The sequence below is a fragment of the Sarcophilus harrisii genome, chromosome 4, assembly GCF_902635505.1.
Source record: "Sarcophilus harrisii chromosome 4, mSarHar1.11, whole genome shotgun sequence".
Taxonomy (NCBI): Eukaryota; Metazoa; Chordata; class Mammalia; order Dasyuromorphia; family Dasyuridae; genus Sarcophilus; species Sarcophilus harrisii.
The window spans coordinates 287807289-287943218 of NC_045429.1; the positions used below are offsets into that span (position 1 = coordinate 287807289).

At 39.4% G+C, this 135930-nt stretch overlaps 6 protein-coding genes across 28 annotated transcripts; 4 read left to right on the forward strand and 2 right to left on the reverse strand.

The window, feature by feature from the left end:
* Window positions 1–17290: 17290 nt before the first annotated feature.
* AGFG2 (ArfGAP with FG repeats 2) lies at window positions 17291–67921 on the forward strand. Of its 8 annotated transcripts, none has more exons than XR_004233733.1 (14): window positions 17291–17629; window positions 34723–34816; window positions 40323–40438; window positions 41955–42102; window positions 42531–42681; window positions 47668–47784; window positions 48468–48500; window positions 62559–62679; window positions 62938–63023; window positions 63231–63314; window positions 64025–64150; window positions 64447–64532; window positions 64844–66101; window positions 66692–67921. XR_004233733.1 is itself a non-coding variant. In XM_031965306.1 (14 exons), the coding sequence occupies exons 1-13, from the start codon at window positions 17415–17417 to the stop codon at window positions 64901–64903; spliced, it is 1437 nt and encodes a 478-aa protein (XP_031821166.1). In that variant the 5' UTR covers window positions 17291–17414; the 3' UTR covers window positions 64904–64949; window positions 65378–67921. The 8 variants fall into 8 exon arrangements, 7 of the variants coding, with proteins under 7 accessions (XP_031821166.1, XP_031821167.1, XP_031821165.1 ...); XM_031965306.1 differs by having other exon boundaries at window positions 64844–64949; window positions 65378–67921; XM_031965307.1 differs by having other exon boundaries at window positions 64844–64949; window positions 65982–67921.
* Window positions 67922–73392: 5471 nt separating this feature from the next.
* LOC105750430 (rhomboid-related protein 4-like) lies at window positions 73393–77828 on the forward strand. 6 transcript variants are annotated; one of them, XM_031965320.1, is made up of 3 exons: window positions 73393–74162; window positions 74665–74750; window positions 75136–77828. In XM_031965320.1, exons 1-3 carry the CDS (start codon window positions 73799–73801, stop codon window positions 75286–75288), a joined length of 603 nt encoding a protein of 200 aa, XP_031821180.1. In that variant the 5' UTR covers window positions 73393–73798; the 3' UTR covers window positions 75289–77828. The 6 variants fall into 6 exon arrangements, with proteins under 6 accessions (XP_031821180.1, XP_031821181.1, XP_031821182.1 ...); XM_031965321.1 differs by having other exon boundaries at window positions 73393–74144; XM_031965322.1 differs by having other exon boundaries at window positions 73394–74162; window positions 74645–74750.
* A 912-nt stretch (window positions 77829–78740) lies between these two features.
* On the reverse strand, window positions 78741–82676 carry SAP25 (Sin3A associated protein 25). The gene is made up of 6 exons (XM_012548802.3): window positions 81889–82676; window positions 81671–81771; window positions 81478–81566; window positions 81191–81341; window positions 79348–79445; window positions 78741–79231 (listed from the first exon to the last, which is right to left on the reverse strand). Exons 2-6 carry the CDS (start codon window positions 81705–81707, stop codon window positions 78998–79000), a joined length of 609 nt encoding a protein of 202 aa, XP_012404256.1. The 5' UTR covers window positions 81708–81771; window positions 81889–82676; the 3' UTR covers window positions 78741–78997.
* Window positions 82677–82737: 61 nt separating this feature from the next.
* LRCH4 (leucine rich repeats and calponin homology domain containing 4) lies at window positions 82738–95637 on the reverse strand. Of its 7 annotated transcripts, none has more exons than XM_012548800.2 (18): window positions 93638–94207; window positions 89287–89431; window positions 88965–89091; window positions 88694–88799; window positions 88005–88141; window positions 87759–87874; window positions 87473–87572; window positions 87019–87109; window positions 86820–86896; window positions 86617–86678; window positions 86332–86448; window positions 85994–86053; window positions 85822–85907; window positions 85584–85667; window positions 85256–85341; window positions 84927–85064; window positions 84757–84834; window positions 82738–83337 (listed from the first exon to the last, which is right to left on the reverse strand). In XM_012548800.2, exons 1-18 carry the CDS (start codon window positions 93855–93857, stop codon window positions 83215–83217), a joined length of 1953 nt encoding a protein of 650 aa, XP_012404254.1. In that variant the 5' UTR covers window positions 93858–94207; the 3' UTR covers window positions 82738–83214. The 7 variants fall into 7 exon arrangements, with proteins under 7 accessions (XP_012404254.1, XP_031821173.1, XP_003768869.1 ...); XM_031965313.1 differs by lacking the exon at window positions 82738–83337 and adding an exon at window positions 95128–95637 and having other exon boundaries at window positions 83814–84834; window positions 93638–93939; XM_003768821.4 differs by lacking the exon at window positions 82738–83337 and adding an exon at window positions 83814–84495 and having other exon boundaries at window positions 93638–94208.
* A 142-nt stretch (window positions 95638–95779) lies between these two features.
* FBXO24 (F-box protein 24) lies at window positions 95780–109741 on the forward strand. 3 transcript variants are annotated; one of them, XM_003768846.4, is made up of 10 exons: window positions 95781–95990; window positions 96217–96315; window positions 96417–96600; window positions 97538–97776; window positions 98041–98275; window positions 99210–99368; window positions 99714–99835; window positions 100037–100168; window positions 108356–108526; window positions 109127–109741. In XM_003768846.4, exons 1-10 carry the CDS (start codon window positions 95919–95921, stop codon window positions 109487–109489), a joined length of 1776 nt encoding a protein of 591 aa, XP_003768894.1. In that variant the 5' UTR covers window positions 95781–95918; the 3' UTR covers window positions 109490–109741. The 3 variants fall into 3 exon arrangements, with proteins under 3 accessions (XP_031821177.1, XP_003768894.1, XP_023358594.1); XM_031965317.1 differs by lacking the exon at window positions 99210–99368 and having other exon boundaries at window positions 95780–95990; XM_023502826.2 differs by lacking the exon at window positions 108356–108526.
* On the forward strand, window positions 109696–116431 carry PCOLCE (procollagen C-endopeptidase enhancer). Of its 3 annotated transcripts, none has more exons than XM_031965318.1 (10): window positions 109696–109882; window positions 112244–112352; window positions 113025–113283; window positions 113610–113684; window positions 114384–114508; window positions 114615–114751; window positions 115009–115253; window positions 115472–115549; window positions 115887–116057; window positions 116183–116431. In XM_031965318.1, the coding sequence occupies exons 1-10, from the start codon at window positions 109848–109850 to the stop codon at window positions 116335–116337; spliced, it is 1389 nt and encodes a 462-aa protein (XP_031821178.1). In that variant the 5' UTR covers window positions 109696–109847; the 3' UTR covers window positions 116338–116431. The 3 variants fall into 3 exon arrangements, with proteins under 3 accessions (XP_031821178.1, XP_023358588.1, XP_003768870.1); XM_023502820.2 differs by lacking the exon at window positions 109696–109882 and adding an exon at window positions 110385–111296; XM_003768822.4 differs by lacking the exons at window positions 109696–109882; window positions 113610–113684 and adding an exon at window positions 110981–111296.
* Window positions 116432–135930: the final 19499 nt, after the last annotated feature.

The following is a 135930-nucleotide window of genomic DNA, read 5'->3' on the forward strand; positions in this document are numbered from 1 at the left end:
TTTACATATTATATAATATATGTAATATGCTTGCTAAGCAGGCAAAATTCCTGTTGGACTTGCAATTAACAAAGGGGGAGGTGGAAACTGATAGGGAAAAGGACTCTAAACAAGGTTCACCAACTATGTTAAGTGTTTAGATCAATAAATCAACTGTGACTATCTTATACAAGATAGTCTCCGAAGTTGATGGCTAGAGTTTAACCTACAAATTGCTTAAGGTAACAGTGGGTGTCAGTACAGGATAGTTCTATCTATTTGTGATAATTCTGTCATTACAAGGTAATTCTACAAAACCAGTTTGCTCCTCACTGAGGTGCATTCAGATACTGGGTTGCTACCAAGGACATGGTCTTTTTCTGTAATCCATTCACTCCATCAAGACAAGTCTCTTGTTTATCTGCCTATGAAGAATAAGAAGAAAAGGCACAGATTCAGATAAATCCTAGTTCTTGCCCAGGTATTCACCCAGAAAAAAAAGGAAAAGGAGGCCTTTCCATTAAGATCTCAATTTCTCACTTTTAACACTTGCTTTTGACTTCAGAATAATAGTATGCTATCAATAGAGCAGCTGCCAGGCTGGTCACTACAGAGTCTGACAGTTTATGTCTTGTAGGTGTGATAGACAAATAAACAAATAATAGAAACAAGTACAAGAATATTAATATATCAACTTTACAGTGAGCCAGTTTTCCTGCCCAAAATTCTTTCTAGGTCAATTTTAGCCTGTGAGCAATGGAAGGATTCTGGGCTAGAAAACTCAATCATGAGTTTTCTAATTAGTCCCTTCTGGAGTCACCAATAATTGTGAGGGGGAGAGGGGGAATTGTCCAAGGACCTGTTGATTTGCTGCTGCTGCCAATCATATAATAAATAATGCAAAGATAGGGGAAAACCACAGTTTATTATACTCAGAACACGGGTATCATTGAACAACAACAAGTCATTGAGTTATGAGCATCAGTTTTAAGATACATTATATAATTTTAGTTTCATAAGTGAAATGGTTACAACAGGATTTCAAAGAACAAATAAGGAAAGATGATGATTTACACATCAAAGATCTATATTACATAAAGCAAGATATTGTAAAGTTAACAACTGACCTTAAATTGATATCTTATTGTACAAATTACAGCAAACCATATGTTAAGTAAATGGCAAGTGTGAATGGTTGTTCTTTCTTCTTGAAGACCACATTATCAAAGAGGTAATGCAGATGATGAGGTTATCCACCAAAATGATGGTGTATGAGGTGATACCCCAAAAGCAAATTGGGATTAAGGGTTGGTGTTACAAGTCCTCTCACAAGAATGTGTAGGCCTTAGACAGTCTCCAAATCAAGAGGTGAAGATTTTTTTTTCTCAGTATTTTATTTTTCCAAATACATGTAAAGATAGTTTTCAATATTCATTTTTGTAAGACTATGTTCCAAATTTTTCTTCCTCTCTCCCTTACCTATTCCCTCCCCAAGATAGCAATCTGATATAGGTTAAAGATGTACAATTCTTTTAAACACATTTCCACATTTGTCATGTTGTGCAAGAAAAACTAGACCAAAAGTGAAAAAACGAAAAAAAAGCAAACAAAGGTAGAAATCAATTTCCATAGTTTTCTCTCTGAATGCAGAAGGCATTTTCCAAAGGGGGCAAAGATTATATTATGCTGTTAAGAATGGGGTAAATTCTAAGAGAAGTTAGCAAGGAAAAGGATTTTGATAAATTAACAAGATGAAACACAAGTTCCCTAATGGAATTCACAAATAACTGGAGGAAGATGCCATTAAAACATGGCAAGTGGAGGATTATGGGGCTAACCAGAAAAGGAATTGAGGATCCTAATAGGTGTTAACCATCATGAAGTTTAGCAAGCATACTAACCCCAAAAAGAAATTAGCCATAACAAGGAGAAAGAGGCCACAAGGTGGAAGTATATCACTGACTTGGATTAACTCCATAAAGGAGTTAGCAAGCTGGTAAGGTTTGCAGCTGTCTTTTAAGAGCTCATGGTATATGAACCCTTTGATCTTAGAGGTGAGATAAATGAAGTGGGAGACTCATAGGGTGTGAAAAGAGCTCCAGTTTACTATGCTGGACAACCTTGTTGATATACATTTTTGCAAGGGTGATCAGCATGTGAACAGTAGACAATCCCCAATTACCCTTCAGAGAAGAAGCTCATGGGCTTTGCACATGCATGGTATCTACCAATGCCAATCCAGCAATTCAGCAACTCCCTCACAGGCAAGAGCCACTGGCTGTGACCCTCTCCTTATACTTGTTCCCAATGTAGACACTGATCACAAATCAATCCTCGTTTCCTCACCGTGGCAGAAAACTTATTGTGCATCAAAGGTCGAGGTGGCCTCAGTACTCCCTCTTGGTAAGGTCCCATAATTCAGCAATTCCCTCTTTTTGTCTTTTAGATAAAAAGTCCTTTCTTGAGCTGCAACCTCTGAAAGGTGGAGAAAGATCCATAAAAGCATCCTAATATTACAGGGCAACAACAAAGCAGTAACAACACAACTCACAGGGCAATCCATGCTTCTAATTTTAACCACTATGAAGACATTATCAAGCCAATGTATTATTTTTTCAGCAGTTTTATCTGGTTTCAAATCTTCATGAGAAGCTTTCTCTGTGTCAGATGCTAGTTTATATAAACTTTCTATGTCACCTTTAGTTGTGTTATTGAGAAATAAACCATTCAAATGCCTCTTGATACTGTCCCAATCATAATCTTGACTTGTAGGATTACACAGCAAAGGGGTTACACAAATCTTTGTATATCTGTAGTCACATTGTTATTGAGCCTGGAGTTTCAGTAACTCCACTTCTGCTCCTAGTTCCAATGTTACTTCCCTTAAATCTTTTATCGTCTGATACAATTGTTCATCTATCTTAGCTTGTTGGGCAAAACCCACTGAGACATTCCTAGCTATTATATATCTAGCTTGTATTACGCTGTTTTGTACATTAGATATGGACATTGCAAGAGAGACTGATGAAACTTTAAGTGAAACCAGCATAGTGATACCTAATATGACACAACTGATGCATCTCTCTTTTCTAATGGGACTGAGATCTGTTTCCTTCTTTTCTGTAGAAGGCTGAAACTATTGGGTTGATGCACTGAGGTTGGGACTGTTGAGCGCTTGAAGCTAACTACTGATTGGACAATACTCTATGGGCATATGCTTGGAAAATGGTCCTTTCCACTATCCGTACTGTGATTGGTGTATAGAGGATTTTAGGAGGGACTAGGGGGTGGAGTAAGACTAGCCAGAGTCACACTCTTGGCGGTAGACGAGGGAGAAGGCAGTTGCAGAGATTCTCTTCCATCCCCTTCACTTCTACTCCTAAAGACCAAGAATAAAGATGGACTTTTGCTTATCCTGACTCCAGCTGATTCTGGGGTGTCCTGGGTGCTGTGTCATTACACTTTTCTATTATGGTGTTGTACATATGATCAATCAGCACGGTACCATTTCTCACTTTTGACAGGAAGCGTTGCTACATGAGTGAGCTCCGGGGATCACAAATACAGTATCCAATGTCAATATCCAAGCAACCACTAACTGTACTGTACAATTCCAACAAGTAATATTGTAAAAATCCAGGTTTCTTTGGTAACAGTTACAGAATCTCTCACATAAATGCATATTCCCCTCCCAGACAGGCTTTAGTGTAGAACTGGTATCCCATTCTCGTGCCATTTGTCCAAGAACCAGGGCCCAAGATGGTTTTCCATGTGCCAAACTGCCGGTTCAATTGTTGGGAAACAAGAATGTGTCCCACGGAGGCTTGTGCTTTCTTTTTTTTTTTTTTTTTTTTTTTTTTTTTTAATTTAATAGCCTTTTATTTACAGGATATATACATAGGTAACTTTACAGCATTAACAATTGCCAAACCTCTTGTTCCAATTTTTCACCTCTTACCCCCCCCCCCTCCCTAGATGGCAGGATGACCAGTAGATGTTAAATATATTAAAATATAACTTAGATACACAATAAGTATACATGACCAAAACATTATTTTGCTGTACAAAAAGAATCAGACTCTGAATTATTGTACAATTAGCTTGTGAAGGAAATCAAAAATGCATGTGTGCATAAATATAGGGATTGGGAATTCAATGTAATGGTTTTTAGTCATCTCCCAGAGTTCTTTTTCTGGGTATAGCTAGTTCAGTTCATTACTGCTCCATTAGAAATGATTTGGTTGATCTCGTTGCTGAGGATGGCCTGATCCATCAGAACTGGTCATCATCTAGTATTGTTGTTGAAGTATATAATGATCTCCTGGTCCTGCTCATTTCACTCAGCATCAGTTCGTGTAAGTCTCTCCAAGCCTTTCTGAAATCATCCTGTTGGTCATTTCTTACAGAACAGTAATATTCCATAATTTTCATATACCACAATTTATTCAGCCATTCTCCAACTGATGGACATCCATTCAGTTTCCAGTTTCTAGCCACTACAAAAAGGGCTGCCACAAACATTCGTGCACATACAGGTCCCTTTCCTTCTTTATAATCTCTTTGGGATATAATCCCAGTAGTAACACTGCTGGATCAAAGGGTATGCACAGTTTGATAACTTTTGAGCATAGTTCAAACTACTCTCAAAATGGTTGGATTCGTTCACAACTCCACCAACAATGCATCAATGTCCCAGTTTTCCCACATCCCCTCCAACAATCATCATTATTTTTTCCTGTCATCTTAGCCAATCTGACAGGTGTGTAGTGATATCTTAGAGTTGTCTTAATTTGCATTTCTCTGATTAATAATGACTTGGAGCATCTTTTCATATGACTAGAAATAGTTTCAATTTCTTCATCTGAGAATTGTCTGTTCATATCCTTTGACCATTTTCAATTGGAGAATGGCTTGATTTTTTATAAATTAGAGTTAATTCTCTCTATATTTTGGAAATGAGGCCTTTATCAGAACCTTTGACTGTAAAAATATTTTCCCAGTTTATTGCTTCCCTTCTAATCTTGTCTGCATTAGTTTTGTTTGTACAAAAACTTTTCAGTTTGGTATAATCGAAATTTTCTATTTTGTGATCAGTAATGATCTCTAGTTCTGCTTTGGTCATAAAGACCTTCCCCTTCCACAGGTCTGAGAGGTAAACTATCCTATGTTCCTCTAATTTATTAATAATTTCATTCTTTATGCCTAGGTGATGAACCCATTTTGACCTTATCTTGGTGTACGGCGTTAAGTATGGATCAATGCCTAGTTTCTGCCATATTAGTTTCCAATTTTCCCAGCAATTTTTATCAAACAGTAAGTTCTTATCCCAAAAGCTGGGAGCGGCTTGTGCTTTCCATAAACCTTTCCAGGCTTTGCCTTTGTAAGGTTCCCAAACAGGTCCTGGGAGACTGTCATAGGTCGTCTTTTTAGCCTCATGCCACAACTGCCATGTCCAGTTTCAATCATATAACAAGGATGAGTATGGGCAGAGCACGCAGATATGGGGGGCCGGCCTGATGACCCCTTTGTGTAGACACACACTGCAGCCCCCCCACGGGGATGAGGGTGTCGCTAGGACAGGGCGTCCCCTGCATGATACCCCATACCCGAAATGGGCATTCGTAAAGCCACCTTCTTCACTTGTGCACAACAGGTACTATTCCTTCCAACCAGCACAAAGGAAGCCTATTCACAAATCCAGCAAAGCTGTACTTTACCTTTGCCTTAGTTCCACTGTATTTCTCTTTTTCTCTCCTCCCTCTCTCTCTCTCTCTCTCTCTCTCTCTTTTTTGCTGAGGCAATTGGGGTTAAGTAACTTGCCCAGGGTCACACAGGTAGGAAGTGTTAATTGTCTGAGGTCAAATTTGAACTCAAGTCCTCTTGACTTCAGGGCTGTTACTCTATCCACTGCACCACCTAGCTGCCCCTCCATTGTATTTCTCAAGGTGAAATTCATCTCTAATTATTAGGGACACAGTTCCTGTGAGCACTACGTCCAGTATGCATTCTCCCCATGAGACAATCCTAGGCCATGGTAGATCCATCATGATAGCCCACCTTTTGGCCTCTGTTGCCAATCCTGAGTGTATGTAACACAAACCCATATATATATATATATTTATAAAGCATCTTTCTAGTGGTCTTGGGGTCACGTTCTCCTCCTGGACAGTCACCTCTTCTTCCTTCTTTTCCTCTTCAGTTCTATGGACAACTTTGAGATGTCTGGTGGGAATCCACTGCTGAAGGTTTTCTCCTGTGGAGATACAAGCATATCCTGGCCCCCCACATTAGAACTCTACAGGGTCCCTCCCATCCTTCAGGACCTTTTTTCATTACCATGGTCTCATTCTTAGGGGGCCTTCTTAATGAAGATAGGATATTATCTTTGAGTGATTATCTATATTTATATATTTATTATATCAAATCATATTATGTTATATTTATATATTATATATTTATTGTTATCTATATTTTTTTCTGAATAATCCTATCTCTTGAGGGTCTGTTAGTCCTGTCTACAATGTCCTGTCCTGTAAGGTTATAAGGAATCCCAAAAATATAATGTATGGAGAATTCCTGTAAAAACTGTTTTAATATTTTTGAGGTATATGAAGGTCCATTATCAGTCTTGATGGTGTGTGGGATACCCATAGAGGCAAAACAGTGAAATAGGTGATTTATTACATGTGAAGCAACTTTCTCTCATTGAGAGGATGCAAATACAAAGCCTGAATAAGTGTCAACTGTAGCATGAATGCATGTTTTTCCCATATGTGTAACATCCATTTGCCATATATAATTTGACCTGTCACTTCTGGGGTTAGTCCCCAGCCTTACAGGTCTTTGAGAATATGGTACACAAGCTACATATCTTTTTACTATGCTTGCTGCTTCTTTCTGGGACACCCTATACAATCTCCAAAGAGATCTGGCAAACAGATGTAAATGTTCATGAGCTTTTATTGCTTGTTCTAGAGGGCAAAGGAGAATACCTCGCGTAAGCAGACCATCTACTATTTTATTCTCTTTAAATATATGTCTCAGCCCATTTGTATGAGAGCGGATGTATTTTGTATAAAAAGGATAGACTCTCATTAAAAATCACCTCTTGTACCTTCTGAAACAATGAGAAGATAGGTCCTGTTTGAGCTTTTGTTTATATGCTGTCTCTATTCTCTGAATCACCCCAACTGCATAGAGACTGTCTGAAATGATATTGATGGGTTTGTCTATTTTCAGTGCTTGAATAATAACATACAATTCATTTTGCTGTGTTGAGGTATAAGGTGTAGTAAATACATTAGAGATGCCCAATTGTGGGGAATATATGGCTGCTTTATTTTGCTTGATGCCATCAGTGAACACATTAGGGTCTTTAAGTGGATGTATTTTTGTTTTTGTGGGAAATATCCATTGCCACTGTTCATATCCTAACCCTGACAAAATGATCCAGGTTTTCTGAGTAGCTATTAAGCAATCTAACCTATCCTTATCTATGTCAATCCATATAATTCCTGTTTCTCCAGTTAATTGGATATTTCTGAGTAATATTTTCCTTGCTGTTTCAGCTGTCATGTCTTTTCTTTATAAGAAATACAGGAGAGATCCATGGGCTGTTTTATTTCCTCAATATGTCCTAATTCTAATTGTTCTTATACTAATTGATGTAGAGCAGCTGTTTATTCTTTGGTCAAGGGCCATTTATTGCTCTACCCATTCTGGTGCATTGGTAATCATTTTAGAGTGGTGGAAGCCACAACAGCAATGACCCCTCCTAAAATTCTGTGGTGATATTTCATCCCTAAATTAATGTAATATATCTCTACCCCATAAGTTAATATGTAAGCCATCTATTATTAAAGGAAAAATGGTTCCTGTCTTTCCATCTTTTTGTCAATTTACTGGTTCAGCAATCATCAAAGCCTCCTTACTGCCCTCTACCTCTGCCAAGAGGGCCATTGAGAAGCAGCCACCACAGTCCTGTATTATTGTGAGTGTCCCTTGGCATCTAAAGCTGCATACCTGTTCCTCCATTCCTGATTTATCAACCGAGTCTGTTTTAAAAATTCTGTCATCCAGAACACTGCCTAGCCTGAAGTCAACACTGCCCATGAGACTGCTTTCCAATGATTGGGGTACAAAACTTGTAACATATGAACTGAGTCCTTAAATTGGGTTAGAACTCTAAAGGGAAGTGGTTCATGTCTACGTCTTCTCTGTCCTGGGTTAAAAGGGTCATCCTCCTCTATAACAGGATATAATTTTTCCCACCCCTCCTTATCTTCTTCTTGATCTCTAGCCAGCTGCAAAACTTTTTGAAGTGAAGGTAAAGAATATATCTGATTACCTTTTGCTTTTTGTCTGCTAAATGTCACTGCAATCTTTGTTTTATATTTCTGATTCTGCTTTTCTTCAGTTCGTATTTATTACATTAGGAGAACTTTTGAAAGGCTATAGGTCTGGATAGACACAAAAATAAGGTGGGGCCAAAGGTGGTGGAGGGGGGAGGCCATTCATTATCATGCTCCTCAGGTAACTATGGAGAAACTTTGTAAGCAATATCCAGGAATTTCCTAATGCTTCCTGATTGAACTGTGCGCCTCTGCTCTTTTATACATTTATATATAGTCCTGACATATGCTTCCCTCTCTGAAGGCAGTAGGGTGCTTATTTTCTGCCCCATTGGGTTACTTAACCACTCTCTGCCACACTCTGCATGGTCCAGAAACAATGCAGTTCAGCGGGCTTTTTCTCTGGAATCCTCATAGAGTTTGTCTTGAACACGTGGCAGTGCTTGACTGAGAAGGGGTCACTCTGGCACCCTTCCAGGTTCTCATCCCTGTTCCTCAGTTGTTGCAGCCGTCTTTTAAGAGCTCATGGCATATGAGCCCGTTGATCTCAGAGGTGAGATGAATGAAGCGGGAGACTCAGAGGGTATGAAAAAAGCTCCAGCTTATTATGCTGTACAGCTTGTTGATATACATTTTTGCAAGCATGATCAGCGTGTGAACAGTAGGCAATCCCCAAACACCATTCAGAGAAGCAGATCATGGGCTTTGCACATACACAGTATCTATCAATGGGAGGAGAGCCAATCCAGCAATTCAGCAGCTTGCTCACAGGTGAGAGGCCCTGTTCAAGCATCCCTGCTCACATAGCCAGTAGCTGTGACCCTTGGCTTATACTTGTTCCCATGATCACAAATCAATGCTCCTTGCTTAACAAGGGTGTTTCTGCAACAGGAATTCTGCAAAGACAGAAAACTTATTGTGCATCAAAGGTTGAGGTGGCGTCAGTACTCCCTCTCAGCAGGGTCCCATAACCCAGCAGTAAGGTACTTTGAGAAATACTGAAATGTTAGGTTTCCACAGAATGGTGCAAGCTTCAGAGTAATGTAAGATATCACTTGTAAGTACCATTAAGCAATGAGTTTTCAGAAAATGAAAATTTAACAAAGATTAAGTTTCCACAAAACAATTTCAGTCTCTCAGAAACCTTGAGCAAACAAGGAATTGGGGAGCCAGAAAGGTACAGGTGGACTCAGCTAATCAGAAAGAGTCGTGTGGTTTTGAGAAAACCACAAAGTCAAGATAATAGCTGGTCTAGCTCAAACTGATTTGAGTCAATGACTTGACTCATTAAATCACTCCTGTGCTTGCTTAATAGGGTAATTGAATATTAAACATATCATGCATATTTAAGGAAAACATACAGTATGTTGTGTCCTGTTTTCTAGAGTCCTTAAGTTGGGATAACAAAATGTACTGTTGCTTTCTAGAATCCCCAAGCTGGGGTAATTAAAATATACCTTCCTAGAAGAGAAGTGATGAGGTGGGGCTCCCGAGGATGGTGGAAAAATGGAGTCTGTTTATTTCAAGGACTTTCCCCTTTATATAATGTAACAAAAACACCACTGTACACATAGGACCACATAAACAACTTGCTATTGTATGTAGTTTGCCACCTGGTATCACTCTTCTACCTGCTATCATTCTGCTTCAATCTCAACTCACAGGTTGTCACTGCCTCCTGACTTCTCAGGAGGGCCCAGAGCCCTTAGGGGAGATGAGGAGCTGAACCAGACATTGTTAGAAGGCTCCCTCTGGGCTGAAAGGTCTTATATCTCACCCAGAGTTTTCCCACTTACTGTGATCCTCTACAACAGAGCACGAATCAGAAAGATTGTAACCCAAAAGGGAACTGACCAATCCATTCTCTGAGGAGATTGTGCTGAGCTAACAAATATAAAGCTTTTCTTGCCTATGCTCAATACTTCCTCTTCTGGAAGAGGAGTAGAGCCCACTTCTGGCCAGAAATGTTAAGACAATTCCTTAAAATTCTTCTTTAATAAATTTACCTTGATATCTGAATTTCAGTATCAAGTATGTTTCTAACAGTACTATTAAATTCTTTTATAGGGAAAGTATAATTTTTTGAAAGTTTTACATCATAACTTGGCTTTCTTATTGAATACAATAAAGTTGGGGTTTCCAGAGACCTCCACCAAAGGTGATACTGTAATCAAAAGTCCACTTGAACAAAAAGCCTACTTAAAAACAAAAGGCCCTTAAGGCTGAGATGGTCCTATCAGTGCTCCTCCCAGATTGCCACAGGAAGTAGGTAGGCTTCCAGACTACTTATAGTGACTCAGGCTTTCTCTAATAATGCCCAACTGGACAATCAGGATTTCATCACTATGACATTTAAGTGAGTTGAATTTAAGTCAAGGTGTGCTGTATCTCTTAAAGGTTTTTAAAGGTCTCAGTGTGATTGACATAATGCCCTACCAGTGATTAAGGCTAGGTAAGAAATGAGGTAAAGAATGACTTCTTAGTATTAAAAAAAAAAAAAAGAAAGAAAGAAAGAAAGAAAAAAAAGTCAATCTGGAAGGGAAAGACCCTCAGAGTTTCTGACCAAAACAGAAACAATTGTTATTTAGTTTTACTCTGTGTCATCAAGTAGGCTTGGACTGGGTCCTATTGTTGGCTAATCAATAAGAGTCAGAATGATTTGGGTTTAAGGCATGGTCTTTAAGAAAGAAATCTCGCTAGTAAACTTCAAAATAACTTGAGGTTTCTGTGATCAAAATGTACATTTTGTATATACAGAATACATTATACTATGTATGGCAGAGTAGGTACCCTATGTGGAAAGAAGAAAAAAGGGAAAGAAAGAAAATGAAGGAAGGAATATTGGGGGATAAGACATCCTAAGAGCGTTTGGGGATCCCCAAATGAGTATCACAGGTATTGCAAAAGAATTCGCAGTCCCAGTCTCCAAGTTAAGTTGGCAAAAAAGGGTTTATCTGATGCTGAGAATTCAGTGAACTAGAACAGCTTTACCCAGTCCCACATGTCCTAAGGGCTAAGGAGTCTATCTTGGACATGATGATTCTACCACTTGAGGCTAAGGCTAGGAAGTGATCTTCAGATGAATTAAGAGTTGGTGGGATTAGGGAATAATCTCCACATGCATTAAAATTGGTGGGCTAGGGAATAATCTCCAGGTGAATTAAGGTTGGTACTGGGTGTAGAAGTTTCCTGAGGCCAGAAATTATCTGGCTAAGGAGTGGTCAGAGTTTTTCTAAGGCAGATTCCAAATCCAGAAGATTTAGGATTGCTTGATTTACTGCTAAAACAGAAGGTGCTTCCTAAAATCAGGGGACCAAAAAATTCTATTACATCAGGAAGGGATAGAATAAATGCTATATGAATGCTAACTTTTATTGGATGTAATTATTTCATATTTGATATTTAAATGTGTTTTTAGATGTGACCAATATATATTGTTAATGTTGAAATAAATTATTTTCTGTGTAAGGTAATTTGGAAGTGCATTTTAATAAATTAAATTCACCTGGTTAGTAATTAATAGCATCCCCAAACCTGGGTTACTTCAGAATAGTGAAGAGAGGAAATGGAGTTTCTTTGGTTTTTTCCTCTCTCTCCCTCCTAACTGCTCCAGGAGTGTGGAGATGGGAAAGAGAAAGAAAATCAAGAGTCAGATTTGGGGTCTGTCAGTGAAAATTCCAGGGTGAAGATCTCACTCTGAAATAAGAACTGGCACTCAAACCCTGGATTTCTTGGCTCACAAAAACAGAAAAGGTCTGTGTGAAACAACAAAAAAGTTTGATTGTAATATGACACTCACCCATTTTTTGTGATAGATCATATTTTATCCACATTTTAAGAATTGTCTTATTTTCTTCCTAAAACAAAAGTAAAAATTAAGGGAGCTTCAATAGCTTGGGAAAAGGAGGAAAAAATACTACCCATTGGGTGATGGGACTCAGTAAATACTAATGAATGAGTCATAAATATAATATATATTTATTAGTAATGATATATATATATATATATATATATATATAAATTAGATAAAGTCCTATTTGGCTTGTCAGCCAGCAACTTAAATGTTGTGAACAGAATTAAAAGAAATTGGAAACGTTGTTTAAAACCTATTGTTATTTTACCTGCTCTGCTAACCCTGGTATTTTGTAATTGCCATTTAGGAAATTGGATATTTTCACTTTTTCTTGTAAATTCAGAGGAAGTTATAGCTAAGACAATTTGGTTATCCCTTATGAAAATTGCTAAGATTGTTAATTAAGTTATCTGGAGTTATTGTAATAATGTTAAAGTCTAAAATGGGTGATTGTTGCTCATTGAAAACACCTCACCTTAGGTTAGTAGAATGTACTGAAGTCAAACAGAATTAAGGATGCTTTATCCTGCCACATATGGGCTTTTAGGCTTAAGCCAGAAGGACTAGTTTGATGCTGTTACAATCATGGCCCTGTTTTTTTTTTTTTTAATTCTTATAGCAAAATTCTATAATCAGAACAAATGATCAGTAGAAGACATGAGCACAATGCAAGTGTGTAAGAGCTTGCTCTTTTCAATCTGATAATATGTAGTCATTGCATCTTAAACAATCAGGTAAATAAGTAATTGATTTAGTCATCTATCTATTACTAAATCTATATCTGTGTTTCAAAATGATGTAAGAATAGGGGTTGATGCAACTGTTTTTGAGACCTTTTTTTTCAATATTGATTATTGAAACTAAATCAGAAACATTCAGAGAAAAGAATTTGACCTGAACAATGTTTTTATCATATTTCCATTGAATGGGACTGATTGGATGAAGTTTTCTCAGTTTATGAGACTATGCCTAAGACACATGATCCCTATACCCAGAGGGGAAGATGAGGTCTTGGGCCTCAGGTTTCAGGAAGTCACATGATCCCTGTTCCCAGTCTTGAACCATGGGTTGCAGGGAGTCACATGGTCTTGATGAGATATGAGAATTGAGGATAAGAGATCCCCTAACAGCAATGGGATCCCCTTGGCCGGTTGTACAGGTTTTGAGAAAGAATTCATGAACCCCAATAAATATAGGCACTAGGTTTGTGCAAAGAATGGGTTTATTTACGGTAAGAAAACAGTATGCTAAAAAGACAGCTTTCTTAGCAAGCAAATTCCTGATTAGGAATTTAGCAATGATGGATTTCCACTGAGAAGAAAATATCTTCATCGGTGGCTAAGTCCAGAAGGGCATTTAGCAAAGAAGGGTTGACAAATCCTTGGTTATATAGGGTTAGTCTTGGCCTAGAGCTGGGGAGCAGTTTGAATGATGCGCCAGGCCAAGATTTCCAATTGAATGAGATTACTTATCTTGGGAGTTGTCTGGAAAGGGTGTGCCCCTCCCAGAGGCAGGAGGGTTTGAGAGTCAGGAGCATCCTTTCCCCCAAAGAGGACATAGTTTACATCAGGGTTGTCTCCTCCCCTCCCCCCCTCCTGCCCCGAAAGAATTAAAGGGGACACAATTTACATCAGTCTCTAAAGATCAGACTCACAGGAAGTGACCTGACCCACAGGAAGCAGAGGACATTGGTAAAGGATGGTTACCTCCTTTTAGTCTATCCAATGAAAAGCTTTGGGTCTTTTGCTTTTTAAATCTTGGACAAGTGGAAGTTGATCAGGTTTAGCAGCACATGGTTCCCAGGTGTGTGTCTAGGTTTCTCCCTGCAGGGACTAAATAAATGCTTTCTCTTTGTACATGAAGATGTCTCTGATTAATTCATTTGGGAAAGGGCGTCGAGCACCTGTCCCACACACCATGACAAGTGGAAATCCCCTCAGACTATCAATGTCTAAATACTTTAAATACTTTAACATATATATTCTTGGCCAACTGAGCAGCCTTTACTATTTACAACACTATTTTCCCTACTTCATCTCTTTAGATTGTTTCCTTTAGTCTCCAACTGATTCACTGGTCAACACTGGATACCATCCTAATTCTGATCCTGAGACTTAGCACACATTAGATCCTGCTTTGACCAGCTTCCAGGCCCTTGAGTTCATCACCCTTTCAAGTGTGACCTGTAAAACAGGACAACTAATTTGCCCAATCTTATCAGGAAACATTTTCAGAAGACTCTTTAACCCCCAAAAGATTTTGGTTCCCATTTGTTTGAGGGGGGAATGATGGGTAAGCAAAAAACTAGCAACTGAATATCTTGGTGGGCCATAGGGAAGGCCATTGACAGGAGAAGGCTTTTTAAAAATTTAAGTGGACCTTTGTTGTCTAAGGAAAGCAAGGAGGGGCATTAACAGAATAATTTTATCCTTAAATGGGCCTTTGTTGCAGTGAGCTCTTACTGAATTCCCTGCATTAAAAAGATTATCTTAACTTCATAGTTACTGAATAAAACCAGAGGTTTTTTTAGATGTCATAAAGTTAAGTATATTCCTCAAGTATATAAGGTCCTCAGGAGATCATTATATACTTCAACAACAATACTAGATGATGACCAGTTCTGATGGACCAGGCCATCCTCAGCAACGAGATCAACCAAATCATTTCTAATGGAGCAATAATGAACTGAACTAGTTATACCCAGAAAAAGAACTCTGGGAGATGACTAAAAACCATTACATTGAATTCCCAATCCCTATATTTATGCACACATGCATTTTTGATTTCCTTCACAAGCTAATTGTACAATAATTCAGAGTCTGATTCTTTTTGTACAGCAAAATAATGTTTTGGTCATGTATACTTATTGTGTATCTAATTTATATTTTAATATATTTAACATCTACTGGTCATCCTGCCATTTAGGGGAGGGGGTTGGGGGGGGTAAGAGGTGAAAAATTGGAACAAGAGGTTTGGCAATTGTTAATGCTGTAAAGTTACCCATGTATATATCCTGTAAATAAAAGGCTATTAAATTAAAAAAAAAAAGTATATAAGGTCCTTCATTTCACCCTGTTAATTAAGAGTTCCACTAGGGAACTTTGCCTAATTTAGGGTGTCTTTTCCTATAGAAGGTTGAAACTCTGAAGCCTAAGGCCCTCCAGGGAGTTAGTCCGTACTTTACATTTCCCCTTGGCAAATAGTGAGTTCATTAGGAACTTTGTATTTTATGACCTCAAAAAATAAAACTTTTTGCCCCTTGAATTGTGAATGCCCATAAGGATCGTTAACAGAACCCCTTAATCTGGATCACCCAAGGCTTGATGATCCCAGAGCCCTCAGAGAAATCTCCAGTCACTGTCTTTTGCAGTGCTTAAACCAATTTTACCAAGCTCGCCTCTGTCTGAGGCTTTCAGAGATCTCTGGCCATCATTTCATAGGAATGATTGTTTAAATACACGATAGAGTGCTTGTGAACAGCCATGTGCAAGCTCAAGATTTTTTATTCACATGTTTACATCCTGCCCCCGGCTGACCTCCAGCTGACTCCTAGTGAACTCCTGATGAACTCTCATCAAAAAAGATCTGCTTCCTCTCCCCACAGCTTACATAGGGTCTATGAGGTCATATGCACAGCCAATCAGAGAAGGAGACATCTCTCCTTAATGATGCAGATCTCACACAGTACTCAGTCCTAAAGCCTCTTCTCTTCTTCCTCTATTCCATTTCATTTGGTGATGTCATCAATTGCCATGAATTAAATTATCATCTCTAAGTAGATGATTTTCATTTGAAAACTTAACCAATTCTAACTACTCTGCTGAGACCTTCATTCTCATATCTCTAACTGCCTATTGGATATCTTGAATTTTATACATCTCCCTATTATCTAAGCATTTTCCCTAGTGGTGCCCCAAAACTGGAACTCTCCATCCTTACTTCTGCCTCCTGACTTTAACTCCCTCCTTTTAAGTCCCAGTAAAAATTTCACCTTTACCTTTCCAATCCCACTTAATTCTAAAAAAGCTTTCCTTCTCTTTATCTTGTTGATAGCTTATTTGTACTTAATTCTCCCCATGCTATCTTCCTCATTAGACTGTCAAAAACCCCAGAAGCAAATACAAAGTGCTTTTTGGTATATAAAGCCCTTTACTATCTAACCCCTCCTATGTTCCCAGTCATCTTATATCTTACTCCCTAACTACTCCATCCGGTGACATTGGCTTTCTGGCTGTCCCACAAACAAGACACTTCATCTCAAGGTCCTAGGCATTCTCTCTGGCTCTCTCACTCCTAAAATAAGCTTTCTCCTTCTCGGCAACTCCTGACTCCCCTGGCTTCCTTTAAATCCCAACTAAAGTCCCACCTTCTACCAGACGCCTTCCCTCTTTTTTATTTCCTTTTTTTTTCTGACTAGAGCTTGCTTTGAATATATATTTTTTGCACGTTGGGTTTCTTCTCTCTAGTAAGCTCCTTCAGGGCAGAAAATATCTTTTCCCTTTCTTCCTATCTCCAGTACTTATCCTAGCATTGCGGTAACGCTATCCAAGCAGGCCGCTAAATAAATGTTTGTTGACTGGCTGACGCAGCAAATTGGTGCAGGCTTTTGCCTCCGCGAGGTGCACGGAGCCTTTTTAAAAGTGTCCCGGAGGTCCACGTCGCTGCTTTAACGGAAAGAGAACGTAATGAGTCTTATTCAGTGATTGGTGGAGAGGCTCCTATTTTGCCAGACGCTAACGTTGCCGGGAAGAGCGCCGGTGGCGCGCGCTGACAATGCCCGCCCAGATTTGTAGAAACTACCTAGCCCGAGTTCCCCCAAGGCAGAAGAGAAATGAGGAGAAGGAACGAGCCACCAATGAGAGCTCCAGGACCGGATTACCCGGAGAAGGGGCAAGGCCAAGAAAAAGTGACACGATTCGTTTTCTCCCTCAGACCAATCGGAAAGCACGAAGGTCATGAAGTTGGGGGCGGGGCCCGGGCGAAGCTAGATGAGCTGCCATATCCCGCGGCTTCCTTATAATCGGACCAGTGAGAAAGGCGGAGTAGAGAGGCCGTCCAATCAGAGCCTGGGGAGGGGGAGGGGAAGGCGTTTGAGGTGCGGCGACGCCTGCGCGAGCTAGCTTTAGTTGCGGGATCGTGGGTGAGGAGAGTGCCCGGTAGGTGAGAAGCTGGCGGTGCTGGTGTCTGAGGAGAGCCAGCCGAAGAGGGGCAAGGGGTGGGGGAAAGCGACGATGATGGCTGCGAAGAAGGGCTCGGGCCCTGGCGGCGGCGGCGACGGGAAAGCGGAAGCGGAGGCAGCTTCGGAAGTGTGGTGTCGCCGGGTGCGGGAGTTGGGTGGCAGCAGCCAGGCCGGAAACCGCCACTGTTTCGAGTGTGCCCAACGTGGGGTCACTTACGTGGATATCACCGTGGGCAGCTTTGTCTGCACCTCCTGCTCTGGTCTCCTGTGAGTCTTTCAGTTTCGGAGGGGCTGCAGGCCTGTCTGCTGGGAGATCCGGGAGGGAGGGGGCTTTTGGAGGAAGAAGAGACCGTCGTGGGGGATTCTAGGGGCGGAGATGAGGAGCTTTGGGGTGAATAAGAGAAGGCAAGGAGTCCCATTTCAAGGGGTGGGAGACTATCAGGATTGGGTTGTCGAATACTCGATTTTGGAACAATTGTGAACTATTAATGAAAGTTGCCGGAATTGTGAATTGGTCCGATCATTCTGGAAAGCAATTGGGAATTATGCTAAGAAAGTGACTAAATTGCCTATACCCTTTGATCAGAAATTACGCCCTTAAGCGTATTAAATGACTACATAAACTTTAATTATTTTGACCCCAAGGAGTTCAAAGAGTAAAAAGAAAGACCCTGACTATTTAAAAATGCTTATAGCAATGCTTTTTATTATGCGTAATAGCAAAGACCTGGATCCGGAATAGCTGCCTATCTATTGGGAATAGCTAAAATAGTTGTCATAATAATGAAAGAGTACAGCTGTAAAAAATATGATAAAGAAGCATGGGAAGACTTACATGAATTGAGAGAAGCATGGGAAGATTAAATGAACTGATGCAAAGTGAAGAAAACAAAACCAGCAAAACGTACAATGTCTACGACTGTAAGTGAAAAGAGCAACAAAAACAAAACATAGGAATTGAAAGCTGTGAAATAATAAACAAGCTTGGCCTCAACGAAGAGATAAGAAAGCACCTCCATGCCTTCTTTGCTGAAGTGAGGGACTATGGGTTTGGAGCACTGCATAAAACTGTCAGACTGAAAAAAAAAGTTGGTTAGTTTTTAACAAACTGTTTTCCCCCTTTTTTCTATTAAGGGAATGCTCTGTAGGAGGGGGAAGAGAGAACGTACGTATACATATGTAAACAAAATATACCAATACACATATATATATATATATATATATATATATATATATATATATTTTTTTTTTTTTAAATAGGGTAATGATCGTTTTCCTTGAGTAGTGGAGGGAAAAACTATCCTCTTAGAGAAAAGAGAAATGGGATAAAAAGGGAAGAAGGGAAATGTAGTAGAAGGAGCCCTGTAATAAAATGAAACACAGGGACATGAGGTAGAACTGAGGGAAGGGGTTGTTCTGAAAGTGTGGAATCCAAGATTAGAAAGGAAGAAAAGTCAGAAAACAATGAAATGCTCGTTGACAAATAGAATATTCAGCAAGGAGCAAAAGGAATCTTCCAATTCTAAGGGAAGGTTCTCTTCCTTACTGTATAAAAACACTAGCTTTCCTTTTTCTGGGTTATGTTCTTCCCTGGACACAGGTTTAGAAACCTGTTTTAGATATGTTTGTTCATATAAGTTAACACCTAAATGGGCAGGAATAATGTAAAACAGAAAGTACTATTAAGGGAATTTTCCTAAACCTACCCATCCAATCTGAAGTAATTTAAATTCCCCTTTAATTCTCTGAAGGGAAAGTAAAAGATGTGGAAGTTTAGGTACGCTAACCCAAACTAATTTCTACCTCTCATGTCATCAGTAGACATTGAACCAACAAACAGGTCCATCCCAACTTTTGATGAGTTTATATTAAAGTGCTTAGGTGATACTTGTTCTTTAAGGACATAGCCTGTCTAATTTGAATCCACAGTGATAGTTCTGTAAGCTTGGATATATTGAAGTGCTTTTCTTGAGAGTTAAGACAAAAACATGACTTAAGTTAGGTTGCTGGATTTTAATTTCAAGTCTTAAGTTTGCATGAGCTGGACAGTGATTTACTATGATTATTACCTATTATGTTTTATTTTTTAAAATATAAGGCTTTATTTTTCTTTTTCTTGTCCTCAAGAAACTGAAGAGGACATTCTTAATTCTTCCCACGTTTCCATGCTGGGGAGAAATGAGATGAGACCTTTATCAACTGTTCCACTATTGAATCACTGTTTATTCTTTGAAAAAAAATTTTTTTTTGTTTATAGGAAATCAGATTTACAAAACAGGTTTTCCAAGAGTAGATTTTTTTCCCCCTTGGAATATTATTTCCTTTTTATCAAACTTGCCCTCTTACATACTGAATAGGTATATTGTGAGAATGAACTAAATCTTTCACCCCTAATTAAGCAGTCTGTTGTGATTCATACAATATTATAGAACTATGGGTGTTTTGTCAGTAGGGATAGGAACAGGATAGAGTACTGAATCTGTACTCTATCAATCAGGAACACTGACTTATTCCTTATACAAAACACTCCCTTCTTCTGATTTAATACATTTTTACATGTCTGCAACTATCTCCTTCCTCATCTCTTTCTAACTTCTCCCTTGAACTCAGTTCATGATCCATGGAAAATTTTTTTTCCAACTGTGGTTGGAAAGGTTGAGGTTGAGATGGCAGTATAATGTAGGGAAGGAGAGAGAATAAACATTTTTATATTGTGCCTCTTATGAAAAAGGCAAAAACCCTTTCCCAGTCTTCCTGAATCCTAGTGTTTTCCCTCTGAGACTGCTTCCACTTTATCTCGTGTATATAGCTTGTTTATACAAAGTTGTCTCCCCCACTGGAATGTGAATTTCTTGAGAGCCAGGACAGTTTATGCCTTAAAACTTTGATTCCCAAAATTTAGTTCGACACTTAGTAGGTGCTTAATAAACAATAATTGATTGACTGAAAATGAAGTTTAGAGATTGATTAGAGAACAAAAGTAGGAAGACAGGAAATTGTGGCTGTAGGACTTGGGATAGGACAAAAAGGGAAGGAATGACAAAATTGATTGGTTAGTTGTGCAAGGGGTCCTCTAAAGAAAGCATAAGGAAAGCTGTAAGTTGACTTGTTGCCATAGTTGAACTGTAATTTCCCTTTACAAAAAAGTTATGGTAAATAAGAACTGGCTTTGGCATTACTATCAGGGTTTTTGTTCTGATAAATCCTATAAAAATAGTATTTCTAGATCCTGCTCTGTGACCACATCAGATGCCATAAAAATAAACAATTTAACACTTATGGATAAGAATTAAGTGTTTGCCTTGAATGAATAGTCCTCAAATGAGGTAGAGGAGGAGAGATAATTTGGGATACTCTTTTTAAAAAATTACTTTTGTAAGAAGTTCACTTTTCACATGAAGAATCAAATTTTGTCTCTACTGATGGCCACTGTTAGCCTCCTTTAGGACTTGTTTTCATCATGCTTCCAGTTGGATAAATGGGAATGGTGTTGTGCAGAATGTGGTGGGACCTGACTTGTTTAATATTGACAACAATTATAACTGCCTATACAACACTAAACCTTGCTTCTAGGAGCTTAGTTTCAAGGAAACAGTGGAATTTTTGCATCTGGTTTTGGTTTTAAAGAAGATAGAGGAAACTATTTTAAATCTATGTCTAAAAATGATAGATTTTTTTTTTTGGGGGGGGGGGGTTTAATTGTTGGAAAAGAAACTTAATGATTGTTTCCAGAAAGAATCAATTGACCACAGATACTAAGAATAAAGTCACACTCTTGCTTCACAAAGGAAACAACCTGGATCAAGGTAAAGGTGAACTGGAGTGACCTTGAGACTGGGGTAAGGATAAATCTGAAATGGGGGAAAAACTGAGGAAGAGGCTGTGGAGCTAAATTTTACCCTAGAATAGAAATAATTGACAGCTTTTTAAAGGAAGTGTACCAAGTTTTAGTTGTATATGGTTGGGAGAAAGGTGACTTGCTGAACAGATGTTGATTGAGAGTTGTGCCTATTCATATTTACTGAGAGGACTCTGAGTGACAGCATTCATGTCAATTAAAATCAGCTTACATATTTTTTGACTTTTGTCAACTTTTGGAACTAGGTTCTTATTCAGGGAAGGTAGGTATTAAAAATGGAAAATGAGCAGGGCGGGAGGGAAGAAGGGATTGGGAGGATGTCCAAGAATAATAAAAACATTTAAAGATATTTGACTGAGTCACTAAGTACAACACTGTTCAGGGAAGGGATGTTTGGTTTTACTTTAAAAAGCCATTGTGCCTGAATTTTAAAAATTTGTTGGTCCTTTTCAAGAATACATATTGCCTAGTCGTTAAAAAAAAAAAACCTGAAAGGTGTGGTTGGATTGCAAACATGGTAAAGTTTACTTTCTGATTGATGGATCCCAAAACAATTTCCCTAGAGCTTTGAGGAGGGAGTTGTAAAAGTATATCTGGATTTTTGAAAATTTCCTTTGAATACCTGTTTTGTTTTCCTGGTGGGAAATGTCACCCCTTCCCCCCCTTCTATTGTGGTTTTCATAAGGTTGAGATTGCAATGTAAAGTAGAGGGGGAGGAGGAGAGAAGCACTATGCTTAACACTAAAAAGATCTTCTAAAGATCTTTTTTTTTTTTTTAAATCCTCACAATAACAAAAATAGTTGGAGGTAGTTACCATCACCTCCATTTTACGGTTGAGGAAACTTGAGGCAAATAGAAGTTAAGTAAATTGCTAGGTGTCACATAACTAATAAGTATCTCTGTCAAATTTGAATTCAGGTCTGACTGACTCCAGATCCAGCAACCTGTCCACTGTGCTTTTTTTAGTGTAGTAGCCAGAAAGAAAGGCAAATGGGGTTGACTTTCTAAATTTATAAGAATGTTGACACAGTTGTCAGTCTTGAGTCTGACCTCCTTTTTAATTCTTTTTCTCTCTAGCCCCACTCTGCAAACCTAATTTCTGTGTTCTAGATGTAGATTCCATTTTTGTACCCCTAATATTTTGGAAAAGTTATTTTTCTTGCTGTGCCATTGTAGATTGAATCTGCCCCTGAGGCTTGGAGTGAGGCAAGGAGTGCTCCATGTTTGTAAATGTAAGGTATTTGGGTGGTAATGGGTTAGTGAGTTATCTTAACAGAATAATAGAAAAGTGGAGTTAAAACATAATCCAGTGGGCTGACTTCCTTTTTTTCTCTTGTTCTGGTTGCATCTCCTGTAGTGGGAGGATGGACTTATGGTAACCTTTCCTGAGAAGGATAGCTTTGGGTTTTCTTCAACTCCTCGATTTCCTTAATTCTGCTAATCTAAGGACTTGTGAATGGAGCAAAGGAAAAATGTGCTTTTGTCTGCTTCAGGGCAATGGTACCCTCCCTACCCTTATAATTTACTAATTCTTAGAAATGTAATATTGGATAAAGACTTTGATTCAAATCTCATCTCTAACATCAAATCTGCCCAACATAAGGCTAAAGTACTGTGGTTTTATTGCAGGAAAGGTATAAACAATTAATAATTCAGTATTTTCCATGCATCTGAGCATGTTTGAAGGGAACTTTGTGGTTCCATTTGGTCCCATTCCTCTCATAGCACATTATCCTAATTTTCTGTGTGATTTTTGTTTTTTTGTTAGATTAGTCAGTATAAATTCGTTTTTTAAAAGCAATTAGAAGTAACCCTGCAAAGGGTTTTGCAGAAATTGAAGCTCTACAAATGAACATTACATAAGTCTTTCAGTGTATTGATCAGTTATCTTCCCCTCTTTTTCCCTCTCCCTCCCCTTTTTTTGGTCTTTAAAAGTACTATTTGTCATATGGGATGGATCTCTGGGAGTCAGGAAGGCTACATGGGGATATTATGATGATGTAATAAGACAAAGATCAATAAGAATTTGATTCGAAAAGACATGACTACAGAAAAAAGGTATAGGATTTTGAGTTTATAGACAAGTTTTAGAAAAGGGGATGCATATCACCTCTACTCTTGCCTCTGAAGCTAGAAAAAGAAAGAAAAGACTAAATTAGCTTAAAAAAATTTTTTTTTCAAAAGAATAAGTAGCATTGAATCAGAACCAGGGTAGAAACTGGATTATTCCTATAGAATTATTTGGAAGCAACATGTTGCTATACCATTTAAGAGAGTCATGATGGATAAAACCAAGATGCAGAATCAGACTCTGCATGTTGGTTACAAAAGTTTGGTTTCTTTTTTCTTTTTTGTCCAAATTGGGAATGTAGGGCTGGAAGGTTAGGGAGAAGGTGGCAAAAAAGGAAAGAAAAGCCATTGTAACAGTTTAAAAGCACAGGAGGCCAGAAAAAATCATGTGCAAGCCTGGAAGTTTTTTAAAAAGTAAAAAGTACAATGTTAAAAAGTATAACATTAAAGGTACATGTTATACAGAAAGCCAAAAACATAAGTGCTGGCCTAGTTTAGCTGCAGTCCTGTCAACATATTCCTTTCCAAGTCTGAGATTGATTCTAAAGTGAGTCTCCTTTTTTCCCAGAAGCAATCAGGGTGTGTTTCTTTGGCTACAAGTGTCCAAGGACAAAGGGTATTAATGCTACAAATCTGGTTCAACTGAAAGAAAAGGATTGTGTAAATCTGAAGGGCACCTTTCATAGCCTTTTAGAACTGGTGCAAATGTATTTATATAATAGACTAAATAAGAGACCATCAAATATAGTATGCCGTCTGCTGGATGCTTCAAGTGCAATTTAGTATTTTATCTAAGTATCTAAGGTAGGTAGAATGTAGTTGAGCTGAAACCAGTATTAAGCATCTACAAGATGCCAGGCACTATGCTGAGAATTTATAGATATCTAATTTGGATCAAACTAACCCTGAGCGGTAGGTGCTATTTTTATCACTATTTTATAGTTGAAGAGAGGTTAAGTGACTTGCCCAGGGTCATACAATTAACACAAGTGTTAGAGATGGCATTTGAATTCAGATATTCTTGGCTTCAGTCCAGTGCTGAGTATCAACTGTTGCCATTTAGGCTGATCTTGATTTCTGACAATTACTGTCATCTTTGATTAATTTGTCCCAGTGCTCAAGTGATGGAACATCATATTTAGAAAGGATTTTAACAAGACTTCAGAGTTGTTAAATATGAGAAAGTTTTCAATGTTGATTGATTTTTCAATACAAAACCAAAATTAGTGATTGGAAGTTAGAGTTATACAAGTTTTGGTGCTATAAGGAAGATTCACCTAGTAATTAGGGCTCTCTAACTATGAGATGAACTGCCTTGGTAATAAGGAATTCATTGCTGCGGGTGGTAGATTAAATAAAAACTAAGGTTCTTATAGTGGTATGAGGGTTTTGTTGATCCTGGTTGTCTCTATTCCTCTATAGCTCCTTGTCAGAAAAAAATAATTTGAGTTGTGATAACTGAGACATCAAGGACCCATAGATCATAGATAATAGAGCTAAAAGGAATTTCAGAAACCACCTTGTTCAGCCCCCTTCCCTCCCAAAATGAGGTTAATTGACTTGTCCCCTAGTCATTAAGAGGCAGGATTTGACCCCAGATCCTCTGATTCTAACACTTAACAATTTCCCTCAGATGATCTCTACTTTTTGTTAAAGAATTAACAGATTAAACTGATTTTGCTTAGTGTGAAATCATGGATTGACATCCACCCTTTTGGATGACAGAATCATAGAATTTAGATTTGAAAAGGATCTTTTTGGCCATCCAGTCTAACACATAAAACATATATGTTATGCACTGTATTGGGTGTGGCAGATACAAAGACAAAAATGGAACTATATTTGCTCTCCAGGAACTTAGATTCTATCGGAAAAAAACAAAACAAAACTTGTAGACATGTAAGTATATATTTTTAGTGGGAAAGCAATAGCAAGTGGGGGAATCAAGAAGAGCAATGGCACTTGAGAGACAACTGATCAGTTCCAGCTTTTGATTGAAGACCTCCAAAGAGGTACATTCCATCTCCTCTAGCAAATACTTTGGGACAGCTCTAGTTGTCAGGAAGTTTTCTCTGACATCAAGCCTAAATGTGGAAACACTTTGCAACTCCCACCTGGTTCCCAATTCTGATCTCTGGGATTATATAGAACAAGTCTCAACTCTCTTCCAATCTTGATACTTGAATATGGTTATCATTTCCTTTTTTTTCCCACCCCCCAAGCTCTTCTCTAGATTAAATATTTGCGGTGTCTTCTATAACAGACTCAAGAGCATATATTATTGTAATTGCCTTCCTTTGAGCACAATTCCACTTATCAATGTCTACATTGATAAGAACTGGAATACAGTCCTCTAGAAGTGGTTGACCAAAACAAAGTCTTTTGACACTATTATCCTCATTCATAAAAGCTGTGGCTTCCTTAATGGAATATAATAGCAATTTAGCTTTTTGAATGCCATATCACACACTGACTCATATTAAGCTTGAAGTCCATTAGAACTCGTATCTTTTTCAGGCAAAATGCTTTCCCCCCATTCTATATTTGTGAGGCTGGCTGTTTTAACCTAAATTTAAGAATTTACAATTATTTCCATTGAATTTGCCTTTCAAAATAGATTTTGGTTATTTTTATTTGTTTGCTGTTGATGTTTGCTTTTATATATATCCTAGTTCTCCCCCTCCCCACCATAGGCCTCATCTTTTCTGAAGCTGTATATAATAACAAAGAATTTTGTTAAGAGAGGAATACGATGCAGAAATCTGTCATTAGATTCAATGCTCCTTACCTCTCCACCTTTGTGAAAGAGAAGTTATTTTCTCATCTCTCTTTGAGGCTTAGCTTAGAATTATACAGATCTCTATTCAATTTAGTTTTCAGTCACTTTAGCACAGGGAGGATAGTGTTGGCTTTGGAGCCAGGAAAACCTGGGTTCAAGTCCCAACTTCTGATAATGCTGATATGATCCTGGACAAGTCATTTAATCTGTGAAGTGTTCTAGACAACTCTTTTAAGACAATAAATGCCCGCTCTTACTAACTCTTGAAGGATTCAACTCCTTCCAAGTTTTGATTTTATTGTCATCTAATCTTTTCCTCAAAAATAGTATAATATGCTTCGTTTTGCTAAAATCTAGTTTCTAATATACTAGTCAGTTGACACTTAACTCTTAACAAAGGAAATTGTTAGTTTTGCCTGAGTTGTTCTTGATGAAGCCTATATTGAATCTTTGTAATCCTTTGCTTGGTATTCACTGTTTACTTTAGAATTTTGGCAGAAATTGAAGTCAAGTTGAGTGACCTCTGGTTCACAGATTCTTTTCACTTTTTCTGAAAATTGGGTCATGTGCTCTTTAGTTCTGGGGAGCTCTTTTCCCTGAATCTGTTATCTACCCAACCAATTTAATTCGATAAACATTTATCTAGTGCCTCCTATGAACAAGTAAGTGTCTGGAATTGCAAAGATGAAAAATAACAAAAGTCCCTGTCCTCCTGAAGATTAGTTTACTTGGGTGGATAAAACTGTAAATAATATAATATAATATAGAGTACGAGAAGGACAAAGGAGAGATCTGTGCAAAATATACAAGGAAAATGTGAGGAGGAAATGAATACTTAGAGAGGATTGTCAAGAAGTTCAGTCCTGGAGGGAGAGGTATACTGGGGAGAGAGGGGAGAAGGGAGGTATACCCAGAAATGTGTAACTCAAAACTTTCAAGAGAAAGATCTTTAAACATACCCAGGAAAGGGATCAGTCAACAGAGAAAATTGCTTCCCCAATAAGGAAGAGAAGCTGATATTCTTCACTTTCACAATATTTGATCTGCCAAAGAAGGGAGGAAAGGGAGCTCCTGACCCTAAGCTGGGGGGGGAAGAAAAGATTTAACAAGGAAAAAATGAAAGTGCATTTGAGAAATGACCTGTGGCAATTCCTAGAGGTGGAGAACAAGTTTGTCTAACTAAGCCATCTTGAGATTCAGATTTTTCTAACTTGACCTTATTTTTAGAGCTGAATAGTGTATCTGTATCATTTTCTCTGCATTCCCTGACAGTATGAACCTGTTTAATGGACACCAAAGACAAATTAATCTTTGCCAAAGTGCCCTAGGAATATCTTGTTTGATCAAACTCATTTAAACTAACGTACTTGGGACTGTATTTACTTTGTCATCTTTTCCTTCACTGTCACTCCCTCCCAATACCCCACTCCAAAACCTCAGTATGCTGGCCTATGGGTTCATGATTCTTTTAATATTTTTTGTTGGATTTTCCCTTAAGCAAGAAAATACATTTACTTACTCTGCCAATTCTTTTAACAGTCATGAATTGTCCCTATCAGAACTCCTTTTGTGATGTGTTTATTAATTCTAAGAAACTAGAAAACCCAAAATAAATGCCTTCTCATTTTCTCTTCCTCCCTCCCTCCTTCTACCCCTTTTCCTCCTCCCACCCCTACATGGCAAATTAGAATCATATTCTATATAGGCTATCGCTGCCTATAATGGTGCTATGCTAATTGGTTGAACTTGGTTTATGAAGGCTCATTATAAACTCAGCCTCAGTTTTAATATGCTTGTGATATCTTTCACCTACACACAAAGTTTCATGTACAATAAACGATCAGCTGCTAAATGAAAGGTAAAAGGGAAGAATTTTGGGGGGAAAGGATAAAGTCATAAAAGTAGCTTAAACCATAAGGTTGAGAAATCATTTCTGCTGAGTTGTGGAGTATTTTTGTTGAACTTTAATTTGGTCACAAGGAAAAATCATGACAAGAATAACAATAAGTGGTATATGTCAGCTTTAAGATTCACAGCTAAGTTAGTGAAGTAGATTTTTACCAGTTTTGTTTGTTCTTTCAAGTGTCAGAGGCAGGATTTGAACCCAGATTCATCCTGGGCCCTAAGTCTAGTATTCTTTCTACTCTTGAGGGGCCAAGACCTGGTGAAAAGATAAAGCAAGGGAGAAAAACCTGTGGCATTTTATAGGAATAGCTAAAATGTCCTGAGAAGATGGAAACTAGAGCATTCCTGATCTAGGGACATTCAGCATATCTGGGGCAGAACAAATATTGTTAAAGTAAAGAATACTAGTTTCTCTATTCCTTATATACTCTTGGGTAAGTAATTTTCTCTGCTGACCACTCCTTTTCTTGGAGATGTTTAAAGATCTTTCTCTTGGAAGTCTTGTTACACATTTCTGGGTATTTCTATACAACTGAACTGCTACAACCCTTAACCAACAACCATGGATCTGATGAGGTGCAAGAATAGAGAGATAGAGATCCCCTAACAGCAATGGGATCCCCTTGGCTTGTGGCAGGCATTGCGAAGGAATTCACAAACTCCAGTTGAATACAGGCTGGAGGTTTGTGACTTAGAATCCTAGAAAAACAGACTTCTTAGTGGGCAAGGAATATAGCAAAGGTGGGTTACACTAAGAAGAAAATATCTTCAGCACTGGGTATAATCCTGTTAGGAATTCTGCAAAGATTCAGGATTCACTTAACTTGGAAAGGGTTTAGTTTGGGAAAGGTGTGCTTTACTCTGGGTAGAGCTTAAGACCCTGAATTGGCCTTCCCCCTCAAAAGGTTAAAGGGGACACAATTTATATCATTGTCAGATCTATTCTTAATCAGCATCTGTCTAATAGGGCAGAATCTCAGTAAAGAAAGCAGTTATTTTTTCACTCTGTTCTGTATTATCTGTTCTACCCCTACAGCCTTTACTTACTTTCATAAACAATGCTGTTATTCTAAACTTGGCAATGACACCTTTTTTCCCTCTGTTTATATGTCCCTATCTTCCTCCTGCCTTTTGGAAATTAGTTTCTATTTATGAAACTGTAAAGTTTCCAAGGATTCCCTTAGATTCAGAAAAATACAAGAGAATTTCATATTAAACTGACTCTCCATTTCATATTACTTGCTTTACAAGTATATAAAATGTGCATTTTTTCTTCTTCCTGTTACCTTGCTAGAAACATAACATTAAATTGTTTGAATCTTTGTAATGTATTGATTTTAGTTAAGTATTTCCTTCTTTCTTTTTTTATTACATATTTTGCTATTATATCACTTTTATTCCCCAATATGTTCTCCTTCCCTCACTTAGGGAGCTATCCCTTATAACAAAGAATAAAACATAGGAAAGGGAAATGCTTTTCAACTAATTAACCAATACATCAATACAGTCATTTTTTCCCCATTTTATATCATTTTTAAAAAATTATTTTCCATTCTAAATTCTCACCCTACCCCTAACCCCTTCCCCATCATTGAGAAGATAAGCAATATCTCTTATAAATGTGAAGTCATGCAAAACATTTCCATATTACCCATGTTATAGGGAGGCGGGGGAGGGGGGGAGGGGAAGGGGAGAAGAAAAGGTGTGTCAAGAAAAATAAAGTTTATCAGTTCTCTGGAAGTTGATAGTGTTTTTCATCAGAATCCTTTACAGTTGTCATAGATCATTATATTGATCGTAATCACTAAACCTTTTCCAGAACTGGTTTTTTGGTCTCAAAAAAATACTATCCTAACAGCCATATGATCTCCACGGGGCTCCTTTGACTGTAGTTGAACTCCCAGGGAGTAAACAGTACACCGAAGTTATATAAGCATCTCCATTAAAACCATGGTTCTACTTTCCACCAATGAAGAGGAAATTAGAGCAATAATTAGGAGTTACTTTGCCCAACTTTATGCCAATAAATTTGATAATCTAAGTGAAATGGATGACTACCTTAAAAAATATAGGCTACTCAGATTAACAAAGGAGGAAGTAAATTGTTTAAATAGTCCCATTTCAGAAAAAGAAATAGAATAAGCTATTAATCAACTCCCTAAGAAAAAATCCCTAGGACCAGACGGATTTACCTGTGAATTCTATCAAACATTTAAAGAACAATTAACTCCAGTGTTATATAAAATATTTGAAAAAATGGGGAATGAAGGAGTCCTACCAAATTACTTTTATGACACAGAGATGGTACTGATACCTAAACCTAGGTTGAAAACTGAGAAAGAAAATTATAGATCAGTCTTCCTAATGAATATTGATGCAACAATCTTAAATAAAATATTAGCAAAAAGATTACAACAAATCATCCCCAGGATAATACAACATGACTAAGTAGGATTTATACCAGGAATGCAGGGCTGATTCAATATTAGGAAGACCATTAGCATAATTGACTATATCAATAACCAAATTAACAAGAACTATATGATCATCTCAATAGATGCAGAAAAAGCATTTGATAAAATCCAATCTCCATTCCTTTTTTTTTCTTTCTTTTTTTTTTAAATTTATTTAATAGCCTTTTATTTACAGGTTATATGTATGGGTAACTTTACAGCATTAACAATTGCCAAACCTCTTGTTCCAATTTTTTACCTCTTACCCCCTCTCCCAGATGGCAGGATGACCAGTAGATGTTAAATAGATTAAAATATAAAATTAGATACACAATAAGTATACATGACCAAACCGTTATTTTGCTGTACAAAAAGAATCAGACCCTGAAATATTGTACAATTAGCTTGTGAAGGAAATCAAAAATGCAGGTGGGTATAAATATAGGGATTGGGAATTCAATGTAATGGTTTTTAGTCATCTCCCAGAGTTCTTTTTCTGGGCGTAGCTGGTTCAGTTCATTACTGCTCCATTAGAAATGATTTGGTTGATCTCATTGCTGAGGATGGCCAGGTCCATCAGAACTGGTCATCATATAGTATTGTTGTTGAAGTATATAATGATCTCCTGGTCCTGCTCATTTCACTCAGCATCAGTTCGTGTAAGTCTCTCCAGGCCTTTCTGAAATCATCCTGTTGGTCATTTCTTACAGAACAATAATATTCCATAATATTCATATACCACAATTTATTCAGCCATTCTCCAACTGATGGGCATCCACTCAGTTTCCAGTTTCTAGCCACTACAAAGAGGGCTGCCACAAACATTCGTGCACATATAGGTCCCTTTCCCTTCTTTAGTATCTCTGGGATATAAGCCCAGTAATAACACTGCTGGATCAAAGGGTATGCACAGTTTGATAACTTTTTGAGCATAGTATCCATTCCTTTTAAAAGCACTTGAAAGTATAGGAATAAATGGGCTTTTCCTTAAAATAGTAGCATCTATTTAAAACTGTCAGTAGGCATCATATGTAATGGGCATAAACTGGAACCATTCCCAACAAGATCAGGAGTGAAACAAGGTTGCCCACTATCACCATTATTATTAAATATTGTATTAGAAACACAAGCTTCGGGAGTAAGAGTTGAGAAAGAGATTAAAGGAATTAAGAGTAGGTAATGAGGAAACCAAATTATCACTTTTTGCAGATGATATGATGGTTTACTTAAAGAACCCCAGAGATTCTACTAAAAAACTATTAGAAACAATCCACACCTTTAGCAAAGTTGCAGGATATAAAATAAACCCATGTAAATCATCAGCATTCTTATATATCAGTAACAAAATCCAACAGTTAGAGATAAAAAGAGAAATTCCATTTAAAGTAACTGCTGATAGTATAAAACATTTGGGAATCTATCTGCCGAGGGAAAGTCAGGAACTATATGAGCAAAACTACAAAACACTTTCCACAAAAAATAAAGTCAGATCTAACGAAATGAAAAAATATTAAGATGCTTTTGGATAGGTCGAGTGAATATAATATGACACTACTATCTAACCTATTTATTGCTATACCAGTCAGACTCCCAAAAAACTATTTTAATGACCTGGAAAAAATAAAAAATTCATCTGGAAGAACAAAAGGTCAAGACTTTCAAGGGAACTGATGAAAAAAAAAATTAAATGAAAGTGGCCTAGCTGTACCAGATCTAAAACTATATTACAAAGCAGCAGTCACCAAAACTATTTGGTATTGGCTAAGAAATAACTAGTTGATCAGTGGAATAGGTTAAGTTCATAGAACAAAATAGTCAATAACTATAGCAATCTAGTGTTTGACAAACCCAAAGACCCTAGCTTTTGGGATAAGAATTCACTGTTCGGCAAAAACTGCTGCAAAAATTGGAAATTAGTATGGAAGAAACTAGGCATTGATCCACACTCAAGACTGTACACCAAGATAAGGTCAAAATGGGTTTACAATCTAGGTTATAAAGAATGAGATTATAAATAAATTAGAAGAACATAGGATAGTTCACCTCTCAGACCTGTGGAGGAGGAAGGAATTTATGACCAAAGAAGAACTAGAGATCATTATTGATCACAAAATAGAAAAATTTGATTATATCAAATTAAAAAACTTTTGTACAAACAAAACTAATGCAGACAAGATTAGAAGGGAAGCAATAAACTGGGAAAACTTTTACAATCAAAGGTTCTGATAAAGGCCTCATTTCCAAAATATATAGAGAATTGACTCTAAGAAATTAAGCCATTTTCCAATTGATAAATGGTCAAAGGATATGAACAGACAATTTCTGGATGAAGAAATAGAAACTATTTCCAGCCATATGAAAAGATGCTCCAAATCATTATTATACAGAGAAATTCAAATTAAGACAACTCTGAGATACCGCTACACACCTGTCAAATTGGCTAGAATGATAGGAAAAGATACTGCTGAATGTTGGAGGGGATGTGGGAAAACTGGGACACTGATGCATTGTTGGTGGAATTGTGAACGAATCCATTTTGGAGAACAATTTGGAACTATGCTTAAAAAGTTATGAAACTGTATATACCCTTTGATCCAGCAAGGTTACTACTGGGCTTATATCCCAAAGAGATCTTAAAGAAGGGAAAGGGACCTGTTTGTGCAAAAATCTTTGTGGCAGCCCTTTTTGTAGTGGCTAGAAATTGAATGGATGCCCATCAACTGGAGAATGGCTGAATAAGTTGTCGTATATGAATGTTATGGAATATTATTGTTCTGTAAGAAATGACCAGTAGAACGATTTCAGAAAGGCCTGGTGCTGATGAACTGATGCTGAGTGAAGTCAGCAGGACCAGGAGGTCATTATTATATACTTAAGCACCCATTCTTTATGATGATCAATTCTGATGGACATGGCTCTCTTCAACAATTAGATGAACCAAATCAGTTCCATTTGTTCAATAATGAAGAGAACCAGCTACACCCAGCGAAAGAACTATGGGAAATGAGTGTGAACAGCAACATAGCATTTCTACTCCCTCTGTTTTTGTCCGCTTGCATTTTTGATTTCCTTCTCAGGTTATTTTTACCTTGTGTCTTAGTCCGATTTTTCTTGTGCAGCAAAATAACTGTATGAGTATGTAAACATATATTGTATTTAACATATACTTTAAGATATTTAACATGTATGGGTCTACCTGCCATCTAGGGGAGAGATGGGGTAAAGGAGGGGAAAAGTTGGAACAGAAGGTTTTGCAAGGGTTAATGCTGAAAAATTACTCATGCATATATCTTATAAATAAAAAGTTATTAAAAAAAAAAAGCATGTTTCTAGCTTTCTATCACATCCACACAGTCTTGACAATATGTAGATTTCATATGTAAGAAAGGGGAGACACATGCATTCTATTCTGCTCTTTAATAAACTTTTGGCCAAGATTTTGGGGAATTGGGAAACTTTTTTTAATATATATATACATCATCTGAAATGGTTCCTCTAACTTATTTCTTTGTCTCTGGTACCTCTATGGTTTAAAATATTTTAGGAGTAAAGTAGGAAAAAAATTCTTTAGGAAAATAAATTAGTACTCCATTCTCTGCCCCAAGGGATAATTTTGTTATTAGAATAACAGGACTAGTAGGACTAATAAAAGGAGAGCTATTGTGTCTTTCCTGTTAGAGCACTTCCCCATAGGAGAACTGGTTTTGTGACTTAAAAGAAAATATTGTCCCATTGGCCATGTGGTCTCTACAGGGTTCCTTTGACCATAGTTGAACTCACAGGGAGTAAACAGCCCACAGCAGTTATATAAGCATCTCCACTAAAAGCATGGTTCTAGTATATAGCATATTCTACAGACATATAAAGGCTTTTAGATCTTTCTGAATTAGAATAGGTTCCCTAGTGTAAGATCTGATAATGAAGAAAGCTGGAGAAAGACTCCTATCTGCTGTGAGGACCTCGAAAGTGGAGATGGGGGAAGGCTAGGCAGAGAAAAGACAAACTGAGGAAAATGGAAATTGGTTGTCCTGCCCCAAGGAGTGTTTTATAGTTCATAGGTAGAACACTAGTGATGTTGATCTGTTAGTCTGCAGGGAAAAAAAAGATAAGCAGGTTGTTTCCTCTTCAGAGTGACAGATCCTTAGATGTTCTTGGCTATTGTTTTCTAAACCTCTCTAGCAGGCTTCAAAATCTTTCTTCTCTTCCTTCCATAATGTTTTCATTGTTTTCTCTCTGCCTTTAAATAGCCTGGCAGTGCTAACCACATATCTTATCTTGCCTTTCCTCATACAGGAGAGGTCTGAATCCTCCTCATCGAGTCAAGTCCATCTCCATGACAACCTTTACTGAGCCTGAAGTGATATTCCTCCAGTCTCGTGGAAATGAGGTGAGATGACACAGATAAAATATATTAGAAGGCCTTAGAGACCTGAAGCTTGCTACAAAGGATTTTTGTGTTTCTGAAGTTAGTATATATATTTTTTCTTTTGGTTAAAATTTTCTTGTCTATTTTGGGGGGAAGGACATAATTTTTTTTCTTTTGAATTTAAACATACACAAAGGAATATTTACATATACATAGTTCAATATAAAAGGATGATTTTATATGAAATTAAACTCTGTTTTAGACTACAACAAAATTTGCGTGTTACCTGCTTTCACACTACCTTGCTTATCAGTTTCCTTTAGAATTTCTTCTTTTCTGTATATTTTAAAAAATAAATGGCCCTTATTTTTTTTGGTATCAGTAGTGCTATTCCTTCTGGAATTCCTTCTTACCTTTTTTCCTCTTACCCCTTAAATTAACTGAAAGAAAGATGAAAAAAATTATGTAACAAATAAGCATAGTTCAGCAAAACAAATCCACATAGTGGCCATGTGCAAAATCTGTTTCTGAATCTCTTGTCCATCACTTCTTGGGAGATGGGTAAAGATGCTTCATGATAGATCCTCCAGAGATTTGATCAGAATTCTTGTGTCTTTCAAAAATTTTTTCTTTAAAATATTATCATTTATAAATTCTCCTGGTTCAGTATACTTCACTCAGTGTATCAATGCGTGCTTAATCAATATTCTCTATCATTTTTTGTAATTTTTTATAGTGCATTCTAAATAGGCAGGTAGAGGCAGAGTGACTATAATGTAGGTTCTGGAGTCAAGGAGACTCAAATTGCATGAATTCAGATCTGGTCTCAGAGACTATTAAATCTTATGTGACCTTAGCAAGACACTTGATCCTTTTTGCTCCATTTTCTTTATCTGAAGAAGAAAACAGCAAATCATTACAAAATCTTTGTCAAGAAAATTCCAAGCAATTTTCTAATACATAATAATATCTAATACCATAATTTGTTTTGGATGCCCCAATTGTCTAAGAGGCAATTTAAAATGTATCTTTTTAGTTTCTATGTTTTTTTTCTTATAATCTTTTAGCATCTAAAAGTTTGTGATAATTTCCTCTTTAATCTTCTTCCTTCTTAATCCTCATCTTTTCCTAGTTTGTGTAGTTTCATGTATTACATCAGATTCATCTGTGTGTTCAGCACAATACTGTTCTGTCACATTTATATAGTATATAGGATTTGTTCATTTATTCCTCATTTTCTAGGCCTCCCTTATTTTTTGAAATCTCCAAAAGAGCTTAATATTTTTGTATATCTACTTAATCATTTATTAAATGCCTACTTATGTGTTCAGCACTCTTAATCTTCCCTGCTTCTAATACCCTCCTCTCATTTACACTCCCTTTTCCTTCTGTTTTCCTGTTGAGTGAATGGTAATTCTGGACTCAACTCTGTGGAGGTGGGAGTAGGAGTGGGGATGGAGATTTTTTTTTTTTTTTTTGGAAGAGTTCAGTTAAAAGTTTGGTTTCAGTGTCAGCTGCTCCCTTTCTCCTCAGTCCTCTCATGTATATAGATATTTACTTGTATACCCTGATTTTGTGAGATAATTTTATTTAATCTTCCCCAGTCCCCAAGGTATTTCTCTTCTCTTTCCACTCTTTCCTTCAGATCAGTAATACAGAATAGAACCATTCCTAGACCATGTCTATTTAAATTCTCTCTTTGGATCAGGATGAGAGTATATGTAATGAAATGTTTTCCTGGTTTTTTCCTACATTTTTTATAGTGATGCCTAAGAAAATGTGTATGATCTTTGGTACTTGAATTCTCTTTCTGGTTGCTTATACTGTTTTTTCTTTGACCTGGAAGCTTTGGATTTTGGCTATTATATTTCTGAGAGTTTTTGTTGGGGGGCTTCTTTCAGGAGGTAACTAGTGGATTTTTTAAATTTCTGTTTGGCCCTCTGGTTTCAAGATATACTTCATAGAGGTTACCTTTCTTTCAGTATATTTAAGAGTAAGAGAAAAGGTAAGAGGGAAATTCCAGAAGGACTTAGCAATAATGATATCCAAAAAAAAAAAAAAAAAAAAAATTAAGGACCATTTAATTATTTTTTTTTTAAATACACAGAAGAAATTCTAAAGAAAGCATAGACAAGCAGGGAAGTCTTGAAAGTAACATGCAAATTTTGTGGGTTTTTTTTTTTTTTTTAAGAAGTAGTCTGAAATGGAAATTCAGTTTCGTGTACAGCATGATAATTGTGGAAATATGTATAGAAGAATTGCACATGTTTAACATATATTGAATTACTTCCCATCTAAGGAAGGGGTGGGAAGAAGGGAGGGAGAAAAAAATTTGGATCACAAGATTTTGCAAGAGTGAATGTTTGAAAACTATCTGTGCATATATTTCGAAAATAAAAAGCTTAAAAAAAAAAAAAAAAAGGATAAAATAGAGAGACCTGTTCTGATTCTGGGTTCTGAGCTACATTGCTGCTGCTGACTTCTGACTTCTGAACTTCCTCTTTTTTTCCATATGCTGTGCCTAGGGCCTCCCTTCCTGAGAACATTACCTTTATATGAAGTTTCCCTTCTTGATCTGCCCTATATCTTTGACCTAGGTAGGCAACAAAGCTGCCATTTCACATTTGTCTTCATTTTTACCTAGTGGGGTTTGCAGGGTCAAGTACTTCCTCTTGTTTTGTTCCATGCTGCATGTTCCTAGACAGATCCATTCCCAATGTCCAAAGACCTTATTTGCCTCCCTTTGCTTAGCTATGCTGGACAAAGGTCTTTGACTTTTTCTGAATTTCTTCATCAAGATTCATTCTGTATTTTTTAGATCTATTGGAGGAATTTGTGAATGAGAATTCATCACATTGCTTCCTACCACTCTGATATCTTGGTTTTGCCCAGATTTGCAATAAGTTTTGATACTTAAGTGTTTTCCTCAGGGATTTTGAAGCAGGGCCATGCTTCACCCCTTTTTTATTTTACTTAGGGTATATTGTTTGTGTCCCAGGTACAGACATGAGAAAGTAGATAAATCAGTCCCCTTGTAGAGAAACTTAAATTGTGTTTTCTGTAGATTAAGCATAGAAGGAAGGCTGTTTTTAAATATTGGGCAAAAATCTTAACAATGTGTGACTTCTACTTTTATGAGCAGTACTGATAAGGTGGGAGAATTGAGGGTAAGAGATCCCCTCTAGTCCCTCAGAAATCCCTTCAGATCCCTCAGAAAAAATTCGCAAACCTGAAATTTGTGTAGCAAAAGGGGATTTAACTAATCCCTAAATTAGGGATTAACTAAGAAGACAGCTTGCTAAGTAAGCAAAGAATCCTGGCAGGATAAAAAAATCCTTATTTTTGCTAAGAAGACAGTTTTCTTAGTGGGGAAGGTCCTGTCAGGGCTATTGCAAAGATGGGTTTGCAAGAGGCCTAATCTGCAGATGAATCTGCAGAGACTGATTTTCAATTCAGTTCAAAATTGAATGAAATTACTTATCTTGGGAGTTTCCCTTATGGACAGAATGGTGTGCCCCTTCTAAAGGAGGGTTTGAGACCCCGAATCACTCTTCCCCCACAGATTAAAGGGAACACAGTTTCAAGGCACCCCACCAAAGGTGGGAGGGGACACAATTTACATCAGTACAAATTCAAATTATTTAAGTTAATTCATTGCCAGAAGAAATAAGAAAAGGGGGAAATAGAGGCAGCTAGGTGGCGCAGTGGATAGAGCACCAGCCCTGACGTCAGGAGGACCCGAGTTCAAATCCGGTCTCAAATACTTAACACTTCCTAGCTGTGTGACCCTGGGCAAGTCACTTAACCTCAATTGCCTCAGCAAAAAAAAGAAAGAAATATTTTAAAACATATATAGAAGAGAGCAGAAGAAAGTTCAGAAGAGGACTGAGACAAGCAGGATAGTGCTGAGATTGCTGGGTTAAATTTAATATATACTTTCAAAGAAAACAAATTGTAAATAATAGACACCGCATCATGTACAGATTTTCCTATTTTTTATATGTGAAATTTTAGTGTTTATATTTGATGTTTGTGAAGTTCATAATAAAAAAATAAATAAAATGATTTCATCATGCATAAACCTGAACTCTTGAGAATCAATATTATTCCAAGGAGGCCGCATATGATACAGTGGAAGTACATATCAGGTTTAAAGTACAAGGACCAGGTTTGTCAATTGTTTCTGTTACTGATAAAGATATAAAAAGCTCCAATTCTCAATTGAACAGTAGGAATTCAAAATGTTATTTTTAAGCTTAAGAGATTCTTTGTCCTATCTCTGAAAGACCTTGCTGATAACAAGAATGTGAAATAGTTTCAGGAAGTTAAGACAGCTATCCTTTGTTTGAGGTTCCTTTTCTTTGAAAATGCTCTTTTCTTGGCCCTTCTGCTATCTATAAATTGTCTTAATTGATAACATTTTATTCCCTTTTGGTGTAAGGTATAAAATCCTCTTTGTGAAACTTATTCTTTGGGCAGAGTTATCTACATTTAAATTTTAACTTCTCTTTTGTAATTGTAGAATTTAAAAGGTTCATCTTGAGAATAATTGGCTTGATTGAAATTGTTTTTTTAATATCTTAACATCTAAATAACTAAACTTCTCTTGGCCTCAATTTGCTCACCTATTAAAGGTGATTGGATTAGATGGCCTCTTTAGAGATAGCTGTAATAGTTGCCTTTATAAAGGGAACTTTAGCTAATCCAGATGCTCCAAACTGAAGGTAATAGGTATTGCTAATTTGTTATTGTGTGACATGAAATTTCTGGGCTTTTTTTTTTTTTTTGGACAGTCAGGTCCTGATCAAAATCTGATCATCACTCACAAGTACCCAACCCTGTGATTAAGTCAGAACTCTATTACTTGGAAATTGGGTAAAGGTATGACTAAACTGTATTAAAAACCCACCCCTAAGGAATTTTCCAAATAAGTATTGACTCATAAATTCTCCTATATCTCCTATATCTTTTTCTAGATTTAAGGTTCTTCTAGATTATGCTACTGCATAATTCCAAAGAGATTGAAGCAAAGCTGAAATGTTTTTGTTATAGACTTTGTGTCTCCTGCTGTGTCTAGGGCAGTGTCCTATATATACTCTTAATAAATATTTGTTGAATTCACCTTCTTTTGCAAGTAAATTCCTCCTCCTTCCTCAAGTAAGCTAAAAGGCTTGTGGAATGCTAGTTAGTAAGAGTAAATAAGAGGAATTTTGGATCACGAGGACATGGGCCTCTCACCATTAGAGGCTTCATTATGCTGATAAATGTTCAATAGTTCTGGTGGGGGAAGGTAAAGAGGGACACCTTCATGATAGTTTTGAGTTTAATCTGTGTATTAATATCTTCTCCATACTTTCTTAAATCTAGACAGTCAGCAAAACAATAAATCAAGTCCTGCATCTCCTAATTTCCAAGGTATAAATGCTCACACTGAAAATTTTTCAGCTTGCTTCTGGTTGAGGTATATGTTTTTTAGTTCTAAGCTGTTTTCTTCACCTATATTACCTGTCTCGTTATTATACCACAGGTTTGCAGGAAGATCTGGCTGGGTCTTTTTGATTCACAAACCTCCTTAGTGCCAGACTCCAGGGACCCTCAAAAGGTGAAGGAGTTTCTTCAGGAGAAATATGAGAAGAAGCGATGGTAATCATGGAGGAGGGAGGAAACAGTTACCTAGATATGTGTGGTATACTTCCTCTCTTTCCAGAAATGAATTTGGGGCTCCTCTGGAAGCTTAGGTTAAATAGTCAACCACAGCTAAGTCCTGTCATAATTCTACAGAATCAGTACAATAGTATTTCTTGTCCTTAGTCATTTATCACATACTGTTGGTGTTCTCAAGTTTAATGGAGGAAATGGATTAGTTAGAATTGTGGGAGCATGTAGGCAGCAATGTGTATTTATTCATATCAAATTGCTATCTTTTGTAGGGAGAGAGAAATTAGAGGCAAGTATTTTGCCAAGTGACATCTGGAACTTCATTATGTTAATACTTTTTTAATGATATTAAATTTAACAGTATTTACTTTATCCCTTATAAATCATTAGGGGATATTACTATTAATTTCTCAAAGAAGAAAATTTTTTCATATTGTAATAGAACTTCTGTTCTCTTCAAGTTTTTTTTTTTTTTTTTCTTTTCAGTTTTGATTCCTAGTTGGAAGATAAGTGGGAGAATGCAGATTAATTTGAATAGGGGTAGTATTTTAGATGTTCCAAGGGACTTGACCTTCTGAACAGTGTCTAACCAAACACTGATTTCATGGTTTCTGTGAACTTGAATGAGGGGAAAATTACATCTTGATTTTTACTAACCTCTCATTGAAGTTAGCCTTTCCTTTAATTATGAATGTAGCCGATAAACATTTTGAGAAGGGGAGAACAAAGTATATACACAGAGGCAAGAGAGGATAATTAGAGATAGGAAAGATAAGAGCTGGAGTGACAAATGGAGATGCAGAATTGGGTGCTTAGGAATGATGATGTGACTGACATGATATGTGGGAAAGAAGCCTTAAGAATTAGAAGGGGAGATAAGTCCATATAAGAAAAAGTTGGGCAATTTCCATGTTGGCGAATATGGTAGTATTTCTCTCAGAATTCAGATGATTCATTTTAGAGTAGGAGCTTGCTGAGAACCCAGGTGACAAACCCAGGCATTAGAATGAAGGAGGGTGCTTATTATCATTTTTGTCCTTATGTAGCTTCCTTGTCACTCAAATCATTTTTGTAGTAGTTGCATGACCACTGTCAGAAATATTCTAGGTCAGCAGTGTCGAGCTCAAATAAAAAGGGAGGCCACTAATCTCTTCCTAAGGATCCTGACAGATTACATATTAACTTAGTTTTGAGACATGTTATTTTTATTGTATTTTTTTTAATTGTGTTAAATATTTCCCTATTGCATTTAAACATGCCTCACTTAAGGCTTCACATCTACAGACTGCATGTTTTGACATCGATGTTGTAAAGGGCATCCTTGCACTGATTAAGATGTTGGATTAGAAAATATCTAAATTCTTTTCCAACTCTGAAAACACCATGATTTACTTCAGATACTGCAATGTCTGCTTTCCTAGGAGTTGAAGGATCACATAAACTGGGGATACCATAAGGTGTTACTCCTTCTTGTTCTACTTAGACTGTTTGTTCCTTGAAGGTATGTCCCCCCAGACCAAGTCAAGGGGCCATCCCACACCAAAAGCAGCACCTCTACTCCCACCCAGGATTCTACTCCAGATGTAAAGCCCCTGAGGACTCTTCTTGGGGACCATGTGCCCTCTGTTGCCATCTCCAGCACTAACCAAGTAGGTATCAGATATAAAAACTTAATTTGTAGATAGCATCTAAATAGGGTGGAGGAAAGTCAGAACAGACCTAGTGATTTTGCATTTGGAGGGAGCCATAGAAGGGCACTTAAGTTGTTATTTCTTCAGCAACCTGAGAAAGATAGGAATTTGATTGATAAAAGCTATGTTTGGAACTGATTACTATGTTATTTGTTGACAATGTTTCACTGAGACTATTGCCTTTCCTATATGAGCTCTAAAGCCTAAGATACTTTGAATTTAGAAACTGGAATGTAAAGGAAAACATCCTGTCTTGCTCCCTGGAATTTTTTCAACATAGAAACTACAATGGTTTCCAGTGTACCTCTGCATTACAATAGTATGAAATTAGAGAAAGTCCTGGGAATTTCTTGCCTCCATAATTGCAATAATTCATTCCTCCTTAGTCTGTCCCTCAGGCTCGGCTCTCCCAACATCCATGCTACCAACCACCCTCCCTCTCTTCAGTCAAGAAAGCTAGCACTGACCTTCTGGCTGATATTGGTGGAGACCCTTTTGCTGCTCCCCAACCGGCATCGAATTTTGCTGTCTTTGGGGGTAAGTTGGGTCCAGATTTTAAAAAACAAAGTTTCATGTATTCAAAACACATCAGGTCTAGTAGAAGCCATTTCTTTGGGATAAATTTCCTTTTGTTTGACCTTGAAATTGAATTCACGAATTAATATGGAAATCTGTTTAAAATGATTATACAGGTATAACCTATATCAGATTGCTTGCTGTCTTGGGGAGAGGAAAGATGAGGAAGGGAGAGAAAAAAATGGTACTTAAAATCTTACAAAAATTAATGTTAAAAACTATCTATGTATAATTGGAAAAGTAAAATAATACTGAGGGAAAAAAAAAAGTCATAACATTGAGAGCTGGTTGAGGTACTAAATAATTTGGGGGGAGGCACAAAATAAAAGGAGGAGGAATCCTAGAGCTTCCTCTTAAACTTCTGAAAATAATATTCAAATAAATAAATAAAAATATATACCAAGAAAAATAAATTTGATGAAATGGAAAGAAAACAACTCCTTGAGAAATAGCATTGGTGAAATGGAAAGAGATCAATTCCTTAAAAAATAGAATTGGTAAAATAGGAAAAAAAATTGTCCAATGAACAAAACAACTCCTTTAGATGTTCGTTTGGCCAAATGGAAAAGGAGGCAAAATAGTCATGCAGATCCTGGTTATTCACCTGATCTTGGTGCCTTTGCTACCTGTTTTTCTATTTGTGTCTCTCCCCTTCACAAGCTAGACTTTTGAGAGAAAACTCCTTACATCATCTCCTTCCACTCATTCCTCAACTTGCAGTTTCACTTTTCTCTCTATAATTCAACACATACTCTCCAAGATCTTCAGTGATCACTTTACTGTTAAATCCAGTGACATTTTCTAGGTCCTCATCTTTCTTGAGTATTCAGCACTATTGATCATCCTCTCCTATTTTTCTCTTATCTTTGGGTTTTCATGACACTTCTTAAATCGTAGTCTCTACCTGACAAACCATTCATTTTTTTTTTTTTTTTTTACAGTTTAATCATATTCTGCCTGCTTATGTGTAGATAGATATATCTCATGGCTTTATTCTGGATCCTCCTTTCCTCCCTCCTTTTGGTGATCTCTTTAGCTTCCATGGCTTCTCAACTATAATCTCTGTGCAGATGATTTCCAAATCTACGCATTCATTCCTCATTTCTTTTCAGAGCGCCTATCTTTTTTCTGTGGGCTTACCTGACATATCTACCTGGATATCTCAAGTTCAACATATCTTACACAGAATGATTCATTATCTTTCTCTTATACACATCCTTCCTCTTCCCTATCCTGTCAAGGGAGACACCATTCTTCTAGTTGCTCAAATTTGCAACCTTGAAGTTATCTTCAATTCTCTTATACCTCCCTAATTCCATATTCCATTAGTGACCAATCATACCAATTCTTTTTGTTCAGTACATCTTGTATCAGTCCCTTTCTCTCAACTCATAATACAGCCAACCTAATTCATGCAATCATCACATCTTGCTTGAACAGTAGCTTTCTAATGGATCTTTTTCCTTCAAGATATTTTTCCTCTCTAATGTGTCTTCCATGCAGTTGCCAAAATTGATATAATTATATAATTATAATATAAAATAATTGTTATAAAGTACAGGGATAAACATGACACTTCTCTGCCCAGGAAACTCATTGTTTCCCCATTGCCTTAGGATAAACTACAAACTTTGTTTGACATTTGAATTCGAACAATCTGCCTGTATGTTTTTTATACTTTACTCCTCCACATGCTCTCTGTGCTCCTAACTGCCTTATTTGATACTCCCTCTACTCATTTGTCACTTCTATACCTTTGCAAAGACTTTATGTCCCCTATATTCAAGATGTACTTTCTTCTCATCTCCATCTTATTGAATCTCTAGCTCTCTCCAAAACTTAACTCAGGTGCCATTTCCTTTAAGATTTTTCCTAACTTCCATAGTTGTATAAAAATCCCCTCCTCCTTTACTGTTTCTTTTTATAGCCTATGTTTCTGGAAATATTGTGTTCCCCACTAGATTATAAATATCTTGAGAGAAATAATACTGCAGGGATTCTTGAACCTGCTTTGTGTCCTAAAACCCTTGGACGGTCTAAAGACTATAGACTTCTTCTAGAAATAATGTTTTTAAGTACACAAAATAAAATAGTATTAAAAGGACATCTGTTATACTAAGATACAGTTAATTTATTTTAAGTTCTCAGACCTCATTTAGTAAAAGTGTATTGATTGACTTAAAGATTAAACTAATGGTCAGACAATAATATAAAGCATTGTGGGTGGCATCATGCTTTAGAAAAGATACTAAAGGAGAGAAGAATTCGAGAAGATTTTAACATCATATAGGGGATGGTTAGCAGAGAAAGGAGATAACTTAGGGGAAATAATAGCAGTTTTTAAGGATCTGAAAAGCCTTTATGAAGGAAAGTAGTAGTGATAGCAGAAAAACTGTATTTAAATCTCATTCTAATGACAATTAATTCCTTGAGTGACTACGGGCAAATTATTTAACCTCTCAGTACTTTGATTTCCTTGTGCCTACCTTACAGAATTATTGCGAGATTCAAGTGAAACAATTTTTATAAAGTGCTTTGCAAACCTTAAAGTAACATAAAAAAGGAAAAACAAACTATTGTATGAATGAAAGTAACCAAAACTTAACCAATATCAGTATTAAACTTGAGCTCCATTAAATGCCTTATCATAAAAATCCATAATAGAAAATAGTTAACTCCAGGAAGATATAAAGAGTAATACCGTAATGGTAAGATTTCTATTGTTTCTCAGCTTCACACAAATCTAACAGAAAGATAAACAAAATGGAAAATAAAGAATTGAACAGATTGTTGGAGAATCTACAGCTAAAAGATACCTCCAAATGAGACTGCTTAAGAATATAAGTATTTTTTAACACTACATGAAATTTGTTAGAGCAATTGAAAACAAATGTCAAAAGACAGAATTAGTAAACACATCCTTTCAGAACATAATAAAAATAGCGATCAGTTCAGAGAGCATAAACAAAAAACACAGACACAAATGGAAACTTAATAGTGAACTCCTAAGTAATGAGTGGGTCAAAGAACAAATAGGAACAACAATTATGAGGATGAGAGATAATAAAACAAAGTACCAAGATTCTTAGATGGAGTTAAAGCAATCTCCTTGTCTCTACAGACATATATTTGCAAAATAGAAAAAGGTGGGATTAATGAAGTGAATATACTTTTTTTTTAAGCTAGCAAATTAGCAAACTTAAAATAAACACAAAAGAGGAGATACTAAAAATTAAAGAAGAAATGGATAAAACTGGAAACCAAAAAACTAGAGAAATGACCAATAAAACTAAAAGTTTGTTCTTTGAAAAAACTAATGAAATCGGTAAATTTTTAGGCAGTCTGATTAAAAAGAAAACAAATCAGCAGCGTAACAAATTAATATTACAACAAAACCAGGAGAAATAAAAAGGTATGATCACTATTATGTACAAGTAGTTTTATTCTAACAAAATGAAATACAAAAGAAATAGAGGAAGACCTTCAAAAATATAAAAGATTCAAACAGAACTCAAATATTAATCTTAGAAAAAGAAATAGAAGTAGCAGTAAAGGAACTACTATAGGAAAAAAATTCGTTATCCTGTTGAATTCACAAGAGAATTCTATTAAACTTGCATTTAGTACCACTACTATACAAATTCTCAAAAACGGGGAACGAAAACATCATACCAGAGAAGACAGATACAGTCCTAGCACTAAAACTAATACATGCAGGGAAAGATAAACACACAATGGAACTATAGACTTATAACTTTAATGAATATTGATTCAAAAAATTTAAATAAAATCCTGTTAAGGTGACATAAATTTATCAAAAAAATTATTGTCAGGTGTATAAGAATAATTCAGCATTAGTTAGAAAAGCAACATTATTTATATTTTTAAAATGCAGAACTAGGAGCAGTGAGTAAAAGTTTCAGGGAGGTAGGTGTATATGCCATAAAAGGGAAGACTTAATAGTTAAAATTTGGCCAGAAATGTAATAGGAAGAAGTCGGTTCCCTTTGTTGGAAAAAAAAAAAAAGGTCTGGGCTAGTCTTAGTCTAGATTGTAATTTCCAGACATTTCTAAGTTTAGAGAAAGATGTCCAACTTGACATATGCTCCATCCCCATGCCCTTAAACACACAGCTTTCTTTTACACATGCCCTTGGACACTACCCTAATATAATGAAATAATATAAGAATCTTGAAAAGAAAAATTTCAGCATGTTAAAATGCAGTTTGGAAGTTAATGTTCCCTAGCAGTAGTCACTTATCTTTAGAACTACTCAAGTCTTAACTTGGCCCCTCCCCTTAATGCTAGAAAGGGTCCTCTTGTTATCAGTATCATGATCTTTTCTGAATCTTAGAATCCATTGTTCTAAGTAGAAAAGAGGGTACTTTCCTGAGATTTTTATAGGCCAATTACAGGGTTGAAGACAGCAAGGATTTAAAGTTTTTTTTCAAGGTTGGGTTCCTACTCTTAAATCCAAGTTGTTTTTTGTTTTTGATCTAGCCTACCCTAAGAACAGATCTAGAGTTCTTAAATTAGAAAAAGAAATAAATTTATTTTTATATATTTTATATATATTTCTAAAACTAAAAAGGTTTTTGATCTTCAAGCAAAGGTTGGATGATGGTTTAAAAGTTGTAAAATGCATTCTATATTAGGCAGGTGTTAGACTACATGGCCTCTAAAATATCTTTTGCCTCTGAAATTTAGTGATTCTCATTCAGTGAAGAGATGGAGCTCAGAAAACTTGAGCTCCTTTAAAGTATCTCTGTCTGCATATACCTGGGTATGTCCAAAATTGTGGGGCTTGAAATTATTCATTTCAGCTGCCTTATTTTGCAGTTGAGGAAGGCAAAACCCAAAGAAGACAGCTGTGAGGTAAAGCAGAAATTCTTTAAGCATTGCTTACTAGCTCTAGTGCTGCTAATTTCCCTGTTCCCTTTACTTACAGGCCAGGGGACTTCTCATGGAGGCTTTGCCAACTTTGATGCCTTTGGGAGCAGCCCTTTCTCCTCTACAATTCCCTCAGCTGGCCAGGCTTTATTCCAGACCCAGCCAATTCCCATAGGTAACTGTTCACTGTTTTGCTCTCTACTCTTTGCCCTTCCTTCCCCATTTTCCTCATTCTCATTTTATCACTGAGTTCAAGATTTGGTTAGAGGAATATTACAACTGGGGTTAAGTTAAAGAAAAGACTAATGAATCTTTTAATAATAATTATATGGTTGGTCTTTTCAAAAGAGGAAGACTCCATTATTTGCTTCTTCCATTGAAGACCAAAGAAAAAGACTGACATTGCATTAGGTCCTCCTAAAAAAGCTGAATTCAGCCAGGACTCCATTTCTGACTGGAAAGACCAGGCAGTTTGAGAACATGAGAGCAAGCCTGGGCATAATTTATTTCTCTCTCAAGATCTACAATGTCCCACCTCATTAGAGAGTGGATGTCAGACTCAGAATAAAGGCAGTGTCATCCAGTCCATTTTTCTCATTTTGTGGATGAAGAAACAAAGACCTAGCATGGGTGTCTGACCTAAGATCATACACAGATGTTAAAAGGCAGGTCTAACATTTGAACTCAAATGATCTCTGCCCTACCCTTACTCTTTCCTTGTTCTGTGACTACTTAAGACACTTAATGATTGAGCCCCAGAATTGGCAAGCCTTTTGTTTAAGGGAGAACAAATGATAAGTTGACTGCTTTTCTCTGTTGATTTTCTTTTACTCTTTCCTATTTCCTCTCTATTGCTAGCCAGTCAGATGCTTACTGGAAGTTACAGCTTTGGTAAGTTTCCTTCCTCAGAACTATAAGGCAGAAATAACCTCATATTTAAAGATCCCCTTGTTAGACCTTCTAGCATTATTATAAATAAGAAAGTTAAAACCTAATGAGAGTTTTTAAAGAAGAATTTAACCTTTTTTCCCCAATTACATGGTAAAAAACAGTTTCTAACATTCTTTTTCTAAATTTAGAATTCCAGATTTTCTCCCTTTTCCCCCTTCTTCCACTTCTGCTCCTAATTATAAGCAATTTAAAATAGGTTACACATCTATAGCCATGCACATTTTCCCTTGTTAGTCATGTTATGAAAAAAAAAAAAGGATAACTATTCTGATAGAAAAAAGAAGAAAAATAAAAAGTATGTTTTGATCTGCATTTAAATTCCATCAGTTCTTTCTCTGGATTTTTTATTTTAAGTCCTTCAGTGTTAGATCATTGTATTGCTAAGAATAGCTAAATCATTCACAGTTGATTATCATACAGTATAGCTGTTACCGTATACATTGTTTACCTGGTTCTGTTTATTTCATTTTTAGCAGTTCATGTAAGCTTTTCCAAGTTTTTCTAACAACATCCTGCTCCTCATTTCTCATAGCACAATGGTATTCTGTCATAATCATAGACAATTACTTGTTCTGTCATTCCCCAATTGATGTAATATTCCCTTTATTCCCAATTCTTTGCCACCACAAAAAGAACTGCTATAAATATTTTTATACACGCAGATCCTTTTTCTTTTTGTTTTTTATTTTCTGGGATAGTAATGGGTACGCTTGGCATTTTAGTCCTTTGGGCATAGTTCATAATTGCACTGCAGAATGGTTTAATCCAATATACCACTTCAACAATAGTACATTTTTAATGTCTCAGTTTTCCCACATTCCCTCCAATATTTGTTGTTTTTCTTTCTTGTCATATTAGGCAATCTGATAAGAGTTGTTTTAATTTGATTTCCCCAGTCAATAGTGATTTAAAGCATTTTTTGCACATGACTATATATAGCTTTTATTACATTATATGAAAACTGCTTGTTTATATCCTTGACCATTTTTCAGTTTTTCAAGAGCAATGGTTTTTCTATAAATTTGATTCAGTTCTCAATATATTTGAGAAAATGGAATCTTTATCAGAGAAATTTATTGTTGCTGTGAATCTTAAACATATACACAGATAAAAAAAAATAATAATTTCTTCATGTTTTAACAGCTTATGCATGTAAAGTTCCTTAAAATTGATCTTTCATATTGGTTCTTATATATTAAATTTTTTGTTAAGTTCAGGTTTAGTTGACAAAATGTCCTGAAAATCTGCAAGTTCATTGAATATTCATTTTTTTCTCATTCATAATTATAGATAATTTTGCTGACTATATTTTTGGCTGCAGACCTACTTCTTTTGCTTGTCTATAGCTATGATTCCAGAACCTGCAGGGTTTTATTGCTGTAGACACTAAGTTTTGTACAATTCTAATTTAGGAAAACAGACTGAGGAGAGACAAATTATTGGACTACCTGAAAGCCATGATCAAAAAAAGAGCTTAGACATCATCTTTCAAGTCCTGGAGTCTTGGTGCTCTATCTACTGTGCCCATCTAGCTGCCCCAAGAGGATAAAAATAAGAGGAAAGAAAGAGGAATGCACTGGGAGAAAGGGAGAGATAGAATGGAATAAATTATCTGAAATAAAAGGAGGCATGAAATAGCTTTTATAGTGGAGGGGAATGAGGGAGGGAGGAAAGAGGACCACTTGACCCTTACTCTGAATGGAATTGCCTCAAATAGAAAATTACATACATACTCAGTGGGGTGTAGAAATCTATCTTAGTATACAGGAAAGTAGGAAATGAAGGGGATAAGAAAAGGGGAAAGAGGGAAGGTATTGTTTATCTGTAATTTATAATTTTAAAGTTGCCTAAAGCACAGAAGTCAAACAGCTTGGACAATATTACACAGCTAGAGTGTTCTCTGTTCCCTGCCCCATCATGCCTCTCATGTTTTACATTTATTGAGGAAGCATGAAAAATGGAATGATAGATTTCTTGTCCTTAAGGAGCTTATGGCTAAGAAAGGAAGCTAAGAAAGGCACCCTGTCATGCTGGTATCAGGAGGTCAGCATTTGAATCCTGCCTCAGATGCTTACAAGCTTTATGATTCTGTTTATAAATTTAAGGATGTACCTTAAAATGCAGCATCACACAATGGAAATGATGCGGTGCTAGTGGTGGAGAATTGGGGTGAGGAATCCCCTCTGGTTGGAGACGCAGGTCCAATGTGAAAGAATTCACAAACCCAAAATCTGAACGGCAGAAAAGGGAAGTTTATTGGAACTGAGAAGTCAGCTTTGCTAGGAAGCCAGACTTTTTAGTGGCAAGAGGCTCTGTTAGGAAAATAAAGGTTAACAATAAAAAGAGGATCTTCACAGCTGGCAGGAGTCCTAGCAAGCAGCTTTGCTTCGTTGGCAAAGCATAATTCTACTCCAGACTTGGATAATTCTTTCTCTCACTATCTTTTTATAATAGTCTGAGACTTGGGCTTCCATTGAATGAGATTCCCTCAATGTTGTCAATGCCCCCAGGCCTAATCTAGGAAATCTGCCAGTTGAAAAGAGACTACTTGGAGTTTCAAGCCACTCCAATAACTCGGAATTCTAGCTACTGAGAGTGGTCTTGGACTAATCTTCAACTCAATAGAGGATGTGACCCTACTTCTGGCCAAATTTACTACTAAATGAAACCACTTAACTGCCCTGAGGGGTAGATCTGTCAGAGGTGAGTTCCAGAGTTTACTTGCTTCCCTCCAAAAGTCAAGGGGGACAGTTTCAGGGTTTACCCTGTTAGAAAGCGAACTGGATTTTATTCCTTGTCACTTCACCACTTGAGGACTTAGTTTCCTTATCCATAAAATGAGGGGATTGGATTTTTAAAAAATCCTTTCTGGCTCTAATCTGTAATCTTAATCAGTCTTTTCAATTTATAGATAAGGAAACTGAGGCAATGAAAAGTTTAAACATTTATAAATTGAAGATAGAGATATTAACTACTTTATATCAATAATTAGCATGGTATTCTACTAATACATGGTATTTCAAAGCCTTTTCTTGCTGTTATGATTTCCCTATGAGATAAATGATATATCAGAGGATAAACAACTTGCTAAACAACAAATGCAGTGACCTAAGGCTTTTTACAAAACTACAGTGCTTGGAATTCAAAGAAGCACTGGATTTCAGGAAGCCAAATAAGGTGCCTCAAACATGACTCAGTCTCTGGTTTTCCTGCTCGTAGCTTAAAGAGAAAGATAGATTATGTTTTCTTTACCCAAAGAGGTGATTAGAACACATTTGGATAGAAAAAGTGCCCTGTAGAGCCCAAATCTAGAGTTTCTTAAACTATGATTTTTCAACCCCATATGAAGTTTCACAATTGAATATGGGGGTTGCAGAATTGGGATTTTTTTTATGCATAAATGTTTGATTTGCATATCTATTTTATATACCTGGAGTCATATAAAAATTTCTTGGACAAGAAGCAGTCATGAATAGAAAAAGTTTTAAGAAGCCCTGTTTTTACTCAGAAGCAATTTGTCTTGTTTCAAGCTATTCATTTTTACCAGCAAATGATACTTGTAATCAGTATCTAATAGAGTGGTTGGGAGGCTCAAATGAAATGTATAAAAGTTTGTACAAATTTTAAAGTGCTATATAAATGTAATGGGCTGAGGTTTGAGTTGATGCACTGAGGTCCCAAGTACGTGAGGCTAAATAGTAATTGGACTATACCCTATTAATATACATGATTGGATAAAGAATGGCCCCCGCCCACTCTCTGTGCAAGTCCTGATGTGTTGTAGAGGAAATGACGATTTTGGTGGGTGGAGGCAGAGAGAGAGACAGGAAGAGAAGTTGGGAGAGATTGAGCCTGGGTTCCATATTCCTAGCTGTTGGTCGTGTGGCTGCTGGTCTAGCTAGCTTCTTGACTCAGCTACAGACATTGCTATTGCCCATTCTCTTCCATCTCCGATCTTTCTTCACTGAGAATAAAGATTGACGATTTTCCCCTAACCTGAATTCCTGATTCCGGCTGATTTTAAAATACTTGGTCTTCACATATAAATGTAAGTTGTTATTGATAAAGAACAATCAGACTAGTCACTTGTATTCTGGTTAGCATCACCAAGTGGATCTAATTCCATAGAATGTGGTAAAGCAAAGCAAGTAATTGTAATGTTCTCTTTGGTTGTGTTTTCTTGGGGTCTCTGGGGGTCTCAGGAACAGCCTTCTTTTCAGTTCAGAGTAATTGCCACACGAGTAGCCAGGGGTTAAAGTCCAAATTCTTTATTATGTCTTTCAAAGTCCTGTCTCCTTTCTTGGGGCTGGGCAACTTTCTTAGAGGCCTTCCGGAGTCTTGGTTTCAGTGGAAAAGCCAAAGAGAACAGGCCTGCTACCACAGTGCTGATGAAGATGGAAATGAATAATCCAAACTTGTGCTTCAGCCTCCAGCCTTCTGTCTTCTCTGGCCTCTGAATGAACCTAGCTGAGTTTGTCCAAGCTTATATGCTCTCTCATCATAGGTGTGAATCTTGTAAAACTATATTAAGTATTAAGTACATGTACTGAACTATAGAACTTATTAAGCACCATGCTAAACTAGATGACCATTGTCTTTATCAATTCCACTGAGATAGCACCTTGTAAGAATCCTTTGTTTCAAGTTCAGAGTTCTGGCCCATAACAACTCCTGCTTTCTTTTGTTTTAGAACATAGGTGGTCATGTCCTCCTTGATTTCTCAAGGAGGTGAGAATCCCCAAAAGAAGGTAATCACACCTTCACTGACTACTCAAAAAAGGGGTGAAAACACCAAAACAAAAAAGGGGGGGGGGGAAGGTGGTCACGCCCTCCCTGACGTCTCAGGAAGGGAGATGAAAACACCAAAGGAAATGGGAAATCAAATCAGATTAGTGGGTTTCTGAAGGGTCTCATTTGAAACGAGTAATAATATCAATGTGGGAGGTATTACACATAATTACATAAATTACATAAGCACATAGTAGCACAGGCTAGTAGTGATGTAACAAATAACATGAATCAACATGAGGAATTATACATGTCCTTAAGTCCTAGAAATAGTCAAAAAGGAATCTATTGTCCATTAGTTCATGTGCCAGGAATCCAATGATTCCTGCAGGTTTTGAAGTCCTGCAAAAGTCTCATCAAAATTTTTTCATCTCAGAGAATCCAATAATTCCTGCTGGTTTTGAAGTTCTGCAACAGTCTCATTATCAGCCATGTTCTTTAAGTGTCAGATTTTTTTGTATCTTCACCTTTGTTTTGAGCTTTATCCCTTTTTTTTGTCTCTTTCTGATGGACAAGGTGAATACGGCTCATTGGCACCCATCTGATTCCTCCTTCATCTGTAGAAATACAAGCAAACCCTTTCTCCTAAGCAGTTAACCTATCTAATCCCTAATATTTGCCACTTTCTAGATTTCTCCTCATCACCTGGCAATTACACTGGAGCTGCTCGCACTGGACACTGTCCTGTTGAGTTAAAAAAGCCTGTATTCTCCCCAATTGTAATCCCTTTCTTCCATCTGATTGCTTTTTTTGCTGATTGATAATATCAGAGTCTTGAACTTCTAAAGGTGTAACCTCTGCTGCTATCATGCCCCACCCGGTCTTTTGTTTGATATCTTGGAGCTGGGCCTTGCCTTTCATTTCCCTGGGTCAGTCTACATTCTGAGACCCAGTGGAAACCTAGGTTACATTTTGGACATGGGGTTTTGAGTCTTATTCTCTTACCCTGTCTTCTCATTCTATCTCTATACCATACCTACATTGGGCTTTCAGATGCCCAATTTTTCCACATTGAAAGCATTGGTGAGTGTCTCTTGAATCCCTTGCCAAGAGGGACCCTGTCTTCCCATGTTCATCATAGTTTGGGTGTAATAAGCATTTGTGCCCACTGTCTTATGATCTCCTCTAAAGGAGCATCTTTGTGTAGTCCCCATATAATTCTTCTGCAAACCTCTTTGGCATTTCCCTTAGCCAGTTGTCTTAACATGATTCTTGTAGCTGCATTTTCTCCAATCATTCTTATGACAGCTGTTTGCAAATGTTCCACAAAATCAGCAAAAGGTTCATTGGGACCTTGCTCTATTTTTGTGAAGGCTTCCCCTTGATCTTTTCCTGGGAGGGAGCCTCATGCTTTTATTGCAGCAGTAGCAATTTGCTCATATGCTACTATGGGGTAATTAGTCTGTGCTGAATTGTCTGTGTACTGACCTTCACCTGCTAGTTGGTCAAAGGTGATTTGTATATTAACTCCGGTTTGCTTATTGTGTTGGGCATGAATCCTACATAATTCACTATACTCTGAAAGCCACAAGTTTTGTCCAGGTTCTAAACATGTCCTAGATATGGATTTCCAATCACTCAGGGTTAAGATTTCAAAACCGAAACTATCTAGTAACATATTAACATAAGATGATGTAGCTCCATAAAGAGTGCAAGCCTTTTTCAAATCCTTAATTTTTTCCCGATCAAAAGGAGTGTATCTTCTCCTTTGTTGACCTGAAGAGTCAAGCTCTTCAATAACAGGGTATGCATTTATTAAATCTGATACATCCTGTTCTTCATTTTTTGCCTTAATCAGTGCCTTTTGTAATCTTGTCATAGGATACCTCATAGGAGGTGCTAATTGTATTACTGCCTCTTCCCCTTCTCTTCCCTCTACCCATGAAGGGTTAATTGAGGGGGGAGGGTCATGAGATGGGGAATGCCCATCAGAATTGTACTTAACTCCTTTCTTGTCTCTTTTTTTTTTTAAATTATTTAATAGCCTTTTATTTACAGGTTACATGCATGGGTAACTTTACAGCATTAACAATTGCCAAACCTCTTGTTCCAATTTTTCACCTCTTACCCCTCACCCCCTCCCCCAGATGGCAGGACGACCAGTAGATGTTAAATATATTAAGATATAAATTAGATACACAATAAGTATACATGACCAAACCGTTATTTTGCTGTACAAAAAGAATCAGACTCTGAAATATTGTACAATTAGTTTGTGAAGGAGATCAAAAATGCAGGTGGGCATAAATATAGGGATTGGGAGTTCAATGTAATGGTTTTTAGTCATCACCCAGAGTTCTTTCTCTGGGCGTAGCTGGTTCAGTTCATTACTGCTCCATTAGAAATGATTTGGTTGATCTCGTTGCTGAGGATGGCCAGGTCCATCAGAACTGGTCATCATATAGTATTGTTGTTGAAGTATATAATGATCTCCTGGTCCTGCTCATTTCACTCAGCATCAGTTCGTGTAAGTCTCTCCAGGCCTTTCTGAAATCATCCTGTTGGTCATTTCTTACAGAACAGTAATATTCCATAATATTCATATACCACAATTTATTCAGCCATTCTCCAACTGATGGGAATCCATTCAGTTTCCAGTTTCTAGCCACTACAAAAAGGGCTGCCACAAACATTCGTGCACATACAGGTCCCTTTCCCTTCTTTAGTATCTCTTTGGGATATAAGCCCAGTAGTAACACTGCTGGATCAAAGGGTATGCACAGTTTGATAACTTTTTGAGCATAGTTCCAAACTATTCTCCAGAATGGTTGGATTCATTCACAACTCCACCAACAATGCATCAATGTCCCAGTTTTCCCGCATCCCCTCCAACAGTCATCATTATTTTTTCCTGTCATCTTAGCCAATCTGTCTTGTCTAATTCTTCATCCTTTTCACCTAATTTATTTGGCTCCTCCCCTCTTGTACTTTCTTCTTTTCCCTTATTCTATAATTTATATGATTTCCTAAAGCCAATTGTATTAAGTTATTTATATAAAGTCTTTCTTTGGAAATTGAGTCAGGTCCATTATCATTGCAATATTCACATAGTTGCTCTCCTACTAATTTCCACTCATCTAGATCTAAATCTTTTTCCTTAAAGAACCAAGGAGATGTGTATTGTAATGTTTCTAAAAGTTCAATGATCTGCTCCCGAGTTAGAATCAAACCTTGGCTTTTAATGAGTTTAACTAAGCTTTCGACAAATTTTCTTTTCGGTGGAGAAATCTCCTTTCTAAACATCTGTCCCATTTTAGCTGGAATACTACTTTAGCCTTTAACAAAGTTTCCTTGTCTATTTTTGTACTCACCCTAATTTCTGGGTCACAGATGAAAGTTCTTGGTTCCACGTTCGGATGCCAAAATGTTTCGGTTTTTTGGGGGGGGTCTCTGGGAGCAGCCTTCGATTCAGTTCAGAGTAATCACCACAAATATAGCCAAGTGTTAAAGTCGAAATCCTTTATTGTCTCCTTCAAAGTCCTATCTCCTTCACTTGGGGCTCGGCTAGTTTTCTTAGAGGCCTACCTCTCCTTATTTTCGAGAGCTTGAGCTCTCGCCTATCTTCTCTGCCCTCTGAATCTCTCCAAATCCAGAGGTTTGTGCTTCAGCCTCCAGCCACCACAAAAGTGGACGATGAAATGAATCTGTCTTAGCCTCCGAGAGCTTCTAGTGCACTTGTCTTCTCTGTCACTGAGAGCTTCCCCTCTGTGGCTCTTAGTCCCTGCTTATATGCTCCACACTGAGTGTACACCAATCATTGTATCACTAGGAAACCATTATTTGTTGTAGGATTAAATCAGTTGACAAACTAGATTTAACCATTGTGTCCTCAATTCCACTTAGTACCTTGTTTCAAGTTCTGGACCATAACAAGTTATAAAACTCCTTTCTGACATGTTTGATTGATACAAATATAGAAATCTCAACTCATTTCTGTTGATTTATTTCTGTTTCTTGTATTCTTTATAGTTTCTCTTTAATATTGTAATGCCGAAAAAACTGAGGCAAGGTAGAGATTAGAGAATATTTAATAATTTATTTAAAAGGGAGAGATTTATTGGGACCAAATGGATCCATGGTTTGGTCCCAGGTCTGAATGAGACTCCAAAAATCCAGCAAATAATGTGAGTTCTCAATGACATATATACACATGGCTCAGACTCGGGGTAGATTGAGGCAGGGGTGGAGTCAGGGTGCTGAGAGGGAGAATGGTATTCTGATAGGTGGGGTGAACCACCAGAGATGGGGATGACATAATTGGGGGAGGCATCTTGCTAAGATGGTATCTGATATTCTGATAGATTGGGATGGAGAGAGGCATTCTGATATTCTAAAATATAAGACCTTTTATCCTTATCAAATAATTCTGATTAAGAGGGAAGGGTGGTTTTGCAGGACGGAGCAGATTATAAACTGAGACAGAACAATTAGGGAAACTGAGTCAGGACAATAAAAGAGAACTGTGGCACAATATTCCACACTCTTCTCTCTTCTGAATATTCAAATCATTGAATTAATTACCTTCCTCTAGAAGGTCTTAACACCATAATTTTGACCAACCCTATCTAAAGCAAATAAACCAAACTAAAACTAGAAAAATGCAAGGACTTTGGCAAGGACAAGTCTGTCCTTGGTAACCCCAGAGTTGTTAGCATAAAAACAGCATTCCTCATTTAGGGAAGCACACAGGCCTCCCTGTTGCAGAAATAGCAGGTTCTCTGCAGTTGGGGAGCATCTTAGCCCAGAGAATCCAGTTTGAGATAGACAGTTGACTGTGAGTTAGGTCTGTGGTCATTTGTGCATTTAACTTAGCCTCTGCTGAGTAGCAGTGCTTAAGACAGTCCTGCTGCCCATTCTAAGAAGCCACCCCAAGTCTGTCAGGGACTCCAAAAGGGGAAAGAAGTGGGGCCTGGAGTAACTCCACATGTCCCCTATCGATAGAACAGGAGCTGCTACTAAAATCCAGATTTCTGAGCAAATTATGCAGTTAGACCAGGGCAGGCAACCCCGAACTATTAGAGGTCTGATACCAACTTTTGAGAATGCTGAAATACTAATAAAGGAACTGTGGTAACAGGAGTGGAGAAACAGATCAGAGAGACTGCCAGAGTAGATAGGAATTCAGTTGAGAGAGAGCAATAAATAGAGATGGGGCAGCTAGGTGACATAGTGGATTGAAGTCAGGAAAAACTCATCTTCATGAATTCTAATCTGGCCTCAAATACTAACTAGCTGTGTGATCCTGGGCAATTTACTTAACCCTGTTTGCTTCAGTTTCTAAAAAATAATCCCCAAAACTGAATCTGCCAGGGCAATTCCAGCAGAATAAGGAATTTCAAAGTTAAAACATAACCAGCAAATCATAGTCCAGTAATTTTTAAGCAAGGAGTAAAAAACAAAAAAGACTGTTTAAATAATTTCCAACTCAATCTGAACTAATGAGAATGGGGGCAGGGCAGAAGTGCCTAATAAAAATATATCAGTTTTCCCAATTTCCTAACCAGTTTCTTCCACCCTTTTTTTTAATCTCTCGGAAAAGAATTATCAAATAATGATTCCACGTATAAATCCCAAGAGTGAATCAAAATTCCTATACATAACAGACTAGTATAGTAAGTTTCCTAAAAATCCCTCAGGTATACAGCAATAGTTACACAGTTTTAACAAATCTTAAACATAGTAATACAGTTCAAATTTTAACAATAATTCAACCACTTTCCCACTCCCCTATATCAGTCCAAATTACATCAGGAGCAGTGGTCTCTCAAAAACTGCTTCATGCTGAGGATGGGCTGAGATGCTCAGTCCAGGAAGGAAATGGGCGTGGCTGTGCTGCCTGCTACCAAAGCTTCAGATGGGCTGATCCATGTCTCAGAAGCAAGTCAATGCCTGTAATCTGACCTAAATCTAGAACAAAAAATACAAATCTAACAAACAAAGGTTAGAACAGACTGACACAAAATGTGAGGAGGGCATTATGAATTGGCCAGTAGCCTCACAGGACAGACAAACGGCTGTTGGCTATAGTCCCCATAAATAAATAGCAGTTAGGTCTCACTATGCTAACTGTCCTCTCATTATTTAGAAACCTTTAAAAATCTGAATATTCACAGACACAAATATTCAGTAACAGAGAGATGACCAGGGTAAATACTTGTTTGCCAAGAATTTAGGATATAATGATTATATATAACCAGGTTGGAAACAGCAAGGTATGACATAATTGAATTGCATTAACAGTTTCTTATTGACCATTGGTCTGATTATAGAAATTAGTTACAGGAGGAAAAATGCAGGGACATAACTATAATATAAGCAACCAAAACTGATCCTTAAGCTCATACAGGATAAATGAGCCACTTTAACCCAGATTACTCCAGATAATTGTCCCAATGAAGCTTTAAAACTCCCAAATATTAATTACAAACCAAGAAATTTTACCTCCAATAACAAATCCCATTAACTAAAGTTTCAGATAAATCTTAAACAGATATTTACAATAACCTTACATTTATAACAGTAAGAATCTGTCTCGGTAAGTTCACTTCTTTCATATCTAAGTAGATGTTAACATAAGTGAACATTATACATATGAGTCAGTTTGCTTTTAAAAATACCCAATACATAGATGAATATCCCAAATTACATATTGTCCATAACAATTTCAAAAGAAAAAAATTATTTTCAGAGACTCTTTAAATGACCTCAAGATGACCCAATACAATCAATTAAAACTTAGAATATCCTATACAGAATACCCAATTCTACATAAAAGAATCTGAAAGATTCTTTAAAGTATCCTTTAAACTTTTAGAAATAGCCCTACTATATTATAGATCAGTCAATTAACTGAAAGTCGGGGCTATCTCTTGAAATCATTTGCCAAAGCCAAACCTCTGTAGAAAGAGGCTGGAACACATTGGGGTGGGAGGGGGGAGGAAAAGAGGGGGGATTCCACGTGGCCGCCCTTTCCCCATTCCACCTCCAAAGAGGCAGGGGGGAGGGAAGATGAGCTAAGGCGGGGGAGGAGAGGATTCCACTTAGCCATTTTTCCCAATGGACTTTTCCTAAGCTCCAACTTTGGCCAGAGTTGGAGCCTTTAGAAAAATTTATCTAATTAGAGGCATGTACCCCTTTCAGGTAAGTTAATAGAACTTCACTCTAATAAGTTCTTAAAATCTTACATTCAAAGATAACTAAATGTAGCCTGCATAGGCAATAGTAAAATTATTTCCCACAATTTTAAAGCTGCCCAAAAGAATACTCAGAACAAATCTGGCATGCAAAGGCAACAGTAAAATTATTTCCCACAATTTCAGAATCATCCTAAAATTCCTAATCTCATGTTTTCTCCAGCCAGAGTTCAAAGTAATTAGCATAAACTCCTTTTGTTCTCCAGAGGCCTTATTTAGGCTAGCTCAACCCTGAATTTTAAAATTACTGCAAAGAAAAATCCCAGTACCAGTTTTTAAAAGTTTAAAATCATAAGCAAATTTTATACAAAGTACAATTGCAACATTGAAATAACTAATCCCCAAATTTCTTAATTTAGCAGAGCTCCCAACCAACAGAACAGACAAACAAGTCACACAGAACATACAGATATAGACTGTGTAGTCAAAACATTTAACACACAGACCAGGGGCTATCTGGAAATCTTAGAATAACCCTGAGGGAAATTGTCAGCTCAAGAGTCTTCCCTTCCAGAATCCAAAGGAGCTTTTTTTTTTTTTTTTTTTTTTTTAAACTCCAGCTTAAACTCTGCCTTCACAGAGAATGCCCAGATTAAAACCAGGTAGACCAAAAAGTACACAGAACCAGATAGTACCCAAAAAGTACTATAGTACCAAAAGACACTCAAGTACCCAAAGGGTATTCAGAACCAGATAATGCCACGTAGCATCCTACTGGCATTTCCTAGCATTTTTATGGCTCATCAGCCCAACTTTTTCTGGGGACCAGATTTGCTAGCAATAAAATCAGACAGAAAACTTATCCTGCAGGGGTTTGAAACCAAATTCTCCCTTGGCCAAATGGAATGTGCCACCATCAGACGTCAGGCACAGTTGTGGCTGAAAACTGCTTTTTCCCCCAGAGGCTCTGGAAAAAAATCCAGAGGGCCTGCCTCTCCAAGCAGAGAACCCAGATCCCCAGCTGCCCTGAGGCCCAAGGAGGAGACTGGAGAGAATTTTCCGATTCTGCTCTCATTTTCTAACATCTTGGTGGGAAGCCTCCAAAATGTAATACAAAAGAAACTGAGGCAAGATAGAGATTAGAGAGTATTTAATAATTTATTTTTTAAAAAAAAGATTTACTGGGACCAAAGGATCCATGGTTTGGTCCCAGGGCTGAGTGAGACTATCATCTCCAAGAATCCAGTAAACAATGTGAGTTCTCAATGACGTGTCTCCAAGCTGCGGGGGGGGGGGGGGGGGGGGGGGGGGGGGGGGGGGGGGGGGGGGGGGGCCCGCGTTCCCCAGGCTCGGAACCCCTCCTGACACCGGGGAGCCCAAGGGGGCATGATGACCCCCCAAGGGGGCATGATGACCCCCCAAGGGGCAGTGGGGCCAGCGGCCTTGGAAGCGCGATGGTCTCCGCTAGGGAGCAGAGCCCCGCGGAGCGGGAGCCTTTGTTTCCGGGGCAGCCGGGCGCCCGATGGCTCCGAGGGACGCGCCCGCCGGGGCGAGAAGGTCCCGCCCGGGGGAGAGCCCTTCTCCGCAAATATAAGATCTTTGATCCTTATCAAATATTCTGATTAAGAGGGAGAGGAGTGGTTTGTAGGATTGAGCAGAACAATTATAAACTGGGGCAGGACTGAGTTAGGATAATTAGGGAAACTGAGTCAGGACAATAAAAGAGGACTGTGATATAATGATATGATTTTAATTTGGAGAGATAGGACAATTAGAATGTTGGGCAAGAACAAGTTTTCTCATCTTTTGAAGTCAGAAATTAGAGCAAGGTGTCATAACAAAAATCACTTCTAGGGATAAGGTCCCTCAGACACTGGAAAAGTAAAAAAGGTAACGATTCTGGATCTCTGGTAATGTCAGCACAATGTAACCCTATACGCCTACATTTGTTTATTGGTATGGATTGGGGGAGGCATAGAATAGTAATAGGAAAGCCTAGCTATCTCCCCTTAAGGAATAGTCAACCCTTTTTTCTCTACCTCACTTTTCAAGTTTTTGTACCTGTTTTCTGTCACAGGCAGCAGCCAGGTGGTCCCATTTGGTACTTCTCCTCTTGTTTCTGCTACCCAGACAAGTGTCCTTTCAGATATGAGCAATGTCATGGAAACTGGGATGTCAACTGGTGGTATTCCTAGCAGGTAGGTTGAGATTATAGGTTTCTCCACTATGAGGAAGAAAAACCTATGCTTTTTTTTTTTTTTTTTTTTTAAATCCCGATTCTTCCTGTCCCATGTAGTCCCTAATTTTTTCCTTTTTTTTCCCTTCTCAATGTTTTCTATTTAATACTTTTGAAGACAAAGGACCAGGGTTTGCTTGTATAGGTATCCAATAATGCTTAGCTCATAGTGGAGGATACTTCTCTGATATCAGTGATACAGTTTCTCTTTCTCTCACAGAGCCTTTGGGACTGTTGGCCATGTCTCTGGACTCCATACTGCTGTTTCTGGCAGTAATAGCAGCAGTGCTGGACTTGGATTTGGGGGTAAGTTCTACTTGTAGAGAGCTAGGGTGATATGGAAACCTAGGGATATAAGAGAGGACCAATAAAGCCAAAGGAGTTTAGGGGTACAAGACTAGGAAAGGAAAAAGAAGGTGGGAAAAAGATTAAGAAAGATTTAGAAATGTTTATTATATATCAGTCCAATAAGAAAAGACTAACTCTGTCTTCCCTTATTCCCCCAATATTTAGCTTTCACCAACCCTTTCATCGCACCAGCTCCTCACTCACAGTTGCCTTCCACCAACCCATTCCAGTCTAATGGCATGGCCTCTGGTAAGTCTTTCTTTAATTGTCTTCTATCTTTCCCAGATTTCCAAACATCTTTTAGGTAATATTTTCTTCGAACCTTTTTTCAGTCACTGGAAACCATAGGCAAATCAAATTTCTCCTAATCTCATGCTCACTCACCATGATCTAAATCCCTGTGAGTAAATCCTCTTTCTTCTTAAATTGAAGTCCTTATAACTTGTATCTTTTCGCTACTTCTGAAGTAATTTTCAGTGGTGTTTCCTAAGGGGGGCCTTTCTTCTTCTTCCTTTCTGCCCCCAGGTTTTAGTTATTATAAGCTTTATCCGATCCTGTATCTACCCTAACATCTTAATTCCTTAAACCACCTCAGCCAGGGCTATGTGATTCATGTTATCCTCACCTTAGTCTTTAAACTTTTCCATTATACTCCCCTCTTCAGACTTTCCCAACTCCAATAGTCTTAGCCTTTCCACTCCCAAATTCTCAAAGAAATTAAGAGTCCTTAAAAATGTAGGTGGAAGTCTATAACTATATATAGAGACAACAGAAGGACAGTAGTGTCTTTGGGAAGCCAGGATGAATCTGGAAGCTGAAAATTACAGTTATATTCAGGATAATTCAGTGATTTGATTTTTGGCCTACAGAAGCCTGTTTCTCTCATCAGTTTGAATCTTGATAATATTGCCCTAAATCCCTTCTTTCTCAGTTCCAGTTCATCTGCTTTGTTTCCACAGGGCTTGGTTTGGGGATGAACTCTGTAGTACCTAGCTTCTCTTCTGCACCGACCCCTGGTGGCTTCCCAGGAACTTTCTCTCCTAATCTCTTCCCTCCACAAACCTTGCTGGCTCAGCAGCAAAATGGTAAAAGACTCTTATTCATGCTCATCAGATGAATTTTTAAAAACTAATCATTTTCTCAGATAGACATAAAGGAATAAAAAAGGATAAAATCTGTCTACCCCCAAGTAAAAGACTCTAGGAATATACATCTCCCCAGTTTGGGAGTGTCTTCCCCCCAATTCCAGCTGGGAATGTGCAATTATGCCTACTATCTATGACAATGACAAAGATTGTCCTAGTTCGTAAGTTTGGTTAAATTCTGATGAATGCTACTTATTCATTAAAGCTAAATTTTGTTTTTCTTTTTTATCTTTCAGGCTCGGGCTTTGTAGGATTAGGAACAGCTAAACTGGGGCAAAGGCCTATGAACCATCCAGTAGGGATTTCTACCAATCCTTTCATGGTAAGGAAGGAAAAGAATGATCTTTGAAGAAGTCTGGAAAGGAGAGTTTAGGTGATAAATTCATGTGGAGTGTTGGAGATAGGGGCCTGTGCCAGCAGACATAATTAGGAATGAATCCCTCCCCACTGTGTTGTGTTTGCTGCAGTCTAGGTTAGGCCTCCTATCCTGTTTGTTTCTTTGAACCTATCTTCTTTATATCCTGGTTTTTTATACTACTTTCTTTCTGGGATTGGGGGTGGGGAGTGATATTGAAATGTACTCATTTCCTCTTCCCAAATCTGATTATTATTTATTTTGTTTTTTCTCTCCAGACTGGATCCTCATCAAGTCCATTTGCTTCCAAACTTCCTCCTACTAATCCCTTCTTGTAGCACTGTGCCCAGGAGGACTACATCCTTCCTGCTCTCTCTACCCCCAGTATCCTTCTGTTCCCTAGAACCCTGGTGGCCATATTTGGTTTTTTTGGCATTACTATGGTCTCAGCCCAAGATAGGGAATGACTTGCCTTACTTTTGAGTGGTATAATGGTATCTTGGGTATAATGAAAGTGCTACTGTTTTGCCTTGGGCTTGCCGATAAAACACCAGCCCCTAAGCCAGTAGCCCAGAGCAGTGAGAACTGTGGGAGTGGCCCCTCCAGTGTTTTACTATTCTAAATTTTTTTCTTCTCCCCTCTCCCTCATATACATATGGTTCATCCAGCTCCCAATGCCTTCTCCTGTGGAGAAAGTTATTATAATCATGTATAGGCTGGAACAGATTTCCTTCTCTAGAGCTCTAGTCAAACTGCTGGTAGGCAGTGGGAAGCTGAACCTACACAATAGGACCTTAACCTACATTCAAAAGGGCCTCATTGCAAGCTAAAATAGTGACAAATATGGTTGCTCAGACCAAGCCATGGCAAGCATATGGGAAGGAATGGCACCACAGTTAGGGCACCTTCATTTCCTGGCTTCTGTCTGCATTAGCTGGGCACCTCCAATCATCTTCCACATAGTCGTGCCACCGGTTCCAAAAAGACTTTGTCTCCTCAACAAATTTGACCCAGTCACCCTGTCTGTACATGCAATGAATGAAAGATTCCTTTCCCTCTTATCAAAACTATTTCTTTTCCTATTTGTTTTCAAAAGTGTTTTAGAAGTGTAGAACCCCTTAGGTTCTTTACTCTTCCCCCAAATTCATGTTAGGCACTTTAGTTAACTGTTGGTTTGATGTTTGGATAACAGTGTTTTATAAACACAAAGTTTTCTAATATAGCCTATTCTACATATGTGTGTATGTATACACACAATACATATATATATATATATATATATATATATATATATATATATATATCTTATACATATCTTATACAACTTGTGCACTCTTCCCCCAAGAATCATCAGGTAACAGATATTTATGGGTAATAAAGGTATGCTTTATCTACTCTTGACCATTATTCCATCAGTCATGTTCCAAGATCTCTTCCAGCATTACATCTCCTGGACAGGAGAGACATTTTTGTGTAGTTGCTGCTTTGTTTTTTCATACTTCCCATTCTGCCCTGACCTTGATTCTTGCACAAAAGGTAATGTTGAAAAATAATTTTTCATTTGAAAGAAAAAGGAAAAAACATGTTGCTTGTTATCTAGCTTTTGGATCCCTTGGTTTCATATAACAGCAAACTTACTTGCCTGATTAGCTTACTTAACATTTTTGTTGTTGTTTTGTCCAGACAATAGCAAAGTGACTCCAAAGAGTGGGTTGGGATGGGGGTGGAGGAGAGGGCACCGGGATAGGACTAGATCAGGGTGGAAATATGAGCAGAAACAAGGAAGGCCTTAGTGTTAAATTTGCCCATACCTAACCAGACTACCAAAGCATTACCTGACAATCACCTCAGACATCACAACTCCTTATACTGCCTAGTCCATTGTATATTAGCAGCTCTGAGGGCTGAGCTGTTTGTAGGGAACATGGGTATCTGCTTAGGGTAAACTTTCTGCTCATAATGAGATTATGACTTTGCTATTTAGACCTATGTAATAGGATAAGAGCACTTGCCACTAAATATTTAACCTGCAGTAGCCTTGAGAATGTAGAAGAATGGTTTTCTTAGTAGATTTGGGGAAGTTTTCTGGAAAAATGCCTGCAGCTGTGTGTAATTTCTATTGACAGGATCAATTTCACCTCATCTTCATTGTGGAGCAGAATCCATATGTTGTTGTCCTTTTAAATTCCTAATTCATCTCTATGCCCTATTTTTGTTATGGGTAAGACAGGAAATCTAAGCACTGAAGAACTGTTGTCACTTCCTCCTTTATATATAATCTGTTTACCCTCTGGTTCCTCCCCAATCCCACCCTGCTCCTTTTGCAAAGGTCTACCCCACTATTATAGGCATTTATGCCTAGGAAAGGCATGTTGTTAACTTTTCTTTCAAGGCCAAGTCAGGGAAACAGAATAGGTACACACCCAGACCCCAAAATTCCTTTCTCCAATTGGTCACAAACACAGGCATATATGAGAATGAATTAAGGGTTTCCATTGCAGAAGCCTAATGAATTTCTCCTGTAGAGGAAAGACATCTCATAGAAGGACACTTCCTCTCACTGTCTAATGTTGCCTCTGATCTTGATGTACTGTATTTCCATTTCTCCATCTTAACTTTTTTTCTCCCCAAGTCATATTGTGTTTCTGTACCTTCTCCATGTGTTTTGTGTCTTATTTACTTATCTCATTTTAATTGGTCATTTGGGTGCTTTGAGATATCAGGAAGAGTCAAGGGCCTGGTTGACATGCTGTGGCAAGAGCTATATTCTAAACCTTTTTTTTTTTTTTCTCATAGCTTGCTGCCACCTTTTTTTATTCCCCATTCTTCATTTACCAAGGATTAGTTAGAACTAATTTAAAAGGACTTTAAATATGAGATATCATTCTTTCCTTGGTGCTTGGTGCCCTATATTCAGTGGCTCCCTCCAACTTTCCCCTAACATTTACTGAGCCAGATAATGAACTCTTTTTCTCCATTCTGGTCCCAGGCTCTCTTAGCTTTTTCAGGGAAGATAGTCATAGGTGATAGTGCTGAGTCAGCCCCAGATCCCAGGGTAGAGAGAATAAGGGTATGTTAGGAAGAGTGAGACTAAATGCTTACAACTGATCTTCTCCATTCCTAGTCTCATTTGTTATGTGAGTTCAGTGGAAACTGAAGGTCTGATCTTTACCGATGCAGGATAAGAGCAGTAGCTCTGGAATCATGAGTTGTTGGGATTTTTTTTTTTTTTTCAATATACCAAAAAAAAAAAAAGTATCTGCTGTATGTCGGGATTTTTGCTTCTGAAACCAACTATTCCATACTGCTTGCTTTTTAAAAATGTATACAATAAATTTGCATTGCTTTCAAAGCTGTTCGCCTTTGTCTATGTTTTATGTCCTGAATATCCTCCTATGCATTTTTAAGCATTTCAGTGGCCGATTTTTTTTCCTTCTGATATCATAATTTCATATTCCCCACCAACAAAAATAAATTCATAGCAAATAGGTATAGTCAAGCAAAACAAATCTATATTGGCCATGTCCAGAAATGTTATGTCAGAAGGTATTCAACATGCTTCACTAGAGAGACTTTGAAAATTTGGATTTTTAGGTGTCTCAAAGTTGTATTTCTTTGCATTATTTTTATCTAAATTATTCTTTTGCTGATTTCATCTTTTATCAGTTCATATATCTTCCCAGGACTCTCTGAAATCTATTGCACAAGTAATGTACCATTATATCCATATGTCACAGCTTGTTTAGCTGATCTGCAAATGATATATCCCCTTAGTTTCTGTTTTTTTCTCTTTTCTATAATTCCCTTCAGGACAATACTCTCCAAAACTTGAAGTTTGATTGCCACTACTCCCTCCCTAATAGGATCTTTTCCTTTTAACCTTAAACCCTAAACTCTGGTTTTTCATCAAGAGTGCCATTAAAGACCATTTAAGTAACTTATTCCTATCTTTTTGCCTCTTGGGAAGCTGTATTCTAAGATCTCAAAGAGAAGCTGTCAAGCTTTATGTACCAATGTACTTTGATTCTTTGGTGCTAAAACTCTTGGTGCTATTTGCAATTTAATTTGATCTGGATCTTGACTATGACATTCATGGGATTTTTCCTTTTGGGATTTCTTTCAGGAAACAATGGGTGGATTCTTGCAAGTTTCATTATACTTTTTGGTTCTGAAAAACTGAGAACTTTTCATTTATCATTAATGACTTTAAATAGAATATTCAGGCTTTTACATTTTTTTTAAAATGGTTTTTGGAAAGTCCAAAGCACCTTTCCTTAACCTGTTTTCCTGGTCAGCATTTTTTTTTTTATTATAGCTTTTTATTGACAGAACATATGTATGGGTAATTTTTCAACACTGTCCCTTGCAATCACTTCTGTTCCAACTTTTCCCTTCCCTCCCTCTACCTTTTCCCCTAGATAGCAGGCAGTCTCATACATGTTAAACATGTTAAAGTATATCTTAAATACAATATATGTGTACACATCCGTACAGTTCTCTTGTTGCACAAAAAAAAAAAAATCGAATTCAGAAGGTAAAAATAACCTGGGAAGAAAAACAAAAATGCAAGTAGTCCACATTCATTTCCCAGTGTTCTTTTTCTGGGTGTAGCTGATTCTGTCCATCGCTGATCAATTGGAACTGAATTGGATCTTCTCTTTTTTAAAAATATCCACTTCCATCAGAATACATCCTCATATATATTGAAGTATCTAATAATCTCCTGGTTCTGCTCATTTCACTTAGCATCAGTTCATGTAAGTCTCTCCAAGCCTCTCTATTCATCCTGCTGGTCATTTCTTACAGAATAATAATATTCCATAATATTCCTATACCACAATTTACCCAACCATTCTTCAATTGATGGGTATCCATTCAATTTCCAGTTTCTAGCCACTACAAAAAGGGCTGCCACAAACATTTTGACACATTTTGGAAAGGTCCCTTTCCCTTCTTTAATATATCTTTGGGATATAAGCCCAGTAGTAGCACTGATGGTTCAAAGGGTATACACAGATATGCTTTTTGAGCATAGTACCAAATTGTTCTCCAGCATGGTTGGATCCATTCACAACTCCATCAACAATGTATCAATGTCCCATACAAAGCAGTGTATGGTTTTTCTGCATCCCCTCCCAATATTCGTCATTATCTTTTCCTGTCATCTTAGCCAATCTGACAGGTGTATAATGGTATTTCAGAGTTGTCTCAATTTGCATTTCTCTGATCAATAGTGATTTGGAGTACCTTTTCATATGGGTTGAAGTAATTTCAATTTCATCATCTGAAAATTGTTCATATTCTTTGACCATTTATCAATTGGAGAATGGCTTGATTTCTTATAAATTAAAGTCAGTTCTCTCTATATTTTGGAAATGAGGCCTTTATCAGAACCTTTGAATGTAAAAATGTTTTCCTGGTTTATTGCTTCCCTTCTAATCTTGTTTGCATTAGTTTTGTTTGTACAAAAGCTTTTTAACTTGATATAATCAAAATTTTCTATTTTTGATCAATAATGATCTCTATTTCTTCTTTGGGCACAAATTCCTTCCTCCTCCACAAGTCTAAGAGGTAAACTATTCTATGTTCTTATAATTTGTTTATAATATCATTCTTTATTCCTAAATCATGAATCCATTTTGATCTTATCTTTGTGTACAGTGTTAAGTGGGGATCCATGTCTAGTTTCTGCCATACTAATTTCCAATTTTTCCAGCAGTTTTTGTCAAATAGTGAATTCTTATCCCAAAAGTTGGGATCTTTGGGTTTGTCAAATACTAGATTGCTATTATTATTGACTATTTTGTCCTGTGATGTTATTGACTATTTTGTCCTGTAAACCTAACCTATTCCATTGATCAACTAGTCTATTTCTTAGCCAATCCCAAATGGTTTTGGTGACTGCTGCTTTGTAATCTAGTTTTAGATCAGGTACAGCTAGGCCACCTTCATTTGATTTTTTTCATTAGTTCCCTTGAAATTCTTGATCTTTTGTTCTTCCATATGAATTTTGTTATTTTTTTTAGGTCATTAAAATAGTTTCTTGGGAGTCTGATTGGTATAGCACTAAATAAATGGATTAGTTTAGGTAGTATTGTCATCTTTATTATATTTGCTCAGCCTATCCAAGAGCACTTAATATTTTTCCAATTGTTTAGATCTGACTTTATTTGTGTGGAAAGTGTTATGTAGTTTTGCTCATATAGTTCCTGACTTTCCTTTGGCAAATAGATTCCCAAATATTTTATACTATTGATGGTTATTTTAAATGGAATTTCTCTTTGTATCTCTTGCTGTTGGATTTTGTTAGTGATATATAAAATGCTGATGATGTATGTGGATTTATTTAGTATCCTGCAACTTTACTAAAGTTGTAGATTATTTCTAATAGCTTTTTGGTAGATTCTCTGGAGTTCTCTAAAGATGATAATTTGTTTTCCTCATTACCTACTCTAATTCCTTTAATCTCTTTCTCAACTCATTCCCGAAGCTAGCATTTCTAATACAATATTGAATTAGTAGTGGTGATAGTGGGCAACCTTGTTTCAGTCCTGATCTTATTGGGAATGATTCCAGTTTATCCTCATTACACATGATGCTTACTGATGATTTTAAATAGATACTCTTGACTATTTTAAGGAAAAGTCCATTTATTCCTATACTTTCAAGTATTTTTTAATAGGAATGGATGTTGGATTTTATCAAATGCTTTTTCTGCATCTATTGAGATGATCATATGGTTTTAGTTAATTTGGTTATTGATATAGTCAATTATGCTAATAGTTTTCCTAATATTGAACCAACCCTGCATTCCTGGTATAAATCCTAATTGGTCATGGTGTATTTTCCTGGGGATGATTTTCTGTAATCTTTTTGCTAATATTTTATTTAAGATTGTTGCATCAATATTCATTAGGGAGATTTCTTTCTCTGTTTTCAACCTACCTGATTTAGGTATCAGTACCATGTCTGTGTCATAAAAGGAATTTTGTAGGACTCCTTCAATCCCTGTTTTTTCAAATAGTTTATATAACATTGGAATTAATTGTTCTTTAAATGTTTGGTAGAATTCACATGTAAATCCATCTGGTCTTGGGGATTTTTTCTTAGGGAGCTGATTAATAGCTTGTTCTATTTTTTTTTTTCCAAAATGGAACTGTTTAACCAATTTACTTCTTCCTCTGTTAATCTGAGCAAGCTATATTTTTGAAGGTATTCATCTAATTTAAGTTACTGAATTTATTGACATAAAGTTGGGCAAAGTAGCTCCTAATTATTACTCTAATTTCCTCTTTATTAGTGGCAAGTTCTCCCATTTCATTTTTAAGACTAACAATTTGATTTTCCTCTTTTTCTAATCAAATTTACCAAGGGTTTATCTATTTTGTTGGTTTTTTCATAGAACCAACTCTTAGTTTTATTTATTAATTTAATAGGTTTTTTTAACTTTCAATTTTAATAATCTCTCCTTTTATTTTTAGAATTTCAAGTTTAGTGTTTGACTGGGGGGGAGGGGTTTAATTTGCTCCTTTTCTAGCTTTTTTAGTTGCAAGCCCAAATTCATTGATCTTCTCTTTCTCTATTTTATTACTAGAGGCAAGTAGCCCTCTAGAGATATAAAATTTCCCCTTATTACCGCTTTGGCTCCTGTGCAGCATTTAATTAAAGGAAAAAAAAATAGTAGATAACTTTTTTCATTATTAAAATCGCCTCAACTTTGTTCTTATGTTTGTCATTGTCATTGATTTCTTTTTTGTCTGTTCTAATTTTCCAGGATTCCATTACTTGGAATCCTTTGGCTTGTAGGGGGGGTTATTTCAAATCCTTTCCAAAATCCATGTTAGATATTTTCAGTCATTTTGGGCTATCTCTTGGATACAAAGACTTGTCAGCTGTAAGTGGTCTCTGGTTGAACTGGAAAGCTTCCATTTTATTTAATAAGCCCCTGGCACTAATATTTTTGGGCAGATTCTTTTTCCTAAATAGCCTGTGAGATTCTGGCTGGTTTGGTGCAATTCTGAGATGAAATCACCCTCCAAATTTTGAAAAGTTATTTTGAAAGTTATCAAGGATCTACAATTCTGAGGTATTGTTTCCTACTTGTCACCTGTTTGGTTATCCTGTATTCTGTTTTAGAATCAGTTACCCATTCATTCACAAATCTTATAGTAAATTTATCAATGGGAGTGAAGTAGAGACTGGGGGAAAGGGCATGAGTCTTCTATCCTGGAACCATTAAAAAAAAAAAAAAAAACCACCCACAGATCAAGAATAAATATCAGAAATTATCCATTAGAACCAATTATTTCTCTTGCCAGGTTTCACTATATCCCTGGGATTAGAAAATAATTTAGTGGGTAAGAACTGTCTTAGATCTGGGTTGGGTTAAAATTCAAAAAGCTAAATTGGGAGACCATGGATAAATAAGCCTAACTTTTAGGAAATCTACTTTGGTAAATTTTTTTTCTCAGAATCACCAAAATGATTAGGTAAATCTGAGATGAATCATGACTCCACCACAACCTAGTTAACTCCATATTTCATATTCTGTGCTTGCTCACTCTCTCCTGTACAGGAAGGAAGATGCTTTTAGCTCTAAACAGTTTTCCTACACCCACTGAGCTCAAGTTAACAAGACAGTAGGATGGATAAATTAGAGGGCAAATGATTAGACTAGGGCTTTTAAAAATTTTTCCATTGGGGGTCCCTTCCTCCCTACCCAAGAAATTTTTACATGATGCTGCCTATATATAACACAGGTGTACAAACCAAACATTTACTGATTATCTAATAAAAAATAATTTCACAACCCCCACATTATGAAACCCCATATGGGATCAAAACCCAGTTTTAAGAAGGTAGGGATTAGACCATTGCTTTTTTTCCTCCTAGTGCTGAGAGCCATACCTCCCCCATCCTCCAAAACATACATTAATTCTGGTCCTTCACTCAATTTTACCCCTTTACCTAGTTTCCTAGTGCCCTCCCACCTTACCATTATGCTCTGAGGGGTATGTCTCTGTGAAATCACAGCTGCGTCACAAAGGAACAGAGAGCAGAGAAGTCTGGGGAGGGACCCTCTTCCCATGATTGGAAATAAGGAAATTGGAATGGGCACCTGGGTCCCTGTGAGAAGATCTAGGGCTAGGGAGGACAAGACCGCCCACAAGAGTTTGATCTGAGTGGGGGAAATGCTTTGAGTTCCCTAATTTCTATGTTCCCTCCCTCCACCTATGGTGCTTGTAAAACAACAAAAGGGGTCAGCACCCTGGCCCCAAGCCACAATAGGGACCATATCCTTTCTTATAAGTCTGTTCCTGTGGCCACTCGTGGACCCCGGCAATGCCTGCCTCTCACTAGATACAGTCAACCACTGGTGGCTGCTGCTGCTAGCTCCCGTGCACCATGAGAACCCCTGGCACCTGGCCTGCAATGTGGTGGGACTATGGCTGACTGGGCGTCGTTTGGAACTTTCTGTGGGCACAGGCTTATTGCTAGTCCTGATGACCTCTGCTGCCCTGTTCACTGGTTTCCTTCACCTTGCCCTCAACTTGGCCATGGAGGTCACACTCCAAGAAAGTAGTTACCGAGCTGACTGTGCGCTTGGCTTCTCCGGTACAGGGGGTGGGTGGGTGGGAGACAGGAAAACCCCATTTCAAGCAAGGAGAAAACCCCCCAGGGGAGGTGGGGAAGGGTGGTATCACGGGTGAAATTCAGTCTTCCATTGCTCAGGTCAACTAAATTCTGGATTGTTCTAATTATTCTGATCCGCCACACAAACCCCGGCTAGAATATCCAGAGAAATTGTTTCACCTTAGCTATATATAGTGTTTCTCACAAGGAGGAACTTTATAATATGTGGTTAGAGATTTTCATGTTTTCAAAAGGAGAGGGAGGGGCACCTAGGTGGCTCAGTGGATAGAGCATCGCCCCTGAAGTCAGGAGGACCCGAGTTCAAATCTGCCCCCAGACACTTGAGACTTAATAGCTGCGTAAGAAAAGGAGAGGGGATGGGAAGAAAACCTGGGGCTCCTGGAGGGTAGTGAACCCATGGAGTCCTCTTCCCCTCCACCCCCAAGGTGTCCTGTTTGCCATGCAGGTGATGTCCAGTTCCGAGAACTCCCTTGTGGGAAATCTATTATTGTGCCTAGCAGAATCTTTGGTGGCCAGCTACTTCGCCCCCAAGTGAGTGGGGCCCTTGGGCTGGGGATTCACGTCCTAGAGATGACCTGACACGTGGTAATCATAGCTAATATATCACAGCTGGGGCCACAACGCAGATTTTTTGATTATTGGTTCTGTGGACTTTTCGAATACACTACACCGTCTTTTTTCTTGTACCATTTGCTGACACGCCCCTTCGCGAGGGCTCCCAGCTCAAAAGAAAGCCCAATGATTTCAGATAACTCTCTTATCCAAACGGATCTTAGGAAAAGATTATGTAATTGATTAGTATTTAGTGTTACAAATAATGAGAAAATTCCAGGAACCATTCGGCTGCCACCCAAGAACAGACTCGAGGCAGAAGCACCGAGAAGCCGCAACCGAGAACCTCTCTTTTCCTCCACAGGGTCTCCTTCAGCGGACATTTGACAGGGGTCCTGGTGGGTCTGGCCTACCGCTGGGGACCGATGCGGGACCTCTCACATACTGGGGCCCACCGGAAATAAAAGCTAAGCTAAACTCTTTCCCCTCACCAACTACAAGCAACAAATACAGCTGAACATGCCTCAACCTCAGCCTTCACGGTTACTTTGGGCGTGGGAAAAGGGAGTCCCGGGTGGGAGATTGCAGGGATTGGTAGCTTGGAGCTGAGGTAGAGTCGCCTAAACGCTACAAGATATCGAATAAGACGTGTAAATAAGGGTGGGAGAGCTAGATGGTAGCGGCGAACGCCTATTGGTCAGTGTTTGGCTGACAAATCCCAAGATTGGCCCGCGGCTAAATCCTCGAATTAAGTCCCTGTGAACACAATACTCCTTTCCTAGCCCCTCCACAATCCCAAGATTTTTTGCTCTTGTCAGTAAAGCGACTCTAAGCAATTTGCTGCAATGCTACCCTGTGGCACATGCCCTGCTTTAAATCAATTCTCCCCCTATCTAAGCTAAATCCTAGTTTACCTCCTCCCAGCTACCAAGCCTTATTGTTACTCCAGGCCGTTGGGGATTAAGCCCCAGGAGTTTAGAACTCCGAGCCGCCGCAGCATCCACTGTCTTAACATCTCTCCAGCCACAAGATCCACCCACCGCTCAGGGTCTCTAAGAAACTCGCAGGGAAGGCAGACGAGGCTAACCAGGCACCACTGCGCCACTTCCCCTCCCTCAACCCCCCTGCAAGGCTGAAGTCGAGGGCTAGGAGACAGCCATGAACTCAGGCGAGAGCTGTCCTGAACTGGCTCCGTTTAAGCGAACTTAGTCTCACTTGGCAGAGTGTGTGTAAATTAGATGAACTCTGTCTTCATCTCCACTTAACTTCCTTGGCCTCCCTTCCCCTAGCTGCCTCTAAGCCTAGATCAATTCTTCGATCCCGTGCCCGGAAGACGGAGCTGGGGACATGCCGTGCTAGGGTGGGTGAGAGGGGTTGGAGGACTTCAGCGTCCCAAGCCCTCCACCGAGTCACAGACTCGCCCTGGCCTTGTCGTCCTGACATATAGCCTGGAGGCCACCTGTGGAAGCAAAAGCCGCAGCTGCTCCGCTTCTTCATACTCTGCGCACCCTCCATGGCTAGAATGCGCCAGACCTAGGGACGGCGAGTTTGCTGGTGCCAGTGCGCTTCTGGGCCACCGTGTAATACTGCAACGCTACAACTCCCTCCCTCCAGCAGTCTGGGAATGGCGGCTGGCAATGAGAGCACGTGACAGACAGACTTGGTATAGCGTCATACTGAAACTGCGCACGGGCCAGCTAGGGCACAAGCACAGCTGAGGGCCTCAGATCTGGGAGGGGAATAAACGAGGTCTAGGGAGTCCCGGAAGGGACTCCAAGACCTGTGAAGATTGTTGGGAAACGATGATGTTCCTTTTATCTGTGGGTTCTTTTAGATCCCTCTCTCCGGATACTGCAGAAATAACACCACTGGGTCCCTTTCCTGTTTGCCCATTCTGTATCCTCATAGCCTTCCTTTCCTCCAGGGTGGAGTCTGGGAGAGGATTCTGGGGTCCGAGACACTATTGTGTTGCCAGGTGGTGTGACCCGTAATCCTTCGACCCTAAGAAGCGGGCTGCATACTCTCTGTACCGGAGCTCGGGGGCACTGGGAATCAGGGAAGTCCTAGGACTTCTAGAAGTCTGGGAATACGGAAGCCATGTCCCTCCCCTGCCGGCAGTCTGCCCAGTCGTTGGGCCTAAGCCTGTGCCTGTAGCATACATACCAACGCTTTGTCCTGGAACTGGACAGTTCGGTTCCCAAGGACCCCAGGGAGGTGTAGTATCCATAAGATTGTGCCGGACACTCTAAAGTGACCTAGTAGGACCGGGTTAGGCAATGAGCAGTGCCTTGCAGGGACCTTCCCCGGGGACCCCCCAATAGCCCAGCATCAGAGAGCCCCTAAGTCTCAACTGTTAGCCAAGATTACATCCAGATGAGTCCCTCTCTCCCCTCAGGTTCTGAGGTTTGGTTTAAGAGGAAAGTCACCCTGGAAGCAATGTCCTCTGGACAGATACCGCTAGAGCCAAGTGGTAGTGGTTGAGAGGAGACACTAGGATGGAGGCTGCAGGCAACTTTGTGCACAAGAGGCATCAAGGCCAAGGGGTACATTACTGTGATGGAATCGCACTAGAAAGGTACATGGCTTCCTTTGTATCCTGTAATGGAGAGTGCGGTGAGACTCAGGTTGCCATGAGTGAGTACATGATCATCGAAGTAAAATAAAGCCCTTCCCAGAATCACCTCGGACCTCCAGCTCCCTTGCCCCACTCCTCAGTGCCAGCACAGTGAAAAAAAGCTTTTTCCTGGCATTCCACAGGGCTGTCAAACTGACAAACTCCTGGGCTCCCAGAATGGAATACATAGGCATTTAAAGTTCAGACTACATAGCCATGAAAACTAGAACAGAAAAGGGGTAACCTCAACTAGATCGACATGGATCTAAAGCAGGTCTAAATAATCAGACCTAGATTCATCCTCAGATTCCTATGAGACAAAGAATCAAATTCAGAAGGTCCAGCGAAAACTCTGTAGACCAGAGCGTTCTTGTCAACCTTTCACTCCTTTATAGTCTTGAGTAATTATAGTCAGCTGTTTTCTTCCAGGCAATTTGGTTGCAATTGGATTTATTGGGATTGGGAGAATAGAACGGTGTATGTAGAGTGCTAGCCCTGTCCTTTTAGAACCCAATACAACTGATCCAGGAACTAGAGAGATTTAAACCTAATATCTTTCCCCAGTAAAGTCATCCAGTTAATCCCTCAGTACTTGCCTGGCTAGGCTTGCTTCCTTTAAAACTCGACCCAGAAAATGCACCTTCAAAAATCCAATTTCTCCTTGGAAAAATGCCATTAAATAAGTAGTTAGATGGTGCAGTGGATAGAGCACACCAGCCAAAAAAAATTTTTTTTAAAAGAAAAAGTGCCATTAAATAAAAAAAAAATTTTTAAACTACCCACATATAAGATAGCTGCTTAATTCTTTCTCTCTCTAGAATCTGGACAACAAAACCACAGGGAATTCTACTGTAGCAACTCTCCAGAGGTGCTTCTTTATTTCCAAACTACTCCAAATTATTTCAAATTCCTGCAGTGATCTTCCCACATCCTGACCCACACATTTGTAAAGTCAAATGTCCTGGTGTTTTTCTATAGATCAGTCCCTCCACTGTCTTCCTAGTTAAATTTCCATGAACCAGGGAATAATCTAAATATTTCTCCCTTGACAGAGAGACCATAAAAGGCACCCTATATGTAAATTCTGGAAGTGACCCCTTTTAACTAAGTGGAAGTTTCAGTTTTAACTGGGGCCTCTCAATAGAGTCTGCCCAAAATAATGATCCCTAAGTATATGACAGAACCTAACTCCACAGTGATTTCCCCATATGTTATCTTCCCTAAATACCCAAATCCAATAGAACAAGCTAGGTAAAAGGGGAAAAAATTGGATGATTTATCATCCCCACAGGACATATTGGAACTGCTACTTGTCTTCCTTGACTATGTTACAAATAGTTTAGACTGTAAATAGCTTGAGTAGGAATTTTTATTCTTTGTATTTGTTAGCACCTAACAATATAATGCATTTTGACAGTGAGACAGTTAAGCATACATTACCCTAACTCTTTATTCAACCCCACAGCAATACACCAAATACAGCAAAAGGGCAGAGGGGGAACCCTTTTATTCATTCCCAACACTAATATTACAAACAAGAAAAGAGTAGCTTTCCTCAACTTGCAATGAAAAGTGCATAGGATGAGAATGTGATGATAGAATCCACTTTTGGCTAGGTGGTCTGAGTGGGTGGGCTTAGGGAGGACATTGGTGTGGTGGTGGTAGATTTGGTCTCCCCTCGGGAGGACTGTGGAGTGGTAGTGGTAGATTTGGTCTCCCCTCGGTTCATCTCAAGTAAGCAGGTAACAGCTGTTATTTCCGGACCATACTGCCAAGTCAAGATAGGGGCTGGGTTTGGAGACATTATGGGTGGTGGGGTAAGAAGCTGCCTAGACTTCCTCAGGATCTGAAGAAACAACAATAATTGGGTTAACATGGAGGATGCTTGAATGTCTTGAGCGTGCAATAAGGGCCTTATTCCAGTCCACTTCAGGTCCTGGATAGAAAAGGAGGATTTCTCACCTGCTGGGGAGGTTGGGACAGGCCAAGAGGAATCCGAGCAACATAAGGCAAGAGAGGGTCGGAGAAAAAAAAGTCTTCGGAGCAAAGAGCTGGGAAACCTTAAGAGAGTGATTAACATTCATAGGGTACTTCAGTTTCAACAAAGCATGGTAAGAGAGTGATTATCATTATCTAACTTTGAATTTGCCCTTGAGGACTACACCCAAATCCAATCAGTCGGCAAATTGCAGATTCTAACTAAACATCTCCAAATTGGATCTTTTCCACTCAATCACAGTCACAATCTTGATTCAGGCCCTCCACAGCACAAAAAGACAATTATGTGGTTTTAATTGCTTCAAGCAACAAATATCTACCAAAGATTCCTAAAGCTTAGTTCAAAGCAAAAGCTTTCAGCTTTCCCCAACAGAAGGGCCCAGATCCTACCTTTCCAGCTTTAACTGGAAAGCATTATTCTCCTTTGCAAGCTCTTTTTTTTCTGGATAAACTGAACATTAACAAAAGTTAACTGGACATTTTATCTCCGCTTCATGTATTTGTAGAAGCTGTGTCATATGCCTAAATGCTCTTTATCCTTACACTCCCATCAAATGCTTCTCTTCAAGGCTCAGCTCTGTGAAGACTTAAATTTTAATAGCTAGTATTTATATAGACACAAAGTACTTTACAAATATACAAAGTACACAACAAATTGCTCTTCATCACTGGTACCAAATTGATATTCCTAAAGCACAGGTCTGAAGAAGCCTAGAGAAACTGCAGTTGTTGCCTTTACTGTGTTTGGTTTTTATTCTATAAAGTACAAACTCCTGTTTGGATTCCAAACAAAAACAATCTAGTGCCAACCTAGCTTTTTGAACTGACTACTCCCTATTTTCATTTACTCTGTGTAGTTCAACCAACCAAACAGAACTACTGAAGGAGGAACTCAGAAACTCAAAATATCCTTCAACTCTGCCTCAGTGAGGGACACACCTCCCCCCTTTCCCCCCAGGGAAACAAGACAAACAGTTTCATTCTGTTATCTAGGTGAGGTCGGTTCAGTCTCGAGCAAAAGAATTCCAACCCTATAGAATTAAAGAAACTCATTGAATTCTATTCAAATTCCAGCCCAAACTGAAACCCAGTTTGTAGATGAGCCAATCTGGAACTCCACCCACTAGCCCCCTTCAGTTTGTAGCCAAAGATCCTATTCTAAAAGAGCCAACCTAAAATCATCAATTTGTAGAGGTTCTAAACATGCCATGCTATGCCAAAGAAGCCTCTGCCCTCTGGAATAATATTTTTTTTCTAGTCAGGATTTCTAACCTTACTTCCCAATCCCCACAATAAACCTCTTTTATCAATCTAGGTTTTCGGGTTTGTAAATTCCTTTACAGAGAATTTCTGTGCCGCCAGAAAAGACTTCCCAAAAACTCCCTACCTTGCGCCGAATCCCAAGGGGATGCAGGGGAGCCAAACCTCTCCATTTGGTTCACTGAACCCCGCCCCTAGATCTCATTTAACTTCCTGACCACCAGAAACCCTAATCTCATTCCCTAAATCTAGACTTTACCATTTGGTTTCCCTACTAAAGAGAACTCCAAAACTTAAGCCTCATATTTCTGGTTCCCTGCTATAGAAAGTCTTCTCTTGATTCCCAAGAGGAGTTGGTGCTTTCTCTGGAATCCATAATTTAGCTACAGAGTTCATAACAGAAATTGCTAAAACCTGGAGTTGAATTGAAGGGGGTTCCCAGGAAGGAACCTTCAAAGAGATAGAAAAGCCAGGTTCCTCAATCCACCAACATATGTCCTGATCTCCAGGAGTTTGTAACCTAGTTAATAAAAACCAAGTTCAGTACCTTTGTCATTCTGGGAGCTCTCACTACTCCTTTTTACTTCAGGTAAAGCTAGGGATTGGGTGTCATTGGCCTGGGCATCAAACAATTCACAGAATGATGGGTGCCAGATGGTTCTGAAGGAGAACGAGTTACCAGATCCAGAATTCCCTGCCTGGGAAAAGATTTTTATTTTCAAATTCAACATTGATCCTCTCCCTCCCAGGATCACTTCTCAGATTCCAAACCATCCTTAAGCCCCAGTCTTCATCCCCATGTCCTGTTATTTCCCCTCTCACACCCCGCATCACCATTTCAGTTACTGCTCCTTTCTTATAGTCAGACTCCCAGGGAGCAGCTGCCCGCCTTCTCTTTTTGCGGTTCTTGGTGAGAACTGGGGCTAGGAAAAAAGGAAAGTATAGTCAGAGTAGGCCAAAAACCATTAAGGAAGAACGCACTTTAGGTTCAAAATTTTAATGGGATGGAAAATGTTGGCTCACTTACTCTGATCCCCTTGATTTTGCTTTCCACAGCCAAACATAATCTCTGGTGGCCGAATTTGATCCCTATGGAGTTGAGGCCCAGCAAAGGATTCAGGTTGGGGGCTGAAAGTCAAGAGAAATACTTTATTGACCTCCTAGAACCTCACCTTTTATCTCTTCCATTTATTCTGCTAAGCCTAACCCCCACCGACCTTGAGCTCTACCCTAACATACACTGACCTGTGTGATGGGGGTTGGTTGTGTCTCCGACTCTCTTCTCCTCAGCCACAGTCCTCTTCTTGATCATAAGAGTCTCCTCTCCCGGGGGGAGGCAGGGGATCATTTTAGGGGGGAGGGGAAGTCGAGTACAAAAAGCTATGTCCTCTATACCGTTTACACTTAGAAGTCCGCTTCCTCATTTTTCCTCCACCTGTATATATCATCTCTCCCAACTTTCCTCTTGCTTTCTTGGCGCTCTGTTCCCACCGTGTTCCCTCATATTCTGGTTCTGTTTCCTCTGTCACACTTAACTGGGGTCATAACCTTGGGCCAACAAACCCTTTTCCACCCTGATGCCCTCGAGTCCCACCAGGTAGGTATCCCAGACAGCTACTTTGAGGAGTAGCTCAAAGACCCGACAAGTCTTACCTAGGAAAAGAAGGGGGTGAGGTGGCCGGACGGATCCCGCGGTACCTCCCTCCCCAACTGAATCGGGGCGGAGACGACGCTAACCCCGCAGGGCGGGGCACGTGCCTGGGGTAGGGGTTTCCAAAAAATTTTTTAGACAGCAGATCCGCAAATAGGTCAGGAAGAGCCGAAGGGCAGGAAGCCAGGACCAAGGGGATGGCCCTTTTACCACCTGGGACTCCCCCCAGGGAATAGTCACACGTCACTGATGGAGGTGGGGCAATAGCAAAAGTGGGTGAGAAAGAGGGGCGGGGCAGAGCAAAATGCCGAAAAACTGATTCGAGAGATAATGGAATTGAGATAGTCCGAGTAAAAAGTACACTAGAAGCCTAATTTCCCTATTGTTTCCCCCTCCTCACCCACCCACCCCCATTATTAAAAAAAAAGTCTCAAGACAATTGATTCACAGGCAGCCTAACTGAAAAATCAACCCAGAAGGCTATCCTTTATTGGGGGACTTGACACAGCCTGAGGTGTCTAGAAAGATTTAGTCCATATATATCTTCCTTGCTCTATATCCCAGACTTCACTTGCCTCTCCCCTCAGAATCCAGTCCAGCCATTTCTCCAGCTGGCCATGGGGAGCTCTGTGGTGGGTACTTCAGCATTTCACTAGGAGTTACTGCTCCCTACACCAGTAACAATCTAGAAACATTATCTGAGGGGCCTTGGGGTCAGGGCTTGGAGGTGTTCCCATCTAAGAGTCTAGGAGGGAGTGGGAGGCAGGGAGGGGAACAGGACTGAGGAAAGGTCCCTCTGCTTCATTCAACTTCCAACTGGTTTGTGAATGGCAGTAACCTATAAATATCCATGTTTGCTGATGGAGGGAGAAGAGTATTTGGGTTCCTGGATGTCTTGTCTGATTTTCCCTTCCCTTCTCCTAAGGATGCCCATGGGACCCTGCCTGCTCCAGCAAGGCATGGACAGCAGTGGCGATGTTGGGGAGGCCCTTTTCAGGGATCCCCTCTTCTTCTAAGATGTGGTGGGGCTGGCACAGGGACTCCTGGGCGGGGGTGGAGGGGGGGAGAGGGGAAATGAAGAATTCTATGTTAGTCTTCATGAACTAACTTCTCTAGCCCACCCACTCCTGGTGAGGTAAATAAGAGACCCCAGTCTGGCCTGGGAGCACACTTTTTGTTCTTAGCCAACACCATTTCCTGTATCTAGCCCTGCATACAGACACTGCACATAGACTGGAAAAACGTCTAGAAGGGACGAGATAGGTCAGTGCTTAACACAAAGTGCTCATCAACTGTTAATTGCAGTATTGGAATAAAACTATGTCTGAAGGAGAGAAGATCTGAAGCCGTTTTGGAGGACTACACTTCAGAGTGTACCAAGTGGCAGCAGAGTGGGGCAATGTTTTTGACTCAGGAGACTTCCTATTTATTGGCTGGAAAAGGGAAGCGAGTGGGGAGATGGTATCAGAGTAACACAGAGCAGATACAAAATACACATAACACCACACAGAGGCAGTGGTCAAGGTCTATACAATTTATAAACAAAGAGGGAGTCTTGGGCAAGGGCCCTACCATCCCCTAAAAATATAATGATTTCTCTACAAAATAAAGATAATTTAACAGGAGAGGATTGGGTGGAGGGGGGAAGGTAAGAGGAAAAGGGAGAAGAGAGGTAGAACAGAGTGCAGGAGGCCCAAAGCCTCTCTAAAGAATCCAGAACCAGAGGGAATGAAGAGAACCCACAATAAGTGAGGATAAGGGCCCATGGTGAATGGGGATGAGGCAGCATGAGACTTCTGAAGTCACTGTATGCATATATGGAATCGGGAAGCAGTAAAGTTTTGTGAAGGCAAAAGGCATCATTAGTCAGAAAGAATAGGAAAAAGGTAACTGAGCTAAGTCCCCACAAGTCAAAAATGTTTTTGAGGGGAGTGGGTAGTAGTGGAGGAAGGAATTATCATAAATAGGCACAAGAGGTTTGAGGATGTTCAGACTCCAAGGTCCTAGGAGCCTAGGAGCCCAGCATAGGTGACATAGAGCAGGAACATGAGGACCACGTAGAATAAGGCGAAGCCACCCAGGCTGGGAGAGAGCCCAAGGGGCAGGGGGCCCTCCCTCCCACCACACTTCACAGCCTCCATCGTGGTACGTAGCCCCTGTGTGGTACCCTGGAGGAGGTCGGAGGGCAGGCACAGGTCAGCCTGAGGTAGGTCAGAAGGGCAGGGAAGCAGAACAGACAGACAGACATCAGCAGCAGCAAAACCTTCCCCTCCCAAATCTCCCTCACATGCTGAAACCCATAAGCTAAGCTTTTCCCCATATAGACATGCTTTCTCATGGGATCTACCATCCCTTTTGTTTCCTTCATGCAATACACCCAGCCCTCCTCCTCCATGTACCTCTCTCCCACCTTCACAGCATGCACCCCACCCTGTAGGGTCCCACAGCATCTTGCTTCCTACCTCAGGTACTCCCATCTTTCGACAGGCTTCTAAGAAACTCTCCACATTCTTTCGAGCCTTGAGAGCACTAAGTTTTGGCTGAGATGGAGATGAGGAAATTGGAGGTGAAACATAAGGTGATTAGTGACCCACCCTCTTTCTTGCAGCTTTTTCCTCCCCTATATACTAACCACAGCAGGTGAGGGTACATGGATGAAGGGCACAGAACGTGGACGGAGGTGGTTGGCTAACTGACACAGGACAACACCATTAGCCAGAGCATCAACTAAATCCTCAGGCAGGGATTGTTGTAAGCAAGATTCAAGGACCTGAGGACACATAATGGTTACAGCACTAGCTTTCTACCTTTCCATTTTCTTTATGAATTACACAAAGTGGAAATTGTTAGAGGAGATCTAGTATCTGAAAATGAGGTTGGAGCAGAATTCTTGGGTCCCTAAAAGGAATCTGAAATTACTTCTGGTCTCTGTTTGGGGTTATGATAGAACTGAAGACCTACCTGTCGGAGTTGAGTCATTAATTCTTCCTTGTCCATTGACTGGTGGGACCTTCTTGGCCTCAGAATGGGCTCTGATGAAAATGGGCCTGGGAAAGAAGATAAAGATAAAGTTGACTTCTCCATGCTATACTCTCCTCTCCCTCACATTTTTCCTCAACACTCCAACTGGGAGATACTATATATATATATATATCTCCAAATGGGAGATACTTATACAAGTTATACAAGTCTAGGATGATATCCAAGATTTCAAAAATTTGTAGGGGGGTAGGATGGGAAGTGATTAACACAGGAACATAAGAAGATGCTCAACAGGCCTGCATCTCACCTGAGCTGCTCTGAGAAGATGAACGGAATAGGAAACTATTTGGCTTTTGGAAGGAACCAAGTGGCTGGAAAGATGGGCCAGTGGCTAGGAAAATGAAGAGTTAAAAGAAAGGAAAAGATGAAACCTTAGAACGTCAAAGTTGTACTCCCATCCCACTCCTGTCCATAGTTCTCCTGCAGATTCCATTTCCATCTAAGAGATGCCTTTTCCCCTCACCCTTAAGGGCCCTATATCTCACCTGGACAGGCTGTTTGGTGAGGGTCCAGGGAAGAAGGGTTAGGTTCAGGGGCTCCAAACTGGGGGCCACTTCTCTTAAAGGGATTACTAAGGGGAAAAAGTTAATTGGGAGAAGATATGTTGGGAAGGATGAAAGATAAGTTAAGAATAGAGATGAGGAAGAAAAGACTTACTTGTAGGAGGCTATGCAAGTAACACTTCCATCACTACTTTTGTTTGCCATTTTCAGGAAACTAGAAAGAAACATAAAGACAGAAAGTGGAAAATATACATTGGAAGAATATTCATACAGAAATGAATTCCTCACTCTATGTGAATATTCTTCCAAGGTAAGTGGGAAAATCAACAAGCCTTGGGCCTATGGCAGGTGAATGAGATACACACATAGGGGCAGCTCCTTCTACTTCCACCTTCCACCATCATCACCATCACCAACAACCAAACATAGCCATTATGTTCCCATTACATTCTATCTCATCCCATCAGTCTCACCCTTGTCTATTTCTCATACCTCTCCTTTCTGGGGAGTCCCCACAAGCCTCCCTGCTGCTGTTGCCTTCTCTCTCGATCCTGCCACAGCTGCAGAGTCTCTGGCCGACGACGTTCTTCCCCAGCTTGCTCCTCCAATCTGAAAGGTCACACAGGGAAGTCAAGAAAGGGGTTACCCCATCCATGATGTCCAAAGGGAAAGAGGATTGAGGAAAAAAGGCAAAGAAGAGAAAGGACAGAATGAGGAGTGATTATAATGGAGTGATCCTGGGGCAGTGAGCAGATAATGTTACTAGGGCAGTGATACCTGGCACTAGGAGGCTTTTCTACTTGCATCTCTGGGATCTTTTGCTCTGCCAGCTGCTGCTCCTGGGAAAGGAAGGTACACAATAGTCATGTTGATAGATCTGCCATATCCATACTTCATCCTGTTGTGTTGAGTTTTCCTCAAGAGCCCATCCGGCCCTCCCATTTCCCTTGGTATTACCAAAGCTGGGGCCCCACCCTCACCTCAATAGGACCTCTCTCCTCCTCCTCCCCAGGTACACTGCTGTCTATGAAGTCAATTTGTTCAGGGTCCCCATCACCTGAAAAGGCCAAGGAAGGGTGGTCAAGGAAATATTTAGCTTCCCAGCCCCACCTTATCCATCCCAGAATCACTAATACCCCCCATTTTTTCTTCATTCTCTGTCACCTCTGCCCCACTCACCTATATGATTTTCCCTCTGCTCCCTAAGCCCCCGAGGCTCTTGAGTCAATTCTGAGATACGAAAAGATAGTTCTGAAAATTCATCTGTAAGCTATAAAGAGGGAGAATGAGAACCTCTGAGACCAACCCCCAACATCACAATTATACAGTGTGTGATGAAAGGAGGAAGTGGACAATTTTGTGTGTATAAATTAGTAGGGGTGGAAAAATAAAAGTGTCAGATCATGAGTCTGATCCTCCTACTGCTACTCTCAGCTCCTTCTATGGGAAACAGATAACCTTAGCATCCTATAAAAAGCAAAGTCCCTTGACTCCTAGTGCTGGTTTCCTTTTTCTTCTTCTGATAGAGGAAGACAGTAGGGGCAGTGGATTTCTTTGTTTCAGAAGAAGATTCTTTCCTAGAAGTTCTCTCATAGGATTGGGAAAGGAATGTTCTACTTGGGGAGGTCTTTACCTCATTTCCAGACCACCTCTTACTTCCACTGTCAACACTGTGGAAACCAGAGTCCAGCCCACCATCATACCAGCGTCCAGGGAACAAATCTTCCACAGGGCTAGAGTTGGGGGTTGAATGTCAACTGAACAGAGCTAATATTCTCCCCTTTCCCACATTATTCACAAGCATAAATTTTCCATTTATCTAAGAAGGAATCCAATCCAAAACTACCCTGAATACCATAGTCCACAAAACTGTAACATAGGCTTTCATTAACCATGTAACTCTATAACCTGTGACCTACCAGTGGCTGAAGCTTGTTGAATGAGAGGGTGGCAGGTCCCCAAACCCAGAGACTCCCCGTTCTCCAGCTTCTAATGAAAGGTACTTGAAGATATGAAGCTTTCCCTTCAGGCAAATCTGGGGGTCAGAAGAAAGGGAGAATGCAAAAAGAACTATTATGAGGGGCAATCTTCAGAGTTCCCCTCTTCCCAACTTTTGAAAATACTGTATCCTGCCCACTTGCCCTTCTGCGTCCAGGATACTTCACCTGTGCAGGAGGGCTCTGAAGGGGGTTGCTATCCAGCAGAATGACTTGGAGGTGCCTGAGGCGGCGGAAAGAGCTTGGGATTCGAGAAACATGGTTACAGGAGAAGTCCAAACGGACAAGAGGAAGATCTCCCAACTCTGGAGAGCAAATAATGATTTGAGATTGGACCATGGAATGGAAGGTCAGCTCCACCCTAACTATCCAACCCTATTTCCCACTACTCCCCCACCCCACACACCTTCCATTCCTACCAGGCTGGTCTCCTGTCTACTGGTCCATACCATGCTCATTCCTGCCTTTGTGTCTTCTTCCATCATGTTACCCCCACTTGGAAGGTTCTCTATCCAAATCCTACCATCCTTCAAGGCTCAGCTCAAGTTTCACCTCTTCCATGAAGCTTTCCCTGGCTCTTCCAGCCCACATTGGTCTCTCCTTTCTCTGAACTCCTAGTATACTTATAATCAGAACCACATAATTTAGCATTTAATTTACACACTGTCTTGTATTTTTCTTTGTCTCTTGTCTGTTAGTTTGTCATTCTTCAACTAGATTGGTGAGGGTAGGAACCATACATGATTTTTTGTTAAATGACTGATGGTTAATTTGAGAAAGGGATGGGTGGTGAATAGAGGCAAGCTTCTGAAAGAACAATGAGGATTTTAACCCACCCAAGCCCTGACCTCCCTCACCATCAGGAAGAGTGCTGAGCTGATTCCTTCGAACATTAAGGTCCCTCAAAGAGTGGAGTTTACCCAATTGGAGGGGAAGGGAGTGAAGCTCATTGCTGCTTACATCCTGAAATTAAGAAGTTGATTTTTGAGGACAGAGGTGACCCTGAGCCAGCCCCTCTAACCCAATCCATTTAGTATTTTGGCATCATCACTTATTCCCCACCTTCAACCCAACTCCCAGCAATTATTTCTCCTCAACCTTCCCCTTCCCTGGTTGTCCCATTCTCACAAGCTGTCTTAGACTTCCCAAGGCCCCAATGTCAGGAGGCAGGGATCCCAGCTTGTTGTTGCTGACAATGAGCACACGAAGGGGCAGCTGGCAGATATAAGGAGGCAGCGACAACAGTTGGTTCCGGCTGTAAAGGGGAGGGAAAAAGATAAGATCTAGATGGCCCAGGGAATGCCTACTGCTTTTAGAAGGTTCTATAAGATTTAATAGTTCAGGATTCAATCCCAGGGTTTAATACCCATACATGAGGTTCAGAGTGGGGCAGGATGTTCCCATTCCCCTTCACTTGTAAAGCTGAGATCTCCCCAAATAACCACTGTACCTTAGGTTGAGGTAAGTAAGGGCTGTGAGATTTCCCAGCGCTGGGTTTAGACACCGAAGACAGTTGTGATAGAGGCTCAGCCCCTCTAGGGACACCAGCTGACATGCTGCCTCTGGCACCTCAGGGAACCGGTTCCTGGACAGGTCTAGAGGGGATCAGGTAGAGTAGGGGATAGCTATGGGAAAGTCCAGTCTTCTATATAACAGGGTTTCTGACTTATTCAGGGGTAACATAAGCACCTCCACCTCTTACTATAAAAAGAAGAATACTTAAGGCTAACAAAACTTAGGCCCCACAAAAGAGAAGGCAAAAGAATGAAATAAGGGGAAACAAAGAAAATGTTGAGGTTATAGGCAGAGGGAGCAAGGGAAGAGCCTGAGACAGGAAAACAGGGGTTCTCTATCTCCCTATATGACACTCTTTTCCATCCTCACCTCATCCCTCTGAGGTGGGTAAGCCTATCTCAGGGGAAATCCAAGATTCCCTGTGTCCTGGGGCTCCAACTGATCAGGTAGAAAGAGTAGAAAGGTACTTCCTTCTCCAAGCAGTAATGAGCTAAGAGGTGAGGATCCACTGGGTTAAAAAAAAGAAAATGAAACCAACAAAAAACAAAACAAAAAAACAAAAAAAAAAAAAAAAAAAAAAAACCAACCTTCCTCTCAACCAATTCCCTCCAGACTGGCCCCAGATGGCTGCTTGCCTAGAGAAACTTCTCTACAATCCCCATTCCCCAATGGGGCCCCCCTCCCTCTATAGTTAAGATTGTATAACTTAGCTTCACTTCCTCTTTCACCTGACCCTGCCATGTGAAGAAGTTCAGTCTTCACAGAAACCATCTCTCTCAACTTGAAAACCCAGCAGAATCTTGAGTCTAATTAGTTTGCTAATCCACTTAGGCCAGACTCCCCCCAACTCTAGGAAATCTAGAAACCCAGAACTCCTTTTATTCCTACTGGTTAACCAGGATATGGGAGTGGAAGGCTTGGACAATTCTCAGGATTATATCCCACCCCTATTCTCCAGTTTTCTTGAGGTAGGGGAACATTTAACCCCCAAGGAAATTAGCTTCATAACAAAGCAAAAGGAAAAAAATCTATCCACCACCATCTCAGTTTTTCACAGGGGAAAGCCTCAGAAGGTTCAGCTTTATGTTTCCACAAAGTATAGATAAGCTAGCTGTGTGTCATCTGAGAAGACATTTCTGGAAATACCTAGAATTCCCATCTCATTCACCACCTGGCTTGGTGAGCCAGGGAAAAGCCCTCAAAGTAGGAAGGAAAGAGGAGCCCAAGCCTTTTTTTTTTTTTTGGGGGGGGGGGAAGGGAAGAGGAGGGCAAAGACAGGATGTGGTCAACAACAGGCTGCCAGCACTTCTCTTTTTCTAGAATTATTCCCCAAACCCCATTTCAGGTTCATCCTTGTGTTAGGCCCCAAGGAATAGAATCCACTGGAATGAGGAAATAAAAATATTTCTCCTGTTTGAAGAGGGAGGTATTGAAATAGATGGGTTCGGGGAAGACAAGGGAAATGGGGAATCCATTTCTCTAAGTTCTGAAAGAGCTGACAGAAAAATGAAATTCTAGCTTTCAAGTCAAGTCAAGAAAAGTAAAGGAGGGGGAATCCTAATGTTTTATCAGGGGAGGGGAAACACTAAAGAGGAATCTCTGAAGAAAGTGAGGTTTACTTTGTTCTCTATGAAGATGGTGAATGCTTATTAGTCATAATAATAATATAAAAATAACATAAGAATAAAAGTGATGGGGGAAAGAGCAGAGTTACATGTAGGGCTTCCCAGGGAGGCCTCAATTACTTCCTTAAACTTGGAGGAAAATCACAGAACCTGTCTGTGAAACAGAAATTGAGGAGTTGAGAGAAACAGAAATAAAAGAAGATAGTAAATGAGGGGAAAACCATATCAGAAAGAGTACTATGTTTTGAGTCATAAAAGCCCTGAACTTCTTTGGACTTCTATAAAATTAGATGACTTGGTTCCTCCATTCTACATTTATGATCCTATGATATGATGATATCTACCTTTAAGAAGCTTAAAGCTTGAGAGCAACCAGCCATGGAGTCAGGAAGAATTGAGTTCAAATCCAACTTCAGACACTTAACACATCCTAGCTGGGTGACCCTGGACAAGTCATTTAACCTCCTCCTCTCTCTCCTTCCAAAAAAAGAAAGAAGCAGCCTAATGCTTTAAACACTTTCCTTTTCCACATTACTTTCCAAGTCTGTGAAAGAACCCTGGATACAGCAGCATCAGTTTAGTACATACAGAACTAGCAGAAGGAATGGGAGTGATAGTGTATTTGAAGGAGAAATTGTTACAAAGGTAGCTGAGATTTTCTCACTCTCTCTAGCTAGCACACAATTGTGGATACAAATTCTGAAGTCTCAGATAAAAGACTAGGAGGGAAGTGAGAGCTGTTTGAGTATAGAAAGAGGATAACTGGTAAAAAAAAAAAAAAAAAAAAAAAAAAGGAAAAAGAATGGAAGTGGATTCTAAATGGCCTTCTCTCCCCTATCTCCAGTGCTTCCTGTCAAAAAACCCACCATCAAGACCCATGGATGACATTTGGTCTTTTGCAAAGTAAAAAATAGAGACACAGCTGGTAGCTAGATAAAGCATGTCCTGGAGTCAAGAAAACCCGAGTTTAAATCCAGCTTCAGACATTTCCTAGCTGAGTGATATTGGGTAAATCACTTAACCTCTAACTGTCAAAAGCATCCACAATAATAGGAAATAATAAACTACTCCAATATCTTTGCCAAGAAAAGCCCATGATAGCTATGACCAATGGAGTCATGAAGAACTTTAAACTTCCTAAACAACAACAAAGCCTATTATTACAGGCCAAGGAGGTCCACAGATAATGAGAGATGTCTCCAAAGAAGGAATTGGTGGGAGTGGAGTAGAAGGAGGAGGTAGGAAGATAACTCTAAGCTAACTTAAGGAGATGGGCCTACTAGCCACTCAATACCCAAGAAAACTGAAGAAATAAGAGACACACTCATTCTTTCTAGTTCAGAAATGGGAAGGGAGCAGGCTTCAGGGGGGAAAAAAGCTCCTTGAGTTTGGTGGTAAGAGTTCTCATTCAGTAAGTACAGGATCCCCCAGATTAACATCAAAATAAGAGAAAGATGACTTGACTCTTTATACTGGCTGGGCCTGGGTAGGACTCCAAGAATGCACATTTCTGACAGCTGACAGCTCTAAGTCCTAGCCTGCCTTAACAAGCAGCTGGGTCTGAGCTCCCCTGTTTCCCAACTAACATCAGCTCTGCAGATACCATGATTAGAAGGCAATATTGTCTATTCCTTATGAGTTGAGTGTGAGAAAAAAGGTAATTCATACAGGCTAATGTGATGGAAATTATACCGAACATGGAGTTAAGAAACCTGGATTCTAATCCCTGTTGGTAAATAACTAGTAGTTATTACATAAAGGTAGTAAACCTGTATGACTATGGGCAAGTTACTTTTCTTTTAGCTTTGTTTCTTCATTTGTAAAATAAGGAGGACCTGGTTGTAAAATATTAGAATCTTAACTAAGATGGGATATCGGGAAAGAAACAGGGAGAATGAGTCTTTTCTCCTTTCACTCTGATTTCTCCATCTAACTTTAATCTTAACGACCTTCCAACTCGTGAGTAAAGCAGAAATTATAAAGATATGAATTGTGAGCCCTCTGAGGTCACAGGCTCCTCTTAATGACTTCAGGGATGGAGGGCAGAAGCAGCTCAAATAAGAAACCAGGGGGTAGGATAGGGCAGTTAAGCCTAGGTAAGGTGGCTTCGATTCACAAGGTTCTACTATTAGGCTTACTTGATAAATTGGATTGGTGGGAGGAAGTATGTTAAAATTCCTGCAAGAAAACGAGTGGTTCAGGCCTTGGGAGAAGGAAGTGGGTTCAGGTGAGATTTGAGATGAGCTTGGGAAGGAAAGAGAAAAGTATTCAAAAGTCAGAACTTCAAAATGAGGAGGTTGGAATAGATGCTAGATGATTTCTTCCGCCTCTAAGTGAGGGAACAAGCTTCCATGCAAAGCAGTGGACGTCAAGTTATGCAAATCAAGAGGCGCGGTCGGAAAAGTTCCAAGTAGAATTTAGCCAATTGGGTGTATCACTATGTAAAAACGAATAGCGAATGCAAAGGCCGACACGCCAGATTTGGAAAGAAGGTGGCTAAAGTTTACGCAAAGGGCGCTCAGATAACCCAGGCCAAGCTTGAGGGGCGTAGCTATGCAAAAGAGAAACGATCGGCAGCTCTCCAGAGAAAAAGCACGTAAGAGGCGTGGTTATGCAATTAAGGACCCACCAGTCCCAAGCCTGGTGCAAGGGTGCACTTACCAGCTTGGGTTATATCAGATAGGTCGTAGCCACTGGCCGTGCCCCTGGGGAATTGCTTCAGACGTCGGTTCGACAGGTTCAATGTCCCAGTGGCTACAGCCTCTTCCAGAGCCCGCTCGGCGCTACGACTCCCCGGCAACCCCGTAGATCCCGGAACCCGGGCCGCTGCCGTGGTCTCCTCGCCCCCGACGGCAAGTGGGGCTATAATTGCAGCAGCCATTAGTTCCCGGCGATTTTCACAACTGTCTGAAGAACGGGAGCGGCCTGACTCTCCCTCCCCCTCCTCGGAGCCGCCGTAGTCTCTGGGGGAAGAGAGAGAGGGGTCAAAAACCTCGCGGAGCAATCGCCGTAGCGGGATGGGTGAGATCAGCCAATCAGGACTGACTACGGGAGATGACTCTGTCCCTCGAGAGAGGGGAGAGAAGGGGAGGAGGGATAGAATGGAGTGCTCGCCAACGGCCGCGGCTGGAGGCTGTCACACCCCTCGATGCTGCATCCAATCATAACGTCCGAAACTGAGCGGAGAGCTAATCAGGTCCAGCGAGAAGGCGGGGACTCCAGCACTTGGGTAAAAGGGTACGTCAAACGACGCGAACACAGTAGGCTGTGCCCTCTCCTCACAGCAGCCAATCATAGGCTAGCAGCGGGCGAGTGACTGCCAAACAAACCAATCAGAAGACCCTCAGGAAGAAAACTAAGAGGCGTGAGTTGAGGGCGTGGCCTCTGCTCTGAGGAACGTTTTTGCCGGCCAATAGTAATAGAAGGGGGCGGTGCCAGGGTTAAGGTGGGTGGAGGCCGAGGTTCCACTAATCTTGGAAGAGGACGGATGTGAGAGAAGCTATGGGTTGTCACCACTAGGGGGCAAGATGAGCGAGCTAGAGAAAGTTGGGAGCGCCCAGGGAGGATGACTGGTTTATGTACGGACTGAAAGAGGAGGAGCAGGGGGACGAAAGGGGCAGGAACTGGTGAGAAGTGCTGGAGACTGGCTACAGATAAGGAGGCACGAGTGTGGCCGAGCGAGCGTGCAAAAGCCGGATGGACTCCTCAGGCAGTGACCTAAGGGTGCAAGGGAGGTGAGCGTGCCTATGTGAAGGTCGTAGAGGGAGAGTACGTGTATGTGCGTGCCCGGAAAATGCCAGAGACTTGAAGCAACTCAAAGGGAGGGGAGTGTGAGGGTCCGGGTGTTGAGAGAGGCACCTAGAGGGTGCACGGGCCGCTGCCCGGGGTGGTTGCAGGGGAAGCTGCCGCTGTCAGTCTTTGGAAGGGAGAGGAGGCAGGTGAACTCTCCGCCTCCAAGCTGTTCTCCTTTCCAGCTCCGGAATACAATTACAAATCGCTATTCCTGCTGAACTAAGAATGAAAACTCCCAATGTGACCTTGAGGTTCTTTTTCCTCAAGAGGCTTCCCAGGAGCCGGGGGAACAGGTCTAGGATTGGATAAAAGGATTAGGAATGAAAAAAAAAATCTCTTCCATGCTTTCTCCCTCTTACCTCTCTCTCCTCCCCCCAAAAAGCTGTGCTTTCAGGTATGAAGATGTTTTTGCTAAGGCATAATCCTGAATTTTTTGTTTGTTTTGTCTGGTGGTAGTTCTAGGGAGGCTGACTGATTTCCATTGATACCAAAAGCTCCAAACTAGCTGGGCCAGGAATTAGGCTGGTAGTCAGGACCCATGAGCTATTGAAGCCAGCTAGCCAACATAGGGAGCAAATACTGAGCATTATTAGGATGTTTCTGTAGTAGAAAAAACACCTCCATCATGCCACCCAAAAAGACTCCATTGTCCAGACCCCAGTAAAAGTTGGCAAGAAAGGTAGATTAGCTATCCCAGGACTATGTGCTATATAGTCCTAGTCGTTACTGGAATATGAAGTTGGAGGATTGGAAGTTGTGGAGTAGGCAGATCCCAGCTACTGCTCCTGAATAGATCCTGGAAGAAAGAAGTATCCCTTTATTGATGAATCATGCTGTGAGTCCTCTGAGGCCATAGGGTAAGATATTGGTCAGACTACCAGGGCTTGCTAAGAGATACAATTCTGGGTAAGGTTGGGTACACAGGTCACAGTGGCTGGATGGTGAGGTCACAGAGAAGTTTGTTTGCCTGGTGCTCCATGTGGGGGAGGGGCTGCAGAGGGGGAGGGGCCTCAAAGGGCCCCCAAGCCCAGGCTGGGGGCATGGTGTGGGAAGGGCAGCACGGGTGGGGCCCAGGAGCTGAGTGAAGGGGGCAGGGGGGGGGCCCAGGTGGCCAAGGAAGGGACGGAGCAGGGGGGGGAGGGGGGTCAGGATGGTGAGGAGGAGCCGAAGAAGGAGGCTGCAGAGATTCACAAGGCTGTGCGGTCGGGAGGAGGGGCTCAGGGTGAGGGGGACAGGGGCAGGGCATAGGGTAGTGGGGAAATAACTATGTCTTCTGCACAGAAACAGGCCTGAAGGACAGATAAGACATAATGGGAGGGAATATAACTATGAAACTAGAGAGAGGGGAAAGATAAGAAAGAGACAGGCAAAGCTACAAGAAAGAAAATAAAAGAGAAAAAAATGTGGTCACATGACTAAATGATTTTGACATTTTTCTTCTTGGGTAGGTAAAACGGAGCTGCCCCCCATGTGGACCAGAGCCTGGAAGTGGTGGGAAAAAGGGCAGAGGGAACCCTGTGTCTGTTCAGCTGTTCCCCCCTGAGCTGGTAAGTTAAGGGACTTTTATAGAAGCCTGAGACTTTGGGGGTCAGTGCTGAGGTTGGGTTGTCCCAAGTGATTGATATTATTCTTTCTCTGAATCCTCTAGGTGGAACATATTATCTCTTTCCTCCCGGTCCGGGACATTGTTGCCCTGGGTCAGACCTGCCGCTACTTCCAGGAAGTATGTGATGCTGAGGGTGTATGGAGGAGAATCTGTCGCCGGCTCAGCCCCCGACTCAGAGAGCAGGGTGCTGGTGCCCGGCCCTGGAAAAGAGCTGCTATCCTAAACTGTATGACTCAATAACAGGATTCCCCAGCCTTAACACACCCCATTCCTACAGCTTGGCCCTAAGCTCTTTTTTTTAACTCCATCTACCTTATGATTCCCAAGATCTTAAGAGATATCCTAGAAGAGATTTACTAAACTCCAACTGTATGCCCTCTGTCCTACTCCACTTCTTTCCCTAGAAATGCCATTAAGTTCCTTAGAATTCTAGAAATTAGTAGCTCTCCAAGAAAATCCTTTTGTAATCTAAAGATTCTTGGCTACTCCACTAACCCCTACTTCTGTATAACCAGTCCAATAACATGTTTCTTTTAGTTTTTTCTCCTTCCCCGCTCCTAAAAGGTCTTTAGTCCAGAAATTTAGCATTCTCCCAGAGAAACTTAAAGATCCCTAATCCTAAATTTCTGAGAAATAGAATTATCCAAGATTTTACCCAAACCTCTCTAAAGATTCCTTGCCAATCTCTAGCTTTGCTTCTCTAACCCATTTTTCTCTGACGGATGAATCTGAGGGAGGATCCTGGGTTCTGTATTTCTATCTCTAGGCGCTCAGTATGTATGAGGATTTTGGACAGGCGGCCTCTTTCTGTCTCTTCCAATCATTTGTGTCTTTTTATTTTGTTTGTATGCTTATCTCTCTTCTAGTATTTTTCCTAATATTATAATCTATAATCTCCTAGTATTTATTTCTGACACAGGGCTGGACTTTATAACTAAGCATGTCTTTGGGGACAGGGAGATTTGGCATGGGGCAAAGGGAAAGAAGGGAGTGCCCAGGCCTGTGACCTAAGAATTACAAAATGTGGGTATGAATTTTTAAATGATTCCTAATCCTATAAATGGGGAGGGGTAGGGAGTTAACAACCATGGAGTTGCAGAATCCAGTTTACCCCAAACTCTTAACCACTGCCCCCTGCCATATATAATTTCCCCCTCCCCCAGACACCAAAGGCCTATACTTCCAGGCGTTCGGGGGCCGCCGCCGCTGCCTCAGTAAGAGCGTGGCCCCCCTGCTTGCCCACGGATACCGACGCTTCCTGCCAACCAAGGACCATGTCTTCATTCTTGATTATGCTGGGACTCTCTTCTTCCTCAAGAATGCACTGGTGTCTTCCACTCTTGGCCAGATCCAATGGAAGCGGGCATGCCGCTATGTTGTGCTGTGCCGGGGAGCCAAGGATGTGAGAGACTGAGAACCCTTACAGACCCTCTGCCAAACTCTCCTACTCATTCTTGGGACCCAAGTAGACCATTGTCCCCTTTCTGCCTGCTACCATTAGCGTCCCCTTAGACCTAGGCAAGTGGAAATTAGCTCCAATCCACTGCCTTCTAGCCCTAGGACTTTGGGATTAGTAATTTCCACCTATTCTGAGATTAAGGTATCCTAATTGCCCCACCTTGTTGCCAAGTACCCTCTGGAACCCAGGTATCCCTGTTTTCCTTAGTTTGCCTCAGATCCACGGAGTGACACTGTCTATCGTAAATATCTGTATGTGTTGGCCACAAGGGAGCAGCCAGGAGTGGTGGGGGGACCTGGTGGAAGAGCCTGCGACTGTGTGGAGGTTTATCTGCAGTCCAGCGGGCAGCGTGTCTTCAAGATGACATTCCACCACTCCATGCGCTTCAAGCAGATTGTGCTGGTTGGTCAGGAGACTCAGCGGGCTCTGTTACTGCTTACTGGTAGGGTCCTACCATCGTCTCCCAAATCTAAATTTGCAGAATGTCAGTCAGTCAGAAGAGGCCTTAGGAGTTCCTTCTATCTTCTCCTTCATTTTTAAACAGATAAGAAAACTGAGGGGAAATGATTTGCCTAAGATCACACAGTCTGAATTAGACATCTAGATAGTTGGCCCAGGATACTTTCAGAGGCCATGGTGGCCTCTTTTTCCCATAATTTCAGTAAATGGATGTCTGTTAAGCCCACACTTATCACAAATCAGTACTAAGTACTGGGGAAGACAAGCATAGATAAGTAAATGCCTTAGAAATGTAAAAAATTTATGCAACCATGTATATATCAAATGTCTTCTCTAAGCTGGGTTGGGAAGGAAAGAGGGAGATAAATCGGAATTCAAAATGTCATAAAAATAAATAAATGTGAAAAACCAAAGTGCTTATAAGCATGTAATAAAGTACTTAAATGCATAAGCTTTTTAGGTAAAAGGATTATCTTATTTTATATTTGTATTTCCTGAGCCTAGCACAGTTACCTGGCATATAAGAAGTGCTAAATGTTTGCTTATGGATTGATCAAAAAGATCATTAACTCTTGCTAGGTCCCTAAATATTATCCCATCTAGACCTCAATTCTGCTTCAAATTCCTTGAAATATGGATCTTGACAATTTTGTTTTACCTAAATTCTCCCTGTCTCCAACCTTCTAACTCAACTGAGTTTGAGAAGACTGTCAGATTGGGGTGGGGGAGGATGGGAAGAATCTTTGGTGACTTGTTTAAGTCACTCTTTTCTAGTGTGCCATATCTTCCATCTCATAGGAAAGGAAGATTATTCCCTGGTTTGGAAGGGTCAGTTTGAATGGTGTGGGAGTGGGGATCTCCTATTCCCTCAGAATTCCTAACAACCTCTTCCTGGCCCATCCCCCTACATTCTCCAGAGGAAGGAAAGATTTACTCCCTCGTGGTGAATGAAACACAGCTAGACCAGCCTCGGTCATACACAGTGCAACTGGCACTGAGGAAAGTGTCTCGTTGTCTGCCCCATCTCCGAGTGGCCCGAATGGCCTCCAACCAAAGCAGCACACTCTACATTACGGGTACATCTCCCAGGGCCCCACTTCATTGTAAAACCTTGCTTAGTTCAAATCCTCAGCCCCTTTCCCATGGACCTATGAATAAGTTCATTGTTACTGAGTATTACTCATATATACATTGAGCATTACAGTACCTGGTATTGCTACCGACTTTAAAAGTTCTGGTCCCCACTCACCCAAGGACTACTGTCCCTAATTTTTTTATCCTGTCCTCCATCCCCTTTCTCCCTTACTGCATTTTTCCAACAGTCTTATCTAGAGATAGCCTTCATCTAGGGATGGGAGTCTTGCCCTTGGGACATGTGGGTATTTTAGGAGCTTCAGTGCTGAGAATCCCCACCCCCCCAGACCAGGGGGGAGTGTATTTTGAGGTACATACTCCTGGAGTATATCGTGATCTCTTTGGGACCCTTCATGCCTTTGATCCTCTGGACCAGCAGATGCCACTTGCCCTCTCACTACCTGCTAAGGTAGGAGAACCTCTAAAGGGAAGAGGAGGGGAGTTAGGAAGCAGAAATAATGGAGAAAATGGAGAAAAAAGATTTGTTTAGAATGGGAAAGGGAGTCATTAAGGAGTCAAAAAGAAATGGGAAAGGAAAAAAGGGAGGAACTGGTTTTTGGGAACTGCAGCCAAAGGAGCTCAATCCCTTCTACTTCATCTTCCTCTCTAGATATTATTCTGTGCTCTTGGCTACAATCACCTCGGTCTGGTAGATGAATTCGGACGAATATTCATGCAGGGAAACAACCGGTACGGGCAGCTGGGGACAGGGGACAAGATGGACCGTGGGGAACCCACTCAGGTGAGATCCATGCCCAAAATTTGGGATAGCTGACTCAGTTGTCCGGATGCATACCCTCTTACTAATATTATAAAACCTAGGTTTCTTGCTTCTCCTATTAGATACTCCCAGAATTGAGTACTAGTCTCCAACTAAGCAAGAAATAATAATTCAGTGTGGGTGTATATCACTTTTTGTTCCATGTGCCCAGCATTAATCATCATCAAAAAGATATTTACTTGAAAAAATTGTGTATGGCAATGTGTTATGGGGAAAAAAGAATAGGAAAAGTTTGTCTTTTAACTGCTTACAATTCAACTAGGAGATTTTTGAACCCTTGAAACAACTGAAAAACACTAAGATAATAACAATAAGATAAAAACAATAAGATAATATTCAATTGAACAAACATTCAGTGCTTAATACATGTGTGACTCAGCTTTGTGCTAAGCTCTGAAGAAGACAAATCTTACATCAGTCAGGCTGTCTTGGCCACATGTGGTTTACAGTCAAGTAAGATAAAATACACAATAAGACATGACATTTTTACAAAAGTGATAAAAGCAGAGTGATTTTTAAGGTCGATGGTTCACAAATCTAGAGCTTTAAGGACTCCAGAGGTTACTTAATTACCACCACCACTCCCCATTTTACAGTTGAGGAAACTGAAGCCCAGAGAGGTAAGTGACTTACCTAAAGTCAAACAAGTAGCTTAGAGAGGTAAGTGACTTACCTAAAGTCAAACAAGCAGCAGAGGGAGGATTTGACCCAAGGTTCTATGATTCACAAATTCATTTCATTGTCTGTTGGAAATAAGATTGAATAGGCAATGAATGGGCCAAATTATGATGGACCAAGAACAAAGTTTATGTGGCATAAAGTGACCATCAGAGATTTTTAAGTAGAGCCATGACATGATTGAAAGTGGTAGTTCATAATAATTTGTTCCTATACCACTCTCTGATTTTCAAAATGCTTTTCTCACTGCTCTGTATGTTAGGCAGAAGCATTATCTCTTTTTCCCAAATAAAGAAACTCATGCTCAAAGAAATTATGACATTCCAGGATCATAAGTTGGGTCTTGAACAACCTATGTCTCCTGATTCATAAGTACTCTTTCCATTCTACTACACTATCTCTTATGAAGAAATAGTCTGTGATTGATGTGTTGGTTGGTTTTGCTGAACTGCTTTTTTTTTTCCTTCATTATTTTTAATACAAAGGGGATGGCTTGCAAGGGGGTGGGGGAAGGGTGCATATCTAGAAATGAAGGTGATGTAAAAGCAAAGTATATCACTAAAAAATTTTAAGTGATAAAGAAAGGATATGAGAAAGATGGATTGCTAAAGGCGGAAGAATAGTCAGGGAAGCCATTCATTCCACAAATGTATGATTTTTTTAGGTCCTTACAACTTTATAGTTTTAATGTTAAGTATTTCATGTCCCTGAGCTTTGTAGGGGATACGAGAGGATTAAGATGCGGTCCCTACTTTTAAGAAGCTTATATTCTAGCAGATGAGATAAAACATGGACAAACAATTTATAACATAGGATGTAATAAAAAGTTTAAATCCTGACTCTATTATTTACCCCATGTGATCTTGGGGCCCCATGATTATCCACTTTGGGCTTCAGTCTCCTCATCAGTAGGGGTTGGACTAGATGACCTCCAAGATCCCTTCTAGTTTTGAATCTGAAGAGTCCTAATATAAGTACCAATTAACTGCTAAAGAAATACAAAGGAGCGAAAGGTTATTTCCATCATTGTGGAAGGGCAGAGGTTCTTAGGTAGTCAAGTTAAAAGTACATCTACTCTTTGCTAAGGCACTGTATCAAGTGCTGGATATACAAAGAAAGCTCTCCTATCCCAAAAAAGTTCTCTGTAATTAGCAATAATATTAACAGCATTTATAGAGCATTTAAAATTTTTCAAAGCACTTTACAGATATTTTATCCTCACAGCAATCCTGGAATGTAGGTGCTATTTGCCCCTTTTTACATATGGGGAAACTGAAGCACATGGTTGATTTGCTTGGGGTCACATAGCAGCGTGTCTTTTGCTAAATTTGAACTCAAAGGTTACATTTCAAGTTGGGCCTAGAAGGTCATAAAAGTCATTATCCATGAGGTAATAAGAACCTAGACTAGGGTGGAAGGCATTAGGAATATAAGTGAAGTATTGTGAGAAATATTTTTTTAAATGTCTTTATAATTGATTATATGGCAAAAGAGATGAACGTATAAATGAATAAGATTTTCAGAATGATAGTACCTTCAACAGAGATATGGAATCTTAATATTTGGAAGGCACTTAAAAATTAAATCTAATCACTATCTGAACAAAAATCTGAAAATCTTCAGTGAGAAAGAAAAACTACTACCTCCTGAGATAAACTTGTTCTTTAGATAGCTCTAAGTGATAGAAAGTTATACCTTACATCAAGTCTAAATTTGCCTGTTCCTTATTCTGACCTCACACCATACAGAGAAAGCCAATCCTCCTTCTATATTTTATAATCCTTTCCTTCTTTAGGTTAAATGTCCCCAGTTCCTTCAAATGATGCTCACTCATATGGTATGATCTTAAGACCTTTCCCCATGCTGATGGCCCTCCTTTGAGTGCTATCCAGCTTATCAATGTCCTTCCAACGGTTGCCATCCAGAACTAGACACAATATTCTAAATATGGACTTACGATGACAGAGTACAACAGGAGTATCGCCTCTCTAATCTTGGAGAATATGCTTCTCTGAATCAGCTTCTGTGGCTCTTGCATTATACTGATCACACATATTGAGCTGAGATCTTTTTCAAGTAAGCTCCATTTTAGTCATACTTCTCCCAATTTTCACTAGGAAGTTGATTTTTTAAGCTTCGGAAAAAATAAGATTTGACATATTGCTATTAAATGTCATCTTATTAGATCATAGGATTTTAAGATTTGGAGCAAAATGAGCATGTGGGAGACCACTGAGTCTAAAATTTGCCTCAGGGTCATACATCTAGTCAGTCAATAAATATTTATTAAGCAATCGATTGTGCCAGGTCCTCAAGAGGCAAGATTTACAGATATTGTGCTAAGTAGGTGGTTTACAGTTATTGTTTGATCCTCACAACAACCCTAGGAGGTGGGTGATTTCTCCATTTTACAAAATGAAGAAACTGATGCAAATGGATTAAGTGATCTGTTCAGAGTTATATAGGTAGTAATTGAATAAAGTTGTATATGAAGTTAGGTCATTCAGGTCTTCCTGACTCTTTAAGTCTGGTATCCACTGTACCACCTGCCTGTCCCTTTCCATAAAAAACAGCAACTTTTATGATATATGGTCTGTTGCCAGATTCTTTCACAATTCTGATCTGTCATTATCTGCTTCCTTGTTGAGAAACATGGACATTTAAGTCTCTATTGAAGCCACTCCTGAAAATGATATATAGCAAAGTTGCTAGCTACCTTTCTCCCATCATATACAATTATGATGTATATTTTTTGGTTTGTTTCTCTTTATATATGTACTGTTTTCACCACAGTAGAATGTAAGGTTCTTTGAGATTAGGGATTCTTTTGTTTTTATCTTTCACTCATCCAACAAGTATTAAAAATTTTTTTTCAATTTGTGTTGATATCTTTCATTTTTATATCGTCTTCATTTATGAATATATCCTTCCTCCCTCCCCTACCCATCAAGCTATTCCTTGTAACAAAGAATAAAGAGGGAAAAAAGCAGTTCAACAAAACTAGCCAGCATATCTGACAGCATATGCAGTGTTCCACAGCCACAATCCCTCACCTCTGCAAAGAAGGTAGGGAGGTGCATTTTCTAATCTCTGGGGCCAAAGTTGGTTATTATATATATATTGTTCAGTTCCATTTCTTCTTTCCATTAATATTGTTGTAGTGATATATGTTATTTTCTGGTTCTATTTGCTTTACTATATCAGTTCATATAAGTCTTCCCATGCTTATTTGAATTCTTCATAATCATTTCTTATGGTACAGTAATATTCCATTACTTTCATGTACCAGTATTTGATCAAGTCAAATCAAGTATTTATTAAATGCGGGGCAGTTAGATGGTGCATTGGTTCTGGAGTCAGGAGGACCTGAGTTTCAAATCCAGCCTCAGACACTTAACACTTCTTAGCTTTGTGACCCTGGGCAAGTCACTTAACCCTAATTACCACACACACAGAGTATATATTAAAAGCTTAGAGTCTACCAGGTACTCTGTTAAACACTGGATTAGGCATTCTTTAATCAATGGGTGTATCAAGTAATTATTAAACACCAGACATGGTTAGGTGCCAGTTACAAAAACAAAAAATGAAGCAGTTTATACCTTTTAGAGTTTCCATACTATTAAGAGTATTAGATTTAAGTAGAAAAATAAAAACAAAATGATTTCTGGAAAGAAGGCTAGAACTGGGAATGGGGACGGGGACAGATTAAACCACCTATAAGATGAGGCATCTGAACTGAGTTTTAAAAGAATCTAAGGACAGAAGGAAGAGCATTATGGTATAAGAAATGGCCTATAGAAAGGCAAAAAGATGGGAAATATAACATGTATGGAAAACATGCATTTTGGCTGGAAGGTAGTTTGTGAAGGGAAAATAATGTGCGATAGGCTTGGAAAGAACCAGATTGTAATGGGCTTTAAATGTCAAGAGTCTTGTATTTGGTTCCAGAGTCACTTGGAAACCACTGGGCAGGGAAGTAGCATAGTCAGATCTGTGCTTTAGGAATATCAATTTGGCAATTGTCTGAAGGATTAATTGGAAAGGGAAGAGACTTGAGGCAATTAGAAGACTGTTGTAATAATATAAGTAGGAGGTGATAAGGGCCTTATGAATGAACAGAAAGGGAATTAGATTTGAGATGTTACTGAGGTAGAATTGCCAAGACTTGATAATTTATTGTCTATAACAGATTAAAAAACAAAATAAGACAGAAGACTGAAGTTGAAAACCTTGGTTACTAAGAATTTCAGCAGAAATAGGGAAGTTAGGGAGGAGTTGGGAGGCTGATGAGGCATGTTTAAGGCATGTTCAGTTTAAGATGTCTGGGATTTTTAGTTGGAAATATCTAATAGTTGATAATGCAAAACTAGAGGAAAAAGACTTGGGCTGGAAACAGATCCGGGAGTCATCTAAATAGGGATGAGAGTTAAACTTATGGGAACTGACTTTGTATGCCTAGGATCTAGCTAACTAACTGCCTGCCACATAATTAGTGTTTAATAAATGTTTATTGAATGAATGGATCTAAAATAAGGCCAAACAATTGCATAGAATTCTTCTACAATATGGAGCTGATATTCCAAGCTGATATTTGAGTCTGGCCATTCAGTCAATATTTGACTATATTATAATCTATAGAAATTTTGTAAAATGTGTTGCTAAAATCTAAGTAAACTATCCCTACACCATTCCTCTAACAGCTTAGTAATCTTATCACAAAAGGGAATTAAGTTAATCTCATTTGACCTGTTCTTGATGAAACTGTGCTTTGTGATTGCTGCTTCCTTTTCTGGATATCCGTTATTATATAGCTTTTAAATAAAAAATTCCAGTTTTTGCCGAAAGTCAAAGTCAAGCTCACCACCCTATGATTTGCAGATTTCAGTTTTCCCTTTTCTAAAAAATTAAGACAGCCTATCTTCAGTCCTATGATAGTTCCTATTCTCCATTATTTCCTTTGTTTGTTTTTTGTTGTCTTTATTTAAATTTTTTTTTTTTTTGCTGAGGCAATTGGAATCAAGTTACTTGCCCAGGGTCACTCATCCAGGAAGTGTTAAGTGTCTGAGACCATATTTGAACTCAGGTCCTCCTGATTTCAGGCTGGTGCTCTATCCACTGCGCCACCTAGTTGCCTCTCTCTGTATTATTTTCAAAGATCACTTAGTGAACCAGTAGACTTATCTACCATTTCTTTCAGTATCCAGTGATGTAATTCAGTTGAACTTGGTCTTGAGCATTTAATCTTGAATTTATCAAGATCAGCTAAGTGTTCTTTTACTAACTCTCCATGTTAGAGGGCTATCATTTCCCTATTTGCCATTTTATTTTTGTCTTTTCAAATCTAAAAGATCATTCATCTTGAGATATCTGGATAACTGAGGGTTCTTGGCACCATTATATCATGCCTTCACATCTTTGCCAAGCCCTTCATCTTTGTCCCCTTTCTTTCCTGGTGCTCTATGGTATACTTCAGTGACAATATTGCTTCTTTTTCTGCCTCTTGATAATCTTCACTGGAGTGCTTTCTACTATGCTTCTCTCGTTCCTGCATCTCTTCACACAAGTTTAATTTCTTAATATACATAAAATATTATTGGGTCCCAATCTTTGCCTTTTCATTTATCAGAAAGGTTTAGGATCGTAAGAGTCAGAAAGAACTTTAGAGGCCATCTAATCTGATATCTCCCCCTTATCTACACATGAAAAAAACTGAAGCTTAGAGAGTTAAGTGATTTAATGTATACTCTTCCAGAGTCATATTCCAGGAAGAAAGAGTCTTATCCCACTAAGATTCAACTGTAACTATGAAATAAAATTTTACCTCCTTTTATTGGGAGAAAGAACTGGTTTAAGGGAAAAGATGAGCTACACTAAAAGATAAATGCTGCACTTTGGATATGTGAAAATTAACAATGAAGGCTAACTGAAAATATGTTAGTAGGTAATTAGAAAGACTGCCTGCAGTTTGGGTGACAAGACAGCATTAGCAAACTCATCTTAGAGTAAGGATTCATTCATATAGCCTTAAAATCTTCTGCATTTGTTTAGAGAACACTTGATAGTTAATAAAACATTTATATATATATATATATATATATATATATATATATTATTGCATTTAATACTAATAGGAATTCAAAGAATTAAACAGTGAAAGTATTGCTAATCCATTTCTCCTATTTTACAAAAGAGGGAATTTAAGTTTGAAGAAGCTGTAAATGATTGGTCAGAGATTTCAGTGCTAGTGAGCAGATGGTGGAACTGAGACTCCCAATCTATTTTTTCTATCCCACCTTACTTTTTAGAGAAGTGATAAGTGAAGTGGTGAGAATGTATGAAAGAGGAAAAAAGGGAGAAAGGAGAGAAAGGGGGGGGGGGAGAGAAAAAAGAACAGCTAAAAACAGACTGAAAAAGAAAAAATGAAAAAATTTTTAAAAAGCAGAGTGGTAGAAAGAGAGAACCAGGATGATGTGTAGTATCATAGAAGCTAAGGGAAGAAAGTTTCCAGAACAGGGTGGAAAACATTATTATGTTTATCTAAGTTCTAGCAAAATGAGGATGGCAAAAAGTGTCACCAGAATGATCAATCCAGGACAATGTTTAATCTTTACACTTTTGTATAATAGAGAAAACTAGAGTACAGGCTGGAAGAAACTGGATGGTTGAATTTTTTTGTAATTTTTTGGTAATATTTGTAATAAAAATATATTATCACTTGGATCAGAAGACCACTGACTGGGCTTACATGAGGAGCCATAGAGATTCTCCCTCTGGTCTCAAACCCTCATCTTCCAAGATAAGGAAACTAACATCCAAGGGAGATAAAGCCACATATCATACAGATAACTAATCCTGGAGGCATGATTAAAATATAAATCTTCTGATTCCAAATCCAGAGCTTTTTCTCACTTTACTTGACTCTAAGAGGCAGCTGGAGATAGTAAGAGGTTTGTGTGGAAGCGAGGGAAGGCATATTAGGAAGCAGCAAAGAAGCCAATGGAAAGAGAGAGGGGTAAGATTTTAATTTTATAGTCTGTCACAGGGACTGTACTAATATGTAGTATGGTAAACCTTAAAAACAAAGAGAAAACACCTATTTCTAGAAGACTGAAGGTTAAGATGAGCAGATGAATAAAGGAACTGAAATGTATTGGGTAAAGGGATATGGAGGGAAAGTATAAAAGTAGAAGTCAGGGTTCCTTCACTTAAAATCCACTGAGGAGAAAACACAAGATCAAACTGGAGAGTGGCAAAAAGTTCTAGATCAGTTTGTACTACAAACTAATTTCTATAAGAATTCAAGATAAGGAAATATGGAGCAAGTCAGAGAAAGTTTCACACAGGAGGTGGGATTCAAGTTGAAAGTCTCTTCTTTCCTACCTCCCACTCCCCAAGCCTCCCTGCCCCCCAACCCAAGAATCCTTGGTGTCTTTCCTCACCTCAGGGATCCTGACATCTTGTCCCCAGGTACATTACCTGCAGCGCCCCATTGCCCTCTGGTGTGGCCTGAATCACTCCCTCGTGTTGAGCCAGAGCTCGGATTTCAGCAAGGAGCTGCTGGGTTGTGGCTGTGGAGCTGGGGGTCGGCTCCCTGGCTGGCCCAAGGGGAGTGCCTCCTTCGTCAAGCTCCATGTCAAGGTCGGGATCATGGTGGGGGAAGCAGAGGGGGATTTTGTGATCAGGGATCAAGAAAGTACGGGTCAAGAATAGATAACAAGAAAGTAGGCTTTTTTGATTTCTACCCTCCCTGCCCCAAGTGGTATACATGCACACATAGCTCTATTTCTTGATCCCTTTTCTGTTGTATTCCATTTGTTATGGGGGCCCTACCCAATAATCCTCATTCTTCCCTGGCCCCTCCCCCATGCCTATTTAGTTTCTCCTATTTAATTGACTCTGTAGGAAAATGAAGCAGACTTCCCAAAGTCCAGGCCTTTCACCTTCCCTTCCAAAACTCCAGCCCTATCCCAGGACTTCTTAAACTTTTTTTCACTCGCGACCCCTTTTCACCTGAGAAATTTGTACGTAACAGGTATATAAAATAGAATACAGTTCAAACATTTACTGATAACAAATCATAATTTCTCGTCCCCTTACATTCAATTACAAGACCCTATATGAAGTCGTAAACCACAGTTTTAAGAAGCTGGCCCCTATCATCCTCCTCCTCCACACACAGAGTCATCTTCCCTAGTGCCTCTTCTAGCCTCAGATGCCTACCATGTTCTCTCTACTTAGGTCCCTCTTTGTGCTTGCTCTCTTTGCTCCACGAGAGAATGCCTCTACATGCTCTCCAGCCATGATATTGAACGCCGCCCCACTTACCGTGACCTACCAGCCAGCAGGGCCACAGGGACTTCAGATCCCAGTATGGGGACGGGGACATCCCAGGATCCTGGGGGGGCAGCCCGAGCCTGTGAAGAGTATCTGAGCCAGATTCACAGCTGTCCCACCCTGCAGGACCGGATGGAGAAGATGAAGGAGATTGTGGGCTGGATGCCTCTGCTAGCTGCACAGAAGGATTTCTTCTGGGAAGCACTGGACATGCTGCAGAGGGCTGCTGGGGGAAGTGGCCCAGGACCCACACCCCTTGAAAGCTGACCCCCTTTATTCCCCCAAAAGGAAGGGGAGAGACTGGCCAGGGGCCAGGCCAGGTCAGAGAAGAGCTGAAGCGTGTACTATATATATGTGAGAGATTTGGGGAAGGGGGAGGGAACAGGAGACACGCACTGGGTCGGGACGGGGGTTGTTTTGTAAAATTGTTGGGGGGATTTCCCAGGAGGGGCCCCCAACCTGGGCATCATGGACAAAAGAAATTTGATGGATGGATACAATAAAAGAAGCTGCAGCAGAGCCCTGGATACTTGGGTCCTAGGAGGGGAATAGTAATGACTGTTTCCTTGGATGCCCATGGGAAATAAGGGCTCAAAGAGGAGGAAGCAGGGAACCTGAGAATAGAATGCTTGAAGCTTTAGGAAGACGACCTAAGGGAAGGTAGGAGACCTGGTCAGCAAAAGATGGTCAAAGGAGGTGGCTAATTTTTTCTTCAACTCTACCTATATTACAGCAAGCATCTAAGATCTAGATCAATGGTTCTCAAACTTTTGTTTTCAGTATCTTTATCTTATTAAAAATTACTGAGGATCTCTCCAAAGTGTTTTTATCTGGATTATATTTATAGATACTTACCATATTGGAAATAAAAACTATTTTTGAATTTGTAGACCCTCTAAAAGGGTTTCAGAGATCCCCAGGATTCTGTTCCAGGGGTCCTCAAACTGAGGCCAGGGGGCCAGATGCAGCAGCTGAGGACGATTATCCCCCTCACCCAGGGCAATGAAGTTTATTTAAAGGCCCACAAAACAAAGTTTTTGTTTTTACCATAGTCCGACCCTCCAACAGTCTGAGGGAAGTGAACTAGCCCCCTATTTAAAAAGTTTGAGGACCCCTGCGTCTAGACCATACTTTGAGAACCAGTGATCTAGATGGTAGGGAAAATGCTATTCCCTTGAGGGTCGTATTCTATATTCCAAAACACTCATCTGATTCCCCCATTAGATCCTTTCTCTTTTTGCCCCAAAGTCTCCTGTCTGCTCACATTTCTTTTAATATCCATCCATCCCACACCCATTGTTCCTCAGATTCTATCACCATATATATACTCGGGCTGTCTTTAACTTTTTTGTTATTCTCAAACATATATTCTTTCATATAGTACCTTCTTCCACTCTTGTGTAATCCTCTGTCTCCTATTACTTCAACTTGTCTGGTGGTGGTGGAGCTATTTACCTATCCCTTCAAAATTTTCCCCTGACTTGGACTGGAGAGCCAGATGCCTGGGACCAAGGAATAGAAATGGGGGCAGGGAAAAGAGGAGCAGAAAATCGGAGTAAGTAGAATTAAGAGCTAGTATGGGATGAAATAAGATGGAACTATGAGGCAGGAAGGAGTCCTAAATAGGAACTGAATGCATGAGTCCCCAAAGAAGAACGTGAGTTTGTGGTAAAATAAGAGATTTGGAGCTTGGCCAACAGCTAGGATGCTTCCACTTCGTCTCTCCACCCCAGTCACTTAGGTTAAGTCAATATTTGTGTGTACTGGACCTAAGAGGCCCCCAGACTTGGCTCTTATTTTTTCACATCCCTGTCTTCCTCCCCTTCCCCCATTCTTCTTCCTAATTCGTTCAGTCCCCACGCCCACACACTCAAAGCCAACCCATCTGGCTTTGATTATCCTGTTGCTGCTGGACTCAGCCGCTGCCTCTGTTTCAGGGACCCCGACATCTCTTCCCCCTAGCCATGCTGCCTCTTATCCCACTCTTCGTCCTGGGGCCTTTATTTACTTCCTTCACCCTGCTATCCCTCACCCAGGCCCAGGGAGCTCCTGCCCAGAGCCCCAACTACACCAGGTAGGTCTATTTCCACCCTTCCCAATGTCCACAGAATCCAATAAAGGACCTCTGCTTTATGGATTTTATATTGCCGGGAAACCATTAGGTTTTTTTCCCGTCTCACCCCTTAAGAACTCCCCACACACTTTGACACCCCCATCCTATTTGACTATTGCCTAATCCTAAACGCTCCTTAGTCTTGTTTTGGCTCTCTGGCTCTTAAATTTAGTTTCCCATTTGAAACCTCCCTCCTCCCCACAGAGCGAGCCTTTTGTCTTCTATCTCTTTTCTCTATCCTTCATCTCCTTATTCCAATTACTGTGACCTGAAAGGAGCAACCTCACCTTTAGAGGGTTTGAATTTAAGTATTCAAGAGGACTTTTGAAAGGGGATGGGTGGGTTAGAAGGTCAGGAAGTCTTGATACCCAAATCCCAGACCAGCAGAAGCTGAGACAAGTGTGGTAGTTAAGGGGAGCTTGATGGCTGGATTGAGATATTGTTGCTTCCTCTCCCCTTAAATCTTATCCCCTCGTTTTAGCAGACTTGTGGCTATATCCACATCTGGTGCTAGTTAAGTCAGCTGCTAGGCAGATTAAAGGGAAAGAATTCCAAGAATTCCAGCCTTCTAGCCAGGGTAGGGGTGAAGGACCTTGGGGAATGGGAGTAGAAAAGATATTGGGAATAGCTAGTCAAAACTATTTCTTCTGCTTCCTATCCCAGGTGGCTGTAATGCCATTTGCTTTGCTCATTTGCCAAATGTTTTGCCCATTTCTAGAAAATTACTCTCTAGTATTATCACCTCTACTTTAGCAACCTTTCTCCTGCATCTGAGTTTCATCCCCATTTCTTTGTATACTACTACACCAAAGCCTGACCTTTCCATTCTTATACATTATTTTTTCTCTGTCTACTCTCACTGATACTGATTACCCACCCCCTTCATTTATGTCTGACCAACCCCCTAGACCCGTGTTCCTGTGTGGAGGGGATGTGACCGGGGAATCAGGCTACGTGGCAAGTGAGGGCTTCCCCAATCACTATCCCCCTAACAAGGAGTGCATCTGGACAATCATGGTGAGTGGTCCCTTCTGTCTTCTACTCTGCCAAATTTCAACCATTTCCTACCTTCGGGACCAGGACAGCTTCTCTTGGGATCAAGTCCTTCCCTAAGACTCTAAGATCCTTCCCCCAGTGAGGTTCCAGAAAATCCCCATCTCTTATACTCATCAAACTAGATCTGATTACTGCGGTCTTCCTACCCACTTACTCCAAAGATGATGTTTGCTTTTGATATATCCTATTAAGTCAAGGCACTCATTAGCATATAATTCATTTAGGATTCTGGAATCCTTTATTTTTCTGAGGCTTCTGAATTTATAGAAGTAATGGCTCTTCTTTGCCTTTGCTAAAGGATACTCCTGGGCAGCAAGACCAAGGGAGTAAAATCAAGTTTCATCCCTACCAAAATGAAGTCTCACTGGCCAAAGAAAAATATCTAGGGATCCCTTCTCTGTATCTTGGACCCTGGGGCCCCCATACTACCTTGGCTTAACTGCTAGAGAGGGAAATTTTTGCTCGTTTCCCTGAACTTCACCAAATCTATTCCATCTCCCAATCTGATCCCAAATAGCAAAGGACAAAGCTCTCCCCAGTAATGGTGAATTTGGGATTATAGGTATGGAAAGAAATTAAATCTTTGAAGTATAACTCTTGTCCCCTTTGTCCTTTTTTTTTTTTCTTCCTTAGGTCCCCGAGGGGCAGACTGTTTTTCTTTCCTTCCGAGTCTTTGACTTGGAATTGGATCCCTCCTGCCGCTATGATTCCCTAGAGATTTTTGCTGGGGCAGGGACATCAGGCCAGCGTCTTGGACATTTCTGTGGGACCTTCAGGCCAGGGCCTGTGGTTGCCCCTGGCAACCAGGTGACACTGAGGATGAGGGCCGATGAGGGGACAGGAGGACGAGGCTTCCTGCTGTGGTACAGTGGGCGGGCTACCAATGGCAATGGTGAGATTACCCCTCTCCTCACTTCTCACTCTTGGGTACAACACATGCCCTGCCATCCTCTATCTTGGGTTCTACCAAAATCCAAAGAGAAAGACAGATCCCTCTCCATGAGATACAAACCCTTCTCCCAAGAGGCTGAGGCCTATCCCTGCTAGTACATCCCATGCCATATAGAGGGCCTTGTCTCCAGGTTACTCTTCTTAATCCCCATCCTCCACCTTGCATCCTCCCCTCTCCTTTTGTCCTTACTAACTGCTCCTTCAGTCCCACCTCCCCATCTTTTCTATCCTTCCTTTCCCTCCCTCCCACCAAACCCCCTCTTCTAGGCACCCCCCCAGGTGCAAGGCGGAAATGGGGCGCAGACCCACGGGTGGACTGGGCGGCGTGGGGTTACTGGGATGGTGAGTAATTTGTTTAGCCCTTTATGTCCTCTGCAGTTAGAACTCACCTAGCTGGGGAGGGGAGGGGGGAAAGAGAATGGAGATGAGACAGATGCATACATATATTCCCCCTGTCCTAAATTACCACCACCCCCAAGCCCAGCCCTAGGATTCTGATTATGACCCCATCATCCTTTTCCCATAGCAGAAGACAACCTTTAAAATAAATGTAAGGACCACTTGGATCACAGGGAAGCATTAGAAAAGGCATTCTCCCATTTGAGATGAGAGAGCCCTCACCTGGTTGGAAAGCCCTCAAATTTGAGAAACTTCCAACTGAGAGGACTAAAAAAAAATCTGGGAGAATTCTGTTAAATTTGGCATATAAGATTTCCCTTAGAGAAGGAAAAAGTGGTTATAAGAGGGAGAAGGAGATTATGAGGACCGGGAGAGTTTGGGAAGTGGGCTGAGAACCTTCCAGCTAATTCCTATCATTTTCTAAGGATGAAGAAGTAGGGAAAATTTGAGGGTGCCTTTATGTCAAAAGCGAGGTCCCTACTTTTCTTTACTCTCTTTTTGCTAATTTTTCCCCTCTCCTTATCTCCCCCCAACCCTCCTCCACTCAGGAATCCATATATTTGAATTTCCTCCCTCCCCCCCACCCTTGAACACTAGTTTTCCCTCTCCCTGCCCCCACCCCATATCTCTCTCTCTATCCAGAGCATCAGTTCTGTGGGGGTCGGCTAGAGAAGCCCCAAGGTACCCTGACCACACCCAACTGGCCTGAATCTGATTACCCTCCTGGAGTCAGCTGTTCCTGGCTCATCATTGCTCCCCCAGAACAGGTAACATTCCCTAGGCTCTTCATGGGGAACTCAAACATCTGGCCTCTCTGCTGTACTTCTTAGAAACCCAAGTATCTAGTTGACCAGTTAATTTCTATTCCACTAGGTGATTTCTCTGACTTTTGGGAAATTTGACCTGGAGCCAGACACTTATTGCAGATATGATTCAGTTAGCATTTTCAATGGAGCGCAAAGTGATGATTCAAAAAGAGTGGGGAAATATTGTGGGGACACTGCCCCGAGGTGAGTGGGTAAGGCCATTAGAAGGGCAAATTTTAGTGGCTGGGATGAAGTTGGGGGGGAAATGTTGGATCAAATAGAAAGGGCCATGACTTAAAAAGAGGTGGTCCCCTAACTGAATGGGTTGGGTAAGTTTAGAAGGAAGAGAGGGAGAAAAGAGAGGAAGTGGTGGGAACAGAGGCTTTGGAGGAAAATATGAGGGCACTATACAGCTTGGGCACTTCCTTCTGCTGATACCCTACTAACTTCCCTTCCCTCAGTTCCATCACCTCAGAAGGAAATGAACTCCTGGTCCAGTTTGTCTCTGATCTCAGTGTCACTGCTGATGGATTTTTTGCCTCCTATAAAGCCCAACCCAGAGGAGGTGGGAAGGAGGGGACTTTTTCCATGGGGAACAACCAACCAGTCCCACCTTCTCCACAACCACTACCTAAAGTCAAACCTCCTACCAAACCCCAGGCCCCAGTCCAAGAGAACTTAAAACCTACCCTTGCCACAGAGTCCGGTAAGTATGGTTAGGTTTAAACACCAGAGTTTAGGGAGCAGGGATTTGGGGGGGTAAGGAAGATGAATAAAACAGGGATCTGGGGCCTGGATACTAGGACACATAAACACAACTTAGATCTTGGAGGATTGGTAAAGAATGAAGCAAGGTTGGGTGTGGAATTGGGGGGGGGGGGGGAAGGAAGAATAAACCTCTCATAAGGCTGGTTTCCTCCATAGATACTCCTAAGACTACCTGCCCAAAACAGTGTAGAAGAACAGGCACTCTACAAAGCAACTTCTGTGCCAGTGACTTTGGTAAGGAAGCCAAGAATGAACTCCCTCATACCTACCTCCTGGTGGGAGCCTTCTGCTCTTTGCAAGCATCAATCTATGAACAAACTTTGTCTTCCTGCCTTCCTCAATACCTTTCTCTTTCAACTCTTTCTCTCCCCCAGTTTTCTATTGCCAGTCCTTATACTCTCCCTATCCAAGCTTTATTTCCTATTTCAAATCAGCATCATCCTAACCTTTGGTCTATCATGTGAACTGAGCTATTTTAGTCATACTGTCCACCATGTGGAGAGCTTCGAATGAATCCTCCCTATAAATTTTATTTTTCTGATCTTTTCCTGTCTTTTTTTTTTTTTTTAAGTGGTGACAGGGACAGTGAAGTCAATGGTTCGAGGTCCTGGGGAAGGCATCACTGTTACCATCACCCTCACGGGTGTTTACAAGACAGGAGCTCTTGTCCTGTCTTCCACCTCCATTGGATCCCCACTTAAATTGTATGTACTCTGTCGGCAGTGTCCCCCAATAAAGAAAGGTAAGAGAACTTAGGGAAGAGATGTATAAAGTATGGGTAAGGGATAACATATTGTGGGTTCCAAGAACAAATGGGAAGGAGACATAGAACCTCTTGCCTGACTCATTTATCCAATTTTCCTTTAGGGACTAGTTACTTGCTGATGGGTAGTGTGGATGAAGAAGGAAGAGCAGTCCTCCACCCCAACAGTTTTGTGGTCCTATATCGACCAAACCAGGACCAGATCCTTACCAACATGAGCAAAAAGAAGTGTCCTTCCCAGCTTCCAGCCAGGGCCTGAGATGACCTGCACCAAATTATTACCTAATTTCCTTCTTACCTCCAAACTTTCTCTAATAAATACAAATAAAGTTCACCTAGACGAAGAAAAGAAACAACTTGTCAGGGTGAAGACTGGGGGGAAGGAGAGGAGGGCAAAGGGGGAGGGAGTCAAGGACTTCTTAGTTTGCTGAAACTTAAAAAAATCTTCCCCCCCCCAAAAAAAAAAAAAAAACCCAAAAAACAAAAAAAGAGGTGGTTCTTAACTGGTTGGTTTCTATCCCTTCTCCACCAGAGTAAGCCTTCCAGATCAAGTCAGCTGGATTCAAGATTTAGGCTTAGGGAGAAAGGAAGACAGTGTGGGGACCTCAGCAAGAAGCCGATCAGGGGAAACCTAAAAGAAAAGGGAGGCAGGCCAGGCAACTCCTCTCCGTGGAGATGCCCCAGCTTGGGCAGGCTCAGTGAATGCAGGGGGCGAGTGTCATTACCCAGAACCCCACTCGATCCCAACTGGACTGTCCAAGACCTACGTTCCCAGTCCAGGATACGCCAATTGAATAATTGCCACGTACGTGTATTTGAGCCAATGAAAAGTGCCCTTAGGCGGGGCGTACGGATTCGGAATTTTCTATTAACCACTAGGCATAGCTCTGTGGCCCGGAGGGACAGGACGAACAGCGCTGAATGGCCCTCAAGGGTGATAGGCGGCTTTCTTGGCCAATGTGAACCAGTAAGGTTGAACCCGGAAGCCGAATTGTCAAGCCACTAGCCAGACGCTACAAAAGGCTTTAACCTGAGAAATTTTAGAGAAAAGGGGCGCGTATTAGGAGATTCTTGAGCCAGTGTCTAAGAAGGGAGTGGGGATTGTGGTAAAACATATAAACAGGAGCCGAAGAAACGTGGGGTTTCTCCAGAAGAGCGTCTCGCGCATTTGCCAAACGCCTATTAACCAGAACGCGCATCCTTCCCCTCTAGCTTCCACCCATTCCTGACTGGTCTTGAACTCGCCCCTCCGCAAACGTCCCATCTGGGCGTTCCCTAGATTGTCCTTTATCGATTCCCCAATCAGAATATTTGATCCTTAAACCCGCCCCCTTTCTATCAGTTCTGTCTGGATGGGGGCCTCCCGGAACCGCTGTTATTCAAATTCCGCGGCTGCGGTAGTTTGGGTCGCCAGGTTATCGCTTCTGTGCATCTGGTGGATTTGAGAACAGTCCGAGCCCGAGGCGCTCCTCTCCCTTCTCCGGGCACTTGGTCCCAGTCCATGTTTCTCTGCCAGACCGGGCTTTCAAACGTGCCTGTGGAGAGGCCGTGCCCCTCCCCGGGCCTGCGCTTCCCTTATGGGGTTAGGGCGGGCGGCAATACCGGGGACGCAGGGACCTCCGGAGGTACGTTGCGCCCAAGGATCCTACTCTTGCGCTGGAGAAGAGCCCTCTCGATCCTTGGAGAGGTAGCGCCGGGGTTTGGTTGGGGGCGCACCTCACAGTCTAACCTCGTTTGGGCCACGATCTTTGCTGACGTCAGTCTTGGGGACAGAAGGATGTGGGAACTCTTGATTCCCAATCGACATTTGAAGTATATATTCCGCTGCCTGCTTAATTTGTCACCACATTTAGTTCTCTTAGGGTAACCCCACCGTTTCCTCCTGTCCGACAGGGAAGCGTTTGTGGCAAGCTCCTGTCGCTCTCGAGAGCTTCTCCCCAGTCATCATTTGTCGTTTTCTCTAATCCCCTTTTCTGCCCTCAACTCCTTTGGAAAGATAGAGTGTATCATTTGGTCCTCGTCTCTAGCACTACAATGTGGGGGGCGGGGCGGGGGAGAAAGGGGCCTAGGGTTGAGACTGGAAGACACTCCTTCCATTGGAAAGCCCCCTTCAGAGCCTCTGTTATGAACATACGGGGATATGCTTAAGGCCGCATACTTGATCGGCTCCTGCTATCCCTGTTAAACACCTACCAGTTTCTTGACAGCAAGGGTGTGCCAGAGCACATGGAGATGCTGGAATCAGGTAGGGTTGGAGACTAAACGGAAAGGGACAATATGAAAGTTAATTCGGCAGAGAATTGAAGAAAGATACTTCCCAGACCATCTGACCTATACCACAGGCGGATGAATTAATCAGGAAACAATTAAGTTCCTGCCATTTACCAGAAGAAGTAGGCCCTGCCCCCAGGAGGTGAGTAATGATGTTAACATGCTAGGCTCTCTCCCCTCTTTTCTCTGACTTCTCTACCCTGTAACTCTGAACTGCTTGTCTCAGAATTCTGTCACAGTCAGGGACCCCTTGGAGTAGGGTCTGTGGGATCCAGTGCCTCATTTGGGGGAGAAGAGAAAGGGAAGAATGGGTGGAACTTCAAACAGTGAATCTCCCAGATATCACCAGCCCCAGTATCTATCTTCTCTTATCTTCTGACAGTCTATATGTGACCTTCCTAATACTCCTTCTGCATGGACAGTTCAGTCTCCTACTCCCCCACATCCTACATGTTTCTCTGGGACAAATCTTAGTGTCTTGAATGCTAGTAATAAAATTGAGTTGGGATTGGAAAGGGTGGGCAGGACACTGAATCCTTCCTTGCAAGGAATTGACTTCTGCCCTTTCCTTCTTTTGCCTCTCCTTGCTCTTTTCTCAGTGGCTTTCTTTGAAATGTAGATCTCCCCTCCTGTTTTGGGTAGAGTTTGAGAACAGTCGCTGAGACATTGATATTTTGATTTATTCATTCAGACTTGTACTGGCTATTTCCTCCTCAACCTCTTGAGGAGCCTGATAATTTTTTTTTTTTTTTTTGAGTTGATTTGGCTTGACTTTTTTTTTTTTTAAATATAACTTTTTATTGACAGCACCCATGCCAGGGTAATTTTTTACAACATTATCCCCTTGCACTCACTTCTGTTCCGACTTTTCCCCTCCCTCCCTCCACCCCCTCCCCCAGATGACAAGCAGTCCTATACCTGCTAAATATGTCACAGTATATCCTAGATACAATATATGTGTGCAAGAACCTGATAATTTTTAATCATTTTACAGAATGAATAATAAAAATATAAAAAGTCAATGTGAAGAAAACCTTATTTCCATTCCTATACTTACCCTTTTTCTTCTTTCTAGTGAAATATATTCTGCCTTTCAATATCCCTGAGATCTAAATGTTTAATGACTCTTAGAATGAGTTCCTGTTTAGGAGAGTCAGTTGATCTAAGCCGAGTTACTTGTATGATTTTAGCAAGTTCCTCTACCTTATTCTCAGTTTTCTTCTATATAAAGAGAAAGTTAAGCAACAACAAAAAGCCAAAAAACAACATAGCAGTTTAAAATCAGCAAAATACTTTTAAGTGGCTTTCCCTAATTACCTTGTCAGTGACAGAAGCATGACTTCAAACAATTTACCTGAGTCCAACTTTAGCCATGTTACATAATTGCCCTTAACCCTAACATTCTGCCTTCAGCTCTCTACTATTCAGGTAAAGCTCCAGTTCCTTCATCTAGAATCCAGCTTCTTAAACTGTGGGCTGTGATCCCATCCCATGGGTCTCATAACTGAATGTGTGAGGGTCAAGAAATTATCAGTAAATGTCTGATTTGTAGATCTATTTTATATAGTTATGATGGGAGTGAACCCTGAAACTGTGTCCCCTTTAATGTGTAAAAGAAGGATGACTTGGGGTCTCAAGTTCTCCCCTGGGAAAAGTATACCTTTCCCAGACAGTGCCCTCCTCCCCAAGTTAAGTGGTCTTATTCAGTTGGAGATCTCAGCCCAATAGTCCTATTGAGAGGCTCCAAGATAAGTAATCTTTTTTCAACTGGAAATCTAAGCCTGGGGCATTGAAGCCCAAGCCTTAGACTGCTAATAAAAGACAACTCTGAACCTCATATCTCTGCAGAATTCTGAAATAGGAATTTGCTTTGCCAAGGAAGCTCTCTTTTTGGCAAGGCTGTCTGCCAGGACTTTTACCCATGGTGAAGATATTCTCTTCTCAGTTTTAGCCTTTGTTATTTCCCTAACAGGACCTTTTACCTACCAAGAAGGCTTTCTTCCTAGCAAAGCTGACTTCTCAGTGCCAATAAAAATCCCTTTGTCACACAGACTTTTTAGGTTTGTGAATTCTTTCGAATTGGACCTGGGCTGACCAGAGGGGATTCCCCACCCCAATTCTTGCACCTCTTTATTACCACTATAACCTATATCCAGTATATATCAGATATACATCCAGGATATATCAGATATATATCCATGTAAAAATTTCTTGTGCACAAAGGGGTGAAGAGTAGAAAAGGTTTTAAGAAGCTGTAATAAAGAATATTGACTTTAGTATGAGAAACCTGCTTTTTAACAGGTAAAAAATGATGTGAATCCCCACATAGCAAGGAAATTTTATTCATATTTGTGTTAATTGAGATAAAGCAAATGACATAGTTTCAGTAGACATTTTCAGAGGGACTAGTATATAGTATAGTGAAAAGAATAAAAAGATCACTGGACTTGAAGTTCAGAGAGATTTGACTTCAAATCCCAGGAGCTGCTTGATTGACTTGTACCAATTAATGTTTCTGAGCATGAGTTTGCTCATCTGTGAAACAAAGATTGGGTAACCTTATTAGGTTGGAAAGAAAATGTCTTTAAAACTTTAAAACACTATGTAAATTTAAGTTAATATCTCGTTATAAACTTGACAAATATCTAGAAAAGTATACTTACAAAAAACAGAAAAAGAGGGTTGAATATGAAACTCTGAATTTCTGAAATTTCTATTAAATTTGACATGGAAGTCTTAACAAGTCCTGTTTGTTTGTGTCCCCTTCTAAATGGTTTTGTGATTTCTTTTGCATATTTTAAAAATGTTTCATCAATTTTTCTTTTTCTTCCTTCCTTCCTTCCTTCCTTCCTTCCTTCCTTCCTTCCTTCCTTCCCTTTCTCTCTCTCTATTTTTTTTTTTTGGCATCATTTCCATTACCTCTCCCTACTCCCACCCATAACTATCCCCAGGACCAAGGCAAAAGGCACCAATAGAATGTGAGAATCCCACAAGATAAGCTCTCAGCCACTAAGATTATCTGAGTAAAGTGAAGTCAGAGCAAGATTTAGGAATTGGTATACACCTACATTATACTTGGAAAAAATTTGTTTTGGTTTTTGGTTTTTGGTTTTTTCCAATTAAATCTGGGGAGGATATGGAGGAAAGTATCCAGGATAATTTTGGTAGCAGTACTTTTTGGGGGGGAGTGTTACCTTTTTTCTCCCACTTAATAGTATTTTTTTAAATTACGTGTAAAGTTTTCAACATTTAGTTGTTTATTTTTTAAAGGTTATAGAAGTACTTTAATATCAAAATATATTGATATAGTTGAAGGAACTCAGCTATAGATTTTTCATGTTGCTTCGTGCCAATGATATACAGTATCATACAAAGAATATGCATCCTTAGCAAGAACAATAACATAAATTTATAGAGGATTTTGGGGTGAAAGCGCTTTCTACATAACTACCATAGGATGTAAGTGCTACATTTTACAGATAAGAAAATCAAGCTAAGAAAAGGTTAAGTGATTTATTCAATGTCCAATAGATAATAACAGAGCTGGAGTGTGAATCTATCTCTTGCCTTCAAGTTCATCACTTTTCACTGGAACTAACCTCAATTTCCTTCTTAAGGGCACAATTTTATTTCTTAAAAAATGTTCTATTTCATTGTAGAAGTAATAATATTAATTAATTAAGTTACAAGACCCCATTTGAGATTGAGACCCACACATTGAAGAAGCTGGAACTTAGTGTATGCAAGGCAAGCAGTAACTGATAGGAGGTAGATGATACTAGGTGGAACTAATATAGGATTCAAACAAATAGCCTTTGAGAGTCCTGGCCAATACATGCATATGTTAGAGTGAAAAGGAAGAAAAATGCTCTGGTGACAGCAAGATAGCTTGGGGGTTCTGATTATGGTGCAGTAGGAGTCCTCTCCAAATTGTATATGGATTGAGGAACTCTCCACTCATTTCAAACAGGATTGAATAATTATATTTCATATTATAATTAAAATTGTAACTTCCCAACAAAAATAATCAAATGAGCATTTTACAGGAGTTAGGTTTTTATAGAAAATCTTTTAACATTTAACAAAGTAGAATTATACAGCAAAAAATACATAAAAAATCCATCTGTCTAGTCTGTCTAAAATAAACTATTTAGAGAAACCTCTCTCCATAAGCAGCTACTTTTATCCCTGTATCAAAACCCCTGATTTCTTAGATTTATTTGCAGTGCTTAAACTGTGAGATCAGTCAGTTATCTTTGTCTGTTACTGTTATTCTTGATTTCTCTTGATTATCTTTGTTACTGTTATTCTTGACTTCTCTTGATTTATGTAATATAATCCAAAGATTGTTACCTCAAGAGATCCCTTCTCAAGAATTAAGTTCTCCAAAGACTTTCTTTCTCTGACCCTCCCTCAATCTAGTCATTACAGTAAAATAGCCTTTACAAATAACTCCTCATAAAATGATAATAATTAAGTTGTCACTTCAAGATTCTATAGGTTCTTGAATTTGTTTTAAAAATATTTTTATTACTATATTTCAATATGATTGGTTTCCTTATGTAATCCTATATTTTATTTTACACATTTTAAAACACTGCGAGGAGTATATGGGCTTCATCATACTGCTAAAGTGATCCATGATACAAAAAAGTTAAGAACATCTTTCATATAGGGATGCTTTTAAATCCAGTTTTGTATTTTTGTATATACATATATATGTAGTCCATTTGTCTTACCAAGAAGAACAAAAAATTATTATCATGTGAAAATGTGTATCATGTGAAAAATGAAAGGGAATCTGGCTTTGTGGATAGAGACTGCTGAACTTAGGAAGATGAAAAATTCCATTTTTCTCACACTTAGTAGATATATGACCATGAGAAAGTTGTTTAATCTCTTTGACTTATCTAATAAGTTGTAGTTGATTTATAAGTTACAATAGGTTGCAGATAAAAACTGAAGTTTAAGTTTTTGCCTATTGATTTTTGTGAAAGATATAGTTTTAGATGTCAGGATTACTAGGCATAAAAAAGTACTTCCCCTCTAGGTTGAGTGGGGTGGGGCAGTCAATACACAGATAAGTAAATGAAAAGTAATTTGGGCAGAAAACACTGACAACCAGGATGATTAGAGAAAACATCTATGAAGATGATTCTCATCTATTTATTATTCAGTCATATCCAACTCTTCATGACTCCATTTGGGGTTTTCTTGGCAAAAATACTAAAGTGACTTGCTTCTTCCTTCCTCAGTTTATTTTACAGATGAGAAACTAAGGCAAAAAAAAAAAGTGATTTGTCTACAGTCACACAACTAGTAAATGAATGAGGCTGAATTTGAACTCAACAGGCTAGTGGAAGTGATGTTACAGCTGAACTAATTAAAAATATTAACAATGATGCTGTTAAAGTGCATTTAATATGTCAGCAAATTTGGAAAAAACAGCAGTGGCCAAGGAATGTTCATATTACCAAAAGTGCTTATTTCACATACCAACAAGGTTATGCTGAAATTCTGCAAGCTAGGCTGCAGCAGTATGTGAACCAAGAATTAACAGAAGAGCAGGCTGGTTTTGGTTTTGGAAAGAAGCAAAGAAACTTAAAATCAAATTGTCAATATTTGCTGGATCATGGAGAAAGCAGGAACATTCCAGAAAAACGTCATCTTCAATGATAAAACTTTTTATTGTGTGGTTCACAATAGAATGTAGCAAGTCCTCAAAGAAATGGAAGTACCAGATTCATCTACTTGTCTCCTGAGGAAGCAACAATTAGAACTAAACATAGAACAACTGATTGGGATTAGTTTAAGATTGGAAAAGGAGGATGCTAGGCTGTATCTTGTTACCTTATTTATTTAATTCATATGCAGAGTACTTCATAGGAAATGCCAGGCTGAATGAATCAAAGGCTGGAATTAAGGTTGCTAGGAGAAATACCAATAATATTAAATATGCAGAGGATACCACTCTGATGGCAGAAAATGAAGAGGAATTAAGAAGCTTCTCAGAGAAGGTGAAAGAGAAAAGTATAAAAACTGGCTTGATGCTTCATAAGAAAATAAAAACAACTGTCACTTCCTGGCAAATAAAGGTGAAAAAAATGGAAACAGTATTAGATTTTATATTCTTGAGCTCAAAGGTGATGTCAACTGCAGATGTCAATTGCAACCATGAAATTAAGGGATGCTTGCTTAAGAGAAGATATAGCAAAACAAAGATTCAAATTCCACCTTCTGCAAGGCAATTTCCTAGTCTTCCTCTGCTGCCTCCTCCCCCTTTCCATCCATTCTCCATGAAGTATTTGTTCCCTCTGAGATTACCTTCTATTTATTCTATATTTATCTTGTGTTCAGTTGTTTGCATGTTATATTTCCTATTAAAAATGAGCTCCTTGAAGGCCAGGATTGTGTTATTTCATTTCTTTGTATCCCTACCACTTAACACAGTGTTTGACACATACTTGTGAAGTCCAGACTAGCTCCCTGGAGGCCTCAGTATCAGTCGGAGTCAGGATAAGCAAAATTCCTTGGTCTTCAGGGGGAGAAGTGAAGGGGATGGACAAAACTTCCACAAGCTCTTCACCAACCTCCCTTCTCCTCGTCCTCCTCCAAAGTGACTCTGGCTTGTCTCACTCCACTCTCTAATCCCTCCTACAATTATCTGTACACACCAAAAAATCGACCCAGCACGGAATAGTGAGAACAGCCATTTTTCCAAGTATAAGCTAATAGAATTATTGTCTAATAGGTAATTAGCCTTAAGTACTTAGTTGTCTAATTCCTGTGCACCTATTCAGAGTTTCAGCCCTTTATACATAGTGAAGGTTTAATTCAATTTTTGTTTATTGAAAGATAAGACAGATGGAAGTTAATACCAGATATTGGGTGTGGGAGGGTGAGGGAGGTTCACATGAATGCATAGAAGCAGATAAAACAATATTTTTCTTTAAAAAATGAAACTCTGATTATAAGAGCCTTAAACACTTGGCTAAGAAATTATCTTCTCCCTTGGTTTTTTTTATTTTTTTATTTTTTATTACTATTCTTTTAACAGAGGGTAGAGCCCAAATGGCAAAAGTCAATAGGACTTTACCTGAGCTCTTCCTGGCTTCCCTCAGAATCTACACAGATTTTAGAGTGGCAGAACCGAAAAATATTTGGAGTGTAATAGATTTCCAGCAGAAGATATCTTGGAAGAAATTTGGGAGAGGTTTGTCTCAATTATGCCGGGGGAAGGCATAGCCCAGCACAGGGAGGTCCAGGATGGAGAGGCTACACACACCAGGAATCTGGTGGGAGGCTTTTAGCCAAAATACAGCAGTGCTGCCTACTCTGTCCTGGTTCAGAAGACCAGAGGATCAGCAAACTAGCTGTGAGACTACAAAGGACAAATAGTGAGCCCTTGATTCATGCAGCACAAGGGGGAATCCTGCAGCACCACCAGTTCTAGGACAGCTTGAAGTCCCTCTCACCCTCTAGAGAAAACTTGGGACAATCTCTCCTATACCCTAGAAGTAGACCTCAATCTTTAAAAATGAGCAAAAAGAGGTGTGACTATAGATATTTATTATGGAGTCAGGGAAGAACAGGACTCAAACCCTAAGGACTCTAAAGGTAAAACACCTCCAGATGAAGCCTCAAAGAAGCATATGAACTGGTCTCCAACTCAAAAGGCTCTCTTGGAAGAATTCAAAAAGGATCTTAAAAGAGAGAAGAAAGATGGGGAAAGGAAATGAGAGCTTTGCAGGAGAGTTTGGAAAAGGAAACACAGAACTTGACTGAAGAAAAAACTCCTTAAAAACACATTTGGTGAAATGGAAATATATATATGTATGTATTTTAAGAAGTGTTTTTCTTCGGTATATATATATATATATATATATGCATTTTTGTTTTTCTTCACATGTTATTTTTACCTTCTGAATCCAATTCTTCCTGTGCAACAAGAGAACTGTTTGGTTCTGCACACATATACTATATCTAGTATATACTATAACATATTTAACATGTATAAGACTGCCTGCCACCTAGGGGAGGGGGTAAAGGGAGGGAAGGGAAAAATTGGAACAGAAGTGAGTGTAAGGGATAATGTTGTAAAAAAAATTACCCATGCATATGTACTGTCAATAAAAAGTTATAATTATAAAAATAATAATAATAATTGGAAATCCCCTATTTCATTGAATATTATCTTTTCCCTTGAAAGATAATGCTTAGTTTTGCTGGATAGCTGATTCTTGGCTATTGTCCAAGCTCCTTTGCCCTCTAGAAAATATTAGGTACTTCTATATTCTGGGTAATCCTGATTGTGGTTCCTTGATATTTGAATTATTCCTTTCTGGCTGCTTGCAGTATTTTCTCTTTGATTGACAATTCTGGAATTTAGTTACAATATTTCTTGGAGTTTTTATTTTGGGTTCTCTTTTAGGGGGCGGAAAACTCCAATGAACAAAATGGCTCTTCTAAAAGTACAACTGGCCAAATGCAAAAGGTGGTAAAAAAGCTAACTGAATTAAATAATTCACTAAAAATTAGAAATAGACAAATGGAAGTTAATGATTCAATGAAACATCAAGAATCAGTCAAACAAAACCAAAAAAAAAAAAAAAAAAAAAAAAAGAAGAAAATGTAAAATGTCTTATTGGAAAAACAAGTGACCTGGAAAATAGATCCAGAAGAAACAATCTAAGAATTTATTTAGACTACCTGAAAATCAAGATGGAAAAAAAGAGCCTGGACAACATCTTTAAAGAAATCATCAAGGAAAATAATAATCAGAGGGTAAAATAGCCATTAAAAGAATCTACTGATCACTTCCTAAAAGAGAACCCAAAATAAAAACTCCAAGAAATATTGTAACTAAATTCCAGAATTGTCAATCAAAGAGAAAATACTGCAAGCAGCCAGAAAGGAATAATTCAAATATCAAGGAACCACAATCAGGATTACCCAGAATATAGAAGTACCTAATATTTTCTAGAGGGCAAAGGAGCTTGGACAATAGCCAAGAATCAGCTATCCAGCAAAACTAAGCATTATCATTCAAGGGAAAAGATAATATTTAATGAAATAGGGGATTTCCAATTATTATTATTATTTGTATAATTATAATGTTTTATTGACAGTACATATGCATGGGTAATTTTTTTTACAACATTATCCCTTACACTCACTTCTGTTCCATTTTTTCCCTTCCTTCCCTTTACCCCCTCCCCTAGATGGCAGGTAGTCTTATACATGTTAAATATGTTATAATATATACTAGATACAGTATATGTGTGCAGAACCAAACAGTTCTCTTGTTGCACAGGAAGAATTGGATTCAGAAGGTAAAAATAACATGTGAAGAAAAACAAAAATGCAAACAGTTTACACTCATTTCCCAGTGTTCCTTCTCTGGGTGTAGTTGATTCTGTCCATCATTGATCAATTGGAACTGAATTAGATCTTCCCTTTGTTGAAAATATCCACTTCCATCAGAATACATCCTCATACAGTATTGTTGTTGAAGTGTATAATGATCTCCTGATTCTGCACATTTCACTCAGCATCAGTTCATGTAAGTCTCTCCAAGCCTCTCTGTATTCATCCTGCTAGTCATTTCTTACAGAACAATAATATTCCATAACATTCATATACCACAATTTATTCAGCCATTCTCCAATTGGTAGATATCCCTTCAATTTCCAGTTTCTAGCCACTACAAAAAGGGCTGCCATAAATATTTTTGCATATACAGGGCCCTTTCCCTTCTTTAAAATATCGTTGGGATATAAGTCCTGTAGTAACACTGATGGATCAAAGGGTATGCACATTTTAATAAATTTGGGGCATAATTCCAGATTGCTCTCCAGAATGGTTGAATTCGTTCACAACTCCACCAACAATGCATCAGTGTCCCAGTTTTCCCACATCCCCTCCCAATATTCATCATTATCTTTTCCTGTCATCTTAGCCAATCTGACAGGTGTGTAGTGGTATCTCAGAGTTGTCTTAATTTGCATTTCTCTGATCAAAGTGATTTGGAATACCTTTTCATATGGGTAGAAGTAGTTTCAATTTCATCATCTGAAAATTATCTGGTCATATCCTTTGACCATTTATCAATTGGAGAATGGCTTGATTTTTTATAAATTAGAGTCAATTCTCTATATATTTTGGAAATGAGACCTTTATCAGAACTTTTAATTGTAAAAATGTTTTCCTAGTTTGTTGCTTCCCTTCTAATTTTGTTTGCATTAGTTTTGTTTGTACAAAGTCTTTTTTAATTTGATGAAATAAAAATTTTCTATTTTGTGATCAATAATGATCTCTAGTTCTTCTTTGATCACAAATTCCTTCTTCCTCCAGTAGTCTATCCTATGTTCCTCTAACTTATTTATGATCTCATTCTTTATGCCTAAATCATGAACCCATTTTGATCTTATCTTGATATATGGTGTTAAGTGTGGGTCTCCAATTATTTTTGATAAAAAAAAAGCTGAACAGAAAATTTGATCTTCAAATATAGAATTCAAGAGAAGCATAAAAAGATAAAAAGGGAAGAAAAATGCCATTAAAAAAAAAATTAAAATGTTTACATCCCTCAGGAGGGATCATATGTATAACTTTTGAGAACTATATCTTTGTTTAGGATATAGGGAGGGTGTAGGCATAAATTGAGTTTAATGTGATGACATAAAAAAGAAATTAGGCAAAGACTACAGAAAATCATCTCCAAGATAATACACTATGATCAAGTAGGATTTATACCAGGAGCAGGGCTGGTTCAATATTAGGAAAACTATCAATATAATTGGCCATGTCAATAACCAAATTAACAAAAACCATATGATCATCTCAATAGATGCAGAAAAAGCATTTGATAAAATCCAACATCCATTCCTATTAAAAACACTTGAGAGTATAGGAATAAATGGACTTTTCCTTAAAATAATCAGCAGCATCTATTTAAAACCATCAGTAAGCATCATATGTAATGGAGACAAACTGCAACCATTCCCAATAAGATCTGGAGTGAAACAAGGTTGCCCACTATCACCGTTACTATTTAATATTGTATTAGAAACGCTAGCTATAGCAATAAAGAGCTGAGAAAGAGATTAAAGGAATAAGAATAGACAATGAGAAGCTAAATTATCACTCTTTGCCGATGACATGATGGTATACTTAGAGAACCCCAGAGATTCTGCTAAAAAGTTATTAGAAAATAATCCACAACTTTAGCAAAGTTGCTGGTTATAAAATAAACCCACATAAGTCATCAGCATTCTTGTATATCACTAACAAAATCCAACAGTCAGAGTTACAAAGAGAAATTCCATTTAAAGTAACTACTGATAATATAAAATATTTAGGAATCTATCTGCCAAGGGAAAATCAGAAACTTTATGAGCAAAATTACAGACCACTTTTCACACAAATTAAGTCTGATCTAACCAATTGGAAAAATATTAAATGCTCTTGGATAGGACAGCAAATATAATAAAAGATGACAATATTACCTAAACTAATCTATTTATTTAGCGCTATACCAATCAGACTCCCCAAAAACTATTTTAATGACCTAGAAAAAATAACAACAAAGTTCATATGGAAAAACAAAAGGTCAAGAATTTCAAGGGAATTAATAAAAAAAATCAAATGATGGTGGACTTAGCTGTACCAGATCTAAAACTATACTATAGAGCAGCAGTTACCAAAACTATTTGGTATTGGCTACAGGAATAGATTAGTTGATCAGTGGAATAGATTAGGTTCAAGGGATAAAACAGTCAACAAATATAGCAACCTAGTCTTTGACAAACCCAAAAGATCCCAGCTTTTGGGATAAGAACTTACTGTTTGATAAAAATTGCTGGGAAAATTGGAAACTATATGGCAGAAACTAGGCATTGATCCATACTTAACCGTACACAAGATAAGGTCAAAATGGGTTCATGACCTAGGCATAAAGAATGAAATTATTAATAAATTAGAGGAACATAGGATAGTTTACCTCTCAGACCTGTGGAAGGGAAGGTTTTTATGACCAAAGCAGAACTAGAGATCATTACTGATCACAAAATAGAAAAATTTCGATTATACTAAACTGAAAAGTTTTTGTACAAAACAAAACTAATGCAGACAAGATTAGAAGGGAAGCAATAAACTGGGAAAATATTTTTACAGTCAAAAGTTCTGATAAAGGCCTCATTTCCAAAATATATAGAGAATTAACTCTAATTTATAAAAAATCAAGCCATTCTCCAATTGAAAAATGGTCAAAGGATATGAACAGACAATTCTCAGATGAGAAATTGAAACTATTTCTAGTCATATGAAAAGATGCTCCAAGTCATTATTAATCAGAGAAATGCAAATTAAGACAACTCTAAGATACTCACTACACACTGTCCAGATTGGCTAAGATGACAGGAAAAAATAATGATGATTGTTGGAGGGGATGTGGGAAAACTGGGACATTGATTCATTGTTGGTGGAGTTGTGAACGAATCCATCCATTTTGGAGAGTAGTTTGGAACTATGCTCAAAAAGTTATCAAACTGTGCATACCCTTTGATCCAGCAGTATTACTACTGGGATTATATCCCAAAGAGATTATAAAGAAGGGAAAGGGACCTGTATGTGCACGAATGTTTGTGGCAGCCCTTTTTGTAGTGGCTGGAAACTGGAAACTGAATGGATGTCCATCAGTTGGAGAATGGCTGAATAAATTGTGGTATATGAAAATTATGGAATATTACTGTTCTGTAAGAAATGACCAACAGGATGATTTCAGAAAGGCCTGGAGAGACTTACACGAACTGATGCTGAGTGAAATGAGCAGGACCAGGAGATCATTATATACTTCAACAACAATACTAGATGATGACCAGTCCTGATGGATCGGGCCATCCTCAGCAACGAGATCAACCAGGTCATTTCTAGTGGAGCAGTGGTGAACTGAACTAGCTATACCCAGAGGAAGAGCTCTGGGAGATGACTAAAAACCATTACATTGAATTCCCAGTCCCTATATTTATGCACACCTGCATCTTTGATTTCCTTCACAAGCTAATTGTACAATAATTCAGAGTCTGATTCTTTTGTACAGCAAAATAATGTTTGTCATGTATACTTATTGTGTATCTAAGTTATATTTTAATATATTTAACATCTACTGTCATCCTGCCATTTAGGGAGGGGTGGGGTAAGAGGTGAAAAATTGGAACAAGAGGTTTGGCAATTGTTAATGCTGTAAAGTTACCCATGTATATATCCTGTAAATTAAAGGCTATTAAATTAAAAAAAAAAAAAAAAAAAAAGAAATTAGGCTTGGAAAAGGCATTGTATTGGAAGAAAGGGAAAGGGGAGGTAAAATGAGGTAAATTATATCACATGAAGAGGCAAAAAAAGACCTATTACATTTTAAGGAAAGAAGGAAGGGGGAGGAACATTGTTTGAATTTTAATCTCATCAGATTTGGCTCAAAGAGAGAATGTCATGCATATTTAGTTTGATATAGAAACTTGTCTCATCCTATAGAGAAGTAAGAGTGGAAATGGGAAAGGAAAGGAGAAAGCTAATAGAAAGGAGGACAGAAATAAAAGAGGAAAAGGGATAAGAAAGGGGGGAGGAACTGAAAAAAAGGGAGTGCAGTTTGAGAGAGGTGGTGGTCAGAAATAAAATACTGGTGAGAGGAGGGAAAGGGAGAAAAAGTTTAACTTGGGGAAAAATAGGATGACAGGAAATAGTAATTTTAACTGTGAATATGAATGGGATGAACTCTCCCATAAAACAGAAGTAGATAGCAGACTAGATTAAAAGCCAGAATCCTACAATATGTTGTTTACAAGAAAGATATTTAAAGGAGAGTGATGCAAAGTAAAGGTAAAAGGCTGGAGTAGTATACATTATGCTACAGCTGAAATAAAAAAAATCATGGGTAGCAATTCTGATCTCGGGTCAAACAAAAGCAAAAATAGATCTCTGGAGAGAATAAAGTGAGTAGAACCAAGAGAACATTAGACGTAGCAAAACCAAAATTATGTAATGATCAACTCTGATGGATGTGGCTTTGGAACACAAGATTTGCAAGAGTGAATGTTGAAAACTATCTTTGCATGTATTTTGAAAAATTAAAACCTATTATAAAAAAGTTCTGTCATAGTTCTTTTTTTACCTGTTAAAAGTATTATCTTTTTAGGTGGTTAATTTGTTTCTTGCTTCTCATGTATAAGGATACCACCTAAGGGTCTGTTCTGGCCCTCTCTTCTTAGAACAGCCTTTCTTTTAGTGATCTCATTTACTCCTGTGGATTCAACTATCACCTATGAAGAATATACATCTAGCCCTCACCCCTCTTCTGAGTATCAGTGTTGTCTCCAACTGCCTACTCACTTGTTCTTCCTGAATCCATTCTCTCCATATTCTATTCTATCTTCCATAGAACTATGAGAATACTTTTTTTCCTAGTTACAAATGTACATAAATTTTTAAATACACATTTCTGTAATGAATAGTGTTGGGGGAGGGGAAGAAAAAATCAGAACAAAAGGGAAAAGCTAAAACAAAAAGGAAAAATAAAGTGAACATAGCATGTGCTTATTCACATTGTCCCCAGAATGTTATTTTAACACATATGTCTGACCATATTACCTTCCTTCCCATGGTTCTTATTTGACTATAGGATTAAAAAGTGAGAGAGTCTCTCACTTTTGTACTTGTATCCCCAACACAAACATGGTACCTGTAGCTACTTAATATTTGTTAATTGATTAATCCTTGAGATATTTGAAGTTTTTAAAGCTGAGAGTATTAATGATCATATCTGTGCCTTAAGAAGATTGTTTTGGGGAGAGGGGATGGCGATGGGAGATAGACTAGAATTAGGGATTCCAATTAGGCACTACTATAGTTCAAGTAAGAGGGAGTCTAAATAGGGTGATAGTTGAGTGGAGAGTAGGAAATAAATGTGAGTACATAGATTTGGTTTTGTTGATTTTTAATTATATTACTTCACAGAGTTCTTTCTTATTCCTATTTTTTTTGGTCATAGATTTTACACATGCTAATATAATGAAAATTCAATTAATCAGGGAGATTTTCATATATGTATACATATATAGATATAGATATATATGTCTATATATCTATATCTATCTATCTATATATATTATTCTTTATAGCCAGTTGGAGATGGGAGGGGGCTGCTGCAGATGCATCTAGATCAAGTAACTAGTTTGGCAGTACCCCAGATTTGGCCAATGTAGCTATTCCAAAGATAGCTTCTTCTCTTTCCATTTTTGTATAGGAAGTGTCATATTTATGTGGTGTATTAAATATGTTCCTTTCCTCCTTTACTTGGGTGTCAGGATGGTGACTGGTTGAGACTAGGATATTATCTGCCATTCCTGTTTCCAGAGCAACAATTTGGGATCTTGGAGTACAGTTGTCAGTTAAAGAGGAGAATATAGGAATGAAATGTTCCTTTACTCAAGGCTAGTTAGGAAGTTCTTATTTATCATACCAGGGGCTATGAGGTTACCTGGGCCCAGGAAATTTGTTGCTTGGCAAAGGAGATACCTTTTCAGCTAATTTCAAGGTTGGAAACAAAAAAACCTGGGGCAATTAAGACAGGTTATATGCCAATTAAAGTCAGGAAAACAGTCTTGGATTCTTCTTACAGAGGACTCTTACAAATGTCTTATCAATTTTTATCCCCTTTGGGGACTTGATAAGTGAAATGTGTACTCATGTGGAGTGGGGTATGGAGAAAGAATAAGCTTCTCATATACAAAGAAAGATACTTTTAATATAGTAATGTATAATCTGTAGCTCTTTGTATATAGGCATACATATATAACGTGTGTGCGTATGTTATCCTGGACAAATCATTCCACCTCTCTTAGCCTCAATTTCCTTAGCTGTAATGCAGCATGTATTCCACAGCAACAAATGAGATGTTTAAAATGTTTTACAAACCTTAAAGCCATATAATAATGTTAGTTGTTATTGTTTTTGTTATTAGCAAGCAATTCATTTAGGATGAGGTTGTGAAATAGGCAGTTGGAGATGGGAGTGGGCTGCTGCAGATGCTGAAATCTGCATCCAGATTGAATAGCAGTATGATAGATTTGGGCAGTGTAACTAGAAGTTACAAAATACAAATCATAATTAAAAGGGTATAGAAAGAATTACAGAAATCAGAAATTATGGAAAGCATTGAAAGAGTTGTTTTGTTGGCCCTGCCACACAGGTGTAGCAGACTTATCTTTGCCTAAATATTCTCTCTTTTCTTGGCATCTTTGACATGCCTCTCCTACCCACTACTTGTAATTTGTCTCTTGGTGATCTCATTCACTCCCCCTAAGTCAATTCTTATTTATGTGCAGGAAACTTATATATCCCTCTATTTGATATATCTCTAAATCTGATGATAATCTCTTTCCTGAACTTCAGTCATTTTATAATGCCAACCGTATATTTCATTAATATCTCAAACTCACATTAAAATGGAACTCTTAGCTTCTCCTCACCCCTCTCGGCCCCAAATCCAGGGAATTTCCTCCAAACTTCAATGGCTATTTTATATTTTGGGTGACTTCACATGTATAATTGATAGCACATTGCTTTCTTCTCAATGGGTAGAAGAGGGACAATAGAGAAAATTTGGAAAACATTTTTTTTAAATATTAAAAATAAGCACATAGACAAATAAAGGAGTGGGGAAGAGCCCAAACTTCCTTGCTTGTGTTGAAGATACCATCATCTTCCCAGTCAACAAAGTTTATGGTCTCAGCATCATCTTTGATTCTTCATTCTCCTTCACTTTACATATCCAATCAGTAGTCAAGTTCGGGTGATTATACTTTCATAATCTCTTCTTTTTCAGAACTTCCATTCCAGGATCTATTTCACATAGCTGTCAAAATACCATTTGACCATGCCACTTCCCTGGCCAAAAATCTATAATGGCTCTCTAATATCTTTTGGTTAAAATAGAAATCCTCTATCCTTAACATTTAACATAATCTGGCTTTGACTCAACTTTTCATCTAAACAGTTACTACCTTTCAACCAAAATAAACTATGTACTTCTCCACAAACTCAACATGTTTACCTTTATGCATTTTCACAAACTGTCCCCTGCCCTTGTCATTCCTTACTTCTGACTTTCAGAAACTTTATTTTTCTTTAGGACATACTTCAGTCACTGTGCCCTCCAGGAAGTTTTCCCAAATCTCCTAGTTATTAGTGTTCTTCTCTCTCAAGTTATGTTGTGTATCTGTGTGTAGTGAGGTTGAATTGACTTATGGGATTAATCCATAGAGATTGCTTAGTTGCCATTACTGGTTCTGGTTGACCACATGAAAACTTTGGGAACCTGCTTCCAGGTATTTGTGACTCAGGGCTTGCACTCTGAAATGAAAATGGAGCTGGAAGAGATGATGGCACAACGAATGGAGGGATAGACTGCCTCCTCATTTCTTTTCCTTTTAGTTGACAAATCATGTCATTTCTGGGATAGGCAGACTAACCTAACTCCAACCTTGACTTCCATGTAGCATGAACACATGACTTCTAATACCTGTCT

Coding starts and splice junctions, on each gene's coding strand:
- FBXO24 (XM_003768846.4), top strand. CDS start 95,919: ATGGTGAGGAGGAGCCGAAGAAGGAGGCTGCAGAGATTCACAAGGCTG. Junction 95,991..96,216: donor GTCGGGAGGAGGGGCTCAGG/GTGAGGGGGACA, acceptor CTTCTTGGGTAG/GTAAAACGGAGCTGCCCCCC. Junction 99,836..100,036: donor CCCTCTCACTACCTGCTAAG/GTAGGAGAACCT, acceptor CTTCCTCTCTAG/ATATTATTCTGTGCTCTTGG.
- LOC105750430 (XM_031965319.1), top strand. CDS start 73,799: ATGGTGCTTGTAAAACAACAAAAGGGGTCAGCACCCTGGCCCCAAGCC. Junction 74,181..74,664: donor CTGTGCGCTTGGCTTCTCCG/GTACAGGGGGTG, acceptor TTTGCCATGCAG/GTGATGTCCAGTTCCGAGAA. Junction 74,751..75,135: donor GCCAGCTACTTCGCCCCCAA/GTGAGTGGGGCC, acceptor TTTCCTCCACAG/GGTCTCCTTCAGCGGACATT.
- PCOLCE (XM_023502820.2), top strand. CDS start 111,187: ATGCTGCCTCTTATCCCACTCTTCGTCCTGGGGCCTTTATTTACTTCC. Junction 114,509..114,614: donor TCATTGCTCCCCCAGAACAG/GTAACATTCCCT, acceptor CTATTCCACTAG/GTGATTTCTCTGACTTTTGG. Junction 114,752..115,008: donor TGTGGGGACACTGCCCCGAG/GTGAGTGGGTAA, acceptor CCCTTCCCTCAG/TTCCATCACCTCAGAAGGAA.
- LRCH4 (XM_031965313.1), bottom strand. CDS start 93,857: ATGGCTGCTGCAATTATAGCCCCACTTGCCGTCGGGGGCGAGGAGACC. Junction 89,432..93,637: donor ATCTGATATAACCCAAGCTG/GTAAGTGCACCC, acceptor GATCCCCTCTAG/ACCTGTCCAGGAACCGGTTC. Junction 86,449..86,616: donor GAAAAGCCTCCTAGTGCCAG/GTATCACTGCCC, acceptor GTGACCTTTCAG/ATTGGAGGAGCAAGCTGGGG.
- AGFG2 (XM_031965305.1), top strand. CDS start 17,415: ATGATGGCTGCGAAGAAGGGCTCGGGCCCTGGCGGCGGCGGCGACGGG. Junction 47,785..48,467: donor GACCCAGCCAATTCCCATAG/GTAACTGTTCAC, acceptor CTCTATTGCTAG/CCAGTCAGATGCTTACTGGA. Junction 64,151..64,446: donor GCTGGCTCAGCAGCAAAATG/GTAAAAGACTCT, acceptor TTTATCTTTCAG/GCTCGGGCTTTGTAGGATTA.
- SAP25 (XM_012548802.3), bottom strand. CDS start 81,707: ATGTTTGGCTGTGGAAAGCAAAATCAAGGGGATCAGA. Junction 81,567..81,670: donor GCAAAATCAAGGGGATCAGA/GTAAGTGAGCCA, acceptor CTTTTTTCCTAG/CCCCAGTTCTCACCAAGAAC. Junction 79,232..79,347: donor TGTCCCAACCTCCCCAGCAG/GTGAGAAATCCT, acceptor TTGTTTCTTCAG/ATCCTGAGGAAGTCTAGGCA.